Genomic DNA, 127360 nt, shown 5'->3' with positions numbered 1-127360 from the left:
TATCTATCTATCTATCTATCTATCTATCTATCTATCTATCTATCTATCTATCTAAAACAGATGGGGAAGCTGAGGCAGGAGAGTTGGAGCCAGCACGAGAAGCCAGGCATCTGACCCCACAGTCTATGCTGTTACCCCTCCACTATGGAGTGGCAGTTGGGGGTCTCTGTGCATGGCAGGGGAGGGCAGATTTGTGCTCAGGGCCACCGGAGCTGCTGTTCTTTCACAAAGAAGGAGTATAATGGAAGTGGTTTCGAGGAAGGTTAATCTGCATGGAGATCAGGTTTTAAAGGCTTTGAAGTGTGCCACTTTTTACTTAGAGGTTCTGTTGGATCAGCAGTGCCTTCTTTCCCTCTTCTGGAGACCCCCATGACCCTCAAGAGAAGCTCTTGGGGCAGAGGGGCCTCGCTGGTCTGCACACGGTGACCCGGGCTTTATCACGGGAGACTGTGAGCAAGCCTGTCAGTTAGCTTGTCTCTCCAAGGAAAGTGCCAAGGACATCTGCCAGGCAAGTATGAAGGCTCTGCACCTGACAGATGAGTCTGTCCTTGATAAGTGAAGAGCTGGTTATCACACAGCAGAAACCCATACATTTGGAGCCCTGAGGGGATGGAGCCCACAAGGTCTAATGTCACTAAAGCGTGTGTATGTATGTGTATGTGTGCGTGTGTGTATGTATGTATATCATTCTTTTAAACTCATTACAGGACCCCCAAGTCTTACATTTTGTTCTTCCTCCGTGAGGGCAAGTGCTGGGTCTGTTTATCAGAATTAGTGCCATCACCTAGTACATTCTTTCTGCGTAGGAATTGCTTAATCACTGACCGACGGACAGAAGTGGGTGAGAAGGAGGCCAGCCAAGTTAGAGGTCTTGGAGTCGGAATGTCTGAGTTTACCTTCCGCTTCCCTGTGGAGTGACCTCTGGCAAGGCCCTTGCCCTCTTCTAACCTCTCCTCTTCGAGGGCTCAGAGGAATGTAAGAACATTTAGAAAACAGCCATTATAATTAGCTCTTACCTTTGCACAAATAAGCATTAATCTTGCTCACCTGATTTTATGCAGGGAGGCTCTCCATATGCCTCACCTATTTTAAGTTGTTTCCAGACCAGCAGGCGGAAAATGCAGCAAGCATAGCTTGCCCGGGGCCGTGACAGTTCTGGGGGTGAACCTGAAACTTCTGTCGCGGAGCCTGGCGAGGACATGGTGGTCGGGGGTGGGGGTGACATCTGCCTGGGTTCACGTGGGGCATGATGGCCAAGACTGCTCTCAGAAGTGCAACCAGGAGCAAATGATCAGGGTGAAAACGCCGTGGTTGGTCTCCGTGGAGGCTGGCAGATCATCCCAACATGAGAGGAGAATGCAAGTCACTGATGGGAACTGACAGCCCGCGTATCCACCTTACCCTTCAGGCATCCCACCCCAGAACATCCTGTCATTCCTCTTGTCTGTCCTCCCTTTCTAGTCAAAGGGGAGGTTTCACACTAAGATGTTGTAGACGAGAACAAATAACACTTTCTGAGTTTTTACCACGGACACCCTCCGATTTACTCAAGAAAACATCTCCTCGAATAGAGTTGGCCAATTAACCACTCAAACAGCTTGAAAACTTATTTAATGTCACTGCCTAATCATTTTATTAAATGTCACTGCTCCAACGGGCAAGAATTTTGGCTTTCTACCTCACTTCTCATAAGCTTCACTCCCTTTCTGAAGCCGAGTGTTTTCCCAAAGAAGTCTTAAAGTCTTAATGCCTCCCTTATATGTGTGCCCCTTATATTTGCATAGAATTATGGAATGTCAGCATTGGGCAGGATCCTAGGGATCATCTTACTTCTTAAATCGTTTCACTGATGACTGAAAGGAGGCTTCCAGAGGGAAGTGCCTTGCTCCCAAGGTCAATCAACCTGTAAGTGGCAAAGCCCAGAGTTTTATAGCTGCACATCACATGATGCAGTGAGGTGTGAAGAGTACAGGATCTAGAGTAGGTGGACCTGGATCTGCCGCTGAACCACATGATTGACCTCTGCCTTTCAGTCATCTATTCCAGGCCTCAGTATTTTCATCTGCTAAAAGGGGAACATAAAATCTGGAAGATGAAGTTCAAGTGTAATTTTGTCATCTTGTGCTTTAAGAGCAGTAACCACCATGCACACATTAAGTGATTTATGCTGGCATTTATTATTGACATGAGCAATTTTGTTACTTATAATATTAATTTCCCGTCTATTTCTCCTTCTCTTCTGGCTTCTAACAATAGCTTAGCTTGGCTGTACCCTCAACTCTTCCAGTAGGTGACCTCTCCTCTAGAATGATTTTCAAAGAGGAGACTCTCCTTCTGTCTCCCTCACCAAGATTTAGCTCACGAGCAGCGGCTGCCTCGAATCCTAACTGCTTTACGTATCGACACACCCAGTGTGAAAGGAGACTGAGACCACCAGGAGGATGCAGCACCGTCCCCACAGGTCCTCATCTGGGTGACGGTGTCAGAGTGGTGGAGCTCTGGGTCTCATAAGCTCTCCCATTTTGAAGGCTGCACTGCCTACTTCTCATGCAACTTTGTACTTGATTTCCTCTATTGGCAAAGCCGTAATCCATTTCATTCACGGCTCAGCAAACTTACTTTACTTGTGCCTTTGGTCCAAAGCTAATTTATTATTGGTGTCGGTGTAAAACTCTGTCTTAAGTATAGTGTAAGTGAAATGGGATTATTTGGCTTTCACAAGGAAATTTATAATTTTTTTCCTCAAGGAGCTAGCTCAGCCATGACGTTAAGACATTCACATGTAAATGAAGGTTTACTTATGTAGCCAGCTTTAGGATAAAACATCCTTGGAAGCATTGTGGGGAAGGTGCTAATTGTTTTAACCACTGAATATTAGCCACACCCCCAGAAGCCACGAGAATTTCGATAGTTAAAATTTGCTGGACATTTGCTGTTACCAAATTTCTAGTGATATTATTTGTGGAGCATAAACAGGAAGTGGCCCAAAGCTCTTCCCTCAAAGAGCCTAATTTTCACACAACTGTCAAATGCAGCAATTACTGTGTCTTCTTTTTTTTTTTTAAAGGTGAAAGAACACTTTCTAGAGGTTTTTTTTTTTTTTAAAGAAAGTTTTGAAACCAGTTTAAAACTTCTCTTTCTTAAAGAGAGATTTTTTAGTCAAAACGTCTTCAGAGCCCGAGGAAAAGCAATGAAGCAGAAACCATATGATTCCAAGGCCAAGTGTATCAGAGATGCAGTCAGCACTGAATTCAGGCGTTCTTGCTGCACTCAGCAGACTTGGCCCGGCAATCAAAACCACTTGATTGTAAAGCTGATACTCCTATAACCAGGCAGGTTCCAGTACGTTGTGAGCTCTGAAAAAGCATAATTACAAACACAGAATGACAAGAAGCACACACTGACTTAATAGATCTCATTTCTTTCTAAGAGCGCACAGCTTTTCACACCTGTCCTTGGAAAACTCTTGCTCGGCATGGGAGGTGGTAGCCACCGCCCCCAAGCGATAGCACAGGGCACAAGAGGTTCAGGGGCTGGGCCAAGGCCACGTGTTGTCCCTGGCTCACCGTGATCCCTCTGTAAAATGCACGGGATTGGTTTATCACAGACATTTGAGGACTGACTATGTGTGAGGGCTGGAGTTACAAAAACAAATATCTGACCTCTGATCTTGAGGGGTCTGTAATCTACACGGGGTGGGAGGTGGGAGGGGGAGGTGAGCAGCCTCACTCTGCTTGGGAAACTGCCATGCTGGCTTTTTCACCTGCCGGGAATAACAGCTGGTCTTCCTCAGGGAGTACGGAAACCCTTCACCAGACCAGGCTGTGCGCAGAATGGGGAGGGGTATCGCCATCTTTCATGTTGTCTGTATTATTTTCCTATTGCTGTGGAATGAATTACCACAAACTTTGTGGCATTGAACAATACAAATTTACGATCTCGCGGTATCAGGTAGGGGTTAGCTGGGTCCTCTGCTCACGGTCTCACCAGACTGAAATCAAGGTGTCAGCCAGGGAGGCGGTTCTTACCTAGGGTTCAAGGTTCTCTTCCAGGCTCATGGGGCTGTTGGCAGAATTTGTTTTCTTGTGCTGGTCTGAGTAGTTCCCATTTTCTTACTAGCCATTGACAGAATTGCTCTCAGTTCCTAGAGGCTACCCTCAATCCTTTGCTGCATGACCCTGGAAGGCTGTTCACAGCATGACTGTTTGCCTTCTTCCAGGTCAGCAGGAACTTGTCCCTCTGACACTTCACTTTCTTTTAAGGAGGGGGGGGGTGGTCTCATTCTCCTGATTTGGTCAGGCCCACCAAGGATACTTTCCTTTTTAAACAACTCAAAGTTAACTGATTAGTAACCTGATCATGGGAGTAGTATCCCACCATCTTCACAGGTCCTGCCCACACTCAAAGGGAGGAGATTATGCAGGGTATGCACAGAAGGACATGGGAATCTTGGGGGCTGTTTTCAAATCCTGCCTTCCACAGTGTTCTCCCCTCGTCAGTGCATTTCCACTTTGCTGTGTTTGCTGCCTTAGCCTGTGGCGTCAAGTAGCCCCAGTCTCCAAGATGAAACTTCTCCCTCCCCCACCATCAGTATGCTTTTAAAAACTGAACCATATTCTATAAGAGGAATGAATCACCAACAGAGTTTCAGGTAATGCAATGAACCCTTGCATTTGTATTATCAACGCTTAGCATAGTGTCTGGCATTTTGGAGTTCCCAATTTATGTTTCTCAAGAGATGAATGTGTGAATGATTAAATGAGAAATATTTTGGGCATCCTCATCAGATTACATTCTGTAAAAAAAAAATTCCTGCCCCCCATGCGCAAGGCTACTCCTTTTAGTTTATATCACTTTTCCCCGATTTAAAAGTAATACATTGCTTGTTATAAAACACTTGGGGTTTTTCTTCCTTCTATGATTTTATTTTTTATATTTAACTTCTTAATCCATCTGGAACTAATTTCCCAATATGATGTTTAAAATATTCTATCCCCTACCCAATTAGTCTGGAATGTTTTTTATATATGTGTGTATATTCTAAGTTCTTGTTTATAATAAACTATTTTTGTTTATTTTGTTAACTCTATTTTGTTAACAGAACTCTGTCTGTTCTACATCATTGATCTGCCCATCCAATTTGTGTGCCAGTAGCACCTATTTTAATGATTAGAATTTTATAATACGTTCTAAGACCCAGTAGGGCAGGTGTGACCTGATTATTCTTCTTTTGGGCTTCTCTCTCGACCAGCTCATGAAACAAGGGTCTGTCTTGCTGCTTCTCCAGCTCCCTAGGTAGCTTAGCCTTCTTTGGTAAGGTCTAGATATGGAGCCAGGTAGATCTAGGTTCACATTCTACCTCTGCATCTTCCTAGCTCAACTCCGCTGAGTCCCAGTGAGAAATAAACCGATAACAGTAATGCTATATCACAAATTTACTGTGCGAATTAACTGCGGCAGCTTCTAAGAATCACCCAGCACATAGTAGGTGGGCAGTCCCTCCTAGCTGGAGGGATGTGCAGATGCTCATGCTTCTGTCCCTTCATCTTTATGAGCAGGGACCACAACTCTTTTGAAAGCACAAATGCTGAGGCTTGGGTCTCTCAGACTCCGGCCAGCCTCTAGGCTGGGAGTATTCAACATTAATTCTTGGCCCTGCCTCTGAGTAGCTTCTTCAGGACTCATACTGGTCCAAGGGAAGTTTGTTGATGGAGCCGTTACAGAGAACACGGTGGACTCTGGGAGGGGGCGTGAATGAAATACTGAAGCCCACTTGGCCTGCCCTTACAGGACCCTGGAAAGTGCCAGAGAATTAACACCCCCTGCTTCATCCTCAGGGAGCCTATCTTTGATTTTGGCAGCCAGAGAAAGTTCTCAAAGCCACAAATTACAGGCACTGGGGTTGGAAGTCATTCCAGCACATTCTAGCACTGAAGTGGTGTCGGCGAGGGGGAGAGGCGAGACTCTGACAGCACGTGCTGTTAAAGATCAAAGGAATGAATGCAATTGTAAGGACCCCCACAGTCTGCATCTGCCCAGGGGTTTATAAAGATGGTCTAGTTATTCTTAGGCAAAGTGCAGGCACTGGAAATCAAAGGCTTGTGAGGAGTCCCAAGGCAGCCAAGAGTTTTGAAGGCCAGAATCTTTCTTGGCACCTCCCCTTCTACTCAGAGAAGACAGGGTACATACTCATTCACTCCTTCAAGAATGGTCTCTAAAGCCTTGCTGTCTGCTCTCGGGAGCTAGGATAGAAGAAAGGTACCCAGCCCTGCCTTCAGGGAGCTTTCATGCTGTGCCGAGAGACAGAACGACAGGTGTCGCGTATACACGGATCTGCTCTCTGCTGATGGTGATGGGCAATCTGATTTCCCGTTCTAACTCCATTCCTGCATGGCCTTCTGAAAGAGAAAGGATCAGATATTGGAAGCTGGAAAGGTTCTTAGATTTTATGTAGTCAAGCTTCTTTGTTCTTTATAAGACAAAACTAAGCCCAGAGGAGGGAAGGGATGTATGTGCTCGAGTTCACCCAGCATCATGGCAGCCCTGGGACCTCACTACTTTCTCTGCCCCACAGTTTGCCACCTGAGAAGTGGGGCGGCTGTTCACCTTCCCTCAGCTTCTAGAGACAGCAGGCGCTCTGCGGGGCTATTACTGACACATAGTGAACATTTTGAGAGAGGAAGACAGAAGCAGCAGATGGTGTTGAGTCAACATAGTAAACACAGAAGCAGTTTACTGTAAAGGTTGGCCAGATGACCAGAGTTCAAAATTCTGGTTTCTTCACTTAAAAGCTGCATGAACTTCCGCCACATTCGTCCTCTTCCTCAACCCCATCTTCACGCCTGCAAAATGGTGACGGTGGCGTTCCCTCGAGGATTGTTTTAAGACTTAAAGCAGGTCTCCATCAAGCGCTCTGCTCGGTGCGCAGACTGCAGAGGTGTTGCTCGCGTAAGGGCTTTCTAGAACGGGCCCTGCCGGACGCGGTCCGACGCGCACGGGCCGCTGGGCCCAGCGAGACCAGGGTGCTCCGCTGACATCTCGGTGTTGGACTTTTCTAGTTCCGGGAGCCCTGGAGGAGCGGCACAGAGGCGGAGAGCGTGGCGAGAGAATGAAGAAACCAACCGGCCGGGAGAAGCATGAGGCGGCAGTGCGGCACTCGGTTTAGAGGGCTCGGGCCGGCGGCGGCCCCATGGGCAACCCTGCTGGCGCTGGGCCTCCCGGGCTGGGTGCTGGCGGTCTCGGTCTCGGCCACGGCCCCCGCGGCGCTCCCCGACCAGCATGCCCCCTCCGCCGGCCAGCCGCCCCTGGACTGGCTCCTCAGCGACCGCGGCCCGTTCCACCGCGCTCAGGAGTACGCTGACTTCATGGAGCGCTACCGGCAGGGTTTCACCACCAGGTACAGGATCTACAGGTGAGTGGGGGGGGGGGACCCCCCGGCTTGCGGCAGGGGCGCCCCAGAGAACCCCGGTAAGCCCCGGCCGCTGCGCGGGGCTCCGCCGGCTGAGCCCACGCCCGCGCCCCCCAGACTGAACTAGAAGGGCGGGTGGGGGAGCGGCCGGCCAGGAAAACAAGCCTACCATGTTGGTTTTTAAAAAAAGATAAAAAAAGAAAGAAGAAAACACATACAAGCTGGAAAACCTGCTGATGCCTCCTGGGGGAACATAGCAAAAGGGTTTCTATTTATAGGTTGTGCTGCTTATAAATTGAGGACAAATCAGGCGGCATGGAGTCAGCGTGTGGCCCGTGCTGCCGCAGGAGGTCAGAGTCAAAGGCTGGGGCCGGGCCTTAACTAATGGGTTCGATACTTTTATGAGTTGTAATTACCTAGCCAGGCAAATGAAGGAGGGGCAGCTCCAGCTCCTCTCTGGGAGGTCTGGAGAGACCTGCAGGGTCAGGGGCCAAGCCTGCCTTGACCCTCGGCCCCACCACAGCCTCAGCTGGCCTTGCCTGTGGAAAAGGGCTGGATCTTCTTGGCCCTTTAGCCCTATCCTTGGGAGCATCAGAGCTGAAAGTCAGACATGAGACTGGCCATGTCCATCTGATGAGGGATAAGCCAGGTATATATTCCCAGCTGCTGGACTAGCACTTCAAAAGGAGAAAGTTTCTGGAAATCCTCACCTCGGTGACCCAGAGAGCCTCAGGGCTCTTGGGAGTGCATCTCTGAATAAAAACTTCCCCTTCATCCCTCTGCCCACTCACCCTGTTGTCATGGCTCTTTTGTCCTCTTCACCTTGCCCGTGGTCTTCAGACAACCCTGGGAGCTTTGCTGAAGTTTTTTCCTTTTATCAAAGACATTTATTTTCCAATTACAAATGAGTTTCTAAAAGCAACGAAAAGAGAGAAAATATGAAAAAGCACAAAAAGAAATAAAACCAGAAAAATCACTTGTTCCTTTAGCAACTAGAGGTCGCTATTATTAACCTTTTGGCACATGCACTTTTAATCCTATGAACATACTGAAATTTGGGGCCCTCTTGCTCAATCTAGCACTTTACATGTCTTATGCCCATCAGCTCATTTAATCCTTATAAGAACCCTATATTGGAAGAACAATTATTATCCACTTTTTACAAATGAGTTCAATGAGGTCCAGAGAAGTTAAGGAACTCGCCGAAGAGCATGCAGCTAATAAAGAGTGGAGCCAGGATTAGCTTCCAAGTCGTCAGACTCCAGAGTCTGGGTTCTAGAAACATTTTTTTTGTTGTTGTTTCTGAGAGTTTTTTTTTAAACTTCTGCAATAACCATGCAGTCTGTTTGGGCTAGTATAGGGTCTGAGAAATAAGGTTTTAGGGTATTCATCACTGGAAGACTCCCCAATTTACCATTGGGGCAGCCATTTACAGAGGCAGTTCTCCTGGTATGTGATTCGCACACATGGATGCAGATAGAGCAACAAGATCATGTGTCTGAGGGGCTGGTACTTCATGGGTGCAGAGGTATATAGGGATAAAGTCCTGCTCTCCTTTCAGACCATTTCTCTTCTACTGTGCTTGGATCCGGTCTGGTCTTGGAAGAGATTGCAGTTCACGCTCTGCTTCAGGGGCTCCGATCCTTGCCATCCTCCAAAGAATACAGGAGAAATTTGCTAGGGCCACTGAGGCAGGATGCAGCCAAATCAGGCCGGGAGAGGCAGAGTTAACACCTGCTCAAGTGAAGCTAAATGAGCAGAAGAGGTTAACTTGACTTTCAGTAAATATATAAGAAACTGTACATATGCCCCCCACAAATTTCCTATAAGGTCATTCAGAATGATGCTTCTCTTTTATTAAAGAACTTCTTTTTTCATCCAGAGAGATACAGAGAGAGAGAAAGAGAGAAAATCTACCCTAGAATTATTTAAGCAGCAAATCCCTCCAGTCCAGGAAAACAAGATTTAATTTACCTTAGCCTTTTCAGTTCATCCCAATCTTTTAGAAGCCCTGTCATCACCAAATAGATATATATATATTTTAAGTATATTGGAACTGAAATGTTAGGCCGAGGATCCCAACACCACCATTCACTTCAAAGGGCTATAGAAACTAGAGGGAATAAACCATCACGTTTCTTCTCCCTCAATAGATTTTTCTTCTCATGGAGCCCCAGCCCCAAGCCTGGCAGCCACTGGATGCCTGGGCGGCAGCTCAGAGCCAGTCCATGGGGAGTGTCTATAATCACTTCTGCACCATCAACCATTCCATCAGGTGGTAATGGTTTCCTGATCATTTACTGTGACAAGCGCTTACACTGTGCCATTCTGTTTCTCTGGGGTCAGTTATTGCACATGAACCTGTACTTGGGGAAACAGTAACCAGTCATTCTGACAGGAATGCAGCATTCTGATGTGTGACCCTTTGGTGGGGCGAAGAGAGAGTGGTCACACACGGCTGCTCCAGGAGCATTCTGGGAGTTTTGCCTTTAGTTATTAAGCAAAATGGTGGACCCATGGATACTGTTGTAGGGCTCTATGTTATCCCTGTGGGAATTCATTTTTATCCCTTCCGCTTTTGACTCTAGTGGCAGTTCTCTCTGGCAAATGCAAGACCTTGCTGACTCTGACGAAAGTGTCACAGAAAACGGGTAGAATATACACTGAGAGTCATCCCCAGTGACCAGAAGGGCATTTTGTCTAGAAGGGCACAGGGAGAAAAGGTGTACAGAGAACATCAGTCCTGGGTTTCGAACAGCATTAGTCTTTCACTCGTTTCTTTAAGAAAGCTTTCTGTACGTAGAATTCAGATGGTGTCCACCTGTGCCTTCCATAGAAGAAAGGAGATGAAGAGTGGGGGAAGAATAAGACTTTCCCATGGGGCAGAAGCACATTTGCTCTCTCACACAGCAGGAGGGAGGCTCTCCTCTTTTTGTGTGTGAATAGATCATAACCAGCATACGGCAAGGTTCTAATGTTAAGCTCTGAATCCCACCTATTCTTACTTGGATATCAGAGTGTGCGCTTAACTTTGGGAAGAGGACTGGTTGTTGTAGAATAGCTTTGGCCTGTAATTGTGGACCCCTGGAGATTGTTGCCCTGTCCACTTCAAGTTTGTATTCCTGTAGGCACAGGTGCTTCAGAGTGAAAGTTCGGGAGCCAGATGACCTGGGTTCGAATCCTGGACCTGCAGCTTACTAGCTGTATATTGTTGGGCAAATTACTTAATTGCTTTGTCCCCCAATGTCCTTATTTATAAAATCAGGACAATAATAGTTGCCTACCTAGTGGATTGATGTGAAAATTAAATTAGTTAATTGATGTTAAGCACCTAGAACAGTGTTTAATAAATATTACCTATTACTGGATTGTCCTCAACAAATAATAGCCGATGAAAGAATGGTATTGAGATGAGAACCATGGAGCTATCGTTGTAATAATGTCTGCTGAGGGCTTCACACCAACAAACCATATGGCAAGGAGAAAAAAAAAGTCATTCTCTTGCTTTCCTTGTCAAAGCATATTAACCTTTACCCCTCAATCTATTTCTCTTTGGGAGAGGAAACCAACCAAAGGATGAATGAAATCTCTCTGGGACACATATTTACTGGTCACCACGGGTAAAAATCTTTCTCCTAAAGTCAGGGATTGCTGAGCAGGCCTTCCTTAGGACACCCTCCAGAGGCCAGTCACTGCCGGCTCCCTATCCTGGGGGATGAAATGAATAATCTCAGGATGGCACTGTTATGAGAAGAAAGACAATATGCACTTTTGTTAAGCCTTCCTAAATGACAGGATGGGCTTGGCTATCTCACCCAGCTTTGGGGCAAGCTTTTAAATTCCATTAGCCAACCTCTCACCATGTCCTCAAGTCCTGTTAGACCAAGATTTGAGCAATCAGCCCACTTCTCAGACTCTGTCTCTTAACAGGCTAGTCGTAAGAGCTTTAAGCGCAGAGATCTTGTCTCCACTTCCATTTGTGACCTCACTGCCCCCTCCCTTGCTTGACTCCATAGCCCCCACTAGGACAGACACTTAAGTGCTCAACCTGTCACAGCAGTGCTATGAGGCAGATGAGGGCTACTGGGGCCCAAGGCAGTGAGACAGACTTGTTCAAGGTCGGAGAGGTAGCCACCCACAGCCAGAAATAGCACTCGGGGCTCCTGACTTCAAGTCTCCTGCTCATTACTCTAGACCATGCCACTTCCCTCTGACTGGTAAGTGCATCTTCATCATACCACGCAACCTAATCAGGCACCTAAATTGAGCTGATGCAAATGTAAATATGGTTTCTCGAAACACTCTAGCGGTAATGTTCCATTCTCTCCTTGCTACAAATCAAAGTAATGAGCAGTCTGGTTTTTTATTATTTCTTTTTGTATTAAAGCTTTAATAGAGAGATAATCATGGGATTGGAAAAAATCCAAGCCAGTATGATGAAACGCTTGAAACTCGGAAAGAATAAATTAAAATTAAGAGAGAAAAGTTAGAAATCATACAGAACAATGAGCATAATATGGTGGTTGGGAGAGAAGCAAAGCTAGGTATAATCCCAAATTATTGATCTTTGTCATTTTTACCCCCATTTCTGTCTGCTTCTCTTTTAGAAAGGAAGGGTCTGGTGATACATTAGAAGCCTTTTGGGAGGAAAACAAACAAAAATGAAATTAAATACGTGTCTTCCTTGACAAAAAAGGATATTATGTTTTGATTGTATTCTGGGCAGATTTTGAGAACCAAAGGAGGACAAAACTGAAAAACAAGAGAGTGGAGTGATACCCAAAGGTGGGTAACATTGAGGCAGGAATGTGTTTTAGCAGGTGCCTCTGGAAGCATCCAATAGGGCAAGCAGGGGTCGAATCAGATGATGTGGTGAATGAGGGCAGTTAGGGCAAAAGGGCCTTTCAGCAGGCATCTCAGCAATAACCCTAAGAAAAGACAATCTTTGTGCAGCTCATCAGGATGAAAGATAAGATCTGGAAACAGCTTAGATCTGAGGGAAGGGAGAAACAGGACCACCAAATACTTGGTCCATACCTCTCCGAGCGGCTGGTGCACCAGCTTGCCTTGAGAGCTTGTACACATTACAGGACCCTAGGGTCTCACCCAAGACCCCCAGAATCACAGTCTGCATTTTAACAAGAGCCCCAGAGGAACAGTATGACAAGAAAGCTCGAGAGGTACCACAGTTGATGACACTAAGGGCTTGGGAGGTAGAGAGGAGAACAGGATTGACCAGGATAGAGAAGGGCAGAAGGCAGCATCCCCCATGATGCATTGGAGGGAGTGGGAATATTTACAGGGGATGTTACCAATGACATAGAATAGTAGTCAAGGGAAGTGAAATTCAGGAATTAATAGCGCCAAGGCACATGAACGCATAAAAATAGATCCAGCAGCTGGGAGAAAAGTTTAAAAGCAGAAAAGCCTGGAGGGCCTAGAACCAGCTTGTGGGTGCCTCCCGGGAGATGGAGAGGTGAGGAATGGAGAGCAGCTGTGGAAGCAATCACACAGGAAGAGCTCCAGAGCTGATTTAGCATCCAGACCACGTCTCGCGGACTAACAGATACTGATTTGGATAAACAGCGAACCCTGGGAGAGGCACCATCTCCAATTAAGAGATCACAATCCACATAAATAAACGGCAACCAAAGGCAACCTGAGTCTGCCTGGGTAAATCGCAGTGATTTCCTAGGCGGGCAGTACAGTGGCCGAGGTAGCGAAAGGCTGTGTTATCACGCAGCTGCAGGGTGCCACACGGGAGGCCCTGGTTCTCAGGGGGGTGGCACAGGCAGGAGGAAGGTGAGCTCTTCTGGAGGAATGGCCTCACCCAAGTGAACCGGTTGATCTCTGAACTTCTCACTGGATCTATATTTCAACAACAAGGAAGTTCGTCGGGATGGAAGGAGGGAAGTGAATGGTGTACAAACTAGAAAAAAACAAATTAGAGCAAAATCAGAGGCAAGGTGGCAATGGTGAGCCTGCAATTCTGGTCACAGGCACTATTTCTCCATCCACAGGTGAGGAGGTAGGAGAGGGATGGAACAACACATTGAGAATTTACTTTGATCATGAGTTTGATGCTGGCTAAATACATTTAGCACCTCTGACACAGAGTATCTAATCTAGGCTAGGGACCCAGCATAAGATCTTCACCCAAGGAATTTCATTCCAGAAATGTCTGGAAGGCCCTTGAATGGGGCCCTGCCTAGCCTCATCCTTATGCCAAATCTATCTCCGTCTCTGACATGGAAACACATCACACAATGCTACAGACCCATATGAAGCTTCTCATCGTGTAAAAATAACTGAATGAGAAAGTGTTCTGTTCTCTTGGAGCAAGAAGAAATAGCACATAAACAACAATTGCTACATAAGAGCATAAGCAGAGCAATATTCATTCAGTCAGCATTTCTGAGGGCCAACTCTGTGCTTACGCTTCGACAAGATTCTGATAATAACGCATGAACAAGGAAGACACAGTTCTTGATCTGATGGAACTTACAGATAAGTACATTTGGAGATGTCTGCACAGAAAGGTCAAAGAAAGCTGGAAGCAAAGGGAAAGCATAGACCAAACTCGGACGGATGAGTGGAAAGTGTCCAGGTGGAGATCTGGGGAATGGGATGGTAACCACAGGAGCAGTAGAATCAAAAACATGGGACTACATGGTGTGGTTTAGAAACTGAGCAGCCACGCCCCTTGCATTTAATATAAATGTCAGGAAATATGTGACTGAGTCCCTCCTTCACCTGCTCTGTCCCACTGTGTCATTTCTGCCAGACCTTGTCCCTCCAAAATGCCAGAAGGGCCCCTTAGACACTGATTTCTGCCAGGGTACAATTTCAAAACACTCGCACCTGGAGGGCCATGTCATTTTCCTATGTTAGAGATGAGTAAAAGGAAGTAAAAGTAATTGTGTGTCTGGAGAAGGTAGAGCCAAAGGCAGTTCCTTCTGTTTCTACCTGGGAAAAATGGGATGTGAGTGTTCACCTAGTGAGAAAATGGTGAGCTGTGCTGGTAGGCCCAAGAAAGCCACTGGTTCATCTGAAAATCCAGCATCATTTATGCTTAAAAATCAGATACAGGGTAGACTTACCATACTGTGTATCTGCTCACTTGGTCCTCTTACAAGTATTTATGGAGAGTCTCCTCTGTGCCATGATTCTAGGCACTATGGCAAGCTACAAAAGAGAAAAAACAGGGTTCTGCTGATGGAAGTCCTGTTTGAGTGACAGTCCACACACCTGAAAACACCTCAGACTATAGCATCTCAAACACTGGAGAGAAGACATCTGGTACCTTCTCCATGACTGATGGACAGCTTTGGCCCATGGATGCCACATCAGAATGAATTCTCAGGATGCCAGTCCCAGGTTCCCCCAGGACAAAATGACTCTTGCCTCAAATTTTCTTATGTCCTTGGGGGCGATATCTAGGTTGTCCACCCTGGCTTGAAACAGGATTACAAAAATGGTCTGTGAAAAGAAAATGTAAAAATACAAACGTGCAAGAAATGGAGGGAAAATCCAGGATGGCCAAGGGGAGGAAAACAAGATCAGTTTTGTTTTCAGATGAGATTTAGTAGCAAGATCTTGAGTCAGTCAGGCAGAGAAAAAGAGGATTAATTTTTGCTTCCAGAAATAATTAATTTTATTCATGAATGAATTGTTACTTAGAGCCGTGTCCATGTAGAGACGAGGGAGGTAGGCTTCATCTAGAAACCATCATGACACGGATGCAGGCAGACGGGGACACTGGCTAGTCATGTGGTCTTTTCCTTTTCCTTTTTTCTCCTCAAGAGAAGAGCTTTTTCTGGGTCAGGGATTCTCATTTTTTTTCTTTATTCCGCTTCTGCCACATTTATCCCACCTTGGGGCTTCCCACAACTCCCACAAGAAAATTATTTCAGTCCGTGTTGCTTAGAACAGTGAGTGGCATGTGGCGGGACATCTCTTCATTCAGCATATATTTATGGAGCACGTGAGTGTGCTGGCCTGGCCACAAGTGCTGGGGGCACACTGGGGAAAGAGACATGGTCCATGCCTCATGGGGCTCTGCCCTCCAGGTTGACTCCCAGGAGCAGGTGGTTGGAGGTGGGGAGGTCTGTGAAGCGGTACGGGGGCCTCCTGGGGAGTTCGGTTCCCATACCAATCATCCATCTCCTCCTCCAAGACAGAAGCAGGTGAGCGTACTCATAAGGCGCTGGGGGCAAGGAGAACACATTTATTGCCATCAAGCTGGGCGAAAGGTGAAGGTTTGGACCTGAGTCACAGAAAGAAAGTCCCCACAATCCATCTGACTCAATTTAGAGACAACAGGAGCCCACGGGTGCGCCCAACTGATTGGCACAATCCTAAGTGAAGCCTCTAGAGAAGACACCGCTCGATGCTGGGGTTGGGCCAGGCAGGTGGCCTCAGGTGGAGCTCTGCAAGGGCTAACTTTGACGAGGGGGAGACTCTCAGAGGGACGGTCCCCTGGAGGGCACGGGTGTCTGAGAGAGAAAAACTTTTAGTGAGCAGGGATCTCAGTGCCTTGACCACACAGTACTGAGCAGGGACCACAAGAGAGCCGGCTCATACCAACCTCCCCAATTTCCCCCATGGGACCAAGGGAGTAGGGGGCAAAGAAAAGAGGTTGTTCTGAGAGGGCAGATACATTGCCCAAATTTCTCTTTAACTTGGGAAAGAAAGCAAAATATTCCCTCTACTATGAAATATTAGTAACATTAATAAGTAATAACTCTATATCAAGTGTTCATTACATGCCCCACATTTTACTATTATGTATCATATATAAATGATTGATATATTTATTGTATACACACACACACACACACATACACACACATACTACAGTTATCGTAATGAGAAACCCACCAGGGAGATGCTCTCTGTATATATATATGACAGATGAAGACACTGAGTTTTAGAGGATGTATACATCTGGTAAGAGGAAGAACCAGCATTCAACCCATACAATAGATGATCTGACTATTAAATGCTTATTGAATCAAATACATAATTTGAGCCTGGGATTTTTTTTTTTTAAGATTTTATTTATTTCTTTGACAGAGACAGAGTGAGAGAGGGAACACAAGCAGGGGGAGTAGGAGAGGGAGAAGCAGGCTTCCTGCCAAGCAGGGAGCCCAATGCGGGGCTCTATCCCAGGACGCTGGGATCAGGACCTGAGCTGAAGGCAGATGTTAATGACTGAGCCACCCAGGCACCCCGAGCCTGGGATTCTTAACCAGCCTCCAGTTGTAGCCACCTGTGCTCTCTGCTCCTCCTGCTCATCCTTATGGCATTCCAGCAGGTCTTTGGGACTCAGAAGGGCCTCAGGGGGGCTCAGCAGGGCTCATCTCACTCAGAGATCCTATAGTCCTCTGTTTCCACCATTCTCCATCTGCGCTTGGGCTCTGGGTAACCCTTAGTGGGAGGAAGCTACAGATGAATCTTCCTGAAACAATTCACCCGCAGCAAATTCTGTATGTGTCGGCTTTACACTGCTGGTATATTTCTGTCAGGGTGCAGTGTAAATTAAATTTCTGTAAATCGAATCCCCTACTAGAGGGACACTTAATGCCATTCCAAAATGCAGTATCTTATATTTTGCCTGGCAATGGCTTATAAAAATTCAGTGTTAAGTAAATTTGTAGCTCCTGACTTTAGGATCAGGTAGCTACTGATTTATAAGCACACATATCCACTTGGAAATGTCTTCTGTTTCAAGGGATATTTTCATAAAGCCAGAAAAACCCTTTGGTGATGCAAATAACCTCTGCTTATTAGAGGATGCTTTGTAAATTTGCAGTTCCATACCGTGACATGAGTGGCATATGCTTTGGATCACTCTGCCTTCCCTTTGCGTCCACAGCACACCATGGGATGAGATGGAAGAGTGAAAGAGACCTGGAGGCTGGGGCTCCCCAGCCAGTCGTGGGATTTGCAGGTGTACGTATGGGCAGATCAGGGCTGTTACACGTGGGACGTGGTTTGGGGAAGATAGAGGAGTCTTTCCCCTCTGCACCTGTTTAATGCTCCCTGGATCTGCCTCTGTACCAGGCTCCTCCCTGAGCCCAGAAATATGCCTCTTTCTCCCTCCCACTGCAAAGAACAAACAAGCTCTGAAGTCATGATGAGTCAGGGTGAGCAAAAAGTCTCACTGGCTAGACAGGAGGCCCTGGTGGGAGAAAAACGAGGTAGCCAGAACCAGCACCACACCAAGCCCTTCATTATCAGCCCCAGTGCCTGGGAGAATTCTCATTGTCCTTGTGTGCAGGAGAGCCTGTGCCTTACATGGGGACAGGCTAGTGACGGAGGAGGGACAGGAAGGAAGACTCTTTGGAGACTGAGTTCTCCTGGATCCACAGGAAACTGTAAACACCCTCGTGTGATGATCCCTCAACATGGTTGGTTTCCTAGTACCAGGGTGAGCTGTATGTAACACAGTAAGCCAGCCTTCACTTGGCTGGTTCTGCCTACGTTCTAAGCTGTGAGTCTGGTAAAGATGGAGAGGAAAGGAGGCTGTGCTCGTCCCTGAATGTCAGCCTCCATCTTCTGGGAACTCATGCTCAAATGGAACTTGATAGAAGAAACGTGGCCGTTGGGGTACCTGGGTGGCTCAGTCGGTTGAGCGTCTGACTCTTGGTTTTGGCTCAGGTCATGATCTCAGGGTTGTGAGATCGAGCCCCACATTGGGCTCCACGCTGAACATGGAGTCTGTTTGAGACTCTCTCCCTCTTCCTCTGCCCCTCTCTCCCTGCACTCTCTCTCGGTCTCTAAAATAAATAAATAAATAAATAAATAAATAAATAAATTTTTGAAAGGAAGAGGAAACACGGCTGTAGAGCTGATAATACATGTTTTGCTTCCTGTTTCCACTAAGGGCAGTGTCCATGTTGGTGCCTGTAGGTCAGGAGGCTAAATCTGGGAGCCACAGATTTCGTGGTCGGCCTGGGACACGACGCCAAAGCTGCCAGGGCAGTGACTGGAGGAGGCTCGACAGCATGGGGTGGCAGAACGGTACCCAGCGATGCTCAGGTCTGTGGATTAGAAGGAAACTTTAAAATCACCTGTTTCCTACCCAGTGCAGACAGCCACTCTACAAATCCCCACGAAGGTGGTCAACCAGCCTTGGCTTAAGGGCTTCCAGTCCTGCGTGTTCACTGAAGCCAATTTCCAGCCTAAAACACTAGAAAGACCTTTCTGAAACTGAATCAGTCTTTCTTCCCATAATTCCATTTGCTGGTCCTGACTGCTTTCTCTTATTTCTCGATGGTAAGTCTAAGTGCCTCTTCTTCATGACAGCTCTTTAGATACTTGGAGAGCGTTATCCTGCCTGATTCTTAGACTTGATGGCACTGTGTGGCTTCCCTCCAGAAGTTCTTCTCTCTCTCCTTCCCCTTCTCCATGTTCTCTCTCTCAAACTGTCCTTGTTTCTTTTGCCTGACTCTCCCTTTTCCATCTTTCTGCATAAGGAAAATACCAGAAATTTACTTTGTCATAAGATTTTCTTCCAATTCTGAGTCCCAGGGAGCTTGCTTGCTTGCTCATCTTTCAAAGCACTCAAGGCTTTTGTCCCGGATTAGGATTAGTTCAACATTCTGGACTTTTCTCAGATCCAGCATTTTCCTCCCTGCAGACTTCTTTCACTTCTCACGTTCTAGGCAGTTCTAGAAGGTTAGTAATGGTGGTTCTAGGTCACAGGCATGCCACAGATGTTGTGACTTTGCTCTGGAATGGAAGCACCATTGCTTCAAGAAAAGCTGGAAATATGTGCTAGGCTTATGGTGGGAGAATACAGGTTTTTCATGCAAGTTAAATGTAGGGGGAAAAAAATCCTAACTTTTTCCTCAGCTTTTCAAGGCAATGGATCCACCTCCCATTTGATTCGATTTGGGGCACCTAGATTTAGTTTCTGTGGTAAAATCATAGCCAGAACTGCACTCATTATGTTTCCTACTATACCTAGGTCCTGTATTCTTTGCTGTGCTTCCTGGCATGGGAATGGAACAGCCACCAGACCACTAACTCCTGCCTCTTCCCCATCCCCCTTCCCCCATTTGAGTTGTGTGGCTTCCATCTCAGAGCTGTCTTTCAAAGACAGCCTCTTCTCTCGTCTCCTGGCTTCACTGTTTACCACTTATACTTTTCTCTCTTCTCCAGTCCAACCTGCCTGAGGTCCTCTGCGGGTCCCTCTGTGCCCAAAGGATAAAACCTGAATGCATTTTCTTGGCATGAATGTCCCTTCCAAATCCATCCATTCACTATTTCAACAAATATCCAATGAACATGGACCCTGTGCTGCTGACTATGCCCCACCATTTATTCCTGCTACCCTTTGTTCCAGTCTCACTAAACATCTTCAGGGTCACCCAGATACCAGAAGGCTCCTTTAGGTCCCATGTGTCTTCACATGTCCCATTCCCACTTCCTGCATAGCTCCTTCCATTTTCTCTGCCAGCTGAGCTCCTACTCACCTTTCAAACCCACTTAGATATCAACTCCCTCTGAAGTCTTTGGCTCCTGCAAGAGAGTTGGTTATTTCTACTTATGGTTCCCCATCACTATGTTCATATTTCTGCTGTAGAATTTATTTTGTGTATTTATTTACGTACCTGTCTTTATTTGTTTTCCTCTTGGCTCTGACCTCCTTCAGGCAAAGAACATGTTTTATTTCATTTTTTTATCTCCAGTTCCCAGTATCATGTCTGCCACACATTAAGGATATAATAAGAGAATGGAACCCCTCCATATGAGTAAGATGTTCTGGGACTGAATTAGATGGAAGGAGAAAACAAGTGGTTGAGGCTCCAGGCTCTAGAATCATACTGTGAAGGTTTAAATTGCAGTTCTGCTACTTCTAGCTGTGGGAACTTGTATAAGTTGTTTTGCGTCTGAGCTTCAGTTTTCTCATCAGTAAGATGGGTAGAATAATAGGACTTTCTTTATGAGTATTATTTGGCAATAACTAAAATCCTAATTTGGCTTATTTCAAGATAAGTGCATTATTCTTTTTATGAGGGGGTCTCCTGAGAATAAATATGGAACACAATAGAGTGGGAAATCTTGAGAAGAGGGAAGAAGAGAAAATGAAGAGAGTTTAATTGAGAAAGAGGAAAGAAAGCAGAAGTCCTACTCTATCAAATTCTTTCTACTGCAATCTCCTCCGTAAATTAATCAAATTTATCACTTAGAATCCACATTCTGTTCTCCCTAACTATAGCCTGAGTTAATCTATTCATTGATTTTATAGTTATAGATAGTTCAAAGTAAATCCTTCACAGTGACAGGAGCTTTTCCCTTGGCACAGGACTCATACACTACTATCCTACAGCATAAAAATCAAGGACTCAAAACTAATACCATTTCCATCTAGACTCAGAAGGCAAGAAAAAGAGACCCCATATGCGAATGTTACTGAGCTGAGGAGAAATGGGAGCATGGATGCTTGACTACATAGACAATAAAATCAGGTAATTGAAAGAGACCCTTATCAAAATAGGCAATAAAATCAAGAGTGAAGATTATTTTGCCAGGCTGCGGTAGGAGATTGACACGATCGAGGTATTAGAGTGGGCTAACTGCTAGAATAAACAGTCCCCAAATCTCAGTGACTTCGTACAAGTTTATTTAATTATTTACTTATTGCTCATGTCTGGTGCTATTTATGAGATAGTTAAAAGGAGATTGCTTCATGAAATTATTCAAGACCAAGACTCTGTCCATCTGGTCACACTTTGTGATCATCCAGGGCCTCAGCATGCTCCTCTGGGTCCTGGTAAACAAGGAAAGAGAGAGTGAGCATGAAGGATAACATGGGAAGTGTCCTGGGCTGGGCCTGGGTTCACATTCCACTGGCCAGAACCCAGTCACATGACTGCATTTAAATGCAGAGGAAGCTGGGGAAATTTGTTTATCTGTGAGCCCAAGGGGAAGGTAGAAATGGCTTAAAGAACACTTTCCAAGTCTCTGCCAAGAGGGATGGAATGCAAGAAGTGCAAAGCCCCAGATTTAAGTTCAAAATGACAACTTCACCAATATAAGATATAGATGGCCTGGCTCAGCAATTAAAATAACAAAATAATAAAAAACCAAAAATCTAGGGTTGGAAAAAATGGGGGATTCCGGTTGACTATGAGATTAATGTTAGCCAAGAATATTTTTGTCTTCAAAAAGAAGGAATGCTAATGTGTCAACTATACTTTAATAAAACAAGTGAAAGAGTTTAAATAAATTCACTATATAAATATTAAAACAAAAGACATGCAATATTCAGGTGTGTTAATAAAGGAAATATATTTCATATACATGTATGAAAGATCATAAACTATCTTCACTTTTGGTTAGCTATGTGTCCTTGACTAAGATACTTAACTTATCTGAGCCTCAGCTAGCTCACCTATAAAATAGGACTAAACCCATGGTGTGTATCAGTTAATTATTGCCATAATTATGGACATAAAAATAACTCCCAAACTCATCTTAAAACAATAATAATTTTTCTCATTCATGCATCTGTAGATTGGCTGAGTTCGTGTGCTTCAGGCTACAGGTCTGCAAAGGGGGCCATTTGCTATATTCTCCAATGACGTTTATTATGGGTCTCAGGCTGAAAGAGAAGCACCTGCCGGTAGGTGGGGGAAGCAATTCTCATGGCCAGGGCAGGCAGGCAGGAAGAAGAGTGAAAATATGCAATGCCTCTTTAGGCCCATAATTGGCACCCTGTCCCTTGTGTCCATCTTCATTTGTCCAGAGTGAAGTCAGGCGGCCAAGCCCAATATCACTGGGGGAGGGATTGAGATCCATCTGTATGAGTGACTGATACTGTGAAGTCCCATATCAGAAGGCATTCTTTCTGATCCAGGCGAGAATGAGGATTCCATCTACCACACTGACATTTCTAAGATTGTGGTGATGATGAAAAAATATGTAAAGCACCAGGACTGTGACTGGTAACACAGGGGCTCAGTAGAGAGACACAATGAGGATAGTTATAATGTTGATGATAATGATGTGTTCAGAAATTGTATCCTGTACTCTTCATGGCTCAGAACCCAGCTACTGAATTGTGTTTAATTTTGGTTGCCATCTTTAAAAAGAAACACATTAACAAGCTAGATTGCAAGCAGAGAAGGTTTAGCGGAAGGGCCTAGGAATCTAGAAACGATGGAAGGAACAACAAAAAAAAATTTAGTCCAAAGAAGAGTGGCTCATATAAAAAGCAAATGCACCCAAATTCCAGAAAGGCTATCTCATTGCAAAGGAATAAACTTGTCGAATAATGGAAGGAGCTGCCAGTCTGGGGGAATTCTCTTAGAGTGAAGTAGCTAATGGGAAGCCCACGGGCATTTGCCGTGGAGAAGCACGGCACAGGCTGTTAGCTTGCTGAGCAAGGACAAACACAACGGGGAGGCCCAGAGTGTTGAGCAGAGCCATTTTCTCCACAGTTGAGCAGATGAGCTGTGGGGAGCAGGTTGGGAGGTCAGGGCAGAGCAGAGGTTTCTGTGCCTGGGAAAACACAGATCTTAGCTCCCCCTTCAGTTCATTCAGGTCTCAGAGATTCACTGGCCCTTCATTCCAAGAAATGTGTTGTATTTCATGGTGGTTCTACAAACATACCACCTTCAGTGCCCTCTCTGAGCCCTGGAGCCCCAACTGGACAGTGTGAGACTCGCCAAGCAGTGACCTCATCCTCCTCCTTTAAGCTTGACTCTCCCCTCCCCATTTCTCCCAATCAGCCTTAATTAAACTGTTTGAAAGCTACAGCTTGATTTTAATTAGAGCAAAATTGGGAAGATTAGAATGAAATTGGCCAATCATTGTTTACGGGCCGTTGTTTGAGAACACAGCAGGCTGCTAAATTACCTACATGCTAGGCTTCTTGAATTCTACCAGAGAGTGGGAAGAACAGGGACACAGGGGCTTTGAGGGAAGGGCTGGCCTCACCTCTGCTCTTGCTCCTCCTAGAGTTGCCGGGACCGAGATCTTATTTAACCAAAGGGTTCCCGGATTGAAGCCTTCCTGTCTTGGAATTTCTCCAAGGCCAAAGAATTTCCTGGGAAGTATGATGGAGGTGTACAGTGGTCCCTGAACTTGAGCACAGGTCGTAGACAAAGGCAGAAAATCATTCATAGCGTGGTTCAGGTTCTTGTCAAACTCTACCAGTCATCAAATGAGACTTGGGTCCCTTTTTTCAGTTTCTCTGTCTCTTCCTTTTTAACCTATAAAAGGGGAAGAGTTGAGTAATGGGATTTCCGCTTCCTCTTTCCCAAGGTTCTTTCTTGTATAGGTAAAATAGTTGAGCTGGTGTGAAAATTGTGTATGAATTAAAAAAAAAAAAAAAAACGAAAGGAAAGCTCTACACTCATGTAAGAGATTATGGTTTTTTATTATAATTTCTTTTTATAGCTCAGATTAATCATGCCTTATTCATTATAGCAGTAAAGGCTCTAATAGCTAAGTACATTACAGTAATCTGTTGTTGAGATAGAAATCTCCTGATGATGTGATATGTCTAGAAATACTGCCTTCTGTACCAGAGCCAAAGCATGATATATCCCTCAGCCCCTAAAATGTCCAGCTAAAGAATGTCAAACCATCTTGGGGCGCCTGGGGTGGCTCAGTAGGTTAAGCGTCTGCCTTCGGCTCAGGTCACGATCCCTGGGTCTTGGGATCGAGCCCCACAGGGTCCCTGATTGGCAGGGAGCCTGCTTCTCCCTCTCCCTGTGCCTGCCAGCTTGTGCTTTCTCTCTATCTCACTGTCAAATAAATAAATAAAATCTTTAAAAAAAAAAGAATGTCAAACGATCTTAGCTGACTCATTGAGGTAAATAACTCAATGGTGGATTGAGTTCTATGGTGGGAGCACTAGCCCTTGATAAGAGGTATATTGGCAGAAGGATGAAGAAAAAGAAGGCTTCTTTGTGTCTGGGGCTCTTTAGGAAAATCAGTGGGGTTTATTGAGATTCCTGTGTCAAACTGGCAAATCTCAAGCTAGCTGGGGAAAGGCAGCTCTGCGAGAGAAAGGTGAGCTCTGAGAACAAAGACGTTTGCATTTATCCAGAACTGCTTGGTATGTGAGAAATTTTCCCTGGTCATTGGTTGACAGTTTACATAGACAATGTAAAGTAACAGGAAAAATGATGAGAAAACTATTTGTGTCTTTGGCTAAAGCTAATTCATCTTTTTTTTTGCTCCAAAGCTCTTAAATATTTTACTGAATGATCTGTCCTGTGTCTTCCTTCATTCTTCAGGGAAAACCAGTCATACATTTTTTTTTTTTTCTTACAAGTATGGTTTGTACCCAAACAGCCTTTTGGAGAATGATAACTCAGTCCCTTTCAGCACAACAGTCCCTTTAAAAACTAAAGGTTGGAGGAGGGTGCTCCCCAGAAAAGGTTATTGGAAGTAGATCAGGAGGGCCAAAGTGGGGAGAAGGGCATTATTTCCTATCATGACAGTCTACTCTTTCTGCCATTGTTTGCAAAGCAGTGCTTGGAGGTGGGCATCCTGGGCTCCACGGCTGCCATAAGACTTCTCCCCAACCTCTCTGGGAGTCCCAGAACCTATTCTGAGAAGTGCCACCTGAGTGAGCAGGTGAGGATTGGTTGGCTCTGCTGGAAACGGCATTGTCTCCCCATAAACCCAGCCTGGGGTCTAACTCAAGAGGAACAAACGGGCTCCTGGCACTCAGGGACACACTGACACTGGGATGGGGTGATGCCAAGCCTGCAGGGATGTCACGGCAGAGGGGTTGGGTAGGTAGGGCTGCATGCTCATGATACAGGAAATGTGACTTTCCCAATGACAGCCATTATCGGTGGCCTTGGAAAGGTGCCTGAATATGCATCCCACACAGAAATGGAAAGATAGGTCTATTGGAAAACGGGTAACAATTAATCCAGCTATTAGCCCAAGGTCTCAGCATAAGCACGTGTATTGTAGGCTGCAGTATTCATTGTTACCAGATTTCAGCCTCCTTGAAGTATAGTTTTGGTTTTGTTTTTAAGCCGTGGGTTTCTTTCTAAAATGCTCTCTCCCTTCAGCCTTCCCAGGGAGGGAGGTTTCATAGGTAATGTCTCTTCATGGGGGCTGGATCAATGTTCTCAGTTTACAAGCCAGAAAAGTGGTGCTTCAGTGCTGAGCTGCTGGAAACAGCCCCTGGGATGGAGGACCCCATCTGAGCCTTTCATCGCCAGGAGCGTGGGGCCCTGCAGGGGGGCCCGCTTGCTGGCAGAGTTCTTGCTGACCTCTTATCACTTGGAGGAACACAGTGCTGCAGTGTGGTTGGTGACATTAGAGATAGTAGCCACGACTTGGAGGCATTCTTTATTTATATCTTTCAAGTGAGGAACATCCTCACTTCAAACCCAGAGCTGGTCCCGTCCCAAAGTGCTTCCGGAGCTCCTGATGCCAGAGCTTGGCATGGTGGGGTTCTGCTCTCCTACTGTAGGCCCTTTCGGTTCTGGGAAAATCCCTAAATTCATGTACACCCAGAAGCATCATTTGTTGGCAATCTGGACCATGAGTGTTAAGCAGTTTGGGACAAAGATAACTCCGATCATTTCAGAATGTCAGAATGTAGAGAGAGATTTTGGATCATGCCCACCATATTCTCTGTGTTGGTTTGGACAGCGGCCATAACATTGGTTTTACCCTCCAATCTGGATCACACCTTTCCTAAATTCTGTTTTGGTTGTTATCAATGATTGTATGGGTATGTTAACCCTTTGACAGAAGTGTGTGCTGTTTACTCTAGGCGAATCTAAAGTATGACAGGAAATGGGGTAAACTTCTGTTGATTATAGCAGCTTCCTGATGTGCTGCTTGAATGCCTTTGTAGGTGGAGTCCACGTTGGAGAGTTCTGGTCACCCTTTGGCTTAACCTGTGAGCCCTGTAGTGGTCTCTGCCGTTCTAAAGGCACTTTCCACAGGGGCTTCCCTACTGTGTGAGATGTTTGCTCTCTCAGACTGCTTACTGTGTAACAAACACTGTGGGAGAAGGTTTTAAGAGAAATTGAAATGGAGATTTATTTGATGTCTTAATTGAAACAAAGATGATGGCTTAATTGAAGTAGTGTGTGTTAATATAATTGATATATAGAAAACATCCTTTTCCTAGGGAAAAAAAAGAGCCTTGATTATTTTATTACTGGAAAAAAAACCTGCTAAACAAAAAATCGGAAATGAGCATTTATTCTCTGAATAGCTCAGGATGCCTTCCAGTATTGCCTTCTGAAGTTTTCAGATGCTGGAAAGAACCAGGTTAATAAGTTCCGTAAGTACATTTTTACCACTTTCTGGCTTAACCTCCTTTCACAGATGTTTCCCCCATTATTTTGATTCAATGAAGGGCCCCAAAGGGCAGGGAAGAAACTTAGTAAAGTAGAAGAGAAAACCACTGGGCACCTCCAGAGCCTGAGCCATCCTGCTGGCAGCTGAGGCCTAGGCCTGATTCTGGGTGGACACCCCAATACAGTTCACAGAAGTGGCTTTTGTTTTTTTGTGTGTGTTGGGGGGTGTTCAAATATATTTCCCATCCTTATGTATCTATTCTTTCTCCAATGAAATTCTCTCTTCCTCTCTCTCTCTCTCTCTCCCTCACACACACACACACACACACTCTTACACTCACAAAATTGTGATTACTCTTTTGAGTTTCACAGGGTAGGTGGAGTAGCATGGTGGTAAACACTGTGGACTCTGAAACCACACATCCTGTATTTAAATCCTGACTCTGCCACCCACTGGGTGTTACCCACTGGGCAAATCAATTTGTGCCTTAATTTCCTCATCCGTAAAATGAGGATAAGGGGATATTTCCCCCCTTATAGTGGTATTTTGGATATTGCATTGGTTAATACTTGTAAGATGTTTGGGATGCCTGGCATATACTAAGAATTCATTAAATGTTAACCATTATTTTTTATTATTTGCTCATAAAATGCTTCCTAAGACAGTATCATTCATTTTTCTGAGTCATTTGTTATTCTGTGTCATAATTTCCTGAGCAGCCATAGGAGCTGGAATCAGGCCTTTATCTTTGATTTCTCCCATGGTACCCTGTGTATGGACTTGATTTTTAACTAGGTCTCAATTTCTCCTTCTGCAAATGGGTGTATGGAAACCACCTTAATCCAAAAAGGTTTTGCCTCAGTGTATATGTTGCACTGTGTTTTGGATACATGGTAAACTCATGTTTATATAGATAACTAAAGGAATGAAATGTTCCAGGTAATGAAATAATTTTGCTAGAAGATAGTAAACATTTAAAAATAATTAGAATACCGTAAAAGTGTTCTAATTATTAAGATTAAGTGTATTAATCTCCACACTTAACCTCCACAGGGGGAAATTGTGTTCTAGAAACAGCAGTATGGTATTGACTTGGGTTTTAATCTCAGCTCTGCTACTTACTGTGTAACTTCATGCAAATGGCTTTCTTAACCTCTCTGGGTCTCACTGTTGCTATTGTCACTGCCATCATAGTTATTAATAGCACTGGGGGAGGGACAGGACACTAGCTTTTTGTTCTGGTACCAGTTGGTTCTATTGCTTTGAGCAAACCACTTACCTCTCTGTTTCATGGTTTTCTCATAACATAAGAGGAATGGAATAGACCTTCTCAACTGGTACGCATGCTGGCCCCTGCCGGTACTGCAAATGGATAGAGACAGGTACGGGTTTGGACAGGTATGTCCATATATTGACCCATTTAGCCCTTGGGGCATTTGGGAAAAGTCTGGGGTAGCAGGACTTCCTGTGCTTGGTCTCCTCAGTTCTGATCCCAGTGCATCACATAGAGAATTTTCAATGTACACATTCACAATAATGTGAAAAATATTGGCAAATAGTACTAAAATGTTTATTCTAATTAGAACAGCCCAAATTTCCCTCTTGGTAGTTCTGTGACATCAGGTAAATTACTTAGCTTTCTGAGCTTCCATAGCCTCATTCATTTAAATAATAGATGCTCAAAACTCTTTTTGGTTTGGATAAAATATATGATTTTCCAAGTCTGATGTTGGACAAATAGTGATGAAGACTAAGGAAAAGTGCATGACTCCAAAATTATTGCTTCTTTTGGTGATCTTGAACATTATGAGTGTGGCAGAAATTGTCGTTAGACCTGTTGTAGGGTGTTGGGGCTGCTGATCCTTAATGTAGGGTGTAAAGCACAGCAGAGTCTGAATGGGGGCTCTGTACTCACTGGACTTCAGAGTGTGGACCATGGGTTCAGAATGTGCCTCAGCGGGGATATGAACCATGAGAGACTATGGACTCTGAGAAAAAAACTGAGGGTTCTAGAGGGGAGGGGGGGATGGGTTAGCCTGGTGATGGGTATTAAAGAGGGCACGTACTGAATGGAGCACTGGGTGTTATACACAAACAATGAATCATGGAACACTACATCAAAAATTAATGATGTAATGTATGGTGATTAACATAACATAATAAAATTAAAAAAAAAAAAAGAATGTGCCTCAGGGTTTGGAAGTTGTCCATGTCTGCTGAAGACAATGGAAGAGGGCCCAGACTCAGTTTACCAAAGCATAAGAAAATGCCATCTGTGCCTTGATTTATGTATAAACAATGTACAAAATCATGCCTATAAATTACATTTTTATAAGTCAAATCTAATTTCCCCATTGATATGCATACACATTTAGGATACTTTACTTTCATTTCAGATCAATCACTAATTGGTAGTTGCTTCTATGTATTCTCATCCTGTAACATTTTTTTATCCAATCATCAATAATTTCCAAACAATTAAAGGATTAGGAGAGCTATGACATAAAACGAGTGACTATTTATTTTAAATAAATAAAATAAATGAGAGAATCTCCCAATCATTCAACAAAGGTATATTCTAACAGTATGACAAGTTAGAACTTCTAGCATTGTTCTGTTGCTGTTGAATAAGACCAAAAGAATCAATCTTGCCCTCAAAGAGTTTATATTTTACTAGGGGAGAAAGATAATTTAAAAAAGTATTATGTCGAGTAGTGGTAAGTGCTAAAAAAGATACCTAAAGCAGAGCATGGGGACAGAGAGTGAGAGAGAGGGTGCTCTTTGGATGGAAGGGTCAAGGAAAGCTTGTAGGAGGTACTGTTCGGCAGTCCTGAATGAAGGGACTGAGTACATAATTTTTTATTTATTAAATTTAATTATGTTGGGAGTCACCCCTATGGTAAAGTGATCTTTCCTTTTGATGACGGGTTTTGACCATTGTCAGAAATTGTGAAAAATGGAAGAATGCCTGCTTTTTATTTCTCCTACCAATCTAAATGATAGGAAAGAAATTCTTTATTAGTTGATGAAGTCTATGTGTAGCCTACCACAAAGCAGGGAGGCTGGGTTTGGTGTCAGATTCAAAACACCATCACCAAGACCCATGTCAAGGAGCTTACTGCCTATGCTTTCTTCGAAGAGTTTTATGGTTTCAGGTCTTAAGTTTAAGTCTTTAATTTGTTTTGAGTTGATCTTTGTGTATGGTAGAAGATAGGGGTCCAGTTTAATTCTTTTGCATGTGGTTCTTCAGTTTTCCCATTACCATTTATTGAAGAGACTGTCCTTTCCCCATTGTATATTTTTGGCCCATTTGTCACAAATGAATTGACCATATATGTGTGAGTTTGTTTCTGGGTTCTCTGTTCTGTTCCACTATCAATGTGTCTGATTTTGTTTTTGCTTTTGTTTTGTTTTTGTTTTTTGTTTCAGAGGTAGAATTTAGTGATTTATCAGTTGCATATAATACCCAGTGCTCATTACATCAAGTACCCTCCTTATTGCCCATCACCCAGTTACCCCATACCCCTACCCACCTCCCCTCCAGTTTGTTTCCTATAGTCTCTTATGATTTGTCTCCCTCTCTGTTTTCATCTTATTTTATTTTTCCTTCCCTTCCCCTATGTTCATCTGTTTTTGTTTCTTAAATTCCACATGTGAGTGAAATCATATGGTATTTGCTCTGACTTATTTCGCTTAGCATAGATGTCAATGTGTTTTTAATTCCATTACCATACTGTTTTGGCTACTATAGCTTTGTAATGCAGTTTGAAATTAGGAAGTGTGATGACTCCAGCCTTGTTCTTTTTTCTCAAGATTGCTTTGACTATTTGGGGTCTTTTTGGTTCCATACACATTTTTGGATTGTTTTTTCTATTTTATGGAAAATGCCATTGGAAATTTAATAGGGATTGCAATGAATCTGTAGATTGCTTTGAATAGCATGGACATTTTAACAATATTGATTCTTCCAATCCATGATCATAGACTATCTTTCCATTTATTTTGTGTTTTCTTCAATTTCTTTCATCAATGTATCATATAGTTTTCAGTGTACAGACCTTTCACACTCTTGGTTAAATTTATTTCTTGGTATTTAATTCCTTTTGTTGCTATTTTAAATGGGATTATTTCCTTTTTTAAATTATGTTATGTTAGTCACCATTGTCCTCAATATCTCTTTCTGGTTTTTTAATTAGTTTATAGAAATGCAATTGATTTTTGTATATTGATTTTGTGTCTTGCAACTTTGCTGGATTTGTTTATTCTAACAGGTTTTTTTTGGTGGAGTCTTTAGGGTTTTCTATATATAATACCATGTCATCTGCAAATTGACAGTTTTACTTCTTTCTTTCTGAGTTGGATGCTTATTAATTCTTTTTCTTGACTAATCACTCTGGCTAGGACTGCCAGTACTATGTTGAATAAAATTGGCAGGAGTGGGCAACCTTGTCTTGATCCAATCTTAGAGAAAAAGCTTTCAGCTTTTCACCATTGAGTATAATGTTAGCTGTGGGCTTGTCATATAGGATATGTATTATGTTGAGGTATGTACCCTCTCTATATTTTTTATTGAGAGGTTTTATCACAAATGGATGTTGAATTTTGTCAAATGCTTTTCCTGCATCTATTGAGATGATCATATGATTTTTATTCTTAGTTTTATTAGTGTGGTGTATCACATTGATTGATTTGCAAATGTTGAACCATCCTTTCATTCCTGGAATAAATCCGACTTGATTATGGTGTATAATTCTTTTTCTGTACTGTTAAATTCAGTTCGCTAATATTTTGTTGGGGATTTTTGCATATGTCTTTATGCAAATTCTGTCCTAAACCCCACTGCAGCATGGTTTTGGTCTGGTTTTGGTATCAGGGTAATGTTGGCCTTGGAAGTTTTTCCTCCTCTTCTGTTTTTTTGGAAGATTTTGGAAAATATTGGTAAGAATTCTTTAAATGTCTGGTAGAATTCACCAGTGAAAGTCATCTGATCCTGGACTTTTGTTTGTTAGGAGGTTTTTTATTAATGATTCAATCTTCTTTCTAGTAATTGGTCTGTTCAGATTTTCTATTTATTCATGATTCAGTCTTGGTAGGTTTTGTTTCTAGGAATTTATCCATTTCTCATAGTTTGTTCAATTTATTGGGTATAATTGTTCATTGTAGTCTCTTGTGATCCTTTGTATTTGGGTGATATCAGTTGTAATGTCTCCTCTTTCATTGCCAGTTTTATTTATTTGAGTCTTCTTTCCTTTTTTGTTGGTTAGTCTAGCTAATGATTTGTCTATTTTAAAAATCTTTCCCAAAAACCAGCTTTTATTTTCATTGATCTCTTCTATTGTCATTTTAGTCTCTATGCTATTCATTTCCACTCTGATCTTTGCTGTTTTCTTCTTTCTACTAACTTTGGGCTTAATTCCTTAGTTCCTTGAGGTATGAATTAGGTTTTTATTTAAGATCTTTATTTTTTCTTCATGTAGGCATTTATCGCTACAAACATCCCACTTAGGACTACTTTTGCTGCGTCCCATAAGTTTTGGTATTTGTATTTCCATTTCCATTTGTCTCAAGATACTTTTTAATTTCTCCTTTGACCTATTGGTTGTTCAGGGGCATGTTGTTTAATCTTCATGTATTTGTGAATTTTCCACTTCTCGTAATTTCTAGTTTCATACAATTGTGGCTGAAAAGGATGCATGATATGATTTCAGTCTTCTTAAATTTATTAAAATTTGTTTTGTGACCTAACATGTGATCTACCCTGAAGAATGTTCCATGTGTTCTGGAGAAGAATGTGTTTTCTGCTGCTGTTGAATGGAATGTTCTGCAAATATCTGTTATGTCCATCTGGTCTAATATGTAGTTTAAGGCCAATGTTCCCTTGTTGATTTTCTGTCTGGATGGTCTCGCCCTTGTTTTAAGTGAGGTATTGAAGTCTCCTCCTATTGTTGAATTGCTGTCTATTTCTCCTTTCAGATCTGTTAATATTTGCTTGATATGTTTAGGTGCTCTTACGTTGGGTGCATATTTACAAATGTTGTATCTTCTTGATGAATTGATCCCTTTGTCATTTATAATGCCCTTCTTTGTCTCTTGTTACAGTCTGGCTTAAAGTCTACTTTAACTGATATAAATATAGCTACCCCAGATTTCTTTGGGTTTCCATTTGCATGGAATATCTTTTTCCATCCCTTCATTTTCAGTATAGGTGTCCTTAATGCTGAAGTGAGTCTCTTGTAGGCAGCATATAGTTGGGTCTTTAAAAAAAAATCTATTAAACCACCCTGTGTCTTTTGATTGGCCATTTGGCCAATTAAACGTGAGATCAAGCAGTTGTTTTTCATGCTGCAGGGGGATTGGGGGTAGAAAACAGTTTGACAAATACCCTATACTTTAATTAAAGTTTAACATTTCCTGTACAAAGGAAATAAATGATAATATGTTATTATGAACTTGCCTGCTTAGATAAATAAAGCCACACAATGGGAATCTTAAAAGACTTTGTTGGAACCTTGAATTATCAGTCATCTCTTTTCTTTTGTTTCCCTGGTAATATTTGGTACATGCCCCTCCTCTCTGTCAGTCCCTAGAGTTAGATGGGAGAATTTTATAGCTTTAAATTGGGCATGGACTTTTATTCACTTATTTTGGAATTCTTTTATTTTTCTACAGCCCTATAATTTGTAGTCCATGGATTTGGGGAGAAAGACTAAGCTTTAGCACTGTCATGAAGAGCAGAGTTGGGATGGGTGAGAAGGTTGATAAGACTTTGAATTTTGTTGTTCCCTAAGGCAGTGGAGCTGGTCCTTACGAGTATAATGTGAAAGGCCATGGAAGAGTCCTTTCTTACTAATGGATGTGATCCTTTAAATTTCATCCCAGGACAGATTCCTCTTAGAAAAGTGTCCCCTTTAAAATACAGACATTACAGTAAGGAGCAAAGCACGAAGATTAAAAGTGTAGATGAGACTGGAAAGGAATTTTGCCATCTTGTATTATAGGGCTTCTCAAAAGGTGGGTCCTCTTAGGTCTTTTCAGGATGTCCATGTTGACATCTGCATTAATGGTGTGAAAACAAATCATCCTAATTTGAATAAAGGCAGTCTCACCAAATGAACCAGTAGTCACGTATTCTTTATCATTATATACTTGCACCTACACGCACACACACACACACACACGCGTATGCATGCATGCTAGATTCATATAAGAATGTCCTTGAAGCAGTCAAGTTTACTAATTTTATTGGATCTTGACCCTTGAATACATGTCTTTTTAATATTTTGTATGATGAAATGGAAAATACACCTAAAGCACATCTGAGGGTACTGAAGAATGATGATTGTCAAGGAAAAATGCTTTTGTGATTGAATTGTGAACTGAACTAGCTGCTTTTTCATTGGAACTGAATTTTTCTTGAAAGAAGAACCAACAGACAAACTATTGTTATTTAGACTTTAATGTCTGGTAAACATTTTCTCAAAAAAAAAAAAAAATAGGGAATAAAGTAAACCTACCTCTTCAAGGAAAACAACTAATAGTATTTGTTGCCAATGATAAAATTTAAGCTTTCAAATGAAAATTAGAGTTTTGGAAAACTCATATTTGTCATTATGAGATTGGTAGCAGCTCCAATATTTAACAACTTTACTCATGAGATTTGTGGTGATATTAACAAATATGGCATTTTTATATTATATGATGAAAAGTGTCACAATGTGGAAGATCTGAATAATTCAGTGATCCCATATTTTTTAGATGATCAATGCATGATGTTCCAAAATCATGAAGGGTAAAAGGATACATTCAAAGTACAGTATAGAAAGCTGGATTTTGATGTAACAGAGTTATAAAAAGTGCTTTAATATGGTTTCAGATTCCAGGCTGTAACAAACCTTTAAGGAATGGCATTTGTTGAGTGAACAACAAATATCCACAAAGAAGAATATCCATAATTTTCACAACAGATTGAATGCAGAAGCAAATATGAGAATGCAGCTCTCTTCTGCTAAGCCAAATATTAAAGAGACTTGCAAAAATGCAAAGGAATACCACTCTTCTTGCTAAATTGGTTTTGTTTCAGGACATATGGTTTTTGTAATAAAAATATGCTATTTATATTATATGTAATAGATTTACTGCTGTGATCTTTAAATAAAATAATATATTTAAATTTTCTCAGTTTTATTTTTTAAAGTGGTAATCATCAATAGCTATAAGCCACATAAATATGGGGGTACAGTCATTTTTTGAGTGTGAAGGGGTCCTGAGACCAAAAAGTTTGAGAACTGTTGTTGCAGACCAAACTCCTGACTTTACAAATGGGTACCTGAGGCCATGATAGCTGATGTGATTCATCCACTGAGGGACAACTGTAACTAGATCATATCTCTGCAGACCACTGTTCTCATGTTTTCATTGTTGGCATATTTTTCCCCATACTACACTATACTACACGACTACCTTCATACGAATAAGCCGATTAGCTACTCTCCAGTAAGAAAGCCAGATGGGAGTAGGTTCCGATGGAGGTCAGCCGAGGTAGGTCTTTCTCACAGCCTGGGAACGGGAGGCTGGGTGGAGGCCTCTTTCAGGCACCAGGTGCCTCTGGGTGGAGAGATGTGTGCTAAGGGGAGGGGAGGCTGGTGCAAGTGGAGAAAGAACATTTCTTACTTCAGATTTTATGCTTCTTGTTCTTAAATACATTGAGCTTTTCTTTATCCCTTGACTTTTCCTCCAGGGAATTTGCCCGTTGGAAAGTAAACAACTTGGCTCTGGAAAGGAAGGACTTCTTCAGTTTGCCATTGCCTCTTGCCCCAGAGTTTATCCGGAACATTCGCCTCCTCGGAAGGAGACCCAACCTACAACAGGTTACCGAAAACCTGATTAAAAAGTACGGCACTCATTTCTTACTTTCTGCCACTCTTGGAGGTAAGAACATCGTGATCCTACACTAACTGGCTGTCAGATCATTGAATACAGCTTAAAGACCCTTTGAGTATAGCTTGAGTCTTCCTGGGTCTTTGTTCTTCCTGGCCTGTTATTGCCTGAGAAATATTTCCTTTCTGGTGCCTTTGAGAACAATATAATCTCTTGACATCCAACTCACGACATCCAGAACATTGCTATTTGCTTATAAGCATCCTCCTTGAGGAGGGGGTGCTGGGTAAGGAGGTGGGGGGACTGACAGACTCCTACTAAGAACTTGCCAGCAGGGGGCGCTCCCAGTTTTCTTTTGACAGAACCTTTTAACCCAGAGGCTTTTCCACGTCCTAATATTTGCTGTGGCTATAGTTGTCAGACCCTTAGGCAAAGAAGTAAATGTCCATTGAGTCCCTGACCCCTGCTGACCTCTCTAAAAATTGGTAACTGGCCAAACAAATTCCAGTGGTTCTGGGCTGGTTGGGGACGAGGTTGGGAGTGGGGATGGTACAGCTTCTGGCCAAATCAAAACCTCTGAGGAGGCAGAGTTCTCTCTGCCCTAGGAAGAAGAAAGCAGGATTTATTATAATATTTAGCTCACTGTCTGATGGACAAAAAGAATCTCTCCAAGGGTTCAGGCCAGCTGCCGGCATGTGGTAGGTGTTGAGTGTTTGATGGGGAGGAGGGAGGTTGAACTTCAAGGCTTTTGCCCTTTCTGAGGGAGCAGAAATACCCATGGTGACTTCTCATAAACAACTTGAGAGAGAAAATTTTATCTCCCCCATGGAGGTAGATTGCCTGAGACTGAGATCAATAAAGGATGTTAAATGGATAAGCTGGAGGGGAGGGGATGAGCTATGGGATAGTTAAAGAATGAAGGAAAGAGAGGAGGGCCTCTCGGGCAGTGACGCCCATTACCTTGTGCACTGTCTGATGAGACTGTTCTAGAGACCGTGATGGGGAAGAGGTCGTCAGCAGGGGCAACAGACTCCTTCTGAGCGCCGACTATTCTGGCCAAGGGTTTCATGTTTGAATTGGTAGGGGATTAGGGAGCAGAAGGCCTCACCAATGAACCCATGTTGTTTGTGATAGGAGAAGAGTCCCTGACCATTTTTGTGGACAAGCGAAAACTGAGCCGCAAGACAGACACAGCAGGAAGTGCTCCTGTGGTTGGGGCCAGTGGAAACAGCTCTGCCGTGTCCCTGGAGACCCTGCACCAGCTGGCAGCCTCCTACTTCATCGACAGAGAGAGCACACTGAGGCGGCTGCACCATATCCAGATAGCCACAGGGGCCATCAAGGTAACAGCCTGTGAAGTACTGGGAGAGGGAGGGCAGAAAGGCAGAGAGAAACCAAAGGGGAAGCTAGCATCTTAGCCAGCTCCAAGTCAGCCAGACCTGACTGATGGACATGGAAAAGAAGCTTTTTGACACAGGCACAACCAGCCCTAAAATGTCGCCCAGGTCTTCACTGTACAGCCAATAGACATGTAGGCTTCTACTCTGAGGCAGTCTCTAGCCAATGGACTGTTGTGAAAGGTAGACAAGGTCCTTATTCTGCAGAGGTTCCATTCCGGTGAGGGATGAGGATATTAAACAAGTATAAAAGCAAAGTAATTTTAGATAAAGATACAAAGAAAAGACAGAGTCATAAGGTACAGATTTCCTGGGGTGAGAGAAGGGAGCAGCTAATATTAGCCAGGTTGGTCCAGGGAGGTCACTTTGGGTTTAGACTTTAGACAGATGTCAGCCTGACATCTGAAGGATCTGAAGGAAGAGTATTCAGACAGCAAGAACAGTAAATGCTAAGGCCCTGGGGCAGGAACCAGATTGATGCCTTAGAACACAGAAAAGACTGCTGTGACTGCAGTAAGGTGAACAGGAAGATACTGGTACTAAATGGGGTTCAGCAGTAGACTGGAACCAGATTACATAGCCATGATATGGAATTTTAATATGTCAAAGTGCAGTGAAAAACAACCAGAGAGTTCTAAGCAGAGGAGTGATATGATCCCATGCATGTTGGAAAATGATCAATAGTTATTATAACATTAATAATCATAACCTCCATCCCATCTTCTCTACCTATATCTAGGAGATTTCTAGGTAAGTTCATATTGTTTTAAGGAAGGGAAGACCAATGACAATACTTGAGAATGCTGGATTATTTTATTCAAAATACAAAGTTAAGGTGGCAAGTGGTGGTCAGTCTTGTATTATATGCTGCTTTTATCACACCCAAAATTTGAAGGAAGTTTTGTTCATTTATTTATTCATTCAGTAGGTATTTATTGAACACTTGTTATGTGTCATGCACTGCTCTGGCTACAGAGAATCCCAGAGTGAACAAAACATATGAAGTCCCTGCCCTCATGAGGTTTAAATTCTAGTGATGGGGACATCATGAATTAAATATATAATGTCAGGTGGGATTAATGAAATGAAGAGGTGGAGCCAGGGAAGAGGAAAGAGAATGATGGACCTGTTTGAAGAAATGCCATTTAAGCAGAGATCTGAATGAAGGGAGGGAGGGGGTCACATGGGTATCTTGAGTGAGAGCAGGTGCAATTGCCCCAAAGTGGGAGTGTGCTTGTTATGGTCCAGAAACACTGTGTCATGTAGCTGGAGTGCAGTCAAAAGAGGGGTGAAGTGGGAGATGAGCCTACAGAGAAAATTTTATCTTTCGCCCCCCTGGTGGTAGACTGCCTGAGACAGAGATCAATAAAGGATGTTATGATCATGAGGGCATTACTGATTAGGGAAGAGAAGAGAAAGAGGGATCGTGGAGACGGATGCACTGGTCAAGGGAAGAAACAGTGGTGGCCTGCTCAGACAAAGCTGCTCTCTAGAGGTAGTGAGAAGCTGGCAGATACAGGATATAGTTTGATGGTAGAGCCTCCAGGATTAGCTAATAAATTAGAAGAAAGGAATCAAGATTAACTATAAGATTTTTGGCATGAGCAACCAGATGAACAGTGATTCCATTTACTGAGAAGGGCAATGCTAGGGGAGGTGCCAATCTGAAAGAAGCAAATCAAGAGCTTGGTTTTAGACACATTGAGTTTGACATTCCTATTAGACATCCAAGTAGAGATATCTAACAGGCAGTTGGATAGAAACACTAGGATTTCAAGAGAAAGTTCATGAGTGGAGATATAGATTTGGCATACAACTACATACACATGTGTAGTTGGTATTTAATACTATGGGAAAGGATGAGATGAGATCACTTGAGGAGTGAATGTAGCCAGTAAAGCAGCTCGAGGGCTGAGTTGTGCAGCATAGCAATATTCAGAAATGGGGAAGAGGAGGAGGATCCAACAGAGGAGGCTGAGACCAGGCAGAAAGGAATGGAGAGAACCAAAGTCCTGTCACATGACTGTGTGAAGCAAGTGTTTCACAAAAGAAGGAGCAGCCAACTGTGTTAGATGCTGTGAAGCAGTCAGAGAATGGACCATCAATCTGGCAACATGGAGGTAACGAGCAGCCTAGGTAAGAGTGGTTTCAGTGACATGACAGGTACAAAAGGCTGAGTATAGAAGGTTCAAGAGAGAAAGCAAAGTGAGGAATCAGAGGAGTAGAGACAGTTCTTTAAGGGTTTTGCTGTAAAGGCAAACAGAAAAAATGGGTGATAGCTGGAGAGTAGTGGAAGGTCAAGAGAGGTGGAGATTTTGTTTTTAAGATGGGAGATATTTGAATCTTGTCACGTTGATTGAAATGACTCAGGAGAGAGGGAGAAAATGATGATGCAGGAAGGACAGAAGGCAATTGAAAGAGCAAATGGGTAGGCAGGAGAGGCTGATATTTCGTGGAGGGGTAGGTCTTACATAGGAGCATAAACATTCCATCCTTTGTAGCAGGAAGCATTCAGGTGCACAGGACACCACACAGTAGGATGTAGATGTGGTGGGAGGATACGGATGTCCTTGTCTGATGGATCCAATTCCTCGATGACACAAGACTTGGAGTCCTTGGCTAAAAGGAAGGAGAAGGAATTGTTGAGAAAAGAAGGTAGGAAATGGTTTCGGAAGAGTAGGGGTTAGGTGTTTCAACTACTAGATAAATGTTGTGGATTATTGGGCAGCCTTGAGGGCCCATTTGAGATCCATGGTCATAATTATAACATGGGACCAATCAGCATAGCTGTGAGTTTTACCAGCTACATTTGGCACTTCAAGTACAGGCAGGCATGGAGTAGGTGGAGAGCTGGATTGAACAAAGTGTGTGTGTGTGTGTGTGTGTGTGTGTGTAAGATGAAAGAAAAAAGAAGCAGGGGATTTGAGACAGTGGTAAGCAAGCTTAATACCGGAAATCCCGAACACATCAAGGGGACTAATAAGAAAAATAGACAACAACAAGGAGGGATCGTGGGTGATAGAGTTCTGATGGTTCTGGCTTCAAAGGAGCCAGAGATGGCTCGAGAGGAAGGAGGAACAGTGTCCAGGATAGCACAGTGGCTGACCCCCCTCACTGCCTTGCCCAGCAGTGTGAGGTCTGCAAAAGCAGTGGCCACCACTAGAGAAGACTGCAAGGGAACCCCTGTCTTCAGCATCTCCTGGGCTATGGCTAACGCAAAAAGATGAAGCTGACTCTTGAGAAGAGATCAAGGCTATAGAGGATCTGGCTGAAGACCGATCATGAGACTGAGAGAGCAAGATGGATGTTACCGGAAGAGAAGAGGTCGGATCAGGGGATGTACTGTGTCTGCAGTGAGAGTCTGAGACAGGACAATGGCTGAAGTTAACAAGGATTTAGGGTACACTTGGGAGGCTGGTCTCTTAGGCAGCTTAAAATGGTGAAAGAAGACTATTAGTAGCATAGACTGGATTTGACCAAGAAGACAGAACTCTGGGGAAGCCCCTTTTCCCCTTCAGTCCTGTCGTGAGTGGGCTGTGTGGAAGGTGGAGAAGAATTGATCTTGTCTAGAAATGAAAGGTAGGTCTGGATCAACAACTCAAAGGTCCCGTTAATGTTTCTTCCTATCCTTTGACCTGACCAACTTTTCACTTTCTATCATGGCCTCATTTGCCTGTTTGCCTTACTTAGACTCCATGATCCATCATTCTAATCACTGCATTGGATGTGTTTACAATACACCCTTCGCTGCCTCCTCATGCGCCTGCCATCCCCTTAATTCAGGAGCTGATCAATGCTTGCCTGGTTTTCTTGCATATCTTTCTAACTAGTCTTCCTGTCTCCATTCTCAGCTCCTCTCCCTGATACACCCTCTCTGCTGCTTGCATAAATGCAAATCATCATGTACCATCTCCCTGTTTAAACCACCGCACCCCAGTCATGGGGGCAGTGTGACGCAATGGAAAGAACATTGGATCGCACCCAAGAGTCTTTGCTCATGGCGGGCTAGGAGCAAGTTACCAAACTACTCTGAGCCTTGGTTTTCTCACCCTTAAAACTGTTGAATAATTAGAATATTTTTTACCTTGATGGATTTCTGTGAGGATCAAATAAGAAAATATATAGAATGCATGAGCCACAGCACAATTGGGGCTGGAAAAAATAATAATTCCTCTTCATAACAAAACCATAAAGCCATTGAAGATCTATCTGTACTGTTCTCTTGTCTCTTTTCAACCCATTTCCCGCCTCAGCACTTCACTTACCATTTCTATCATGTAACCCAGTCCTATTTAATGAGTTGTCTTTTATTCAAATATACTCACATCCCTGGCACCTGCTGTTGGTTTTGCTTGTCTGTTTACCTAAGTGTCTTTCCCTCACCCTTCTTTGCTCAAGTCAAAAAGATTACTTCTTTGTGTAGCCTTTTCTGACTCCCAGAGTAGTTAAATGCTTTTCTTCAGTGTCTCAAGCATGTGCCTCTTTTATAGGGCTCATCATTTGAACTATAATTGCTAGCTAACATGGTGACCTCTGAGACTATGAGGTCCTTGTGGGAGGGACTGGGTCTTATTCATATTTGGTTCCCAGTGAGAGTGCAGAGCTTGCCACAGTATGGGTAATGAGTAAAGGTTTGTTGACTGACTGACTGACTGAGTCACTGACCCTGTTTTCCACATAGGTTAGGTTTAGTGTGTATACAAGGGCACAGAAGCATGTTTAGTTGAAAGAAACAAAGCTACTCAAGGTCACTTGAGCATAAAGGTGGTTTATCAAGAGGACTGTGGTGAAGACTATCACAGATCTCCAAGGACAAGACACTAAATACCTTCCAGACACATGGGTCTTGTAAAAGGGCAGTGAGACGCCCAGGTTACAGTCTCTGTTTCTTGTTGGAACACATGCCATCTGTTTTCTTTATCTGCTTCATCTTCCGGCTTCTCCTGTCCAAGTTCTTTCCTTTGTTTGTTCTAGACTTTTCTGTACACCAATGACTCCAGGTTACATTTAGCTCTGCCTTGCTCTGGAGCTGACTTAGGCCCACACTGAACACTGTCTGTTTGCTCTCTCAGCCAGTGCCATCAGGGCAGGAACCACTCATGTTCATTGTTGTAGTCTCCATTCCTGGCACATAATAATGGCTTGATAGTTATTATTCTGAATTTTAAGGATGTCCACCACCACCCTTTAAATTTTTTCTCTCAGTATCAGTTCTAAATTCCCTGTAGGAAAAAATCTGGTTCAAGGTCCACTTTAGTCCAATATAAAGAGTCTAATACATAGTCTCAAATATGGCTTACTGGACTCATCTCTTTGGCAAAGCCTGCAGGTGGTAGAGTGAGCGATGGGAAGGCACCCAAAGCCACATCTATTATAGGGCCTGCAGATGCACTTTCCAGAACCAGAGCCACTGCCCATCTCTGCAAAAGTGGAGTGGCCGCCATCCTTGGAAGGCTCTCTTTAGAATTCCTCCAATCACACATGGAGTGTGAGATAATAATTCATGTTCCATGGGATTGATCAGCCTGGAGTTTTCTCTGTTGAGGAGTGCAATGTGCTCTCCCCGTGGGATGCAATTCAGAGAATCATGAGAAAATAAGGATCATTTAGTGTTTTCTCCTACTTCCATTCCTCTAGGTCCTTACTCATGTAGCTTAGTGAGGTCTAGAGAACCATGTACCTGTCCAAGAACACATGCTAAACCAGGAGCCAAGGGAGGTCTCAGCGCCCTATCCCACCACTCTGCTCACTTGATAGGGTTGACCCGTCCATTCTGTCCTGGCTGTAAAGTGTTCCACCAAAGCCATTTCTTTGCTCTAACATACTTTTCCAGATCCATAGAGCAAGGGCCAGTAGGCTGGACGCATCCCTGCCAGCTAACACTCCTTCGCTGGCACTGCGGCACCTGCCACCCACTTGCTTCTACTGAACAAGCCTTTGCAATAGTAGAGCTGGCTTCCAGCATTGTCATGATTCTGGATCGAGGTGGGTGGCATGAGGGGTTCTGCTCACCTGCTCAGCCTTGGTGAAGGAAAAAATCCTCCGGCACATCTGCCTGTTTCTTATTTCTCAAAGCAGGAGCACTCTTACTTTCTACCCCTTGTTAGCCACTTTTTTCACCAACATGGAGAGAGAGGCACACTGGCCCCTTTTGTTTATCTGACACATTCCTCTGAGACCCCGCTGAACATCCCACTCGGTTGCAAGGTTGACCCTGATCAGTACACAGCTCCATTACAGGATTTGTCACGTTACATTGCAGCTGTTGACATCCCCACTGCCACCTCCCCATGCCCACAGGTATGGCGGAAGGGCTTAGAGCAGTAGGTACTCTGCAGCCTGCATGCGGTTCCAGGTCCCTCCGCGGTGGCTGGCACGTGCTGAGACAATAAAATGCTTGAAAGGTGAAAGCAGGCTGCCTGGCTTAGTGGGAAACAAACCTGCTCAAGTTAGAAGACCTGGGATTGAGTTTTGGCCTTGGTGCTCATCATTTTTATGACTCGAGAAGTCCATGAACTCCAGGACATGGAGTTACCAATGGTTTGACTCCCCTGTGGCCAGGGCTTACATTCAGCTGCTATGGCTATGCCAATTATTAGAATATTAAACCACTCTGTGACAGCTGGTAAACAGTCCTCACCCAACCCCCTGGGTGCCACCTTCACTGCCTTTATCCTTCCCTTGGAGCCCCCAGATCTCCCCTTCATGGTAACCAAGGGGCGAATGGACCTCAGGAGGCCTCCAGAATGCTGCTTTGGGACCACCGCTGGTACCTGTTCTGATTAGTCTGCACACTCCGGTCTTACCTGCTGATAAATACTGTGAATCCACCCGTGTCTCTGCCATAGGGTTGGGGTGACACACAATGACATAGTTCACATGAAAACACTTTGCAAACTGTAAAGGGCTGGTTACATCTACCACACCTGCTGTCCACGACCCTTGGGAAGGGACCAGAGCCATTCGCAGAGGAGCCTGTTGCTTAGTGGCAGCTTATCCTCTGCTTAATCGAAGGTGGGGGAAGGACTTGGTTTGATATGTTCCAGAGCTTACTGAAAAGAGCCCACACAAAACTTGAGGTGGGTCCCAGGATAGCAAAAAGTAGCGGTTCTCAAAAAGCATCCTTAAAAAGGCTTGTCTGAATTCCTCAGCGCAGCAACCTGGGATTCAATTTGCAGCTCTTTTAAGCACACACACACCATCAGCTGTGCTCCCCCTGCTCAGTCCTATCACTCACAGCGAGAAGGCCATTTTAGTCGCTCTTAGCTTTGCAGGTGTCTCTCTAGGTAGGACAAGAGCAGTGGGGGAGCGAAGGGCCAGGGGAGGAGAGCAGGCTCGCTGGAAGGAGGGTTTGCACGATCTGGTATTTATGGAAAATTGGATGTGCTAATGAACCTGAGATCCATCAGGGCTTTCTGAAGGCAGGACAGTCTCTGTCAACAGACCAATTAGCACACAATTATTTTCCCTTTCTGAAAGCTTATCCGAGATGCTCTTTGAATATGTGCGCCTGAGTGAACCGCGCCTTCCATTACCTCTACGGGCCCTTTTTGTCATTTGCTAAAGCTGCTGCTTCTGCAGCAGGGAAAGCACAGAGTTCTCTGGACTCCCCCTCCAGAGACTCTGGGACTCTCATCGCTTGGGGGAAGGGTCTTCAGGCATCCGGCTTATCAAACCAGTGCCCAGGCAATATCTATAAGAGGACCCTCTCCAGGTCCTGTTTTCCTTCCCATCTCCTCATCTCTCTAAGAAGGACAGAGGTGGCTCAAAGCAGAATGGCAGTGGAGAGAGCCGTGACTTTGGGATCTAGCGTCATCTGAGTGAGCCTTCGTCATTCCTGGAGATCTGGCTCGGCTCCTTCCCTCTACGGAAATGGGCATGGGGATCATAGTCTTCGTCTCTTCCTCATTCCTGTCCTCGTGCCACAATTGACAAAGGGAAGCTACCCACAGCCTCTCCATGACTTACCTAATTGATTGTCCTCTGGTGGAACTGACCTTTGGGAACAGCAAAGTCAAGGTCAGAAAACAGCATCAGGGCCAGCCCGGAATGCTGCATAAGATGGTGCTGGTGGTGGGGAAGCAGCAGGATTGGTGGTATGCAGGTAGGGATTGTGGGGGGATAAAGGAGAGGAGAGTGGCTGTTCGCTGTTCTCCTCCTTGGCGGGTCATCCTACTCCTCCATACGGCATGTAGCTCCCTCCCTGCCTGGACCCGCTGCTGGTGAGCAACCAACTCAGGCCTGGGTGGGAGGATGGCAAAGCCAGTGCAGAGCTCCATGACTGTGTGGTGGCCAGCTTACCTGGAGGCGGGGAAAGGCCAGTGGCCTAAATACCATCCCACCCACTATCTCACCCACCATTCCACTGTGCCCTTCAGTCCAGCCCACTCCAGAAGAGCTGGGCCAGTCCTCGGCCATGGCTCCTCTCACAGACATTTTCCCTTGAAGGAAGCCTGGCCCTGCCTTCCCACTGCAGGGTGACCACGAGCCCATCATTCACTCACTCAATACGGAGTCATTGTTCAGCAACCAGTGCCCACCTGTGCAGGGAGGCAGGCCCACATGTAACAGCCCAAACGCTGGGATTATAGAAATATGTTTCTAAACTTCTGATGGCAATGACTGTGCCTTACTCATGGTGAGTTCTGGCTGCTCCTTGCATAGTTAAATGAATAAACGAGAGAGTGAAAGAAGGTGTGCATGAGTTGAATGAATCCTAGCCCTGCAGGTAACTAGATGTGTGACCTTGAATAAATCGTTTCACCTGTCTGGCCAAGGTCTCCTCATCTGTAATATTAGGATACTGTGGTCTCAGGTCTATACAATTTGTTTTGCCCAGTGTTCACATTCTGAAGAGAGGGCAGATCGCAACTATTTTGGATGAACTGCTCTGTTTATACTTGTTTTTAGAAGTGATGTCATCCAGAGGGGTTTGAGTCACTTTATTTTCTGTAGTCCTTTGACGTGCCCTCACAGGAGACAGGAGGAACACTGATGAGACTGAGGATTCAAACACTAAAATCCTGTTTTAGCTACTCACAGCTCTGTGACCTCGGGCACCGTAACTCTCTGAACCTTGGTTTCCTTCTTCGGAGCGTGATAGTAGTGAGACTTGTCTCAGAGTTTCTGTGAAGGTTAAATGGGATGACATTGGAGGATGAACTTGCAACTGTAGAGAGGTCGTTCCTGCCCCTGTCGTGCTCTTGGTCCCATTCTTTATTCGGGCTGGGTTTGGCTGCTTTTCGTGTACTGTCAACAAACCAATTAGCGCACAATTATTTTCCCTTTCTGAAAGCTTATGTGAGATGCTCTTTGAATGTGTGCACCTTCCATTACCTCTATGGGCCCTTTTTGTCATCTGCCAAAGCTGCCCCTTGGTCTTTGTAATCACCTCTTTTTCTCCTAATTCTCTCCCCCTTCCCCTCCATTCCTATTCATCCTTCATGGCTCAACTCCATGAAGCCTTCTCAGACTACCTTAAGTCACGAGGATCTCTCCCGTCTCCCTACTGTATTTCTAGTCAGTGTCAAACCATACTTCATTTAATTACTCTGTTCCATGAGTAATTTTTAAGACTAAAAATCCTAGGGGCGACTGGGTGGCTCAGTTGGTTGGACGACTGCCTTCGGCTCAGGTCATGATCCTGGAGTCCCGGGATCGAGTCCCGCATCAGGCTCCCTGCTCAGCGGGGGGTCTGCTTCTCCCTCTGATCCCCTTCCCTCTCATGCTCTCTGTCTCTCATTCTCTCTCTCTCAAATAAATAAATAAAATCTTAAAAAAAAAAAAAGACTAAAAATCCTAAATTCTCTTTAAAAATGTCATTTCTACTTTGCTCTTCACCTGGTGACTTCCCGCTGGTAACCTGCAGGGTGCTGGGCCTTTTCACTCCACATGCTCAAGCCCGTGTGTTGTAGCTCACACTGCCCCTTGTCCTTGTTCTCAGAGTACCTTCCTTCCCTTCTCTTCCTGGCCGCTTCTACTTCTCTTTATTATTTATTTCATTTTACTTTTTATTTTATTTTATTTTAATTCCAGTATACTTAACATGCAGTGTTATATTACTTCCAGGTGTACAATACAGTGATTCAATAAGATGTCTACTTACCTTGAAGGACCAGCTCAGTTGAGCCTCCTCTGCTGCTGCTTCCCCTGTGTTCCCTTTGTTTAGGGCTCTGTTTGCCTCAGTGCGCATTGACACCTGGCTTCTGCTCGGCTTGGATGCATCTCCACCAGTTGCATATGCACCTGCCTTCCCCACAGGGTGCAATTTCCTGGAGGACACAGCACGTAACTTGCGCATCTCCGCTCACCTCTCCACCCCCCAACGCCAGGGACATATTACACATGCTCTAAGTTATTGAGTATCTACTATGTGCCAGGCGCTGCATTCATCGTTGTTGACAACATGGTGAACAAAATAAATATGAGCCTAGCTCCGTGGAGCCTTTAGTGTGTGGAGGACCTAGAATTGAACCACATCTTTACGGAAAAGAATGGAAAACTGCAACTTTTATGCCTGCTGCAGAGCAGAGGTGCCTGGAACCAGGAGAGGTCAGAGGTATCAGGGCCGACTCCTTGAAGAACTCCAGGAAAGGTGCTCTATGAATGTGTGATGAATTGTACGGAATTGAACAGTGGCTGCTCAATAAATACTCGTTGATTGGTTGATTGATTGTTGGCAAAGCTTTCAGAGATCCTGAGAATAAAGGGCCGCGGATCCCCATCATTCTTATTGGGGAATTATTTTAGTGCATTTAAAGCTCCCCATTTTTCATCTTATACTTTAAAAACATCAGGGAAAAATGGATAGGCAAACTTTATAATATTTTAAAATGATTCTGTGGTGTTTTGGAATATTACATGGCTATAAGAGTTTATGTATATTTAATATACATATTAAAATATGCAGTAAGCCCATGGCTGATTTTCTCTAAGGACGTCTCAGTGCCGAGGTGGGACTTAAATGTTTAATACTAATAATAATACTCATAACTCATATTTCTCTAGTGCTTTTCATCTTCGGGATCCCTAAAGCCTGAGAGTACCACGTCAAGTGATGCAGCTGGGCTCGCCAGCCGGCTGACAATGCCCACATCTGGCCTCCTGTCTCCTTCTGTGGGAGGAGAAGGGGGGCACTCAGGCTTAGAGGTCCAGCTTCCTCTGCCTACGTTGAAGTTTCTCTTCCCAGAGGCAAATTCCCTCCGGCTCCCTCGGAAAGACTCACACTGTGTACAACCTACCATTGGTCGCCCTCCACCACCGACCACTCACTGTGTTAGAACAAGGAAGGAAGGGGGCTTCATGCCCCCGGGGAAGGGAGACACATGCACTCTTGGGCTGGTCAAGGACAGGACACGGGGCCTGAGATCGGAGGGCTGGAGAGGGATGTGCCTAGGGGTGGTCTCCACTTGGTAGCTAAATCCACACCGTGCCCTCCTTCTCCAGGTCACGGAGACCAGGACCGGCCCTCTGGGCTGCAGCAACTACGACAACCTGGACTCGGTCAGCTCTGTCCTGGTACAGAGTCCGGAGAACAAAGTGCAGTTGCTCGGTAAGCCGTCCTGTGATGGGATGGGTTGTCAATACCTTTCACACCTGCTGAGAAGCTTGGATCACCAAGGAGCAGGAAAAAGTCCTAGGTGCCTCATTTGGCTAAACCCTTCGGAAGACCAGAACCACCAGGAGTTCTGGGACCTGTATGGAACAACTTTCCCTCATTCTTTTGGGAAATTTTCTGACATGGTTTATCCTGCCCCCAAGACCATTGTTTATACCACTCAACACCCACACCCTCCCACATGGTAGTCCCCCCCAAGACCTCTGTCACTATCCTACAGCAATACCACATCCATACCTTGGCCTAGTTTGATGATCTCCTTTGTTGCCCAAAGAACCCTCTGCTTTGTCCTACGGACACATTGGGGAATAGCTAGCCTTTGCAGAGTGGTTATAGGGCCACCACCTCTAGCTCAGCTGAGAGCTTTACAAACTGTGGGGTCACTGGTTACCCTGAGAGTGGTCCCTACTTTCTGTGATTAGTGTCATCTCCCATGGGAGATCAAAGCCAGGAGAACAGTTTGAGAGGAACGGGAGCCCCCACTGCAGACAGAACTGAACAGAACAGGCTTGCAAACAGGAAAGCAAAAAGACGGGGGTGGCACGAGGCCCAGAGGATGGGAGGTTCAGGGGAGGCGCCCAGCTCCGACTGCCTGTCCCCCAAGCATCCTGGGGCAGGGCTATGTGAACTGATTCAAACAGAGCTGTTTGGCAATGGGAAAAGTTCATTTTTCTTAAGACCTAACTGAATTGGACTCTGTTTAACATATTATTGTCTTGGTATTATAAAATCAATAGCCCTCACCCAGGATCTACGATTACAAATTCCAGGCAACCTGAGCCAGATGCAACCCATCAGCGCTTTCGGAATCTAAGGAGTATATAATAAAAAGGAGTAAAAGACTCCTTTCTTTAGAGCCCCCTTATGCAGTTAGCATCCCTCTTCTCCTGTGTCCCTCAATGGGCTGGGTTTGTGTCTGGAAATTAGCGATGAGTGAAGTTCGGAATGTCTGGTGGTTCATTTGGAATAGTTTATGCCATTTAATTTTATAGCCCATCACTCATGCAGACATTGCTCGGGGTACTTATTTTATAGCAATGGGAAATGTTATGGTGAGGAGGAGGGAGGGAGTGGGGGAGGTGAAGAGAAAGGACTTGGAAGGGCGTGTGTCGAAAGCAAGCGTGTGGACAGGGTATGTGGGGTGGGCTGCTCAAGTGCCAACTGTGGGCACAGCATCAAGAAAGGAGAATTTAAGAGCAGTTCAGAATAGGAGGCGGCTCTCGAACAAGAACAATGAACATCCACTGCTGCTGTAGTTCTGAGTGAGGTTCTGAGGTCTGCTGAGACTAGGATACATACTTTGTGCTCTCTGATTCCCGCCAAGGACAAGGTCAAGGGTGTGACAATAAAGAGCTGGCAGATATTTGAGGAGAGGGGAGCTCATCGTATCCAGAAGTTCTCCTGTCCCTCACCCTCCTGGCACAGTCTCTCACAATGTCCCTACTGGGGGAGCCTCTTGCAGGTATGACCTCGAACCTGGCCCAGGCTGCCTCCAAAGGCATGCCTGTCCTTCATCTCTTGATATGCTTCCAACAGCCACCCTGTGTGGCTTGAAGCTGAATCGGGAGTATATTCTGCTACTGGTAAACTAATATCCACCACAGTTGGGTAGGAAAACTGAAGCTTGGAGCAATTTAGTGGATTATATCCAAGATCAGAGGCAGCTAATTAGAAAAGAGAGCTGAGAGCCATTCATACCTGCCCAGGTCTGACTGAACTTAGGATGCCTACCAACATCTAACTTTCAAATCTCCTTAAGAGTTAAAGCGTATTGAGACAGGCAGCTAGTCCCAGTGACGCAGTATGACCTGATGGTACCACGGACAGGGTCTGACACCAAGCCAACCTCACTAGCACTGTGACTTGGGCAGGTCACTGTGGCCACTGGGCTCAGATTTCCTCACCTAGAGGAGCCTCAGTATGCCCAGGATGTTACCTGTGATCATATTTGCAAAGTACTTGGTGCGGTGCCTGGCCGCTGCGTACCAGCAACACCTGTCCCACTTCCTAACCAGAGCAGCCTCCTTGGTCATCAGGGCTGGGGTGGGAGGCCCGGGAGGGGGTTCAGCATAACATCTTCGGATGGATGTCTGCTGCTCAGCTCAGTGAAGCCACAACCAGGATGGCAATCAGAAGCAGAGCGAAAAGCCCACTGAGCCTTGATTCCTCCCCCATGAGGGCTGTAAGCTCTTCTTTTATCTGAAACACCTTCCCGTTTCTATCCTAGAAATGCTGATGCATAGCCATAAGGCCCTGCGTCTGACGCGCGTGCTCTCAATTTGGCGGATGTGAGGGGTTCGACTAAGCCTTGGGCTTTGATGCTCCTCATCTGCATTTTCAGATGCTCTCCCACCTGTCATGGAGGCAGTGTAACCCTTTTTATCCAACCAGCTCCACAGGGTCAGGCCCTGGGGTGACCAACCATTCTTGGGCCCAGAATGCACAAGTTTGCAGAACCCCAGCTGGGGATCCTGCAGCCTTGAGTGTGGGAAACCGAGTCCCCACTGGTCCTACCCCACAGTTCCCTGACACGTCCTTCCCCTAGGCCTGCAGGTGCTGCTGCCTGAGTACCTGCGTGAGCGCTTTGTGGCCGCGGCGCTCAGCTACATCACGTGCAGCTCCGAGGGCGAGCTTGTCTGCAGGGGGAATGACTGCTGGTGCAAGTGCAGCCTCACCTTCCCAGAATGCAACTGTCCCGACGCTGACATCCAGGCCATGGAGGACAGCCTGCTGCAGATCCGGGACTCTTGGGTGACCCACAACCGGCAGTTTGAGGAATCAGGTGAGCAGTCGGCTGGCCTACATTTCCTCCCTAGCGTTGGCGAATAGCCGGGAGGTGCAGGACTAGAATGTGGGAACTCAGCGTGGACCGTGGCTCATCCACTTCCTGTCTCCGTGACCCCTAGCAGGTTATATCACCACCTCAACTCTTGAGTGGTTATCTTTTGTTGTCGAGGCAAATGGACATAACCCCTACCAAAGAGATGTGTTTTAAGGACTTAGGAAGTTCAGGTGAACATATTTAAGGGCGTAGGACTTGCCTGTGCACGGTGCCTGCACATAAGGTGCACAAGGAATATTTGTTGAATGAATGAAGTACATAGAATAGTTCTAGGAGGCACCCAGTACATGCTGATTATGGCTTGTTGCGGGTATAACGAATATCAATGTTACCTTGAGATGTAGATTCAGGACTTGGTTTTGAATCCTTGCTCTGGGTATGCTTTGAACGTCTGTGTCCCCCAAAATTCATATGGAAAATATAATGCCCAGGGAGGTGGGGCCTCTGGGAGGTGATAAGGGATTAGTGCTCTTACAAAAGAGGCCCCAGAAAGATCCCTCTCTGCTTCTGCCACATGAAGACATAGCCAAGAGTTAGCCCTACGTGACTGGGAAGAGGGCCTTCACCAGAACCTGATCGTGCTGGCGTCTTGATCTTAGACTCCCAGCTTCTTGAACTGTGAGAAATAAATTGCTGTTTATCAGCCACCCAGTGTGTGGCATTTTCTGAGAGCAACCTCCAAAGACTAAGACACACTGTTACTGACCGGTTTTATGACCTCTGTTAAGCATGCAGCTTCACAATACCCCCATTTCCTCATCTGTAAAAGAGGGAAAGTGATCATAATGGGTGGATGGAAGGCTCATGTGGGATAGTGTAGATAAAATTAATGTATAAATAACTCTGGTACATTCATACATTTCAACACTAAATGAGTGTTGGGTAAAACAAAGCAAAATGAAAAAGCTTATATATTATACACATTATATCAATATAATACTATAATATGTATTAAATATAAGACGTATGTAGCACTATTTTTTGATGCTTAAAAACATACTAGCCAATACTTAATATTTTTACAGATAAATACGTTTGCAGAAAATGTGAAGAAATATATGATAATGATAAAACATCCAAGAGAGTGGTTACATTGATATGGAGAGAGGTGGGAAGTTTAGGGCCTTCGATTATATATTTTCTTTGCCTTATTTCTCAAAAAACAAAACGAAACAGAACAAAAGACTGAAGCCAATATGGCAAAATGGCCAAATCTAGGTGGTGGGCACATGGAAGTTTATCCTGTTATTCCCTGTGCTCTTTTGTGAGCTTGAATGTTTTAGGAAAAGAAGTATGAGGGGCAACCTGGGTGGCTCAGTCAGTTAAGCGTCTGACTCTTGATTTCAGCTCAGGTCATGATCTCAGGATGGTGAGATCGAGCCCCATGTTGGGCTCTCTGCATTGGGCCTGGAGCCTGCTTGGGATTCTCTCTCTGCCTCTCTCTGTCTCTTAAGAAAAAATAATAAAATAAAAAGAACTATGTACATGCTAGTTGTTAATGTCATCACTAGGTATGATTCTCCGACCACTGGGGAAGGGGAAGAGAGGGATGAATACCAGGTGCTTGAGAAGTGAGAATGAGCTGAGGCCCCAGGCATTGTCATTTCAAGTCCTAGACATAGCAGTTAGTTGTGAAGAAATTGCAGTCCCTACAACCCCAGCTGCGCTGGAGTTGTGATGGTAGGACATGTTCAGTGCTGCTTCCTGTGGGACATGACGTCGGGCTCTCACCACCATGAGTTATTTACTCCTAATGAGTAAATGAGGGCTATCTGGCCCCCCCGCCAGGAGACGGTGGCCACAGGTCCCAAGTAAAAGCAGGTCTGAGCATGAATTCAGCAAACATGCTGTGCCCAGGAAGCTCCGAGAACTCAGACGTGCAGTAGGCACCAAGAACCAGGGAGCATCTTGCTTCTGGGTTAGCCATAGGAAAGAATGGGAATCTGCCAAGAGTTGAAGCTTGAAAGAGACGAAGGGTGTTCCCAAGTCCGAGAGGAGGATGTGGACGGGAGAGGCTGGGCTCAGGGACTGATAGTTTTCTAAGAAGCTTTCTGAGCTGGGCGCTCAGTCTCCCTGTGTCCACAGTACCCGCTGGGCACTGTTCCCTTGGTGGCTGCCCTACACCTTCCCCAGGGTGTCTGTGGTGTGACTGAAGAGGACTGAACTATGGTAGTTGAGAATGATGTAGAAGGAGTCACAAAGGGAGAAGTGGTGCATCCCAAGGTGCTCGGCAAAAGCAGCCCCTCTGGCCTGCTTGGGCAGTGACAGAAATCGGGCTTGAAATTCAGAAGCCTATTAGGGACAGGAAAGAGAGAAAAGAATCCTAAAGCTATAGTTTATGGTATGTTAATTATTTTCCAAATAAAGCTGTTGAAAAAGAAATATATAAAAGGGCCTGGGAGAGGGGATGAGAAGCCTCCTTCCTCGGGCAGGGACTCGCCGGGGCCGGCTGGGTCTGGGGGGTGCCTTCCTGCCCCCCGCCCCAGGGTCTGCATGACGCCCCCTGAGCTCAGCTCTGTGTCCTTGCCCACAGAGGAATTCCAGGCCCTGCTGAAAAGGCTGCCCGATGACCGGTTCCTCAACTCCACGGCCGTCTCCCAGTTCTGGGCCATGGACACCAGCCTTCAGCACCGCTACCAGCAGCTGGGAACCAGCCTGAAACTGCTGTTCAAGAAGACCCATCGGATTGTCCGCCGGCTCTTCAACCTCTGCAAGCGTTGCCACCGGCAGCCTCGCTTCCGCCTGCCCAAGGAGAGGTGAGCTCCCCTGCCCCCGGGGGCCGGGGCTCGGCGCCTTCCGCCACAGCTGCTGAGGCTGGGGGAGGGCCCTCTGTCCAGCGAGGTGGATCTGGTCGTGGGGACCCACGTGAGGCCTTTGAGATTCCCCTGCTGTCTGCACCCCCTTGTGTGTCCTGCTCAATTACGACTTGTGTCTGAAGTGAAAGAGAGGAAACAGAGAGAGGCTAATTTTACTTCTATATAAATTATGGTGGATTCCAATGTTGTTCTAATAATACTCCAATTCTCACCCATTTCTATTTTAAGGCGTTTTTTTAGGAAAGAAAGGGGTGGAGTTGAAGCTCACCCTCCAACTGCATACGGTGAGAATGCATGCAGTGGGTTGCCTCAGACAAGTGACTGCTCTCGGTCACGGAAGGGAAGGAAGGCGAGGCCCCGCTGCCTCGAGAGCAGAGCGGGGCTGTCCAGTCGGAGACACTCCCTCATCCATCCCCTCCAGTGCCCGCTGATTCAACAAGTGCACACTGCATATCCTAATTTTAAGCAGTGTGTGTGTGTCGGGGAGATGGGTATTTGTTCATTGAGAGGATCTAATAAATATCCAGAAACATAAAAACTGTAAAATTTTAACTATGAGGCAGCCACTTAAATTCACATTCGTGGAACATAAATCAGAGACATGGTCTAGTAAAAAGCAAGAGCCAGAGAGAAAAGCCACCGTGGAGAAGGAAGTCTTGGCCAGATTGTGTGCGAGAGATGGAAGTGGTGCACCGAGGCGTGGAGCCTTGCAGGGCAGGGGAGCGGCCTCACAACCCAGGGATGCAGCTCTCACTGAGGCACCGGCAAGAAGGGAAGCCTGAGTGGAGAGCTCAGACCAGCAGGGGCTCTTGAGAGGGGTTCCTTTTTGTTTTTTTCGACAAATCACTCTGAAGTGCTCACCTGGTTTCTGAGAATATGCTGGCAAATCACACAGCGTCCCTGCTCTCGTGGCACTTGCCGAGAAGCCACGTAACCCATAACCAATAATGTCCCATCCTGATCCTTGCCGTGGATTACAGAAAAACAGAGCGATGTGACAGAGAGTGACCGGGTGGTTCTTTTGAGAAGGGTGTCACGGAAGACCTCTTTGAGGAGGTATCCGAGGGGCTGAGATGTAAATCTGAAGAGGGAGCCAGCCATAGGAAATTCCTGTTCTTGGTGGCAGAGTGACAGAAGCAGAGGGAATAGAAAGGACAGGGACGGAGAAGTGGGAAAGAAACTGATGGGACGCTGGGAAGGGGGGAGTTCCAGTTGTCCGACAAGCTCAAAGGCTGAAAACTACAGGAGGGGTTTTGATACAGAGGCTATGGGAAATCTTCTGTAGGCTGTGGAATAAGCAAAGGAGGTGGTACTGGGGAGGGATGAGGCTGGCTGCTTCCAGTGCAAGTTTGATGTCAAGCGTTTCTGGTGTTGATCCATCAGACGCTGAGCTCCGGGCCTGACTCAGTCATTCCAAAGTGGTGCAGTAGGGGTTTCTGTCATTCAGAGAACTTGAGGCTTTTATCTTTCTCATTACCTTCCCTGCCTATTAGTCAATCTCCTCCTACCCTCAGGGGGGACGGCAATGTGTTTCCTCGGACTCGTTATTCATTTCTACCTCCCTTCCCGAAGGTCCTTGTCCTACTGGTGGAACCGAGTCCAGTCCCTCCTCTACTGCGGAGAAAGCACCTTCCCTGGCACCTTCCTGGAACAGAGCCACGGCTGCACCTGCCCCTACGACCAGTCCTCCTGCCAGGGCCCCATCCCGTGTGCCTTGGGGGAAGGGCCCGCCTGCGCCCACTGTGCCCCTGACAACAGCACGCGCTGCGGGGCCTGTAACCCAGGCTATGTGCTGGCCCAGGGGTTGTGCCGGCCAGAGGTGGCCGAGTCCCTGGAGAACTTTCTGGGGCTGGAGACAGACCTGCAGGACCTGGAGCTGAAGTACTTGCTGCAGAAGCGGGACAGCCGCATCGAGGTGCACTCCATCTTCATCAGCAATGACATGCGCCTGGGCAGCTGGTTCGACCCTTCCTGGAGGAAGCGCATGCTGCTCACCCTCAAGAGCAACAAGTACAAGCCGGGGCTGGTGCACGTGATGCTGGCCCTGTCCCTGCAGATCTGCCTCACCAAGAACAGCACCCTGGAGCCTGTCATGGCCATCTACGTCAACCCGTTTGGGGGCAGCCACTCTGAGAGCTGGTTCATGCCCGTGAGTGAGGGCAGCTTCCCTGACTGGGAGAGGACTAACGTGGACGCGGCCGCCCAGTGCCAAAACTGGACTATCACCTTGGGAAACAGGTGGAAGACCTTCTTTGAGACAGTCCATGTTTACCTCCGGAGCCGAATCAAGTCCCTGGATGACAGCTCCAATGAGACAATCTACTACGAGCCCCTAGAGATGACCGATCCCTCCAAGAACTTAGGATACATGAAAATCAACACCTTGCAGGTCTTTGGCTACAGCCTCCCCTTTGACCCGGATGCCATCCGGGACTTAATTCTCCAGTTAGACTACCCATACACTCAAGGTTCCCAGGACTCTGCCCTCTTGCAGCTCATAGAGCTTAGGGACCGGGTAAACCAGCTTTCTCCACCCGGCAAAGTCCGGCTTGACCTTTTCTCCTGCTTGCTCCGGCATCGGCTCAAGTTGGCCAACAATGAGGTGGGCAGGATCCAGTCCTCCCTGAGGGCTTTCAATTCCAAGCTGCCAAACCCCGTGGAGTATGAGACAGGCAAACTCTGTAGCTAATGGGGGCCCCGCTCCAGTGCTGGGCAGGGAGGCGGTCCAGGGTGACCCGTGAATCCAGGGTGCAGAGATCATCCGAGCCCTCACCTTAGTGCCAACAGGGTTCTCCCCTGAGACTTGCAGCACCCAGCAGACGGGACTCCAGGAGTTGGACTGAAGCAGGCAGGACAGAAAGAAACCGCCACTGCCCACGTGCACACACTCGCCGTGTGCGTGCATGTGCACGCGCATGCGCACACACGCACACGCTGTCACTCACACAGGGAGGCTACAACTCAGCAGCCTCAAATCTGTAAAGTCGGTGCTTTCAAATGAACGCAGTCGAAGGAGAGGAGCTAAGGGAGAGATTAAGCAAAAGAACCAGCCAAACCATGAGAAAATAAATCCTGAAAAGTGATTCTTATTCAAGAAAGCAAGAGGGGGCTTCTGTAGGAACAGAAGCGCTCTTCCTCCCCCTCCGTGGAGTCACTTTTGTATTCTTTTTAACCCGATTTCTTAAAATGGCGTTGTTTCGTGATGCCCCACGTTGGTTCTTACTTTTTGTATGCTGCCTCGGCTGCGCCCTCCCAGACACTGACTGCTTCGCAAGCCGGCTCCCCCGAGAAACTCAAGGTGACACCGACAGAGGACCGCAAGGGCAGGCAGGCAGGCTTGCTCTGCGCCCCACCCCTCACTCCCCCCGGCCCCCTTGCTTCCTCAGCCTCCCCACTTTGCCCCATCTTCCCCTCGTGGTCCAGCCGGGGCTCCTCTTGCAACAGCGCCTGTGCTGTCCAGGAAAGCAGCTCTGTCAAGTTAGAAAGAGACGATGTATAGGGAAATGTTTTTTTAAAAACAAAACAAAAATATTTATTTTGTGATTGTTTTCTTTGTCAATCTGCTCCAGCCACATGAACATATGAGTAAAAGTTTACCTGGTTTAATATATTTTCTTAAAAGGCCTTTTTTAGGGGAAAAATGAGAGAGAAAAAGAGGAAAAAAAAGAGTATAGCTCCCTGGGCTGCCTGGATTTTTTTTTTTTTTTAATTGCTCTGTGTGTGATACGTGGGCATTCATGGATAGTGGATATTGCTGTGGGGGAGGGTGGTTGATTATGCTTTCACAAGTGAATGATGTCTGGCTAGACTGGGTGTGTGTGTGTGTGTGTGTGCGTGTGTGCCTGTGTGTATGTGGGAGTTGTTCAATGAGGAATGGAGTGAGGCGGAACTCTCCCAGAGTTACCTGGGTACCCGCCCCACCCCCGCCCCTTTCCCCAGGCATGAGAACTAACACAGGTCCTACAACCAGGGTTTCCCACTATCAGGAGAGTGGCGTCAAAGTCCCTGCAGACAAGGGGAACTGCAGGCTTTGTGCTGGGCAAATGCCTGCTAACTGGGGGCTCCTTTTTGCCGACGCTGCTGCGGACATCAGGAGTTTCCCGTACTCTCTGATTACCACTTTTGCAGCCTAAAAAGCAGGTGGAACATACACCACACAGAATAAGGCATCATTCTCACCATAGTGCCTCCCTCGGGTAGTCTGAGGAGCATTTCACGGCAAATCTCTTGGAGAACCACTTCCCTGTCTATTCTCCACAGGCTCCGAGTACAATGTGGAGGCATGATGACCCCCATTTTCTTCAGGCAGAAGTCACCACATACATACTAAGTACTCCATTCCCAACCTGGGCTATATCTCAGCCGGTACATAATGAACTGGGAGACGGAAAGGATGGTCATGTCTACATGCCCAAGAGCCTTCTATGTTTATTGTTGCCTAGAGAAGAATTCAGCATCCTATTTAATCATGGCACCATATTTCAACCCACAAGGACCTGAAATCCTTGGTAGATAAGCAGCCTCCAGCATTTCTTTCTTCACAATTCCCCTGAAGCCTTCTAGGGTAGAAATCCAGAGTGATGGGAGGATCTAGGGGTGGATGCAGGTGGTGGCTGTCTATCTCTACTCAGCCACTGCTTGCTTTGGGGAATTTATACCAAGTCACTCATCTGTGGAAGATGGAACCAGCAGACATCATCTTCATCAGTGGGGTATTGACGGGCCAGAGGAGTGTGCTGTTGTGGGGAAGGGGGTTGCAAGGGGTGGGAAGGCATTGCTACTTTCCAGTGATGGGGTTTGAGAGGTGTAAGATAGATATCAGAGTCTGAATTTAGCACTGACTCTGCATGTCTACATGCTGTAGGATTGGGTGGGCACAGACTCTCACCCATGAATTAAAGGCACACCATGCACAACAACATTCAGAGTGAGGAGGAAAGCAATTGAGAAGGTGCTGTGCACAAAGTCAGCAGCGTACACCTTCAGTGGCATAAAGATAATTGCCCTGGTGAGAACTGAGTCAGTATGTGAGGGCTCACATCTTACCTGGGTCAGTGCCACAGTGGAGGGGTGGGAAACCTCAGTTGTCAAAGTCTCTGACTCAGACCAGACTGGGGGGAAAAGCATGCCTATTATAGAGTTGTGCTTCTTAAGAAGGGTGTTGTGTCTTCTTATCGCAGACTCCTTGTCTTAGGAAGGCTCTGGGAAGATGATGGTGTGATGTATTAAGGCTTTAGAAATACATGCACCCAGTTACAAAGATTTTCACTTCTTGCCTGCTCGAAGGCTTAAACCACAGAGCTGAGTGTATCAAGTCCATTTAAAAGCACTATTAAATATTAGTAAATATTTAGGAGTGCCCTTGTGAGCCCAGAGGCAAGTACCATATTGATAGAAGGCCTAAAAGACATTATTAATTAATCACAGTAGAAGAAATGTTTATATTTGACCTACTCATCTGTTATTTGTGATGGATGCTGACTCTTCTGTTCTGAGACAGTGATGGGGTGTCTGGTATACCAGAGCTTGGGTCAAAGTAACAGACCAAAGATTTTGCTTCTGGAAAGCAGGTGAGAGAAGAGAGGGGGTGTGGACGGGGTAAAGGATGGGCAGGCAAGATTCCTTAAGAGGTTTTTAAAGGCTTGAAACCATGGATTCAGCATAGAGTTTCTCAGAAAGCTAGGCTAAGAAATGCCACAATGTGAAAAGGCTGTGCCTAGTCAAAACTGTCACCTTGAAAGTCTAAATAAATCAGAAGATGTGAACAACCTATACTTATACACAGTTGAAAATAAAGAATTGTCATTAATTAATTAGTACTGGGCTGTCAATGTTGGTGAACTCAATGTAGAATTAAGAGCCAAATCACAGTTCAGTTATTGGATATAACAATCAGGAATCCAAGCTTTAATTGTAACCTCAAAGAACTAATACATCAAATGCTAATCTGCCCTAATGCTCGAGACTAATACCTCCAATACTAAATAACACATTTAATACCCCATGCTAATAATATAATGCTATGCTCTGTAAGCATATTTATGCATCCACAGTCAAAAAAATAAATGAAGAGCTCTTCAGATACAGGGAATCACAAAAAGTTCATATCCAATTCTTGGCTTCTTTTCACAAATATGAAAATAGTCATCGTGATGGGCAGAGCTGCCTTATGAATAGATGGAATATATTGCCTCCATAATGTCCTGCCCCAAAATATCACCTCCAAAGCCTGTGATTTCATTGTGCGGGTCTGTTCTCTTGCATATAGGAGAGATCTTTTTTTTTCCCCCCTTATATTTTGTATGAAAATTAAAATGCCCTTTGGAAGAAATAAGTCTTAGAAGTCAACCCACGGGCAAAATCGAGGATTAGATTTTTGGAGCTATAAGGTTTTTAGAGGCCATCTAGTCTACCAGTTTCTGACATGAGGGAGAAGAGGTTAGAGAACTTGCCTGAGGTTGTATCTATCAGCAGAGGAGGAAGAGCATTCTTCCTTCCCTACACCTCTCTGCCAGAGAATGACAGCTGGGACCTGGGAGATGACAGAGACCCAGTTTCAGGGCTCAGCAGTATGAGGGTGGGGAAGGGAAGACACATTTCTGGGAAGGAGTAGAGGACTTCCAAGAGGTAGAAGTATCCTCCCATCTTTTCCTGGGAGTGGATCTAGCAAAAGTAATCAGCGGTTGTAACAACTGAAAGGCAAAGGCTGAAGTCTCTCCCCTGAGAAGCTTTAAGCACGGAGTAGACATGTTTCCATCTAGGCTGGGGATAGAGGGATTGATTTGCTGATTTCCTGATAACTCTATCAGCTCAATGGCTTTTAATTACAATATCCTGGCTCCAATTGCTTGCTGTTTTCTCTACCACCAATTAGTTTGAATACCGATACAAATCTGTAACTTCTGCAAACCATCTTTGTTGTGAGGGCTAGAGATGTCTGGGTACTAACAACATGCAAAGGCTGTAGGCTGCGCTGTCCCTATGGCAAATGTATGACCTAGAGCTAGGGCCCTGGCAGAGAATAGTAACGAGGCAATACTCTGCTGCTCACTCACAGTGCTGGCTCCGTCCAGCAGTAGAGCGAGAATACAGACCAAAGGGGCCACCGAGACACACAACTTGTCCCTGGTCTGGAAGGGATAGGTTGAAAAATTCAGGTTATGTGACTGGCTATAGGCACACCCCCTTTTATTGGTTTCTTATTCTGCATCTGCCACCAGCCAGCTCTGTAACTGTGAGGAGGTCAATCCACTTCTCTGGGCCCCAGTGTGCTCCCCTGTGGACAAGGGGACTGGATTTCTTACACAGATATTAGGGGTCTTTCCACTGCTCTCCTTTTATGCCGTTCAAGGCAGTGTGGCACAGAGACAGCAGAGGCCATTAAGTCAGACAGACCTGGATTTGCATGTTGGCTCTGCACTTGCATTTAAGTGATCTTAATTCTTGATTTATCCCCTTATCTGTAACCCAAAAGCTTCATCCCCTAAGATTTCCCTAAGATTTTCTTTCCTTTCTCTTTCTGAACACTCAGCCTCTCTGCATAATTTTGCCCAATCCTTCCCAACTTCTAGAATATATATATGCTTTCAATTCCTTGAAACTCAATCCCATTTTTCTTCTTTCCCTCCTCCCTCCCTCCTTCTTCCCTCCCTCCCTTCCCTCCCTCCTTCTATCACTCCATCCTTCCCCTACCCCCTTCTTTTGGTAAGTGCCAGGCCCTAGGGTAGGTGCAGAATAGTCAAGACTCGATGTGTTTCTGGGCCGTGAAGAACTGTACAATATACTGTGGGGGATGGGGATGCATAAACAAGTCAAAGGGGGTGCATTCTCCAGTAGAGATATACAAAGCACTGGTGGTATACAGAAAGGGAGAAAATTACTCCCTGGGAGGCACTAATGACATTTGTTGTGAAACTTCTAATAACTATGGAAGCAATACCCCGGGTCTCTAGATGTTTTACACGTCAGTGGAGGGAAAGACCTCACGTACAATGTGTGTGCCCCTTCTCGGAGAGCCGAAAGGAGCAAGGGCGGCAGCAGAGCTCCCCTGAAGGCACGTATCTGGTCGGTGCCCTTCTTTATGACTCCTGAGCACCACGCCAGCACCTTATTATTCCATCCAAGGCACACTCAAGGGACGGCCGGCGGGGGTCTGTTCGGTAGAGCAGCTGTCTCCCCTCCTTACAGTGCTTCGCCAGCCTTACTGTGCATATGACTCACCTGCAGATTCTGACTCAGCGGGCCTGAGTGCGGCCCCAGATTCTGCACATCTATCTAGCTCCCAGGTGATGCTGCTGCAGCTGGTCCAGAGACCGCACTTTGAGGGGCAAATTCTTAGAGAGTATTCCTGTCATTTTCCTGCAGCACTCAGGACTCTAAAATGAGAATCTACCAGAAACTATGGGGGTTAAGAAACCAAGAAGGTCAGTAATGTCTGGTTAGGAGGTGAGGTCCTCACTTATGAAAATCTTGGTGCTAATTTCTCAACCACATAGGGGCCAGGTATCAGGCCTAGAGATACCAGTAAGGTAGGAAGAGGGAGGAGAGAGGGAAGAAAGGAAACTTAACTAAATCAAAATTCTGCAAGCTGACAGCTAGCTTGCTTATGAATTTGTTTACAGATAAGCAGCCCCTCAGACCAGCTGAATCATGCTGGCCGAGTAAAGGTCTTTCCCCCAAACCTATAAGACGGAGTAAATCTGTTCAGAAGTGGGACAAGGAGTACCTGTCACTCCGTGGAAACATACATCAGATAAGATGATTAAATCCCCACCAGCAGTGTGCAAGCACCCAGAGGCCCAGACTTTAGACTGCTAAGGTGCCATGAAACTTCCAGGCATTTCATCTAAGAAAGAAAATGAATTATTTCCGTTTTCAGTCCTGGCCTCCTCTCCTCCAGCCTGTGCGATCACTACCCTTGCATCATTAATAAACACAGCCACCAGAATTTATGTAGGGTCATTCCTCCAAGGATCTCAGCACTTGGAGAAATAAATCAATCAATGTTATTTATTGAGCATTTTCAGCTAGGGGATGTGGGGAATAAAGCAAACATGTATTTAGTACATACACTCTCTTAATTCAAACATTTTTCAGATGACTTAGGAAATAAACCTTGTGGGGAGGCCATACACCTAAGTGAAAGCAGAAGCTGGCCTTCGCCTGCTCCCTGGAGTCAGGCTGCCTTGGTTCAAATCCCATCTCTGCCCCTTCCCAGTGGTGAGGGGTGGGATATATCATTTAATTTCTTTTAGCATCAGTCTGCACATCTGTAAAAGAGAGTCAATAACAGTGTATATATCTTAGGAGGTTGTGCTGGTCCAGGAAGGGAAAGCATATAAAGGGCAGGAGCAGGCTCATTAAGTGAGGGTTGTTTTTACTGCATTAGATAGTTCTATGTTTAAGGAAAGGGAAGAAAAGCAAAGGAAGGCAAAGGAGAGGAAAAAGAAACATCCATGTTACTCACCTGTGGAAGCAAACTCTTTCCTGGAAATGAAGAAATTTATTATCTGGGCCCTTACATAAGGGTCATTGGGTAATACAATGGAAAAATCTTCAATTACAGTTTTGTGGCAGACATAGATAAGCCATTCAAATGGGTATTTCTTATATAGACCCTCTATAAAAGCAGAGCATATAATATTATAGCATCACTCATATCACTAGTATGCCTGTGCCTGGCTGGGTCACATGGCCCAGGTACCTTGTTTCTAATGATATAACTCATTACAGCGATAGAGCTTGGGAGTATCTAAGAGAATAGCTAGTTAACATACCCATTAGACTGTCTTTTTCAAATAGTACATCATAAGTGCACTTTTAGCAAGTACAGATTGCAGTTAATTCCTAGTTGAATTCTTTGATGGGGAACCAGGGTGTAGTACGGCCATAAGGTTTTTAGATACTGACATGAAGAAGGCAGAGTTTATATTCCAGTTATGTGAGAAGTATAAGACATAGATTGGCAGAAATAAAGGTAGGGAAAATGTTCTAAGAAGTGGGGACAGCATGTGTCTAGGCACATAGTCATAGACATGATGATGAGTCAGCCTAATGTTCGTGTTCCACATCCACCCTCATGTCTGATGCCCTTCGTTCTTTTCTTTTAAAAATAATAGCTCTATTGAGATATAATTCATATACCATGAGATTCACCCCTCAAAGGGCACAATTCACTAGTTTTTATTTAAAAAGTTGTACACCGATCACCACTATCTAATTCCAGAATATTTACATCACCCAAGAAAGAATCCTGTACTTATTAGCAGTCATTCTCCACTCCTCCCTAACCCCAGCCCTTGGCAACTGCTCATCGATTTTCTATCTCTATGGATTTACCTATTCCAAAAAATTTTGTACAAATGAAATCATACAATATGTATGACACATAAACATCATATAGTTTACAAATACCAATATTTTCTCCCACTATGTGGATTTTCTTTTCATTTTCTTGATAGTGTCCTTTGAAGTACAAAGGTTTAAAATTTTGATGACGTCCAATTTATCTGTTGTTTCTTTTGTTGCCTATGCTTTGGATGTCCTATCTAAAACTCCTAATCTAAGGTCATATACATTTATGCCTATGTTTTCTTCTAAGAATCTTAACAGTTTCAGCTCTTACATTTAGGTCTCTGATCCATTTTGAGTTAATTTATGTATATGATGTGACACAGGGGTCCAACTTCACTCTTCCGCATATGAATATCCAGTCATCCTGGCACCATTTACTGAAAGATTTTTCTTCCCCCAAGGAATTGTATTGACACATGTGTCAAAAATTGATTGACCATAAATGTATGGTGTGATCTGGACTCTTAATGCTATTCAATGGATCTATATGTTTAACTTCATGTGAGTACCACAATGTATTTATTATTGTAGTTTAGCAGTAAATTTTGAAATTAAGAAATGTGTATCCTTCAACTTTGTTTTTCTTTGTCAAGATGTTATGGCTATTCTCAGTCTCTTTCATTTCCATATGAGTTTTGAGGTTCAGCTTGTCATTTTCTGGGGAAAAAAAAGGTAGCTGGGATTTGATAGGAATTGTGTTAACTATGTGGATCAATTTGGGAAGTATCATCATCTTAACAATATTAAGTGTTCTGATCCATAAACACGGAACATCTTTCTATTTAAATTTTTAGGTGTTTTTGATGATATTTTGTGGGTTTTGGTCTTAACAGTGTCACACTTCTTTTGCTAAATTTATTCCTAAGTATTTTATTCCTTTTGATGCCATTATAAATGGTATTGCCTTCTCAATTTCATTTTTGGGTTGTTCATTGTTTGTGTATAGAACTACAATTGATTTTCATATATTGATCTTGTATCCTGCCACATTGCTGAACTTGCCTATTAGTTCTAATAGTTTTGTGTGTGTGTGGCTTCCTTAGAATTTTCTATATACAAGAGCATATCATCTTCCAATGTAGTTTTACTATACCCTTTATTCTTTTTTTTTTTTTCTTAATGGCCCTTCTTCAACCAATGATTTTTGTTCTTGCTGCCTCCTGTGGGAACGGGAGTACTTCTTCTTTATGCTCTTACTGGAAGCATCTGAGAAATTTATTGTGGAGACAGATTGGCCTACAGAAAAATGTATCATTCTCAGTACTATTTGTGGGCACACAAAGGCATTCAAAAGCTAACATGATGAAAAGGTAAGAATAATCAATAACCCATGGTGTTTGTTCAAAGTTCTTAGCCCATTCCCAAAGTTACTGGGCTCCCCCCATTCAACAGTAGCAGTAATTGAATCAGCTTTAATGAATGGCAACCCATGTATAGCCTCCATACTTGCACCCATAGCTATTCAGGTCATGAAACCATTGTGCCTTCACTAGGATTGCCAATGACAGAAATTTGTTTTTAGCAGGTGATCAAGTCATTCTGTCTAGTTGTTTAGTCCCTCTCCCATAGTAGATGTTCTCTGCTGGTTATTAACTTCATGTATCCTGTCCACTTCCATAGATCCACCCACTCATCTTTTTCATAGACCTCCTTGTCTCTGATATTCCAATCTTTCTCCTTCCAGGCCCCTGACCATTCACCATTGCCCACGGGTTCATCTATATTTTTACCTCAGGTCAGTTCTCCCTCTACACAAAATTGATGACTAATTGCACTTAACATCAAAGCTCTGCCCACTGAAATGATTTCCCCTCATCACCATCCATCACAGCTACCCTATAAATTAAGTTTGGACTTTCTACTTCTCTGCTATCTCATCACAAAGGCCCTTCCATTAAGCCACAGATGTGAGCTATGGGAGATACCCTAGTGTAAACTGATTGATGGCACAGGGCTCTGGGCTACCTGCTTGATTAGCTTACTTGTGCTCTCCAGCTCTTGTTCCCAACCTTGGATGTACCATATCCATTTTAGAATGCATTGCCACAGAACTGGCCCCACCCAGTTCATGATGGAGAGATCCCTTTTATCTCGTGAGCAGAAGCTCTGTGTTTACCAGGGGCAAGCAGTACATTGGTAACTGCTTTTTTTGATGGTGATCATCCCCTGTTTTAGATGGCAGGGACTTTCTCCAGAGCCCCAGAAGTCTACATTGTGATTTGTCTATGGGACTTTCTATCAACTCTGCACACTCTTTTCTCTCACCATAGGTGCACCTAGTACCATAGGATCTCCTGGGTCATATGGCTCAAGTGTCAGACCATTTTCTCACAATCTGGTCCTTCAGCTGAGCTCTTTCCTTCTCTGGATATCACTCAAAGTTCACAGCTTTAAATGTTACCCAGAAAATGGTTAAGAGTATTCCCAGGCACTGAATATGCTGCCTCCAGAACTTGAAGAGCTATTAATATTTATGCTACTTTCTTAGGAGTAGGAGGTGTAAAATACAATTCTTTGTTGTTTTATTTGGAAGGGATATTCTGGTATTCTCCAGAATTCTAGATCCCTAAAAAGTTTACTAATGTGTGAGGGTCCTGAAGCTTTAATCTCCACCCTCTGAGGCATATGTATTTTGCCAAGGCTTCCAACATACCAGCCACTTCTTATTCATCTGATCTAATTAGCATGGCATTGTCAATATAATGGACCAATGTGATATTCTGTGGAATGTCAGACACTCCATCTCCTTTTTAGCCATATTACGACAGAGGGACAAATCATTAACATAACCTAAGACAAGACTATAATTATATAGTCTTTTCCATCTCACATTAATATGAACTGTTTTGGATCCTCTTTTCTTACAGGGATGGAAAAGAAAGCACTCACCAGATCAGTGGCCATTTAATATGCGTTGGAGGCTATATTTATCTGCTTTAGTAAAATCACATCTGGCTCTGCAGCTACAACTGGGGACACCGCTTGATTAAATTTACAGTAGTGAATCATTCATGATTCATTCCATTTTTATAGGGTCTATCCTGGTGAATTAAATGGGGATTTGTTATAGACCATCACCTGGTATTCTTTATATCTTTGAAGGTAGCACTAATGCCTACCATTCTCACCAGGTTTCAATGTTACCTTTTTATTTACTATGTTGGCTTGGGGTGGAGGCATAGTTGCAGAGGCTTTCATTTGGCTTTCCCTACTAAATTTCCTATGGTACATGTTAAGGAACCAATACCGACTGTAAGGGTTTCTGCCAAACTCCAAATATGTCTATTCCAATTATACCAGTGAATGATAATCAGGTGGGTCTGTGAAACCAGTGGACCCACTGTGAGCCAGACCTAGGATTCCAGGATTCCACTAGTTTCCCGGCCGCATACAACCCCACTGGCATTATTTCCCCAAATTGGTCTTCAAGATTAAACTTTAACAGGAGGACTATTATGGCATATTGAGTCCCATATTGGATATCAATGTCAATTCTGACTCTGTGTCCAACAATCATTGAAGAGTTTAGGTATTCCCTTTTCCCAAATGGACTGTCACTTGAGTAAATGGCTATAGTCCATTGGGAAAAGGACTAGAAAATTTTCAACTGAATGCAATTGCTATGGAGTTGCAGGATTCTTTTCATAGGGATCCAGCATCTCTTTCTGCCTCCAGTGTTCTGGGTCTGAGGACTGATTCAAGTTTGGAAACTTGACAAAGTCACATGAATTTTAATTTGAGAGGTTTCTCTCAGCCTTCTTATCATCCATCCTTGATATCTTTTGCCTGTGTAAACTAAGAAATATCCTCTTTGCTCTTCTAGCATGCTTCTGGAAACATAAGTTCTATTAATATCTCCATAGCCCTTTGAAGGTTAGATTCTCCCTCTAGCCAAACTCAAATGCCACTTGAATTTTGCAAATTTTTTCCAATAATTACAATCACCCTGTTTTCTGAGGGAAAGTTCCACCACCTCGAACTTTATTGTTTGGGGAGCTAATCAGGCTACTAGAAAACCCAGTTCTGTATTAGCCTGTCCTATCATCAGCCTTAGCCTATAGAGAACAGCCATCACTGAGCTGATCCCATGTTCACCAGGTATTCCTTATTGGTTTGACACCTGGAGTGTCCTTTAGGCCTTCCCATGAAACATCCTCAACTGGTGGGGTTCTGGCCTGATACTGTATATGTACTCTAGTGTTCCAACTTCTTTGAGCTGTTTGATCTCTTCCTTCACCATTCACCACGGCAGTTCTGGCATTTCTACTTCACATAGTGTGGGCCTTTGCTTTTTCCAGATCCTAACAGACCTTCTAGCAACAATTATCTCCAGTGCCCTTGTAAAGGCATTAAATCATATAAAAAGGAGATATTCCCATACAGATAAACTCTTGATTAACCAACCTCACGTTCTGCTCCTCTTGATCAAGTACTCCAGGATTCAGTCCCATGCATATGCTACCAGCTACTACAAAGACATGTTATCCATGCCTTGCAGCAACTTTAGTGTATATTCTCTCTCTTTCCATAAAAGGTTCAGTCTTGTCTCTAGTCTCGTTGTACTGGAATTTGATCTTCCTTACTAGATTGCTTGCTGGGGGCAGGGGTAGGGGATAGATCCTGAAGAGGCAAGCATTGTCTTGTAAAGTGCATGCCTTATTTGAGGTCTCTGCATCATCTTCAAGGAAGGGGAGGGCGATGATTTAACAAAGCAGAGGGGAGGAAGGGACTTCTGAAGGCCCAGCAAGTCAAGGTACTTAGCTGCATTTACTTAAACTGCCATATTCCAAGTCTCAGCACCCTATTCCTTCCCCATTAGGGAACTGTACGTTATAGGAGACTTACTGAGTCTGAGAATTCAATCCTATCTGAAGCTCTACTAGTTTAATGTTTAAGTCCTGAGCCTAGTTTTCTCTTCTCCTGGTACTCCAGCTGCACAGGAGATTAGGGTTTCCCTAAATGCTGCTAAGAAGGTCCTCTAGCTTTCATATTTTGCACTGAAATGGAGATTAATCATCTGAGCTTGTCATTATTTATCTTTCAAAAATCAATTGTGCTCAGCCACAGTCACCCAATTCCATGGTCCTTATAATTATCATCTCCCTTGTCGCTCTCAATCACAAGAAACACTGCACTAGGCCATGTATCCCCTTTTATGGATATCGCATATCAGTCTACCGCTGATGAAAGTTTTAACAGTTGCACAGAAATTTCCCTGCTTTCAATAACTGCACTACTCCAATATCTCAGGGGCTAGTTCTCCTCCACCAATGACCAGTGATGGGGTTTGCACTGCCAGAGAGCCAATGACTGACCCATCTCCAAAGTCCCATTTTGAAACTCAACTTCCTAAAATCCCGTTTTTGTATCAACTAATTCTTAGGTGACAATTGGCATGCAGAAGGTTTACTGGGGTGAGTTTTTGAGGTAGACATATGTAAGGCAGTGAAGAAGGCAAATTTGGGCAGAAGGAGAAGCTGACTTATAATGAGTTTGTAACTGAAACCTAAGCAGATTCTATGGGGAGTTCTGGAGCCTGAATGGCTCTTTAGAGTTGTCCCAAATTGAGGCAAGAGGGTTAGGCTTTTAAATCTCCAAGCAGGCATTCACTGGCCATGAGCTACCTGGGAGTTATGCAAGGGGGAAGCTCTAACTTTGGGCAAGGCAGTTCCTATGGACAGGTATCACTGTGAACTCTGAGCAGTCAGCAGTAGATATTCCAAGAAGCTAGAGCATTTGTGTATCGGTCCCGAAGAGGGGGTGCTGTTGCAAGCCACAACATCCATCATAATAACTAATCATCTCTATGATCACCCCCTAGGACCACTGCCTGTCTTTCCCAGTGTCTTACCAGACTGGAATTTCCACACCTTTGCAGACAATGTTGCTTATTCTGGACTCAGGGTTGCTTTTAAAAGCAAAAAGAAAACACTCTATTGCTAGAGTACCAGCGCACATGATCCACTAAACTTGGCTGGCAAATGGGGGCCATGGGTGACACCTAGGTGCCAGTTAGCACTGGGAAGCCTAGCCTAGCCCTCTGCTCTATTGGCACTCTGACTGCAGAACCTTCCCTTTCTTTGTCTCACAGACTGACAAAATAGGTCTGGAATACAAGAGAGAAAAATTTAGTTTGGCATTACAACTTCTTGACCATGACATTGTCCTGATTAATAATCACCTTGAAACTCCAGGGCATCACCCTCTAATTAATGTTGCCCTTTTCCTGCAGTCTCCTGATTCTCAAGCCTCCAGGGTCAAGTCAGAGCCCCAAACAGTCTATCTTAGTTGAGAGAGAAAGAGAGAGAGAGTGTAGCAAGAACTGACTAGATGTTCAACAAGACTTTTCCCTATTTCTCCTTGACACACAGTCTGTATTTGCTGGCCCCTTGAAGTTAAGTGCAGACATGTGCCTGAACTCTGGACAAAGGAAGTAGACAGAGATCACGTTCCTGCTCCCAGACCTGGCCTGTGGATACTCCCACATGCAATTCTCCCCCTTCTTTCTTCTCCTGGGAAAAGACAGGAGAGGGTTTGAGCAGTGAATATTGGAGGCTTAAAGTGTAAAGTACGAGCGTTCTTGGATGTCTGCTTGGAAGAAAGCTGTCCAGCGAAGCTGTTCTTCCAAATCAGATTGTTATACAAATAATCATTTGTTGTTATCCCCGTGGAATTTGGGGGTTGTTTGTTACAGCAGTTGGCTTACTCTAATACAGGGGTAGCAAATTCTTGTGAGTCAGAGGGAACCCAAGGGAACCTGAGTTGTGCTTTTCAGCAGCTCCAGGCACTAATGACTTGGTTACTTTTTTTTTTTTAGATTCTCAGCACCCATCTAGTGACTTTAGCTAACCAAAATAATCATTTTTAAAATAAATAAACATTCATTTGAACGTCACCTTGGTGGAAATAAGAGTCAGACATTCCCTATGATCAGAAGGGTCTTAATGCAGCTAAGCTGCATGGCATCTGTTACTCTTTGGACACTCTGCATGGAGTTCTCATTAGGTAGAGAATGACCTATCTTTTCTCCACCCTACCCCCAGTTTCTCTCCGCAGCATGAGCTACTCTGTCTAGAGGGCTGTGTCCTGCATCTATTCAGAAATGCAGTTTCTTTCTCTACCAAGGAACATAGAAGCTGTTGATCTGTGCACAGGGGTTTGGCTAGGGGCATTCCCCAAGACAGCATGGGCACATCAACCTAAGGCAAGAAATGTGGGCTCTGGGGAAACATTTTTGCACGTAACCATGCCAGCCTGGCACTCCACAATGTTCACACTCCTCCAATTAAGCTGTTCAGTTCTCAATCATCCGGAGCTGCTGCCGACTGCTGGCTGCTGATAGAGTGGTTGCTGCCCGGAATGTCAGCAATTCTGCTTTTCTGCCTCTCCTGGACTGGCTTTACTAGACCCTTCCTTCCAGCCTTCCCATGGCAGTCAGCTACTCATTTCCCTTCACCTGGGTGATATCAAGAGAGACACCTGGGAAAGTGCACTGGTGACACTGAGCAGTGATTTCTTCTGTTGTCTGCAGTCTCCACCTGGTACTATACCATTCCAGTGCTTTGAACACCACCTCATGCAAGTGGGATGTCAATTCTTGTCCTGGAGATAGCAAACCGCTTGGGTAGTGGGGAGAATGCCTGCTGAACCTACATTCCCTGCTAGCCTGAACTGGTGCTTTATATGTATGATCTCAGAGAATCTTTACATCACCCAGGAAAGTAAATACTGTATCTCAATTTCACAGACAAAGACGTTAGAAGAAGCTAAGTCACCTGGCAGTCTATCACCACCTTTTTCTCTGTTCTCATTGGCAACACCCGGCATTAGAAATGTATCATCTTAAAAAAAAAAAAAAAGAAAGAAAGAAAGAAATGTATCATCTTCCCCTGACCTTGTAAACACTAGCCTCTGTTTTTTAGCATCTAGATTCCTTTCTCTAGACATGTGCTGTTCAATATTACAGTCATCAGCCACACATGCTACTGGGCACTTGAAATGTACCTAGACTGAATCGAGATGTACTATAAGTGCAAATTACACCAGATTTTGAAGACTTAGTACAATAATAAAGAATATAAAACAGCTTATTAATATTGTTTAATGTTGATTACGTGTTGAAATGATCATGATGCTTATATTTGGCTATAAGTCAAGTAAAATATATTATCTAAATCAGTTTTTCTTTTCCTTTTCTTTTCTTAATGTGGCTACTAGAAAATTTAAAGCTACACCCGGGGCTTGCCTTTATAGTTCACAATATCTATGACTCAGTGCAGTGTCTAGAGACTGGCCAGAATGTTCTGTTAGAAGCACAAACTGGGGCGCCTGGGTGGCTCAGTTGGTTAAGCGACTGCCTTCGGCTCAGGTCATGATCCTGGAGTCTCAGGATCGAGTCCCGCATCGGGCTTCCTGCTCAGCAGGGAGTCTGCTTCTCCTTCTGACCCTCCCCCTCTCATGTGCTCTCTCTTTCTCATTCTCTCTCTCAAATAAATAAATAAAATCTTTAAAAAAAAAAAAAAAAGAAGCACAAACTGACCATGACACCTCCTGCTTCCCATAGCCAACAGAACAAATCCCAAGGTCATGAATATGGCTGACAAGTCCCTCCATGTTATGTCCCCCACCTCCCCATGTCTTCTGAGTCTCCATATTTGATCCCCTCACTTATACCCCAGTGTTTCTAGCACCTCTGCTTTGGTTACCTCTGCTTTTGCTCTTCCCTCTGTCTGGAATGCCTTTCTCCCTAAGAGTCCCCTGGAAAACTCCCTCCTGTCGGTCTTTTCAGACTTGACGGCTCCTTCCAGAAGCCTTCTCCACCCATTCCGCCCCAGGGCCAGGACTAGGGTAAGACGAGCAGGGTCCCTATGGTACAAAATTTAAGCAGGTGCTTCCCCAGACCCGAGAGTAGCACCTCCTTAAATTTGGTGTCCCTTCATGTAATGTCCCTATGGTTCCTGTGGCTTATTATACAATTATCTTGCATATGATTTTTTTGAGGGTAGGGATTATGCTTTTATTCACTGGCGAAACCCTAGCAGCCTGTTTTCTGCCAAAATGTTGATTGTGGCACTCAAGAAATAAAACTTTGTCCCTAGAGGTATTGCTGGTTGTCAGGCACTGTGTTATGTGTTGCGGACTCAACAACAACATAGTCTGACCTTAAAAATCATCACAAAACCTTGTGATACACCCTCCGCTTTCCTACTTCAAACAGAAACTTCCCAGTTTTGAAATAGTGACTACCTGCTCAGCCAGCTGAAGTACAGATTCCTGAGGCCCATCCCAGAGCTTCTGATTCTGTAGATCTGCTATGGGGCCCAGCTGTTCTGCGCTCAAATTTAGAGAAACAGTCCTCTACTACATCCCTTCACCCATTTGTTTAGTTTTCATTTGACTATTATTGAGTGTCTACTCTGTGTAAGTCTTTGTGTTAGGGGCTGTAAGGAAACAAAGATAAATCAGGAAAGAATAATGTGTTATAGACTCCTATAGTTTATGAAATGTCTCCATATGTGCAATTTTGTTTGATCAGTGGATTAAAGATTATCTCCCTTTTAGAGATAAGGCTTATTTGCTCCAAATACACATAAGTAGGTAGTGGGGACTAGGCTCAAGGTCACAGTGAGAAAGCAGTGGGGAAAGGAATCAAGGTCACATGGCTAAAGTAGGTAGTGAGAACGGGAATCGAAGTCACAGAGTAAGTAGTGGGGATTGGAATGGAGCCCAGCAATGCCTTTCCACTTGACACAAGAGTTTGCCCTGCAAAGGTGATCTTGAGAGTCATAGGAATTTCATATCTGGGGATATGGACCCAGCTGAAAGAAAGGGAGGAGGAGAAAGGAAGAGGATCCTGAAAGCCAGCTCATAGAGAAGAGGGGAGGACTCAATCCCTGTGTCACAGGGGCAAAGGTAGGTTCCCCTACACCTACACCTGTGGGCCTGAAGTGAGTTCTGGTATTCTTGTAAATCCTCCCCCCCTTTGCACCCCTTCCTAGCCCCAGGGAACCTCCCCTATCCCAACAAAGACGGGAGGTCCAGAGACAGCCTGACCCCTCTACAGGACAGCTGCCCTTTTATCCCATTCCTCTTCTTCCCCAGGATGGTCCCTAGAACTGAGAACACGCATCCCCGCTCCCTGCGCCCCTCTCCCCAGGCTTGCGGACTAGCCCAGGGCTGTGCTCCTGACAGGCCTAGGCAGGGTTGGGCTAGGTGGCATGACAGCCTGCAGCAAACCCGACCACCCCACCCCAGGCCAGCCCTCACCTCTCATGGGGCTGGGCTCCCAGGGCTCTGGAGACCAGGCTGTCAGTTAAGCAGACCTGACAGCTGAGAGCTTTCCAGAACAGCAGGAGCATGGTTAGCTTTCCTTCATGGTTTTTTTTTTTTTTTTTTTCCTCCTCTTCCTTTCCCCTGTTGTTGCAAGACTGGAAGCCTGACTGGAATTTAAAGCAAGGCTCTGGGATAAAAATGTATGCTAGCACCAAGCCCTGCTCCCTCAGCTTCCTTCTCCTATTGGAAGCTGTCCACTCTCAGGGACCCCTGCAAATGGTCCGAGGAGGGGTCGGAAGCAGGTGGGCAGGCGAGCGGGCACTCAGAGGCTTGAGCCACCCTCTCGGCCTGGGCTTTGATCATGTTTGTATTTGGGGCACAGAAGGGGCAGGAAGCCCTCCAGGGAAGCACCTGTAATCTTTCCCCAGGTCCCAAAGCCCTTCGTTCTCAAGTCTGGGATGTCTGCAGCTAATCCATCCTACTCAGGACTCTGTCCATTTCCCTATCAGTCCCTGCTTATGGCAGATAGATAAACAGACGATAGATAGGAAGGAGAGACTCTAAGCAGCTTAGATGAACTCTCCTATTTACATCTCAGGGTCCAATCTATCAATCCATCGGTCTGCCTGTTGTGTTTGTGTTCTCTCTCAGTCTGCCACTTCAGCCTCCATTAACCATTCATCTGTCTTCCTTTTGCCCTACATTTTCCCCTTCCACCCCCCATTTCCCAGCATCAAAATAAATCTGAAGCTGAGACACAATGAGGCATGTCCTTCCACTCCAGTTATCCCAGAAGGGTGACACTGGCTGCTGACACTGGGGCTTCCTACTCACCTCCCCAGGAAATATGCAAATATCCCTTTGAACACTCAGGGGACAAACACCAACGGTCAACTCTGCTACCAGGCTGTCCCCGAATGCACAGTTCTGCAAATAGAGCCAACTGAGGCTCTCTGGGGGATAAAGGAGGTGGCTGGGGATGGCAGTGGGTTGGGGTAAGGGAGAAGGGGAAGACATTGCATATTTGTACACAAAAGAATTTTCTTAATTTTCAAGTGATTTGGACCAACTCCATAAAGTGAGAGAGTGGGAGGAGAAAAAAAGTAGCAATTTCATAAATTTCAGAATTAGTACCGTTTGTTGACTTTCAAACAGTTAATTTCTTTAGGTCCTCTTAACTTCCTATTTCACTGCTAACAGTGTAAGGGGCTATTTTGAGTGATCACATTCCCAGTAAGTGGCCTGAAAATGTATGATATTAATTATATATAAAAGTGTTTAAAAGAAAGAAAAGACCACCAGCCTAAGCAAATCAAGAGTCTCCTCTGCATGCTAGAACAAACAAACAAACAAACAAACAAACAAACAAACAAGAGTGTCTTGCTCTTTCCTTGAAACCACGAGGCATCTAATTTTGTTCGGCCCAGCAAATCCAGCAAATCTCAATCTTCCCATTGCCCTGTGAAGACCATCACAATCCTCTTCCCATGATCGATCCCAGGACTCGAGTCCCCAGCTGTTGGCCCTAAGGCTTTCCTCTGGTGCCTACCCATTCCTTCCATTGACTTCTGGATAGATGTGAGTAAAGGAAGGCAGCACCTCAATCTCAGAATCCTTAAAAAGAAGAACTAGATAAGATATGGTAGGACAAATGAAGAATATAAATTCTGTGATTAGCCTGATCCCCTGCCACATAGGTCAGAAATGGGGGTCCACCCGGCCTTATCCTCCCCGCCCCCCCATAGGAGGTGACTTGCTACAGAAGGGCAACACCATCCTGGACCCTGTGAAGTTTGAGGCAAGTACAGGAAGAAAAGGGAAGCAGGGGCTCTCAGTTGTTGCACCCCTAGCCCAGCAGATCTCATGACAGCTTTCAGAACTGCCTGGAGACCTGCCTCCCTATCGACATTAGAGAGTGATGGTGATGAATGAATAGCGCATCCTTGGGTGGGACATTTTCACTCCCCAGGGCTAGAGAAACTCTGAAAAAAAACCTCCAGGACCCCACTGCAGCCTAGGAGAATAAAGTGCAGCTAACAACATTTCACTCGTCTACCATTTAATAGATGTTGGCCGGATCAGTCTGGGGGCATGTGATATTTATTTATAAGTGAATATCAGAAGATGTCAATAAGTAATTATGAGCCTGGCAGAAGAAGAAAGGGCCCATTCCTCAAACCAGCCAGATGAATTTTTGAAAGGTAGTATTTTTTAAATGGGAGAATATTGGTCTCACACACATTATTTTAGAATAAGAGTCTGAATAAACATTATTTAAGAAAGAAAAGGGGAGAGATAGGAGATCTAAGCCCTACGTTTCCTGATTCTGATGCTGGGAAAGTCAATGTTCCTGATTTTTATGTAGTTTATTTGTAAATGAGGAAATGGGGATGATGCAACCTTAAATTTTTGAGGACTGGGTCTCTTGGGGCCCCTCCCAACTATATGATCCATGATTCTGACGCATTCAAGGACTCATCATTTAAGGAAAGAAAAACTTCCTTCTTACTTTAGAGATAATCCCTGGAAAAGAGAAAAGCAAATAGTAAAGCAGAAAGGCGAGTCTTTCTATGTCTCTACTTATTCAAGGCCAAAAAGGAGAAATAAGAGGCTCTACATCATGGGGTTTGCAATGACAAGGGATCTCCTGAGAAGGAGTACAGTGGAATAAATTAGCACAGTGTCAGGTACATAGTAGGTGCACAATAAATGTTTGACTAGACAGATGAATGAATGAAAGAATTAGTAAATCAAGATGCACTGAGTTGTGGCTGTCTCATGAGACCACTTGGTACAAAGAGCATCTCTAGTGAAGGAAGTTGCACAAATTCCATGGAAGTCTTTAAAAAGAACTAGATTATTTAGGGCAATGCTTTAGGGGTGGTTCTGCACAAAGAGAGTGGGAAAGCCTAGATCAGTGTATCACAGTTACATCACCTATATCACATCTCCTTGGAACTTGTTAAAAATACAGATTCCCAGGTGCCACCTCAGATCTACTGAATCAGAGTCTCCAGGGTGTTGTGTGGCAACTGCATTTAATGAGCTCCTAGCTGATTCTCAGGTAGTCAGCCTTTGCTAGTCCTCAGATCTGCATTTGGGAACTACTGTTGTAGATGGTATCTCAAGGACCCTTCCAGCCCAAGAATCCTATGATTCTGGGCAATGGACACTGGGGAGAAGTGATCTAGACAAGGAGAATTCAGCCGGGCGCGGTGGCGCGTGCCTGTAGTCCCAGCTACTCGGGAGGCTGAGGCAGGAGGATTGCTTGAGCCCAGGAGTTCTGGGCTGTAGTGCGCTATGCCGATCGGGTGTCCGCACTAAGTTCGGCATCAATATGGTGACCTCCCGGGAGCGGGGGACCACCAGGTTGCCTAAGGAAGGGGTGAACCGGCCCAGGTCGGAAACGGAGCAGGTCAAAACTCCGTGCTGATCAGTAGACAAGGAGAATTCATTCATCCCACATGTATTAAGCACGGACTGGATGGCAACTATTGGCAATATAATAGTCAATAAGAAAGGAGAGTCATGTGGCTATGGTCTCTCACTGAGCAAAGAGAACTTGACCCCTGGAGAAGACCAGTAGAAATCGACCCCCACCATTACCATCATCCTATAAGACAGGATTTTTTTTTTTCAAATTTTGGGTTTCCCAGAATAAAAGTAATTCCTTAGATTGTGATGTTTTACATCCAGTAAAGTGCTCTTACACCTGGCATTCACATGATACAACAAGGTAAATATGGTTATCCCCATTTCACAAATGAGAAAACCAAGGCTTAGAAAAGTTTAATTACTTCCCCAGCATCATTTAGCTTGTATGAAGGAGGGCCAGGAATCCAGCTAGGTTTTGAAACTCTGAATACAATGCAATTTTAACTATTCCCTTACATCATCTGTGGAATGTGGCTTAAATGTCCCTGTGAAATTGCTGATATTTTTTCATATTCTATCTGTGTAATAATATTATCTCCTGAGGCAAGGAAAGTGCCACCTTCCTTAGTAATATAAAACCCAGATCTATAGGGAGAAGGGCAGCTGGACGGTTTGACTTTGTTTTTTTTCCCCAAGATTCATTTTCCCTTGGTGAAATTTCCCAAGGTGTGTTCCTCAGAACACCAATCCTACAGAAGTTTCCTGAAATGAGGGTTGCTTTGTCACTGAGGTTTGAGAAACACTTCACAATTCTTACTTATCCTAGAGATGCACAATGCTCATAATGTATTAAAGGCTAGAGTGGTTAAATGGCGACCCCCAAAAAAGATATATTCACTTTCTAATCCTTGGAGCCTGTGAATATTACCTAATATGGCAAAAGATGTGATTCAATTGAGGATCTCAATAGGAGATTATCCTGGATTAACTAGGTGGGCTCTAAATGCAATCACATGTGTCCTTATAAGAAAGAAGCAGAGGGAGGTTTCTCACACACACACACATACACAACACACACACACGTATGTGTGCACACACGTGCGAGGGAGGAGATGACATGAAGGTGGAGCAGGGAGAGATTTGAAGACGCTGCCTTTGAAGTTTGGGGTGACGGACACAAGTGAAGAAATGTGGACAGCCACCAGATGCTGGGAGAGGAAAGGAACCAATTCTCCCCTAGAGCTTATGGAGAGAACACAGCCCTGCCAACACCTTGCTTTCTGCCCAGTGATACAGACTTCAGATTTCCAGGCTTCAGAACTGTGAGAGGAGGCAAGCCACCAAGTTTGTGGCAATTTGTTACGGCAGCCACAGGGAATTAGTAAAAACGCCTTGAGGAGTCTTGCTAAGAATCAACCCCTTTATAGATGTTTAACCCAACATTCTCCAAACTTGGTTGACCATGGTATCTTTTCCCTCATAAGTTTTATTAATATCCAAACAGAACTCATTCTATATGCAACCCACTTTGGAAAATGCTGCCCGAGGGAAATCTGTTAATTACTAGGGCTACCACTGCTCATCTGGGGACAGAGCTGCTCCTAGTTAATGTTCTGACCAAACATGAGCCAGGATCCTGTCCTGCCAACTCTGTAGTATAGCTAAGACCAAGGGGAATACTTAAATGAGGCTATCCTAAAGGCTAGAGATAACAAAAGAAGAAAGCCAATGGGATATGAATGTAAAACTGGATGATCCTGCTGCCAAAGGACTGTTTGGGGTGGGTGCATTGGGGTCCACTGTAGGGATATGGTCTTGCCTAGCTCCTAACTGCTGCCATATGGCCAAAAAGATCCATAAACCCCACACACTAGAGCATACTGAAATGCCTCTAGACTTCCCTCTAGAAAGCAAGGCCCCCTATGCAAGGTGTCGTCTAAGATGGCTTTTCTGCAGTGAGCAAGACTTGGACCATGGCCTATGGGCCTCAGAAGAGTCATGGCATCTGACTACAGTGGGGAGGGCTGGCATCACATAAACATGGGAGAGGGCAAGGAGACCCACTTCATCCTCTCCCCTGGTTCCAGATGATAGCCTCACCCTCATCATGTGGCTCTGAATGTTCAAGGACCAAGTCAGAAAAGGAGGCACAGGGTCAGTGCAAGTACCCCTGACCCAGGAAGGAAATGCATGAGACTCTGGTTTTGTAGGAGTGACATAAAGAATCACAATAATGGGGAAGATACATTTTATTACAGCCCTCATTTCCAGCCTTCCTTCCCTAATATCTACTTGTTGTTATGACTATTATCATTATTTTACATACCTCTTTCACATGAATGGTTGGCTATAAAGCAGCACTTGTTTTGCTTTATTGCCATTTGCCTTATGTAGGCCATTAAGACTTTACCGCTCAAGCAAGGAGGCTTAACTTTATTTTTAAATAAGAAGATTCTATGACTTCAAGACATTTATAAACTCCAGCTGGAAGGTATTCAACCTTTCTGTGGAAGGCAAAAGACTTGGTGTACTGGTCGCTGAGCAAGGGGGTCACCATGACATTTCAAGAGCTCCTGTATGAGTTAGCCTTGCTATAAATTCTTAGGGAAAAAAAAAAAAACAACACAGAAAGAGAGCAAGAAAGAAAGATAGCTGCAAGATGGAAAGAACGTTTAGAAAAGACAGAACCCACAAAGGACATGTGACAGACAGAAAAAAAAGTGGCTGCTGGCTCAAGAAGCCAGGTTTCAGAGCAATTACTTAAAGCTAGGCTGCATGCTTCTCACTGAGCTGATTCCTCTTGACAAGGAAAGGAAAGGGGCTGGGGAGGGAAGCAGACTTATTGTCTCTACCATGCTGGTGAATAGTATATGAATGCTTCTTTATGTAGGGAGAATGGTGATGTGAACTCTTTTGATATTCATAATGTGCCAAAGCCAGCCTCCTGTAATAGGCTAAAAACATTCACAAAAGCCCTAGCAAGAGGCATAGAAAGAGGTGTTTGTCTCTTCTTGGGATCTGAATGGAATTCTTTTTTCAACGAGTGACCTCAGGTTCATACCAGGTTATCCCCCCAACCCCTGCTGTTCTGGAAGCTGCAGAATTGCTTTATTAATAAGCTAAACAGGTGAGCCAGAGGGGAAAATCTTTAAGGAAGTATGTTTAATTCTCCTTCAATGATGGAAGAGGAAGCCACTTCCTTCTGCCAGGGCAAAGAATGGCAAACCCTCCCCTGGCAGCCTCCAGAAGGAAGGAGAATGCATTCCGGGGGTTGGCAGGGTGGTCAGAGAAGGGAAATGCCATTCTGAAGGCTGAGCAGCAGGCAACACCCTCCCCTCTGGCTGAGCACTCAGCAGCTTTGTGGATACTCCTCAGAACTGTGACAGCTAGAAACAGGTGAATTGGTACAGATAAAAGAACCCATCCCTACCTCTGGAAACAGGAAAACAATCTCTGCTAACCTTTTTATGAGGCATTTGCTCTCTTCCATCATTGTCTCTGCCTTTCTGAAGCCCTGGACAGAGCCAGTATCGTAAATACCAATGCGCCAATTAAAAATGTAAGGGTGCAAGCCCAACTGTGCCAAAGTCCATTGGTCTGCCGTGGGACAGCAGTCAACGGGAAACAATTAAAATCTAATGGACCCCCTTGCGGATCACCTGTCTCTACACATTGTTTCCTGCCATCATCACTGACCCAAAATGGGACCATCTGATGGGGAATGGGCTGTTCAATCCACAGACAGAGTCAGCGCCATATGGAACAGGCATTCCAATTGCCCATTGCAAAACATAAAAACAATTCAGGATTCTAACTCTATTTCCCTGGCAATCGAGTTTAACTATCTCTGGGCTCGCTATAATCAGATTCTGCTGTTGTATTTATTAAGTATAGGTTGCTAAGCATATGGCTCAAGGGATGGTTAATGGGACATGGAGTCAAGCATAGCAGGAATATCATCTTTCAGGTCTGCCCCCAGGTACTCAAGGCCAGCAGTGTCAACCAGCCTATGGCTGCTCACAGCCTAGAAAGAATGGGTCTTCCTCAGTCACGGAAGTGGGTTCTCTTCATGGTATATGTAGTCAGTTAGAAGTTATAACTGAAGAGGTCAAGATCATGGGCTTAATCCTGGTGCCAGGTAGCTTGGCTTCCTCTTTATTCAGCCACCATTTTAGTGAATACCTATCATGTACCATGCCTGGTGTTACGACTTGACGGTAGCAAGCTGAGTAAATCATGGCTAAGATACCTGCCTAGAAACCGCTCAGTCTAAAATGGGAGGAAAACCAGAATATATAAATTTAACCCTAGTGTTGTTTGTCCTGTAAAACAAGTGGGCACAGATCAATATGTTCGGGAGCCCAGAAGTGGGATCAACTAAAATCTTATGTTTTCCATTATTTGTACAGAATTTTCCAGTTTATAATTTCCAAGCCGGACCCAAAACTTAGAAGCAGAGATATGTTTTCTTCACAAGGGAAGGGACTGAAGTCAGAGGTTTAATTGGCCAAGGTTGTATAGCCAGTGAACGGCAGGCATGGGAAAAACACACTGCTCACCTGAGCCTCGATGCCTGGTCCACGAATAAGACTTGCTGATCACAAAGAGAGCCTGTTGGCAGAGCCCGGAAACCCCCCTCAAGACCCAAAGCTTAAATCCCTTACTGATGACTTGCAGCAGCATCTCCACAGACTAAAAAAATCTATTTATTAATTATCTGGATTGTGGCCCTCATTATCTGTGGTTCATCATGCAGAAACCAGGATCACGAGAAATGCACGGAGAAGAAGTATAATTGTAAAGAGTGGCAGATAAACACACCTGTGTATCTGCCTTCTCCTGAAACTTCACAAATGGGACAATGAAAGGATGTTTTTAAGGCTGCATAGAGTCATCAGGATCAAGAAAAAACTAAATGGGGAAAATGGCCACAAAATGTTAGTCCTAGAGATGAACTGAGTAGACCTGGCATGTCAGAGAAGGCGGACCCCAAGGCCTGCGGTGAAGAAAGCAAGCAGGTCTGGACCCTGGAAGCCCAGCAAAGCCCAGGAACTGTGAGCAATGAAATTTCTGGAAGTGGGAGTGCAGGCAGGGCTGACAACAAAGTATTTGTTAAATATCTACGGGAGAAGCAGATAGATTCCCGGATCCCCTCTATTATTCTGCAAAACTAGGTGGCTATCAGACCCAACCCCAGTGGAGGGCCAGAGGTGGAGTTTCTGAAGAGGGGTTTCAGGCTCAGAGACATGAGACCCAGCAGAGGCAGCTGCGTGTGCAGAAAACAGCGGGCTGATGGGGAAGTTGGCATAGTGCCCTGGAGGACTGGGCCCCTTACCCGGCTCAGTGCCAAGAACCGGGGCTGCCAGGTTTAGAGAGATTAAGCAGCCTAAGACCTATACTCCTTGGAGGCTCTGCAAAGAAATGTCCAGCAGATTCCCTACAGTGAAGCCCACCAGTGTGTAAGCCAGATGCAAACACACAGAGCACCCAATCAGCATTTAAATTCCTCACTGTTAGTATAGCGTGAAATGTTTGAGGAAAGGAAAGCCTCATGAAAGAAAGAGACCAAAGCAAATGGAAAAAAAATGCAGAGACAAAGCAGGAAGCAAAAAAAGATTTTCAAGAAAAACCCCTGTAGTTAATAGCTCCAGAAAGATGAGGAAATAATATCACAGACAGAAGAGTAAGAGTTGACTTACTATGTGCTAGGCACCTGCTCCAAGTGCTTTGTTAGTAACTCACTGAGTCCTCACAATAAACCTACAGGAAGCCTGTGTTGGTATTATCCCCACTTTACAGTTGAGGAAACTGAGCTGTGGAGGATTTAAGTCTATTGTCCAACGTCACACAGCTGGTTGAGCTGCTGAGTTACAGTTTGTACCCGATCCACCTCCTCTGTTTGTAAGTTCCACTGCCGTACACGCTATGCTGCTCTAAATTGAGCAAGAGGCCACCAAAAGGCACATTCAGGGAACAAAAAAGAGTTCCCTGGAACTGAAGCCACAACTGCAGAAATATAACATTGATTACTGAAAAATAAAGTTGAGGAAATATTTCAGAAAGCAAAACACAGAGAGAGAAAGAAAGAGAAAGAATAGGAAAGAATATGTAAAAACAAACAATCCACCCCTTATACTTCCCTGCACAAAAATCTATAGGATCAATCCAGTGGGTCCACAAAAAAAAAAAAAAAAAAAAAAAAAATCCAGAAAAGAAAAGAGAATGTGAGGGGGAGGAAATTATTAGAGAAGTAATTCAAGAAAATTTCCCAGAACTGAAAGATCCAAGTTTCTAGAATGAAAGCACCTGCCAAAATGAAAAAGGATATACAGAGGCACCACATTATGACATTTTAGGATGCTGGGAAAATTATAAAATCCTGAATGTTTCATAGAGAAGAAAATAGACTAAACATTAAAAGGTAGGGATAAAAACAATCAGACTTTTTCAAGAGTCATATGAAAAATGAGAAGACAACAGGTAGATACCCTCAACATTTGGAGGGAAAGCCTTTCTATGCTCCGTCTATCAGAAAGAATAAAGGTTTTTTCAGATATCAAAGTTATCTAAAATGTATCTCCAATTCATGCACCCTTTTGGAAAGCTACTAGAAGAGCTAAGAGTAAATCAAGAAAGAGGGCAGAAGGGGATCTAGGTAATCAGGGACCCCAACATGGAAGAGAGTGCAACTCCTGAGTGTCCTGGATGCTAAAGAAGACAGGAGGGCACCTGGAAGTAGACCATAGCAATCGTCACATGGCAGGAGAGGATGAAGGCTCCAGGAGGGATGTTTCCAAGAAAAGGAGTGACACCCATAGATTACTCCATGTGTTTGGAAGCCCTTGAGAGGAGATCTGATTCGGGGATGAATTAAAGATAGTTGTATGTATAACTGAGTGAAAAATTTAGGCAAATTATTCATTTCAGGGACAAAATTGTACAAGACAAAAAAAAATCATAGTGCTCCATATGACTCAGCAGTGTAAACCTCTTAGTGATAACTTCACAGGAATGTAAACAATGCATTTTGATCCAATGAAAAATCATGCTAGAACTATAGTGGGAGAAGGAGGGGAAGAGAAGTGTGTGTGGGGTGTGTGTGTGTGTGTGTGTGTGTACATGTGCACATGTATATGCATGCATCAGAGAGCCAAATTTTAATTTTTCATAGTAGGAAAATCAATAGATTATGACTAAAATTGAAAAACTAGCAGTATAAGCATGTTATCTAAAATTATTGCGGTAACTACCAAAGGATGAAATGATTGAAAGTGCTTGCCTCTGGGGAGTCAGCATCTGGGGTGGGGACAGAGGGTTCTCTTGTAAACCTCTCAGAACCATTTGAGCTTTTTGAACTATATACATCTTGTCAAAACTACTTTTTTTTTTTTAAGAAAAGAGCTATCACTGCCTTACTGAAGGCAATATCCAGCGGACACAAGAGGGCCATTTCAGTGTGCATTCCCACAGATCCTTCATGGGATAGCTGCTCCTCACCAGGTACTGAGAAGGGCACTCAGCCTGCCGGTGCTGAAATACAACCCTCCCTGGGCTGGAGCTGGTTGGGCCTGGATGCTCTCATTTCTGCCAGCCACAAATGCCAAGAAATCCACTACTAATGGATCCTAGGGGACACAACAGGAAACACTGGGATAACCGGGATTTCGCTGAGTGTGAATCAGACCGGGCCCACTCTGCTTTCCCAAAGGATGAAGGGCTCTTTCCACTCTAACTAGGATTTTTTTTCCCTTCTGTGCAGGTCTGGGGAGAGAGCAATGTTTAGGGAAAGAGGATGGAGGTTTTAGATGAAATAGGAAAGAGGTAACTTTTCTTACTGGCCGGAAGAAATGTTGAATAGCTCTGTTCTTAACCTCACTCATCAGTAAGCCAAACAGCAAAACTTGAACTTCTGTAATGGCAACCAGGCATGTGGACAGATAAGAGGTGTACATACTAATGGAAGGGACAGGAAATGCACGTGGTCCGGGCACATACCTGCCTGCGTACAACCATGACAGCGTCGGTTAAAAGAACGAAGGATCAGCTAAGACATGAACCTGGCTTCAATCCTGTTGGACGGAATTTCGTCATGTAAATCCAGCTTAGCTATAACTGCGATCAAAACCAAAACAGAACTCCCCTTTACCTGTCTCTGCCCCAGTCTCTGATGGGTGCTGTTGGCTGGCACCAATCAAAGGAAAAAAAAAATGGTGAGGATTGTGGGGTATCTTTCCCATCAAAAGACACAGTCCTTTGCAGTCCGCTGTGGATATCTTCTTCCTTCCTTTCTGCCTCCTCTAGTCTAACCACAGACCTAAGTGGCTGTTGTGGAGGAAACTCTCTCTCTGGCTTCAAGCTTCCAAAAGGAGGGCTGCCATTTGAGTAAAGCTTTCTGGCCTCTGTTCCTCTGGGAAGAAAGACAACTTCTTATTGATGGGTTTGGGAGAAGGAATTGAGACCCTCCTTTCTCTCTTTCTAGGTGGCAGCCTGCTCACTGGGAAGACTCACATTCTCTGTTTCTCCATGGGGTAAACTAGGAAAGCTGGTATCTTCTAGGCCTGGGCAGGCAGGTTTAATTCTGAGGTGCATTAACAAGACATCTATCCACAGATCTAAGACACACTCTCTGATCTAGCTCTTCTCTGCAATCAAGCTGCCATTTTGATCTCTGACTACCTGTTGCCCCCTCCTACCTCAGTAACATCACACGTCTCCCACCAAGCTGTCTGCTCTTGGTTCCTAGAACATACCAAGCTGTTCCAGCCTCTGGGCCTCAGGGCCTCTGGGCCTGCTGTCTCCTTTGCTTCTCCCTTTTGACAATTCTTTTTCTGAATGATACCTTACTTTTCAGTTCTCTCAGTGAGGTCTTCCTAGATCACTCTAACTATAGTAGGCTTCTCTCTGCTCGTTTTTCTCAGTCATGGCTCCCTGCTTGTTGCCCTTATGGCAATAATCACAACATCTATTCTTACATATTTGTGGATTTATTGTATTATATATTCCCTATATGATGAAAACCTCCATGGAACAAGGGCTTTAATTTGTTCTAAATTGTATCTCCAGCAGCTACTATAATGCCTTGCACATAACAAGTCCTTAATAAATATTTGTTGGGTCAATTAATGAAGTTAGTGTTTTCTAGAAAAGAAGTTAATGTTTTCTTCTGTTGAGGTGTTAAAACATGGAATAGCTCTGTTGCTAGTATTGGTAAATAGTTCAACAAGTAATACTCCTTTGGGGATCCCATTTCCTGTTTCTTTTCTTTTTTTTTAAAGATTTTATTTATTTATTTGAGAGAGAGAGAGTGAGAGAGAGCATGAGAGGGGAGAGGGTCAGAGGGAGAAGCAGACTCCCCACTGAGCAGGGAGCCTGATGTGGGACTCGATCCTGGGACTCCAGGATGATGACCTGAGCCGAAGGCAGTCACTTAACCGACTGAACCACCCAGGTGCCCCCATTTCCTGTTTCATTAGTTCACCAGCCAGCCTCTGGTTGATGGTAAGCTGATAGCACTGGGGCTTCCCAACCTAGCATGTGTCCCTGGTTCTTGCCAGGGACATGCTCTGACTTAGCTACCTGTGACATGAGTCCTCATGCAGACTGTACTTCGCTTTTACACAATCCAGCCTCAGTTTTAGTGATTATTTGCCATGCCATTCCATTCAAACCTATGTTTGTTTGTTTGTTTTCCCATTTCACTCCTTTCTTCCTTTGTCTACTCTGTCTCTTTGACCAAAGGGAATCAGTACTGCTGCCTCTCAACTCCTTCTTCAATCTGGGGAGAACTTTTTTCCCTTGGACTTTCTCCCTCATCAATTCATAGCCCTTGCATTTAAAAATGAATATCTGTATATCTTCAATGGTTTTTTAAAAATCATGAAAATATTATACCCATATTTTAACAGGAATAATCTTCATCTACAGTCTAGATGGCTTCTCTGGAATTTTTAACTACAGCTCCAGGAAGATTCTATGCTATCTCTTGAACGACTGAGTGAAACTCTAGAGTTGGAAGGTACTAATGAGGTCAAAGGGCTCTCTCTGGAGCCAGAAATCTCTGAGACCATCTGTCTTAGATGGTCCTGCCAGGACAAGGACACAGGACAGAGCAAATCATAGGAGGTTTGGTGCTCATGAGATTTGAGTTTGGCCCAACTACACTGGACCTGTAAGGTCCTTTGATACTTCAAAGTCATTCTTAGACTTTTCCAGAATTGTGAGATACAAAGTTTATAGAGGTTTTATCCATTATGACTCATTGTCTTAAAAGCCTTCTGCCTATGAATCAGAGCCATATATATATATATATATATATATATATATATATATATATATATGAATATACTCATGAATATATATATGAAATATATGTATCATAATATATATATGAAACCTATTTAAGGCAGAGCTGTAAATGGCCTTTGAAAATAGAAAATTATATATCCAATTGCAAGCAATGTTCCAAATTAGAATATACTTAATTTGGGTGTTTTCTTTGATCTTTCCTTCCTAAGAAGAGTGGTCATGGGACAGACTGCTTTCACAGTAGACTTTTCTGGATTTCAGGAAATTCTTATTCTTCTTACCCTGATCCTCCTTGGACCTGGGAAATCCAGAGGCTTAAGTAGGTGCTTGTATAGAAAGAGTATTCTATTTAATACACAAAGGGGTCCATATGGTACATCTGTTGATGCCTAGGCAGCACAAGAAAGTCCTGAATTTCTGGCTGCATTCATGCTCTACACTTGGACAAACCTATAGCAAGATAAATACATTCAATTATCTTTTTTCCAACTTTTACCTTAATTTTTAATTTCTTCATCCTAATATCTTATGAACAGAGCATATTTCTATTACATCCAATATTATAGATAGGCAAAAGCAATATTTATATTATATTGTATGATATATTATTATATATGTGTACATAAGCATATATATGTACATATCTTTGTGTGTGTGTGTGTGTATGTATATATATAGAGAGAAACAAAGAGAGAGAGAGAATCATATAATAATTGTCTAGGTCCAATAAAATATCCCTATCATGACAGCTCGACCTGAAAAAAAAATGCTTTGTTCCCATTTATTAGGACTCATTGTCTCCTGGCTATAAGTGTTGTTGGAAAATGTTCAGTGGTGAGAAATACATGAGTATGGAAAACAAATCTTGAAAGGAGAAAGTATGTCTGATGATATGCTTAAGCCAAAGCTGTTGCTAGAGGCAACCTGAGTCCTTGACTGTGAATAAAGTATTGATCAGAAAGACAGAAACTTGAAGGAATCCTCAAGAAAAAAAAAATGTGTGTGCGTGTGTGAGAGCGAATTATTGTAATCATGGGGGAAGTGGTCTTAAGGCTCTGTTACATGGCTTTTCTCACTCTTTCTGTGTCAGCCTAGCCTGTAAGAGAGAAAACACAGGGTGTCAGAAAGAATAGAGCCAAGACCCAGAAATTTAAAGGACAAGTGCAATCTGTCCCTCTAATTCAAAAGAAGCTGGGTAGCTGGTAATAAATAGCAAGAGACACAACCAGGACTCAGCAGTTTGCCCTTTCTCACCCACTCTGCTCTGTGAAACTCCCAAGGAGTGAGATTCTAAGTACCCTAGTGTCTAACTTAGAACCGGTATAACCACATGCTCTGGGCCTTCTAAGAGCGGTGCGAGATTCTAAGCGGTGTGCTATGAAAAGGAAGACCTCAGAAGAAATATCATCTCCAAAGAGATAAAGAGAATGTCTCTGACATTGGCTCAGTAAATCTCTTTGACTGTGGTCCATTTATATCATCCTGTCTTCACTAGGAGATGGCAGTGAGTCAGGGTAGAAGAGGTAGAGAGAGGACTGCGTTGTTCCTGAGCCTAGTGCCTAGCTCTAAACCCCAAACAGTGCGAATAGATCAATAATAATGCGGGCAAAGGGGAAAAAAAGTCCCCAGGTCTCTGGCAGCCGAGGAGGGCTCTTCAGAGGGGCTGATGTAGCAAAAAGTCTCCAGAGTAATGTGGCAGTTTAGAAAAGCAGCACCACGACGGGATGTGGAGTTCATAACAAAGGAAGAAGGTAATTTTAATCAAGGTATGAGGATAAGATGAGAATTAGATTACCATAATTTGTAAGAAATATTCTATAAGAGCTTGTTCTTTCTGATTAGGTGCATCATCAATAAATTACAAGTTGGTAGTATAAAATTTCTATATAAAAGTTGCAATAAATATATGTTTATTTTCTTCCAAGGAAAAATGGCCAGGATGTAAGTTGTTTTGCCTTGCAACTATGTTCCTGGCACATAGTATGTCTACAGTTATATGTTGAATTAGTGAGTTCCTGAATGAATAAGCTACAATCCATATTTTTAACTTCACGGTCTTCTATTACACATTTCCATCTCATGGCTGCATCCTTATTTGTAAGCAAAGTGCCAAATGAAAAGACATTTAACAACTTTGAAGTATTAGTAAATACTACTGGGAAGGGGTTTGTGGGTTTGTTTGTTTTGTGTTTGTTTGTTTTAACAAGGAAACCGCTAACCATAGCGTGTCTAAATGTTTGTATTTTTACTCTGGATGATTCAAGAGAGCCAGAGAAACCCCATCTCAGAAGTTCTGTCTTCTTTCCTTGGAATTTATCCTGGCCTTCGGAACATTTTCTCAGATTTAGGACTCTGAAACAGTGAAACTCTTTTTATGATTCTAATGTCCCTTGACTCCTAAGTCACAGGAGAACTAATGACTTCACACTTTCAACTTTTCTAAAGTGTTTAAGGGAATATTCATTCTCCAACATCAGATGAGCCCAGAAGTCCAGTGGGCTTTCAGAGCCACCTCCTCACTGACAGTGATGGACTTCGCTTCTAGCCAAGAAGAGAACATAGGGGGCTGACACAGGCTTTCTATTTTTTACTCTAATGAACGCTATTTTCATTTGCTTTAGAGAGCAGTCCCTAAGAAGACTAGTGACAAGATGAAGGTTCACTGGTTTCCTTTTTCCCTGACAGGTTCAAAAGTGTGGTGCAGGTGGCAAATTAGACTTGGCTTCCCATTAATTGGTAGGAAGAAACTTTCTCTCCTGCTGTTCAGATTGTCATTGGATCCTTTAGCACATATTGAGGTTTTGTGGAATTATCATTATTATATTTAACATTGCTGCCGCTAATGCTGTAGGCAATTTTTCTGAGAAAATGATGAAGGGCTTATGTCAATTAGAAGCCCCTGTGAGTAAATGTCTTCAAGTAACTAGAAACTTGAGATACCTATTTGCTGCTGTGTGAACGGCAAACCAACTGATATAAATTCTCAGCTCTCGGTTTAGGTACAGAACTCATTCTATGATTGTCTTTAAAGACTTTGAGAAAAGAATAAAAATATCGAGAGGATAATGATTATGATGTGTTATCTCATTTATCAAACTTCTACCGTGTGCAGGCAACATACAGTGTTCTACTTTTATTTGGTCATTTAAGCTACAGAGCTACGCTAAGAGATGATTATTTCTTGAGCCCTGGAGAAGTAAGGGATTGGCCCAACTTCACACAGCTTGTAAGTTGTAAAGCCATTATTCAACCCCAGTTTATAACTGGAAAGACTACAAAAATGCAAACCACTAGGATGAGAGTATAAATCCTTCCTTCCTAGAACATTCCAGTAAACAGAGCCAAAGATTGCCATGGTGGGACTGGATAGGATTTGAAACCAAAGAGGACAAGCAAAGGAAGAATAGAAGAGGACAGTGTGTCTTTCTAAAGTCTGGTGGTCTTTTCCATGGGATTCAGGGAAGATTCTTTTGACAGACGAGCCCTGGATGTGTTAAGGGGTAAGAACATGAGCGTGAAGCAGAAGGACACATGTGAGCATTGAACACTGTGATGGCTTTGGGATGTGTCAACCTGGCTAGCTAAGCTACATTCCTCCAAACTCCATTTCTCGTATGTTTTTGATGACAGTGGGCTACCCAGGAGGTTCTTTCAGGAGAGTTAGAGCTTCAAAGTGAGAAGGGAGCCATTTTGTAATATACATACATATCCTCCCAGTTTTTCAATTAAACATTCGTCTAGACGCTACAGTGAAGGATTTTTTGGATGCAATTAAAGTCCCAAATCAGTTGATTTTGAGTTAATCAAGAGGGAGATTATCCTGGATGGGCCTGACTTAATCAGGTAGAAGCCCTTTAAAGGGGGACTAAGCCCTCCTAGAATATAAAAGATTCCAAGCAATAGAGGAGAAAGCAAACTGTAAACTCTTCCTGCGTTCTGAGATCCATATGCTTATGTCGTTTTTGCAGATCTGCTGACTCACCTTGAGGGCATGAAGCAGCAGCTGGGGCTGTATTTGCCCCGCCTCTCCTTCCCGCCTGTCCTGTGCACTGTAGGGTTATGGAGCCAGCTCCTACAACTGCACAAGCCTGGTCCTTGTAATAAATCACACACACACACACACACACACACACACACACACACACACACCTCCTGCTACTTTTGCTTCTCTGGTTGCACTCTGGCGCAAACACGGAGGGACAGCTGAACCATTGCACATCTGAACACCAGCCCTGTCCACCAGTGAAACAAGCTTATATAAGGAGCTGTCTTTCCAGGAGAGGAGGGGACACTGATTGGTATGGCATTCTAGGTAAAGGAGAAAGCAGGAAAAATTGATATAAAGCCATGTCCAACAGGTAGGAGGCGGGTGTTCTTTTAATGGAACACCACACCGTAGTAGTCTGCTTGGGCTGCCATAAAACAAAATACCACTGACTGGGTGGCTTACATAAGGAAAACTTACTTTCTCACAGTTTCGGAGGCTGGGGGTGCAAGAGGAAGCTGCCGGCATTGCTGGTTTCAGGAAGAGGCCTATCTTTCTGGCTTCCAGGCTTCTCTCTTCCCAGTGTGCCCTCACACCCCACATGGCCCTTCCCCTGTGTGTGCAGAGACAGAGAACCCTGTGGTGTCTCTTCCTTTTCTTAGAAAGACACCAATCTTATTGAATTGGGGCCCTACTCTTAGAACCTAATTTATAAGAGGTTAATTACCTCCCCAAGTCCCCATCTGCCCATATGGGAGCACTGGGGGTGAAGGCTGCAACCTATGCATTTTGGAAGGACCCAATTCAGTCCATAACACACCGCTAGTGAACAAAAAGAAGAAAAATGTTTCCAAAACTAAGGAAATTGAAGGTTGGCCATTCCTACTAAGGAGGAGCTAGTTATTGGTAGAAAGAGGAACTGCTCTATTATTCAGGTCGTCCCTGGGGACCTCCGCACATTTTTTTTTTAATCCAACTTTCCTTTTGCCCTCTGCCAGATTATATCTCAATCCTGACTCCTTCACTGTTTATTTGTTTTTTTTTTTAATCCAGTTCATGGTTTGCTTATAGATTTCAATGAAGAATCATAAGAAAAACAGAAAGGAGAGTTTACACTGCACACTCCAGAGCAAAACACTTCAAGTCTTCTCATCAAAGAGAGCTCTCCTGTACTCCTCCTATGGTTCTCACACAGAACTCCCACACCCAAAGTCAGTCTTTTATTCCTCTATTGTCTCAAGTCATTCTGCCTCTAACCTGCCCTCATCAGGCTATTGCTACTTAATATAAGATAAATTTGAAGTTTTACCCACCAAACCACGTGATTTATCAAGCAACACACAGTAGTCTCCCTCAGAGAAGGGCTAGTAAAACCTACTTTTCTCTCTCTCTTGCTTTAAGAAAAAAAAAAAGGCATCGTTAAAAGAATCTGATGCCTGTACAACACAGGGACACCCAGTCCCAAGGGCCCCCCCAAGTGAAGGGCTGTGGCACACCTATTTGTGAGTCATTGCTGGAGTGTAGGCTGATGCAGATGTGGACAAGCCTACCCACAGAGGTAGGCTTCAAGTGACCAAAGATAAGTAGATATAATTTCCCAAAAGCCAGATTAAATTCTTCAAGAAAGAAGAAATGCAGCAAACCTAGTATCATTATAGTCATCTGCTCCTAATCATTGGGGAGAAACAGGCACTCTCTTGACAGCCTGTTGGGACGGTTGGGCTCATGGAATACAGTGCAGCTCCCCCTGAAGGAATTCTCTCTGCTGTTCATAAATATGGCTAATTTAACACAGCATCAAATTAATAATGGAACGTAACTTGGCCACAGCACTGAATGCCTCACATTCGTCTGCTGCACTGTTGGGACGTGCCCTCCCTATGCCCTTCCCTCATCTCATTACACAAGCGCCTCTTTCTGGAACTCACGGAGAATCGTTCCCTGTGGAACTCTAATACTTGGGTGCCTGAAAAATGTTGCAGCAATTCAGTTTGGAGAGGCAACACGGTATAACAGGGAGAGTCTGGGGATAATGTGTATGAATGTGCTTTGCTAATTTAGGTTAAGGTAACACATAAATGTAAATTTTTCTATTATGAGTCAGGAGCCAAGGGTACTAGTATCCATTCTACTAATGACCTTCAGCAAGTCCCTCTCCCTCTTGAGAATTATTTTCTTATTTGCAAAACTGTAGTATTTAACCAGAGGCTCTCTAAGAGCCATTCTGGACCAATAGTGACCGTTGTCCTGTGATGACTTGATATTTACTGCATGCCCAGGATGCTCTTCTATTTCTTTGACATGTGCTGTCTCATTTGGTCATCAAAACAATCCTATCGAAACAAGAGCATCATCATCATGCCCATTTTTCACATTAAAAAAACTGAGGCACAATGACATGAAGTAGCTGGTCCGAAGTCATGCAGTGAAAAGAGGAGAGCTATGATTTTAGCCCAGACAATGTGTCTCTAGCACCTACGCTCAGCCACTATGTGGTACTGCTACCGTGAGTCTATTTTAATGATATGTTCTATAAAAACAAACAAACAAAAAACAGACCCCCCCCAAAAAAAACCCTTTGAAATTGCCAACACAACATCAGCAGGCACAGCAAGTAATAAACTGGATTTTCTTTTAAATGGTGGTGGCAGATTTATCATAATCCATTTATGTTCTTGTCCAGGCTTCTTATGACTAACATGGAACAGTTGGCCCAGCGTTAACAGCACAAACCCATGTAGTGAAACAGGCAAAGCTAACTGGCCTACCCGGGACTGAACCCTTGACACTTGATCATTTGCAAATGTTTCACTTCCCAAATTTTGGACAGATATTTACTCATGCTATGCCTAGAGAAGCAGGCTTTAAGATCACCAGCACTGTCCGCTTGGATTGCCTGTGCACGGGCAGATGGCACCTTGCCATACCTTCACCTTGGGAGAGGCTTCCGAAGGGGTAGAACAAAATTCAAAAGAGGGGGATGGCTAAGAGCACCAGCTAAAGGTTAGCTCTGATTGCTACTACCACTGAGCACATTTTCCATACCCTGAATGGTCTTCTTCATCTGCCTGCTCACCCCAACCCTGCTCAACCCTCCAGACCAGCCATCCACATTGGTTTAGCCTTCCTTGACCTCATGTGTTATTGTTAGCTCTGCAGCAGGGTGCAGGGCCTGAGGATGAGCGCGAGCCCGCTGCTTTGCCTCTGTTTCATGCATAGGCAAGTCTCATTTGCAGCAACAGGTAGGTACCTCCAAAAAAATGAGGCTTACTTCTTTACTTCTTCCATAGTAGTCAGGTCAGCAATATATGAACACATGGTTCTCTTACCACTAGCAAAACATTTGCTGAATTGGACTGAAAGGAGCAATTGCACACAGGGTCCATCTTCTGAAAAAAAAAAAATCCTTAGAATCCAGGAGTCATTGTAGAAATGAGAAGGGGAAGGGAGGAAAAAATGAAACAAGAGGACACCAGAGAGGGAGAAAAATCATAAGAGACTCTTAATCTCAGGAAACAAACTGAGGGTTACTGGAGTGGTGGGGGGGTGGGAGGGATGGGGGTGCTGGGTGATGGACACTGGGGAGGGTATGTGCTATGGTGAGCGCTGTGAAGTGTGTAAGACTGATGAATCACAGACCTGTACCCCTGAAACAAATAATACATATGTTAATAAATAAATAGATAAACAAATAAAATAAAAAAATAAAAATAAAAAAGAGAGGGGCAAAGCAAGATGGCAGAGGAGTAGGAGACCTGGATTTCATCTGGTCTCAGGAATTCAGCTGGATAGGGATCAAACCATTCTGAACACCGACGAACTCAACAGGAGATCGAAGACAAGAATAGCAAGAACTCTCTGAACAGAAAAGCGACCACTTTCTGGAAGGTAGGACGTGCTGAGAAGTGAATCTGAGGCGATATTCGGGAGGATAGATGGCGGGGGAGGGGCCTCCGTTGGCCACTTCTGACAAGTGATAGAGCCACGGAGCACAAAATCAGAACTTTAGAAGTCAGCTCACTGAGAGACGTCACTCCAGTGGCTAAGCAGGGGGTGGAACCCTTGTGGGACAGTGTGGTCTCAGGACCCTCGGGGTCACAGAAAGACTGGGGGTGCCTGAGTGAGGCAGAGCTCCCAGGTATCAGAGTGGGGAAGCCGGCTGCAGAGACAGAGCCGAGGCATGGGCTCTCAGCTCGGGGTTGCCATAAACTGTGATTCGCGGCACATTCGGGCCACTGCTCCCCCAGCAGGGACCCAACAAGCGGCAGATCCGGGGAGACTCCCCTTCCTTCCCCGGGAGGAGCGGCATGGGAGCGCACCTCAGGGATCTGCTGGGTTTGGAGACTCCACCTGGGGTCAGGTACCAGAGATAGAAATGCTCAGTCATGGGCCAGGTGAGCACAGAGTGCGGCTGGAGACCAGGGAGACGGGAGTGATTGACTGTTTTTCTCTGGGGGTGCACTGAGGAGTGGGGCTCCGAGTTCTCGGCTCCTCCAGGGCGGAGATTGGGAGGTCGACATTTTCACTCTTGGCCTCCAAAGCTGCACAGAAAGCTTGCAGGGAACAAAAGCTCCCAAGAGCAAACCCAAGCAAATTACTTAGCCCAGACCGGCAAGGGAGGGGCAATTCCACCTCCAGCAAAGACATTTGGGAACCACGGCAACAGGCCCCTCCCCCAGAAGATCAGCAAGAACAGCCAGCCAAGACCAAGTTCACCGATCAATGAGAATGGCAGAACTCCAGCACTAGGGGAATAATGCACATAGAATCCATGGCTTTTTTCCCATGATTCTTTAGTCTTTCAAAGTTAATTTTTTTTAACTGTCTTTTTTTTTTTGAATTTTTTTTTCCCTTTTTCAACCAACAACTTATCAATCCCTTTTTTAAAAAACATTTTTATTTTTCATTTTTAGAGTCGTATTCTATCCCTTCATAGTAGTTACCCTTATTTTTGGCATATATATATAAGTTGTTCTCTCTTTAAAATTTTGAGATAGTTTCTTCTAACAGATCAAAATATCCCCTAAATCTCTAGTGTATGGTTTTGTTCTACTCTCCTGCCTGATCACATTCTCTCCCCTTATTTTTTAAATGCTCTTCTTTCTTTTTTCAAACAACTTCTTTTCAATTGCTTTTATAAAATTTTTTATAATTTTCATCTTTATAGTCATATTCCATCCCTTCATCGTATTTACCCTTATTTTTGTACATATATAAGTTTTTCTTTCTTTAAAATTTTGGGAGGCACTTTCTTCTAACAGACCAAAATACACCCAAAATACTAGTGTGTGGCACTGATCTATGCACCAGCCTGATCATATTTGATCACATTCTGGTTTTTTTTTGTTCTGTTCTGTTTTTGTTTGTTTTTATCTTTTTCTCTTTTTTTTCTTTTTCTTTTTTTCTTTCTTTCCCTTTCTTTTCCCCCAGCTTCAGGTCTTTTCTGATTTGTTTAGAGTATATTTTCTGGGGACGTTGTTACCCTGTTAGCATTTTGTTCTCTCATCAATCTATTCTCCTCTGGACAAAATGACAAGACGGAAAAAATCACCTCAACAAAAAGAACAAGAGGTAGTACCGACTGCCAGGGACCTACTCAATATGAACATTAGTACGATGTTGGATCTAGAGTTCAGAATCATCACTTTAAAGATACTAGCTGGGTTTGAAAAAAGCATGGAAGTTATTAGAGAAACGCTTTCTGGGGAAATAAAAGAACTAAAATCCAACCAAGTCCAAATCAAAAAGGCTATTAATGAGGTGCAATAAAAAATGGGGGTGCTAACTGCTAGGATAAATGAGGCAGAAGAGAGAATCAGTAATATAGAGGACCAAATGATGGAAAATAAAGAAGCTGAGAAAAAGAGAGATAAACAACCACTGGATCATGAGGGCAGAATTCGAGAGATAAGTGATACCATAAGACGAAACAACATTAGAATAATTGGGATCCCAGAAGAAGAAGAAAGAGAGAGAGGGGCAAAAGGCATACTGGAGCAAATTATAGCAGAGAACTTCCCTAATTTGGGGAAGGAAACAAGCATCAAAATCCAGGAGGCCCAGAGAATCCCTCTCAAAATCAATAAAAATAGTCAACTCCCCGACATCTAATAGTAAAACTTACGAGTCTCAGAGACAAAGAGAAAATCCTGAAAGCAGCTCAGGAGAAGAGATATGTAACCTACAATGGTAGAAACATTAGAATGGCAGCAGACCTATCCACAGAGACCTGGCAGGCCAGAAAGGACTGGCAGGATATATTCAGAGCACTAAATGAGAAAAATATGCAGCCAAGAATACTATATCCGGCTACGCTGTCACTGAAAAGAGAAGGACAGATAAAAAGCTTCCAGGACAAACAAAAACTAAAGGAATTTGCAAACATGAAACCAGCCCCACCAGAAATATTGAAAGGGGTCCTCTAAGCAAAGAGAGAGCCTAAAAGTAACAAAGACCGGAAAGGAACACAGACAATATACAGTAACAGTCATCTTACAGGCAATACAATGGCACTAAATTCCTATCTTTCAATAGTTACCCTGAATGTAAATGGGCTAAATGCCCCAATCAAAAGACACAGGCTATCAGATTGGATAAAAAAACAAGACCCATCGATATGCTGTCTGCAAGAGACTCATTTTAGACCCAAAGACACCCCCACATTGAAAGTGAGGGGTGGAAAACCATTTACTATGCTAATGGACACCAAAAGAAAGCTGGGGTGGCAATCCTTATATCAGACAAATTAGATTTTAAACCAAAGACTGTAAAAGAGATGAGGAAGGACACTATATCCTACTTAAAGGGTCTATCCAACAAGATCTAACAATTGTAAATATCTATGCCCCTAACATGGGAGCAGCCAATTATATAAGGCAACTAATAACAAAAGCAAAGAAACACATTGACAGCAATACAATAATAGTGGGGGACTTTAACACCCCCTCTCACTGAAATGGACAGATCATCTAAGCAAAAGATCAACAAGGAAATAAAGACTTTAAATGACACACTGGACCAAATGGACTTCACAGACATATTCAGAACATTCCATCCCAAAGCATGTGCCCATGGAACATTCTCCAGAATCGATCACACCCTAGGTCATGAATCAGGTCACAACCGGTACCAAAGGATTGGGATCATTCCCTGCCTATTTTCAGACCACAATGCTTTGAAACTAGAACTCAATCACAAGAGGAAAGTCGGAAAGAACTCAAATATGTGGAGGCTAAAGAGCATCCTACTAAAGAATGAATGGGTCAACCAGGAAATTAAAGAAGAATTAAAAAATTCATGGAAACCAATGAAAATTAAAACACAACTGTTCAAAATCTTTGGGATGCAGCAAAGGCAGTCCTAAGAGGAAAGTATATAGCAATACAAGCCTTTCTCAAGAAATAAGAAAGGTCTCAAGTACATAACCTAACTCTACACCTAAAGGAGTTGGAGAAAGAACAGCAAATAAAGCCTAAACCCAGCAGGAGAACAGAAATAATAAAGATCAGAGAGATATCAATGAAATAGAAACCAAAAGAACAGTAGAACAGATCAACAAAACTAGGAGCTGGTTCTTTGAAAGAATTAACAAGATTGACAACCCCCAGGTCAGACTTATCAAAAAGAAAAGAAAAAGGACCCAAATACATAAAATCATGAATGAAAGGGGAGATCACAACCAACACCAAAGAAACACAAACAATTATAAGAACATATTATGAGCAACTCTATGCCAGCAAATTAGAGAACCTGGAAGAAATGGATGCATTCCTAGAGATGTATCAACTACCAAAACCGAACCAGGAAGAAATAGAAAACCTGAACAGACCTATAACCACTAAGGAAATTGAAGCAGTCATCAAAAATCTCTCAAAAAACAAAAGCCCAGGGCCAGATGGCTTCCCAGGGGAATTCTACCAAATATTTATAGAAGAATTAATACCTATTCTTCTGAAACTGTTCCAAAAAATAGAAATGGAAGGAAAACTTCCAAACTCGTTTTATGAGGCCACCATTACCTTGATCCCAAAACCAAAGACCCCATCAAAAAGGAGAATGACAGACCAATATCCTTGATGAACATGGATGCAAAAATTCTCACCAAAATACTAGCCAATAGGATCCAACAGTACATTAAAAGGATTCTTCACCACAACCAAGTGGGATTTATCCCTGGGCTGCAAGGTTGGTTCAACATCCGCAAATAAATCAACATGATACAATACATTAACAAAAGAAAGAACAAGAATCACATGATTCTCTCAATAGATGCAGAAAAAGCTTTTGACAAAGTACAGCATCCTTTCTTGATCAAAACTCTTCAGAGTATAGGCATAGAGGGTACATACCTCAGTATCATAAAAGCCATCTATGAAAAACCTACAGCGAATATCATTCTCAATGGGGAAAAACTGAGAGCTTTCCACCTGAGGTCAGGAACATGGCAGGGATGTCCACTATCACCACTGCTATTCAACATAGTATTAGAAGTCCTAGCCACAGCAATCAGACAACAAAAAGAAATCAAAGGCATCCAAATCAGCAAAGAAGAAGGCAAACTCGCACTCTTTGCAGATGATATGATACTTTATGTGGAAAACCCAAAAGACTCCACCCCAAAACTGCTAGAACTCATACAGGAATTCAGTCAAGTGGCAGGATATAAAATCAATGCACAGAAGTCAGTGGCATTCCTATACACCAACAACAAGACAGAAGAAAGAGAAATTCAGGAGTTGAGCCCATTTACAATTGCACCCAAAACCATAAGATACCTAGGAATAAATCTAACCAAAGAGGCAAAGGATCTGTACTCAGAAAACTATAAAAGACTCATGAAAGAAATTGAGGAAGACACAAAGAAATGGAAAAACGTTCCATGCTCATGGATTGGAAGAACAAATATTGTGAAGATGTCAATGCTACCTAGAGCAATCTACACAGTCAATGCAATCCCCATCAAAATACCATCCACTTTTTTCAAAGAAATGGAACAAATAATCCTAAAATTTGTATGGAACCAGAAAAGACCCCGAAGAGCCAGAGGAATGTTGAAAAAGAAAAGCAAAGCTGGCGGCATCACAATTCAGGACTTCCAGCTCTATTACAAAGCTGTCATCATCAAGAAAGTATGGTACTGGCATAAAAACAGACACATAGATCAATGGAACAGAATAGAGAGCCCAGAAATGGACCCTCAACTCTATGGTCAACTCATCTTTGACAAAGCAGGAAAGAATGTCCAATGGAAAAAAGACAGTCTCGTCAACAAATGGTGTTGGGAAAACTGGACGGCCACATGCAGAAGAATGAAACTGGACCATTTCCTTACACCACACACAAAAATAGACTCAAAATGGTTGAAAGACCTCAATGTGAGACAGGAGTCCATCAAAATCCTAAAGGAGAACACAGGCAGCAACCTCTTCGACCTCAGCTGAAGCAAATTCTTCCTAGAAACATCGCCAAAGGCAAGGGAAGCAAGGGCAAAAATGAACTATTGGGACTCCATCAAGATAAAAAGCTTTTGCACAGCAAAAGAAACAGTCAACAAAACTAAAAGACAACCAACAGAATGGGAGAAGATATTTGCAAATGACATATCAGATAAGGGGCTAGTATCCAAAATCTATAAAGAACTTATCAAACTCAACAGCCAAAGAACAAATGATCCAATCAAGAAATGGGCAGAAGACATGAACAGACATTTTTCCAAAGAAGACATCCAAATGGCCAACAGACACATGAAAAAGTGCTCAACATCTCTCGGCATCAGGGAAATCCAAATCAAAACCTCAATGAGATACCACCTCACACCAGTCAGAATGGCTAAAATTAACAAGTGAGGAAATGACAGATGTTGGCAGGGATGCGGAGAAAGGGGAACCCTCCTACACTGTTGGTAGGAATGCAAGCTGGTGCAACCACTCTGGAAAACAGTATGGAGGTTCCTCAAAAAGTTGAAAATGGAGCTACCATACAATCCAGCAATTGCACTACTGGGTATTTACCCCAAAGATACAAATGTAGGGATCCAAAGGGGTACATGTACCCTGATGTTTATAGCAGCAATGTCCACAATAGCCAAACTGTGGAAAGAGCCAAGATGTCCATCGACAGATGAATGGATAAAGAAGATGTGATATATATATATATATATATATATATATATATATAATATATTTATATATATATTATATATATATTTATATATATAATGGAATATTATGCAGCCATCAAAAGGAATGAGATCTTACCATTTGCAACGACATGGGTGGAACTGGAGGGTGTTATGGTGAACGAAATAAGTCAATCAGAGAAAGACATGTATCATATGACCTCACTGATATGAGGAATTCTTAATCTCAGGAAACAAACTGAGGGTTGCTGGAGTCGGGGGTGGGGTGGGAGGGATGGGATGGCTGGGTGATAGACACTGGGGAGGGTATGTGCTCTGGTAAGCGCTGTGAATTGTGCAAGACTGTTGAATCACAGATCTGTACCTCTGTAACAAATAATGCAATATATGTTAAGAAAAAAAAAAAGAAGATAGCAGGAGGGGAAGAATGAAGGGTGGATATCGGAGGGGGAGACGAACCATGAGAGATGATGGACTCGGAAAAACAAACTGAGGGTTCTAGAGGGGAGGCGGGTGGGGGGATGGTTTAGCCTGGTGATGGGTATTAAAGAGGGCACGTTCTGCATGGAGCACTGGGTGTTATGCACAAACAATGAATCATGGAACACTACATCAAAAACTAATGATGTAATGTATGGTGATTAACATAACAATAAAAAATAAATAAAAAATAAAAATAAAAAAAGAAATGAGAATTTCTGACCACAGTGTGCATGGGAGCTCCTATCAGCCTAACCCCATACTCAGTGTGACCACCAGTCACATTTCTTCAGATCGTGAACATCAACAAAAGCTTTTAGAGAATAAATGCCATCGCTAAGTCCATTCTAATTAGGCTGTTATAATACCAAGAGGAAAGCCAGATCCCCATGGCAATCTCTCCAGGAATGCACAAAGATCAGGCCTAAGGCAGGACAGTCAGCTCCCAGACAACAACAAAGAAGGTGAGGAAGACAGGAAAGAAGGAACACCAAAAAAAAGGAAGTGAGGAGCCAATGGAAAATTGGCTATTGTTATCCGGCCAACGTTTGGGAATGCCTCTTGAGTACGTTTCTGTGAGGACATGTGCATGTGTAGATTCAAGACACTGCATTTCTGTAAGCAGGAGACACCACAAAATAATACAAATACCACATCAGTTCACAATCTAAAGGAGTCAAAGACTCTCTTTGTGTTGTCCTGATCTGATCTGGCATTCTAGGTCCTAAAGGAGTAGTGATGTCTTATTTTGAAGAAACCACTTTGTAATTATCCATCACCTTCTGTAGCGAAATTATAACCATGGTTCTCCAAGAGCATTTACTGGGTTGAAGGGACATTTGAACATCTTCCCTTCATGAAGTTTCCTACGGTGGGTGGTACAACGTCTGATCTGCTCAGCTGGATGTGTGTGTGTGCAGAGTCTTCTAAGTGCGTATGTGGTCAGGTCAGGGTAGGGCAAAAGAGCATTTGAGTATTTCTGTCAGAGTATGTGTGAGGTTGACTGGGAAACAAATGTGGGCAGTTCTGAGCCAAACGGCCATTGCTGTCCAAGGCATCTGCGAACCACATTTGTTTTTTGGCTGTGATGGAAAGGGGTTGGCTATCTCTGTCTTGTCTTCCTTCACTGCCCTGATCCCCTGAGCCAGAGGAAGGTGTTGCCAGTGATGTCTTTCCCAGGCATGGTTTGTTGTTTTTCTTTGTAGATTTTGTGCATCGGCGGCCAAAAGCCTTGAGTAAGGAAATGATCCTTTAGGAACAAAAAAGCTCTTTTGTATGTGACATTTAGGACATCAGGCAGAGTGGTCTTTCCAGATAAAGTTGGCTGGTGATGGGAAGAGTGGCATCTATGGGTCATAAAGCACCATGTTTGTACATGTTTCCTGCCGACAGGCACTTCCTCTGCATGCCAATCCCATGTGTTAATGTCAGTACTTCCTTCCTTGGGATGGCCAGGCCTTTTTGCTGAATAATTCTGCCAGTGGAAGGTCGTTTGGTAGAGCTAGGAAGGAAGAGTGCCCTGACCACAACACCTTTTCAAATGGTTTTAGTTTTTAGTTGGCTATTTCTAAATGTTTAAATTTTTCTAAGAAGCAAAACAAAAAGGTAGAAAAAAGAAATAAGCAGTAGCTACCTATTCTTCTTCTTCTTTTTACTGGATTCAGAATTTAGAATTTGACTGGGTATTGAATCTAGCCCTACTGCAAACTCTTTAGAATACAACAGTGTAGCCAAGAGAGTCCCAAGCCCCCCACGGTACCAGAAGTGTCACAGAATATGTGAGCACAAATATTAGCCACGTGCTAGAAGCAGAGCATCTTGTCAAAGTGACTTGACCGTGTATGGAGACCTCTGCTCTTTTCTGTTAACCTTGTCATAGCTCCCAAACTGGTTTTCTCCCCCTAGGGCATTTCTATGATCTTTTATGTCATGAGAAAATATACACATGAATTGTATTTTTAAGCCCAAATTGGAATTACCCCCCAGTGATTTGGGAAAAAAAATAATTTCGGATTTTTTGTTGTGGGGAGGAGGGGCAAGGATCAGAGGAAGAGGGTGTTTTTCCTACTGTTTACTGATACTGCCTTCTACAAGGAGAAAAAAAGCTACAGAAAGGTGGGAAAAATATGAGGTGTCTGACCAACCTTTCCCCAAGGTAATGGAAAGCTATAAATCTTAACTGAGCAATGGATAAGAGAAGTTCGATCACTTTCATTGATTTGCATATAGTGTGTCATTACAATCAATTATTTTAAAAATTATTGTTTCAATTTTTATAAGCTTTATAACTTTAGGTTTGGGTTTTTTTATATATAGATAAAATGTAGAGCAACAAGAGGAAATTGAAAATGTATATTTTCATTCTTAAGTGAAATCAGTTGGATTCTTAAATAATATTTATTCAAAATATGTCACATTGGAAAAAGCCTATCTTTGCAGCTTCTCTGTGATGCTGTCCTCAGGGTCCATAACTCAGAACTGCCTCAGTCTAAAAATATTTCATAATTCTGATGCTAAAAGGACCAAGCATTCAGTCTGAGGTAGAGGATTCTGAAGAAAGACATATGAGTTGCTTTCAATTATAGGGACCATCATTGCATGAGGGATGGCCGTCAAATGTTCTCTATTCCTAATGATGAGAAAAGGGGAAAACTGAATAAAGAAGAGCTATAGTTAGATCTGAGGAAGAACTAGCTAATGGTGAAGCTTATTAAAAATGGGAGAAAATGTGGGGTAGTTTCTTGTCTCCCTTCTAGAACAGTTTTTTAGATGAGAAGATATCAATAGACTAGAAGTTTTACCTCAGTGCAGGGGAGGGACTAGGTCTTCTGACTCACAAAGTCTAAGTAACCAAAAAAATTGGTACAAGTGTTCACAAACTTTAGTGTCAGGAAAAATCATCAGGGAGTTTAAAATATGGATCCCATGGCCCATTTCCAGAAAGGGTCACACAGTGGATCTGGGGTGGTATCTGAAAATCTGTATTGATTTTGAAGCGTATCAAGGCTTGAGATGCACAGATGTAGTATTAAGTGTAGGCATCTGACTTAGGTGCCAGGAGCCTGCGGTTCCCCATCTCTGCGCCTCCTTCCCCCTCCCCGCCCCCCGCCAGCAAGCCCGTTGCTAATTCATCAAGTGATCCTGTTGAGCGGTAGCTTCCTTGCCTGAAAAATCCATACTTCCCTTGGTCCTTCTATCCTGAGAGAGGGGCTGCAGAAGGTTTGGTAAAGTAGAAAAGCCCTTTACAAATCTGACAGCATATTCTTTTTCTCAAATTTTACATTCCTCATTAATCACTCTCCCAAATTAATCAAAGAAGGCCTTCTCTTCTCCCAGCTAATTTTGCACAGGGACTCTGCACTCCACAGATATTAATTAGGAGGCTGCCCTGGGTGCGGATCTATAGCAACCAGTGCTTATTTCCCACCTCTGGGATCTTGGGCAAATTATTCAAATGACCTGAGTTTCTATAGCCTCGTATGTGAAATGGGGATGCTCTCACCTGCCTCCCTGGTCATCATCAAGATAAAATCTGCCAAGTCCCTGCTTCCTTACAGGAGCCTGGTTCTGCTTAACCACAGGCCTTCCCTTTCTCCTTCTCCTACGGCGTCCTGTGACAGACGCTGACGGGTCCATTGTATTTCGCAAAAATCAGATTAGTAGAAGATTACCCAGGATGAACAGAAAAAAGCTTTTTATTTTCTCTGAAAGCTGATCAGAGTTCTCACTTTAAAAAAATACATATATATCCAGAAATGAGACAGCAGTGCCTATATGTGTGTCTGTGGCAAGGGATACAAAATTACCTGGGGCTTCTGCAAACCCAGCTTTATTGAGAACTCAAGGCCCTTCAGCAAACAACACATGGAATGTCCAGAGGCTCTTGTAATGTAAAGAAGCAACCAAAGGCATATTTATGGGGTCTTTTCTGGCCTTGGCTCTGGAATGTTTTTGGCCCTCATTCTGCTAAGAAGAGATCTGGGAGAGAAATGGCTCGTAGAAGCTGCAGTATGACACGGGAGGACAACTGACCCATGATTTGGGAGGGACTTTAAGAAAAAAGGCTATGGGGCATTTTGTCCATAAAAATCCCTGACATCAAGAGAGAGCAGGTGCCTTTGGGTTTTCTTTTTTTGGAGGGGAGACCTTGTTGTTTAAAATACGTTGGTGGACCTGTTGTGGGCATAACTGCAGTTCTCAAAGAGAATCTAACACCCAACTAGAAATTTCCTACTATTTTTTTTCATCGCAGACAAGCTCAACACAATGGGGGAGACGTCCTTGCAACTTCAACCTGACGGTGTGTTTGTAGGAGGTGGTGGCATCGAGAATCAACTGAGGACCTGGGCAGGTGTTCTGAAGCCACCGTCACATCCTGAATGCTTAGTGGCAGAAGACATCCTGAGGCTCAGGCTGGCTAGTCACTTCCCTGAGTCTGGGGATGTGGTGAGTAATCCCACTGAAGCTCACACACCCCAGTGTGATACCCAAGGCCCCTCCGTCTTACCTTTTCTTCCTGCCCCCTCCTCCACAGCTCGCTGTGCAAATCCACTCCCCTCCCCCATCAAATGCAGTTCTGTGTGCTAACATAAGGCACCTACCACCCTCCTGCACCCACCTACTTGGCCAATCCTTTCTTTCCTTTTACATCTAACTTTCCACCTCCCTTTCTCCCAGAAACTCTCCCTGACCACCCCACTTCGCACCCCTCAAAGTGCATGGGCACCTCTCCTGGATCCCCCACCATCACGCTTCACTCACAGTTGTGTTTGTTTATACACATGCCTTTTCCCCATTAAACTGGGAGCTCCTTTAAAAAGTAGTATATGCATACTCATCTCTGTTCCCAGAACGAACACTTGTTCAAAAGGACTTAGTCAATGTTAACTGACTGGCTGATTAATTGAACAAACGAATGAATGAATCCTTCCAGCAGCTTCTTCTAAGTGAAAATCTCACCCTCCCCTCTCTCTATCTCTCACAACTCCACATTTTTGGGAGATGGAGCTCTGTAGTTTACATTTTTCTAGACCTAAGAGATATGTGGGGTGCGGAACATTGCCGACAGATGATCCTCTGAGTTTATCTGAGCTAAATACTCTAATATCATCATCCCCCACCAGATACAGGGTGCTATAGACTGAATGTTTGTGCCCCCCTCATTCTATGTTGAAACCCTAGTCCCCAGTGTGATAGTATTGAAGGTAGGCTATATTAGGGTCAGATTAGGTCCTAACAGTGGAGCCCTCATGATGGGACTAGTACCCTTACAAAAGAGGAAGAGACACAAGGTCTTGCTCTACCATGTGACGATACAGAGAGAAGGCAACCACCGCCAGCGAGTCCTCAGTGAAGAGCATCAGCTATAGCACTTTGACCTCAGACTTCCCAGCCTCAGAATTGTGAGATGTAAGTGTCTGTTGTTTAAGCCACTTGGGTTGTGGTCTCCTATTGCAGCAGCCTGAGCAGCTTAAGACAGGAATTGGTACGGATTATGGGATGCTGTAACAGACACCAGCAAACGTGGAAGCAGCTTTGGAACCGGGTAATGCGCAGAGACGGCCGAGTTTTGAGGTGCTCGCTAGAAAGAGCCGATACTGCCGGGGAAGAAATGGGAGAGGTCATTCTGGGGAGTGCTCATACAGTGTGGGAGCAACTGGCTTGGCCACCTGCCTTTGAAGGCTCTGAGGTCTACTCACCACTGTGTTTCTATAACCCAGAGGCCTTTCATCTGTAGCGTGCGCTGAAGGGCGAGGGCGGAAGGACTGGACCCTCCCGGTGCTGGTAGTAAAGCCTGGCTTCTAGGGTTCTTCTCTGGAAGGACGAGGGGGTTCTGGAAAGCCAACTTGGCATCTGTTTGCAGTTTGGAAAATAGAAAATTTTAAATGGAGAGAGAAATCTGGGGGAAAGAATCCCATAAGAGGTCAAAGTGGGGAGAAATGAGAGAGAGGACAAGTAAAGAAGCTTGAAGTCTAAAGGGGAGGCATTTTGTTGTGTGGTGTTTTTAGGAGAGAATGGCTCAGGCCCACTGCCAGTAGGTGAAGGACTAGGAACTCCTTTGCTGGTCTTTCCTGTCCCCAAACCCCACCCTCCAATGTGTAGTAATCCAACAAGTAGTTGATGTCTCTTTATGGTGCATTCAGCATGGTGCTAAGCCTACAGGTCAGACAGAAAATACAGGAGACTCAGTTGCGTACTCAAGTTGTTCACAGCTTCATGGAGGAAACAAGGTTCACGGTGTGCAAACAAGCATGAAGACAACAGAATACAATACTAAGCAGTACAGTTTACAAAGTGCTCCAGACAGTGGTTCTTTACTGTGTTTTAGAATCACTTGGAGAACTTCTACAACATTGAGCCTCAGCCCTACCCCATTTAAATGAAATCAGAATCTCTGGGAGTGGGACCCAGACATCAGTATATTTTAGTTTCCCAAGTGATCCCAACACACAACCAAGTTTACAAAGCCATGCTGAAGGGCATTAGCTCTAACGGAAAAAAAAAATCTGAGCTGTCCATTCACTAGCTCTGTAACCGGGGACTGGCCAATGAGTATCTAGCTAGGGGCCTGGCTGATCCAGAGATTTGTGTAAGTCCCATGAAAGACACTTTTACACCCCCAATGACTGCCATAATGACTGACACACAGAAGGTACCCCCAAAGAGATGTATTTATTTGAATGAATAATATATGGGGAGTTATTTAAGAAGCTTGCAAACGCGTTTTTTAATAATAGTACTATTTGTGAAGGATCGTTTAGTGATAATATCAGTAATAACGGCTGTGGTATCAGGTTCCAAGGTATAGAGTAGAGAGGACCCCAGTGTTCAACATGGCGGCTGTACTTAATGGTGCTCTGCACATGTCTGTTCAGTTCAGAGGTGCCTTGGGTGGATTGGAAGAATTAAGAGCAAAGCTTTTTAGTTCACCTTGGGAAATTGCCTACTTCATTGCTCTGGTCCCTGTCCATCTGTCCAAGTACCAGTGATATGTCAAGCCAATAAGTCATATGGCAGAGGTTCAGAGAAGTATAGAAGATGAGAGAGCGAGAGAAAAAGGGAGAAGGGGGCAGGAGGTGAGGAGTCACAGCAGAGAAGTGTGACAACAACAGTTGCGAGGCATGTGGGAGAGGCTGAGAGGTGGAGAGTGGCCAAAGAGACACTGGATGGGCACAATGGTTCAAAGGGATGAGGTGACAAGAAAGATTTTGTTTTATGATGATTTGTAGGTCACAGGAGATGAGGGCAGAGGAGACCGGGGGTTGGGGAGTGAGGGTGGGGGTGGGGGGAGGGGGTCGGACTTGTAAAAGGTTGCTGATTAACCATAAGAATTCAGAGAACAGGGACATATTACCCACCAAGAGCATGTCAGGTTTTACTTTCCTGACTCTTTGGAAGTCTGAAGGTTGTTAAATTACCTCCTGTTCCTGAAAAAGCCCGGGCAGGCAGTCCGCTCTGGGACTCGCATTAACCCTTGTGTTCCGCTGCCAGAAACACAAGCTCATTCCGCTCGGCCGTCTGCAGCCCTAGCAAGCACGATCAAACTTTATGAGGCTTGTTACAAGCAGATTACATGGGAAGCTGCAAAGGATTGGAGAGAGGGGGACAGCGGCGGGGGGCCAAGGACACTGCCGGGAAAGGGGAGCAGGGGTAGGGATGCAGGGCACAGCCCGGGCTTGGACAGCACTGGAGCCCATCACTGAGCAGCTGACAGCTCCTCCTTCCGGGGTCCAATTCTCCAAGTGATGACTTGGGTGTTCACACCTGCACTGGCTAGGACCGGGGCTCTCCCTCCGCAGAGTTAATGGAGCAAGCAGAACCCAGGAATGCTTTCAGCCACAATGTTACTCTCCTCCTCGGACCCCACCTTCTCTACTGGCAGAGCAGGTTTCTCTCGGGCTCTATGTCAGCTTCTCCTTCCAGACCTCTCCGCTGCTGAGGTGTGCAGATGTCCCAGGCAAGGCAGCATCAGAGAGGCCTGCTCCGAGGCACAAAGAACCCCAGCACTTTTTCCCCTTAGGGGAGCAGCTGGGTATCACCTCCTTCCCTATTAGCTTCCTCCTCCCCTTCCCGACATACAGACTCTAAACTACGTAAGACGTGACTTTTTCTTTCTACATCACACGAGCTTGGACAATTCTTACTTTTTTTGGCTTCCCCTGGTGCATTCTGCTGGAAAGAGCCTGAGTATGGAATAACTAAGAATACCCCAGGAGCTGGGATTCCTGTGGCTCAATGTAGCTCCTACAGAGAGAAGCACAAAACTCCTGCAGAGAATTTTGCTTAAACTCTTTCCCATAGCAATGGCTGCTTGGAGGGTTTCCATAACCAGGATTCCTTTTTCTTCGGTGCTTACACCCTTGTGCATGCACCCATGCACACACACACGTGTGCGCACACAACACACGTGTCCAGGTAAACACATGCTCACTCAGAATCTTGCTGAAACAGACCAAATCAGAGTGTGCAAACAGGCCCTATGGTTTTTGGACAGTTTAGGAGGTGGATGCCAGGTACATTCAACCCGGGCAGGGATCTGGACAGATGCCTTAGACCGACCGGAATGCAAGAAGCCAAGAAAGCATAGGAAAGATGCTATGTGCATGTTGTTATATAAACTTCTCTCCCAGCACTCCCCGAGGTGGTTAGATGCTGTTTCCATCCAATGGGAGCTCCTTAAGCTCTCCCACTAATGCTGGAAAAACATTCACTTAACAGGCTTGTCCAAACAATTCTTTTTTTAATTCAGACATGATGAACTGCAGGGGGGAAGCAGAGCCCCAGGGCTGTCTGCCTCAATACCATCACTCCTGACAGGGCACAGAGCCACACGTTCACCTCAGCGGTCCATTAAAAAGCCTGATGGGGAAACTGTGTTTATGGTCAGGTTACAGAAACAGGCGGGAAGCAATTAATGCTTTGTCCATTGCCCCGTCCTTCTATTTTCTCTCCTTCCCAACACCCACACAACACATGTGCACAAGCCCAACTCTTGCCTTCACTGAAATGCTCTTTCAAAGGCTCTTTCTCTGACCCCCGCCCACCGTCTTGCACACTCTCCCTTGTGCAACGGCTCTTTCGGACCACAACGTGCAGGAGAGACATATATTCACACACGGACCACACACTCACGCTCACTCTCAGATCACATCTGTACCCACAGCCTCTTTCTGCTTTCTTTCCCAACACATTCACTTGCCATTTTGTCCCTCTGAACTTGAACCTGTTCCCATCTTCCTTTCTCACAGTCTTTCAGAAAAACATCTCTGCTGCTCCCCCTTCCTCCGACCCAACCCTCCCCGATTGCTCTCCTCTTTGTCCACCTCCCAGCAGCCACGTTGACCCTGGCCCGGCACTCACAGGGGCCCCCACACGAGGCAGTTTTATAACTGTGTTTTTGCTCCAGCTCTCTGTCAATATATTCCTGTCCTTCCAACTGAACTAGATTCCCCTGAGTTAAAAACCTAACTTTGGATTATGTAACAAGTTCCTTAGGGAATACATGAAGCTTCAGCCAGTCACTTACAAGTAAAGTAAACTGCCAAAAAAAAAAAAAAAAAAAAAAAACCTATTTAAAAAATGGCTAGTTTACCCAGGAACCTAATTAAAGAAAAATCTAGTTGGTGGAAAGTACTGAGAATACAGGCAACTCTAGGCTGGGTAATGTTAGTTTCTTGTCCAGTAGCCATTCTGCAAGCATTAACTGGATACAAAATGCCACTGAGGCAAGAATGCCTCTGTGAATACCTAATGTGTGCTCCACGAGGTACAGCAACTGTGTCAAATACAGCAGTGCTCACTGCAGCGAGGCAAAATATATGCCGCAAGTGTGACCAAAGGCAATCTATACCGTATGATACAAAGCATTCACTACGGCGATGAAGTTTAATGACATCCCGTGTCTCGCTATGATTAATACACAGTTGATTATTCAAACATGGCCGTGCTGTGCTTATAGGTTCTTTGTACGAAATGGAAATCATTGTAACACGTTCCACACATAGTTCCATATATAACTTTTTTTTTCTGTGATATTTCAGAAAGTTGGATGTAGTCCCCATGTGATTGCTCAAATGAAAATCTCGTGTACATTGAGTTTCACTGGCAGGCTGGCTTCCAAAAAGAGCAGCCTGAGCCGTGCACGGAGCTGTGCAGGCGGCTGAAGGGCAGAGCCGCGCCAGAGAGAACATGGGGAACGCTGTTCTCTACCTGCCTTTGCGGCGGCGGGCCCCCGATTGACCGGCAAAGACACACAATAACAAATAATTGCTAAGTGCTTCTTGTTGGGGGAAATTTAGACTACTAAATTGAATTGACAGGCCAGTGCTTAAGACACTCTCTAGTGCAGGGGTCAGCAGATAGTAAATCTGCCAGTAAAAGAGCAGATAGTAAATTTTGTTGGCTTTGGGGGCCATATGGCCTCTGTCGCACCTGCTCAGCCCTGCCGTTGAAGCGCGAAAGCAGTGGCCCGCAATAACCAACCGGCAGAGCTGTGTTCCAATAAAACTTTATTTATGGACGCTGACATTTGAAATGCATATAATTTTCACATGGCACAAAATATTATTCTGCTTTTGATTTTTTTTTTTTTTCCCAGCCGTTTAAATATGCAGAAACCATTTGTAGCTTGTGGACTGTACAAAAGCAGGCAACAGACCGGATCTGGCTCACAGGCGGTAGCTCATAGACCACGCTGAAGAGTGTTTTATGGCAGATATTCCCCGACTCTGCGGGTGCCTCCCTGCCCTGCCTTCTCCGCTGCCCCTGCCCACCTCTCCCTCTCCGCTCTACACCTCCCACCATCTGCCCGCCCCACCTCCCACCGTTAGCAAGGGCCTACTGACAGGCCAGATATTCTCTGTGGCTACGGAATGTGTGTTTTGTTTATGGTGGTTGTTCAGAGGGAAGCTTTCTGTTATTTCCTCTGGAAAACGCCAGTGAGGACAAGCCTTTCTGAACACCCTCATCAACGAAGCTGCATCTTCTCACCAACAGATGACAAGAGCTCTTTGGTCCTGGTCAGGACTGGGGAGCGTGTGCAACCGGAGCCTTAGCATGGATGATGTTCCCACATGTTCCTACAATACACCAGAGTCGACCCTTTGGGGAATGTGTGCAGGGGAAGGGGACGTGGGCAGTCACTTCAGCCCCTGGCCAGGGTCTCACAAAGCATAGATACTAATGCCCCCCATACCGATTTCCTGCTGGGGGACCCAGAGTCCACTTTGATGTTCCCTCTGCACTTTTGAGCTGTAGGCCAAAGGGAGACATTCAGAGGTTGCCTGCATCTCTGTCTGTGAGTCTCGCACCCAACGAGTACAATGCTGGAACTGCAAGTGGACCTCTGAGGTGCTGCATGTGAACATTATCTGGGGTACGATTTTGCTTCAGGCCGACCCTGACTTGTACAGGCTGTGAGCATTCACCAGAGCCAGACGATATGTGAGGGGCCGAGCAAAGTGTTATATTACTTCCAATTTACTGAGCGGGACACTGAGGTTCAAAGTCAGGACGTAATATGTCCACAACTGGAACATGAGATCCAGTTGTAGCTGAACATCAAAAAGACTTCTGTTACTGGCCTTTTGTCTCTATTACAAAAGTCCTGTATGAGGATGTGTTATCTTATTTGTCCTCAGTGGGCATTCTTGGGTTTCTATGGCCCGAGGTTTGCCAAAACGCATGCACCGGCAACATTAACGTCACATTCTAGGCATCCCCCACTTCCAGCCCCATGTTCTGGGCGGTGAGGAGGGAGAAATTAGACTAGATCTAAAACAAGCACAACTACAGAACTACAGACAAGTACACATTATAAATAAAAATGTAAAGCCTTAGTCCCTGCTCTGGCTTTGTCCTTCCCGCTCTGACCCTTGCTCCCTGATGCATGAGCCACCCCTACAAAAAAGACAATCAGCAAGGGGAGGTTTCTGAGAGCTGGTGAACCTCTGAACATGTCCACAGCATTTTAAATCTCTCTACATATTCTGATACCACTGCAAGCCCACATTGTCCCTCCAACTAGTTATTTTTAACCTCAACAAAACAGCAGCATAGCTGTAGGGATGGGCAGCCGTGAAGGGCTGTACCAATCACCAAACATCCCTTCTCCCTGCAAGCAGACAAGCAAAACATTCTTTTGCACAGAGAACTCATCCCTCCAGGGGCCTAGAGTCCCTATCAGTATTAAACAATTGGTTGAGTCTCCTAGAACTGTTGGGGAAACAATAATGCCTTGCCACTCTGCACCACGATTACAAAGAGGTCAGGACGGATTTAATAAAAGCTTGTAATATGTGGGCAAAAGGCAGGAATCAATATAAAAAATAAAATTGATATGTGTAAAGGGATAATGATCAGCCCAGTGTCTAGTTACTCTGAATCAAAAACCATGATCACGGAAGAGCATCGGGCACTGCCAAGACATATCTGAGACCAGGAGGTGTTTCTGAGAACATTCCTCTAAAGTATGAGTTAGATGTTAAGCAAAGGTTCTCAAATGTTTCATGAACATGGCTAGCAAAAACCAACTGTTGATCTTGTGGGCTTTCCTTTAGAAAGAGCCAGAACATACGATCAGTCCAGCTGCCCAGGGTCTAGGATATTGGGGAGGAGAGATGAATATACCCAAATCACAACACGAAAGGGAGGCCTTGAAAGGCCACCTGAACAGAATTATGCCTACATGACTCTTCAAAGAAGTGATTCTGACATTTAAGACCCAAAGGAAAATACTTCGGAAGCTCCTCATGGTAACTATTTTAATTGATTCCAACTCTTCAGAGCCAGTAATGAAGAAAATGTTGGAATGAGCTACCAAGCAGACAGAGTCATCCAGCGCCCTGACCCAGGAGGAACATATTACTACTTACTGCGGATACACTCACTTTCATAAATTCACATATTCCTTCATTCAGCAAACATTCATTTAAAGACCTACTTTGTGCCAGGCTTCATAGTAGGGGCTGGGGAGATTAAAAAAAAAAAAAAAAAAAAGACATGGTCCCTACCATCAATGAACTTCCAACATAATAAGGAAACAGACATGAAAATAAATACAACACAATTAGACAATACCTACAAAAAAAGATGCATATCAGAAATAGTTATGACTTGTGTCAAGCTTACTGGGTGACTTAGGGTCAGATTATTTATATCATTTACATGAACTAGGAAAGGAGTGAGAGCCCAGAACAAGTGTCTTCATCTTCCTGGGAAAGTCAGGGGAGCCTTCTCAAAGGAGATGATAATTCAGTTCTCCCAAAAAGCATGCAGGCCCACAAGCCTCCCAGACAGAAGAGGCAGCAAACACACGGAGATAGGGGGAAGTATGGGGCCTGCAAGCAGCTGCTAGGAAATCGGGGGCTTCTTGAGGAACTTGGCAAAGTGAGAATCTCCCCTAACTAGCACCTCCCGCTAAGGAGGTGAGAAGTTACCACTTTTCTCCAGTGGGAAGCATGCATACGCCAGCCAACCTCTTGCGGGTCCATGTGTCACCTTTCCACATCCCCGTTCTGTATGTGTTCTGCATCCTTACCACACAAATGACCGATCCCGACAGGAGTGACAGATTGCACTCTGCCTTTCCAGTCAGTCGCCAGAGATAGGCCTCCTAGGCTGCAGGATTGGCCTCCACTTGTAACCTGGACCACGGCCAAGGGCGTACACGCTCCAAGGTCCTAGGGTGGAAGCATATTTCACTGCTGCTCTGTCCAACCCTTGCTCCTAAATCTCTGTTATTTCTGCTGACTAGAAACGCAGCCATTGAAACCCAGTCTGATGCAATGGGAAGAGCACTGGATTAGATGCCAGGAGGCCAGGGGATCTCTGGGGATCTACTATTAATTCACCACAGTTCTTCTGTGTCTCTGAACCATTCTGAACCTCAGTTTCCACATCTTTAGAATGGATGGATTGGAGTAGGGGACTCCCAAGTTCCTTCCTAGCTCTAAGGTTTTCTGAGTTACTGCTACTCAGGGGCCACAGTGGGTGGAAGCTGTCACCACACTCACAGTTCAGCCAGGCTCAGTGTGATGGAAAGTTATTCTAGAACAGAGGTTGGCCAACTACAGCCCCTAGCCCATATGTGGTCTACAGCCCATTTTTGTACATCCTACAAGCTAAAAGTGATTTTTACATTTTAAAATAATTAGAAACAGAAAAAAAGAAGAATATGTGACAGACCATATGTGGCTTACAAAGCCTAATATCTACTATCTGGCCCTTTACAAAAATAGTTTACTGACTTGTTCTAGAACGCCCAGAAACTGTCTGTATTGGAGGCCTTAGCCATTTACTATTCTGTAAAACAGTGTTTCCTAACTCTGCTTAAGCTATGGGGCAGATTAAATGTGGCCACACTTTTTTTTTTTTTTTTAATATTCTTCCCATTGACAGGTGGGTCTGTGTCCTGACCCCTTGGCTCTGGGTGTGCTCTGTGCCTGCTCTGTCCAACAGAACACTGGGGTGGTGTGCTAAGCCAGTGTTGGGGCCCAGACCTTGAGAGACTGGTCTCTTGGGACACTTCCTGTCTCTTGGGACACTCTGGGAGCCTTGAGTTGTGTCTCTAGAAAGGTGACAGACATGTGAAGCAAAGCCATCATGGGCTCTTCAGACCAGCTCATCTGCTAACTGAATATCACTAAGTGACCTCAATCAGCACTGCATAGAAAAGAATTTTCCAGTCAAGCCCTGCCTAAGTTCCCGACTCACAAAATCTGCACATATAATAAAATGATTGTTATTTTGAGCCTATAAGTTTTGGAGTAGTTTTTTACATAGCAATAGATAACTGGAATAGGATCAGAGTGTGGGGTGCCTATGGAATAGAGACCAGGTACCTCCTTTGTCCTTGGTGGGGCCCTGGATCTGTATTGTCATAAAGCCCTCCAGGAGATTCATAATGCCAAACAATTCTGAGAATTAACATACTGGCTCTGTTCTTATAGCATGATTTTCCAGGATGCACTTGGAATTATATTAAAAAAAAAAAAAAAGGACATGGATTCTTCTGTGGTACCACCTGGGGGACTCTAGGTATGGCCCGGATCCACTCAGAGACCACTCCCTAATGCTAGTCACCTCCAAGATATGAGTTTCTTCTTTGGACAGAATTCTACCCAAAACACTATGGGGACTGGGTTGATTGTAAGACACTTGAAGGCCAGAGCTTGGTATTATTTGTCATCGTACCTCTCATATCCCCCCCCTTAACCTAGCATAGCACCTAGCAGGGAATAAAGTAGCTGTTTTATATATATTTATGGACTGAAAGCAAATAATAGCAATTGCCATAAATTTATTGATCATTTACATCATGGCGGCATGGCATTAAATGTTTTATATGGATTCTTTCATTTAATTCTCACAACCCCAAGAGACAGATGTCATTAGCCTCATCTGACAAATAGCAAAACGGAAGTTCAGGGGATGAGTTTGGCCCAGGTAGCTGGTGGAACAGCTATTCAGACAGGGTCTCTTTGACTTCAGTGCTCTTACCCACTGCACGATACTTCCTCTCCTAGGAGAGGCACGTGTAGTCCCTGCCTTGGAGGGGCTTCGGACCTAGGAGAGCCAGAGCACACCCACATGCTGGCAAATGCCGTGCAGAGTACATTGTGCAAGTGGTCCAGCTCCGTCAGCAGAGTGCTGCAGGGATCCCTGAGAGCTGTACTAGTTTACTAGGGCTGCAGAGCAAATACGCACAACCTTCATGGCTTAAAAGAAACCCATTTCGTTAGCTCACAGTGCTGTAGGTCAGAGGTCCTTGCACACCGTGGCTGGGTTCTCTGCTCAGAGTCACCCAATGCTAAAATCAAGGTGTCGGCCAGGCCACCTTCTCACCTGGAGCTCAGGGTCTTCTTCTAAGCTCACATAATGGTTGTGGTAGAATTCATCTTCTTGTGGTTCTAGGACTAAGGCCCCTATTGTCTTGTTGGTTATCAGGCAATGGCTGCCCTCGGCTCCTAGGTATCACCCATATTCCTCACTCCTTGGCCCCTCCACCTTCAAAGTCAGCAATGGACAGTCTCCCTGGTGTTAAATCTCTCTCACCCTTCAAACTCTTTAGGAGGAGCCCAGTCCCTTTTAAGGGTTCCACTGATTAGGTCAGACTTATTCAAGACACTCTCCTTTTCTTAGAGTCAACAGATTTGGGATCTTAATTACACCTGCAAGATCCCTTCACAGCAGCCTACATTAGTGTTTGCTTGAACACAGAGGAAAAGGTGTGTGCACACCTGAGAATGGGGATCTTAGGGAACATCTTTCATTCCTCCTAGCACAAGTGCACAGAACAGGAGCAGACTGAGAAACAGGCTACCTCACAGGTGTGTCCTCTTGCAAAGGCTTTATCTTTCTCTGTACTCAGAGGCCCCAGAGGTGAGGGATCCACTCTGGAACCTTAAGGCAGATAATTATATGGTGGTTTTTTAATCTGAGAGTGGGAGGAGGGAGAAGTGAGAAGAGGAGGGAGTGCTGGCCCATAAAACAATGACTCTGCATGTTAATGTGCTGTACAAAGGTATGGATGCTGTGAAGAGTGGTACCCCATGCTGGTTCCCTGTCTTTCTGTTCTTAATAAGGTCTCTGTGGAGAACATTCACCCCAGAGGTGCAAGCTAGGCAGGGGCTGGGTTTGCCTTTCCTCACAGCCCTATGTTCGTGGCAAACTCTGCTGCTTTTGCAGGAGGAAATGATTACTGAATAATGAATTATCATTCTTTTTTCATTTTCCAACCCTCTTCTGAAACGTGCTCCTACTTTTCTACTTATTGAGGCTCAAAAATGGGAAGAAAAAAAAGAGATTCTTCTTTATCCAGAGGAGAAAAAACTATAATTTTACCTAAGAACCCTATCTCATTCTTGGGGATGGTAGTAATAATTGTTTTAATAAATTCAATTTCTGACTTCAGAGTAATTTCATTTCTTCCTTGACTGGACAATAATGTTTCCAATGAAGTGAAGCTTCACTGGAGAATACCAGGTGGGGCCCCTTGGTCAGATCAAAGAAGTTCTTACCCTCTTGGGGGGGCATGAAGAGAGATCCTGGAAATAAGTGTACCACTCAAAGAGAAGAGAACTGTTCCTGTGTCAGAGAACAAAGGCACGCTTGGAGGTCCTCATGTCACATGGTGGAGAGCTGCCCTCCACATCACAGGCTGTGGAAGTTCCATATGATATAAATCTATTCTCCCGGGAAAAGGGTATATACAGGGGAACCACCATGAGAGAAGAGATCAGTGGATTAGGTCAGGCAGCCATAGGTGAGGAAGGGGTAATATCACCCACAGACATCTGACTGAGGAAGGCTACAGTTCTCACAGGACAGAGCTAGCAGAAAGAGCCTGAAGGTAGCTTCATGAAAACTGACTTGTGACCTGAGTTCATTCCTACTACAAGGTGAACACTTGAGAGAAGGAAAAGGTTTCAAAGGGCCGATTCTGTGAAATGATTGCTTCAGAGGACCTTCCTCAAGGGCTAATTTCAAGTTGCAAAGCATCAGCGAAGCTCTAGTGCAGGGATTTCAGTGTGTGAGAGAGTGTATGTGAAGGTGTGCATGAGTGTGAGAGGGTGGATGTGAGTGTGTGAGGGTGTGCAACTATTGTGTGAGTGTGTGGAAATGTGTGTTAGAGTGCGTGAGGATGTGAGGGTGTGTAAGAGTATATGTGTGGGTTTGTGAGAGTGTGCGTGAGAGTATGCAAGTATGTGAGTGTAAGTGCAAGTGTGTGGGTGTGAATACGTGAGGGCACACTTGAGGGTGAGTGTAAGAGAGATTATGTGTGAGTGTGTGAATGTGTGTTTTAGAGTGTATGTGTGGGTTGTGTGCAAGGGTATGAATATGTGTGCAAGGAAATAAATATGTGTGAATGAATATATGTGCGAGGTAAGGGTATGTGTGTGAGAGGGTGTGAGGGTATATGAGAGTATGTGTGAGTGTATGTGGGAGGGTGTATGAGTGTGTGAGGGTGAGTGTGTGTATGAGAGAGACTGTGTGTGAAGGTGTGTGTGTGAGAGTGTGGGGCTGGGAGGCACAGGTTGCCAGAGTGACTTTACCGTGTCTACCACTGATTATTGGTGGGAAGGGAAGGAGGAGGATAAGCAGCCTTGTGATGAGGAGATTCCAGAGGTTTGTGTGAAAGGAACAGAGCCCCAAAAAGCCTGTCGTCCCAGAGATGGAAAGCAAAGCACAGACTTTAGATGTTAATATTCAGATAGAAGCTACAAGAATGTGACATTGAAGTCAGTTTGCAAAATCATTTCTTTTGTACAGATAAACATCTTTTCAGACCCTCATGCTCACAGACCATAGGTTCTTCTTAATTCTTGGAGGAGATTAACCCAGTGGATGGTCAAAACCTATTTTTAAAAAACATTACATATTTATTCATCTCAGGTGTATCCCACCTTTCCCTTGTCCTGGAATTCTGTAAAATCCCCAACCAAGGAGAAAGAATGCCTCATTCATTCAACAGACATTTCTTTCAGACTCTTCCTTTGGGTGGGCTCCAGTTTTCTCCTTGGCACCTCCCACCATGTAACATTTTTACTTTTCATCTTACTCACCCTCTGGCTCCTCAGCCACAACATAAGCTTCATGAGGGTAGAGTTTTGCCCACAGATTTTTGCTGCTACATCTCCATTGTCATTACTAGTGCCTGAGGCATAATAGATGATTTGAAGTATTTGTTCAGTGTATGAGTAAATTTGATGAATGCCTAATAATGCTCTGGACCCACTGCTAAAGGCTAGAGAGCAGAAAAGAAATTACACCTCTAGCCTTTCTTCAATTCCCAGGTTGGTGGTAGAATCAGAGTTGTATGCAATTGATTGGAGCCCAGGTAATTAAGGGCCAGCAGAAGTCCATGCCTCTGATGTGGGAGCTCGTTGTATAGGGAGGTGAGAAGGAAGCTAGGGCAGGGGTGCCCTGTACTGAGCCAAGTAGCAAGCAATTTACGGGAGGCATCACAGAGAGGGGGATGTTTGAGTGGGTCTTTAGGAATGAGTTGAGTTTGCCAGGCATAAACAGGGCTAGCAGGTGCAGGAGCAAAGGAAGGGGTGCTCCAGGATAGGGCATGCGCAGTATGAAGGTGCTGACGAATACATAGTGTGGCATGCTCAAGAAGCTGCAAAATCTAGCATGCCCCACACTGTGACTATAGATCAAAGGACAGAAGAGATAAGGCCAGAATATTCGAACTCTGTGCCAGCTCAGGATTGGGGATTTTGTTCTGGAGGAGCCTGGGAGGTTTTATTGTTTTCATTTTGTTTTGTTTTTTTAAGATATCAGGCAGATTACCAATGGGCTCAAACTGGCAGTTATGGCAAAATGAAGGGGAGCTGAGAAGGGAAAAGACTAGAGGCAGAGGTAAATTAGAAAGGTCCTGGATAGTTCTGGCAGGGCAGTGGAGGAGAGACATGGGCGGATTCAACACTAAGAAAACAGAAACGATTGAGCTGGGGACTGGGGCAGGTGAGGGAGTGACAAGGGAGTGGGAGTCAGGAGGAATCTGAGCTTCCGGCTTGAACAGCTGGGTGAAGAGTGGCACCATTAACCCAGAGAAGGAGAAAAATGGGAGCGAGGTTGAGAGGACCTCATTTGAAATGAGGACACACTGTTGAGGGAAACACACAGGTCTTCAAGAAATTGTTCCCGTCCTCAGAGTTTGCAAACGCTTTAGGTCTGCCATCACCGGCAAACTGAACTACCCAGAACGTGATTTCATGCCTCAATCATCGTTTCCTGCCTCAACATCAAGCTGCTTTCCTCTGTGTCACCAAATTTTCCCTACTGTCCTGCTCTCCAAGCTTTGCTTTTCTCCCTGCGCATCCTGTGTACCCTTTCTACAAAGTCAGACTCCATGCCGCGTTTTGTTGCCTCCAAACTGAACACAAGCGCAGCCGAGGCACCAAGGGGAGACCGTCCCCCACGCTGTTCACGGACTTGAGCAACATAGAACTTAAAGATCCCAAAGACAGAAAATTTGTCGGTAGTTTCTATGGTGTCTAAAACTTTCTTAGCTTGATACCTGTAAGGAAGTTTGGAAACACCAAAAAATAAATAGAAATGAAAATGAAAGCAGGATTTCTTCTGCTCATGAGAGAGCTTGCCCCTTCTCCATGCTTAGTTTATTCATCTGACGACTGTCATTGGAACCAGCCTTCCAGGCAGGTCAGGCGATAGCCCCTGGGAGTTTAAAAAGCTTTGTTAGGGATGGGGAGGGGGGGGGGATGAAATGGCATCACTCTCCAGCTTCAGTCAGGGACCTCCAAAAAGGGCAAGGAACAGTGAACTTTGAGACCAGGGGAACAGGGTGGGGGGTGGGGGCAGCGGCCCTGAAAGGTGGCCAGGCGGGCTCAGCCATGGCAGCAGGGCACATGGCCCATTCCTAAGTCACAGGAGGCTCCAACCGAGAGAGAGAGACTGTCTTTTCAGATGGTCCATTACTGGAGGATTACAATTTAAAAAATTAACTAGCCCCCTTATGAGAGGGACCAGATTGAAGACAATATGCTGCTTTGTTTTCCTAGTTCTCTCTCATTGCAAACAAGGCTCTAAAAATCCTTTGCAGAACTAAACCATGAATCATGCAGGAGAGCGCAGTGAAGTCCTGATGAAGGAGAGGCCGCTGTAGCAAGTTCCCAAAAAGCCACAGTTAAGGTGCTCATTGGCTGGAGCTGAAGGGTACAAGTCTTGCCGCAGGAGTTGTGGAAGCGTGCAGAAAGCCGAAGAAAAGAAATCTGAGGACTAAGAAAACTGGGGTGGGGGGGCATCTAGCTATCAGGAGCCCTTCGAGGGGCTTAACTGTGAAGTATTCCTGTCACAGGTCCCAGCACGTGGTGGATTGGTGCCTGGAAGGGCATGGAGAGCTTGCTTGCAGTCACAGGTCAAGTCACTCTCTGGCACCCCCAGACGTTCCTTCTGGCGCCCAGATCATCTGCATCAGAGAGATGAGCAGTGATCTCAGTCTTCTGACTCAGCCATCACAAAAGCAAATTCTAGGGGGTGCAGGCGGGAATATAAGGGAGCATACCCAGCCAGGTGTAGGAAAAACCATCTGGATCTCACCATAGGTGGAAACACGGATACAGACAGATATTTCTCTACCATCAGGAAATCAGCAGGGTGAGAGGATGATAAAGGGCCACTTACACTGAGTCTCAGGGTCAGAAGCCACTAGGGTGTTGTGGGAGAGGTGGCAAGTTGGATGTTTCCTTCTGATGGTGGGGCCACACTTCCTACAACCTGCTGGTGCTGAAGACAACTGAACGCCCTATGGCTGCCTCGGCTGATTTTCCAAAGAAGTTATACTAATTTTGATGTGATGTCTGCCAATTATTTTAAATATTCAGATTTTTAAAAGACACGACTGTATTCAACCTGTGTGCAGTCCATTTAGATGAGGAAATGGAGGCCCACGGAGAAGTGGCCCGCCCTCTGCTCCACTGTGAGCTGGGGACAAGACTCCACCTGGAGCTAGCTCTATGCACGTCCGGGCCTGCTCCATCTCGAACTGTTCTAAGATGCTTCTCTGGGGGCCTAATCCTCCCCTCTGAGAAGCTGCTTCAGCCTGGCTGTCAGCAGCATCACCACAACACTCCACTCAGGGAGCATTCTGTGCCCCACACATAACTCACCTGCCAAAAGAAAATAAGCCAAATACCTTACCCACTCCTACAGGACCTCTAGTGCGTGGAATGGTGGTCCCCCGGATATGTTCATGTCCTAATCCCCGGAACTTGTGAATGCTGCAGATGCTATCTTATTCGGAAAAAAGATCTTTAAAGATATATTTAAGGTAAAGAAGTTGAGACGGGATCATTCTAGGTTATCCGGGTGAGCCCTAAACCTAATGAGGAGTGTCCTTCCAAGGGGGAGGCAGAAGATTACACAGACAAAGGAGGAGGAGAAAATGTGACCCAAAAGGCAGGGATTGGAGTGATGTGGCCACAAATCAAAAAATGCCAGCAGCCACCAGAAGCTGGATGAGCCAAGAATGAATTTCTCCTAAGGTGCCCAGAGGTAGCATGGCCCTGCCAACACCTTGTTTCAGACTCTGGCCTCCACAACAGTGAGAGGATAAATTGTGTTGTTTTAAACCAGCTAGTCTATGGCAATTTGTTATAGCAGCCCCAGGAAACCAAATCAAGACCCTTCCTTCTGCTGGGGTGTCAGCATGTCCTGTGAGACATAACAGTAATGACCACCATGTGTTGGATGCTTCAGCTATACAGGGTCCACAGAGTTTTCCAATCCTCCTACCGCTCTTTAACATGGAGTTATCTCCTCTCCTGCCCTCTTTCCCATTCATTACAGAAACAGGGAAACTGAGGCACCTAGAAGTCACACAGCTCTGAAGCAGTAGAACCAAGATTCGAAGCCCATGCTCATTACTCTCACCACCTTATCCCTGTGGGACTCCCTCCAGTAAGCCCTTGTAACAAAACAGTGACCTTCCATAGCTCTAGGTGGGACCCAATGGTGGGAGTTTCCACTGTTGGAACAGATCAGTGCAGACTTTTTTTCTGGGGGGGGAGGGGGAGGCAATGGCCAATTTTCTTAGATTTAATATTTTAGACAAAATTATGACAATATTGGGTGCCTCGGTGGCTCAGTTGGTTAAGCATCTGCTTTCGGCTCAGGATGTGATCCCAGGATCCTGGGACCCAGCCCCACACTTTGGGCTCCCTGCTCAGCAGGGAATCTGCTTCTCCCTCTCTCTCTGCCCCTCCCCCCTGCTTGTGCTCTCTCTTGTGTACACTCTCCCTCTCTCAAATAAATAAATTTTTTTTTAATTTTGCCAATATTAAAGAAACAGCTGTGTCTGGTGCATAGATGTGTGGGCAAATGCACATCACTTTCAGATGTAGGCTTTGCATACTATAGGATGAACCATCATGAGGAACATCCCTGACTGTTCATGCATGGATAACTTCAATTTTTCAGACCTTTGGGAACAACCACCACACAAATGCAAAAAGTCAGAAAAAAATGACTTCACACTAATAGAGCAGAGGCAAATCTTAGGTTGACGAAAAATGGAACAGGCTTTACTAGAGAAAAAGGGAGGAACGTGGTACTGTATGATGTTTAAGTAGCTAGAAATATTTTGAGGAGTAGATTATGATTCAGAGAATAAGACCTAACTGTGGACTTTAAATAGTAATCTTGACTACTTAGATAATTAAAGTTAATCTCTTGGAGCTTCAGTTTAAAAATCTGTAAAATGTAAGGGATAGAAATAATATGTACATATATGGACCAGTATGTGGCTCATATTTGGTTCTTGATAAACAATATTATTAAATTATCATTACAGTTGTTGCTAATTGTCCTTGACTCATCCTGTTCTATTACACAAAATTTTAACCCAAATATTCTGTAAGAGGACATCACAAAACATCTAATCACCAGTTTAATCTTTTTATCATCATATAAAAAAATTAAAATTCCATACCAAAAATAAGCACCCTTTCAAATTATCCCTTAAAATAACTTGTAAATATACATAAATTCGTTCCACGTATAATATTCTTTCAGTTGACTTAGAGATGTGAAGGCAGATTTGTTAAAGGGAAAAAAAAATCTATAAAGGCTGTACTCATTCATCCACCAGATATTTATGGAGGACAGTCTCCAGAATCAATGCAAAGTACAATAATTGCCCTAATAGCTATGGGTAAAATGTTGTAGGATTATAAACAGAAAAACACAGTGAAATTTGTTAATTAAAAAATTAAGTGTAAATTCAAAAGAGGGAGAACTCCCTTCTAATACAATGTAGGCTTGAGGGACAGGAAATAAATAATAGGAAGGACAGCATATATAGCATAAGGAGAAGCTCTATGAAGGAGGTAGCTTTCTGGTTGAGTCTTAAAAGAAAAATCAGATTTTGACACTGGGGGGTGCAAAGGTTTTCTAGACAAAAAAATGGAGATTGAAAATTTCTATGTGCCTGTGGGAAGCAGCAAATGAGTCTGTTTTGATGCAGCAAAGGATATATAAAAATGAATGTTTGATTTAATATTGGAAAGGTAGATAATAGAGACCTCAAATATGGCCTGAGCACTTCAAATCTTATTTATTAGGTAGTGGATGTCCTTAACATCCTTAGTAGAGGGGACATGTGATCAGAAATGGGCATTTTGCAACTTAGGTATGTAGCCTGTGCTAGTGGGAATAGATTCAGAGAGAGATT

The 127360-nt window shown here is 44.4% G+C and overlaps 1 protein-coding gene across 1 annotated transcript; it reads left to right on the top strand.

Moving 5' to 3' along the window:
* Positions 1-7107: 7107 nt before the first annotated feature.
* Positions 7108-57709, top strand: BRINP2 (BMP/retinoic acid inducible neural specific 2). Its single transcript, XM_035010735.1, has 7 exons — positions 7108-7411; positions 35445-35635; positions 36719-36927; positions 48427-48532; positions 51144-51380; positions 53974-54196; positions 55829-57709. The coding sequence occupies exons 1-7, from the start codon at positions 7137-7139 to the stop codon at positions 56943-56945; spliced, it is 2358 nt and encodes a 785-aa protein (XP_034866626.1). The 5' UTR covers positions 7108-7136; the 3' UTR covers positions 56946-57709.
* The last annotated feature ends 69651 nt before the right edge of the window (positions 57710-127360 follow it).

This window comes from Mirounga leonina, unplaced genomic scaffold (genome assembly GCF_011800145.1).
Source record: "Mirounga leonina isolate KUSES-001 unplaced genomic scaffold, KU_Mleo_1.0 Mir_154, whole genome shotgun sequence".
NCBI lineage: Eukaryota > Metazoa > Chordata > Mammalia > Carnivora > Phocidae > Mirounga > Mirounga leonina.
The sequence above is the reverse complement of the archived record's forward strand: the minus strand, read 5'-3'. Positions and strand labels throughout refer to the sequence as shown.

Bases quoted from the DNA above. Each gene is read 5' to 3' on its own strand.
- BRINP2 (XM_035010735.1), top strand. From the start codon at position 7,137: ATGAGGCGGCAGTGCGGCACTCGGTTTAGAGGGCTCGGGCCGGCGGCG. The intron at 7,412-35,444 runs GTGAGTGGGGGG...CTTTTCCTCCAG, and splicing joins ACCAGGTACAGGATCTACAG to GGAATTTGCCCGTTGGAAAG. The intron at 48,533-51,143 runs GTAAGCCGTCCT...TCCTTCCCCTAG, and splicing joins GAACAAAGTGCAGTTGCTCG to GCCTGCAGGTGCTGCTGCCT.